This window comes from Lepidochelys olivacea, assembly GCF_965140295.1.
Source record: "Lepidochelys olivacea isolate rLepOli2 genome assembly, chromosome: 11".
NCBI classification, from domain to species: domain Eukaryota; kingdom Metazoa; phylum Chordata; order Testudines; family Cheloniidae; genus Lepidochelys; species Lepidochelys olivacea.
The window spans coordinates 46,759,773-46,903,951 of NC_140421.1; the positions used below are offsets into that span (position 1 = coordinate 46,759,773).

General features: G+C 41.6%; 1 protein-coding gene across 4 annotated transcripts; it reads left to right on the top strand.

The window, feature by feature from the left end:
- The first annotated feature begins 6,157 nt into the window (after window positions 1–6,157).
- UBE2E3 (ubiquitin conjugating enzyme E2 E3) lies at window positions 6,158–89,502 on the top strand. Of its 4 annotated transcripts, none has more exons than XM_084643460.1 (6): window positions 6,158–6,274; window positions 8,030–8,232; window positions 11,013–11,063; window positions 84,679–84,811; window positions 86,299–86,446; window positions 88,860–89,502. In XM_084643460.1, the coding sequence occupies exons 2-6, from the start codon at window positions 8,039–8,041 to the stop codon at window positions 88,955–88,957; spliced, it is 624 nt and encodes a 207-aa protein (XP_084499586.1). In that variant the 5' UTR covers window positions 6,158–6,274; window positions 8,030–8,038; the 3' UTR covers window positions 88,958–89,502. The 4 variants fall into 4 exon arrangements, with proteins under 4 accessions (XP_084499586.1, XP_084499585.1, XP_084499584.1 ...); XM_084643459.1 differs by lacking the exon at window positions 6,158–6,274 and adding an exon at window positions 6,773–6,921; XM_084643458.1 differs by lacking the exon at window positions 6,158–6,274 and adding an exon at window positions 7,060–7,424.
- The last annotated feature ends 54,677 nt before the right edge of the window (window positions 89,503–144,179 follow it).

The following is a 144,179-nucleotide window of genomic DNA, read 5'->3' on the forward strand; positions in this document are numbered from 1 at the left end:
ACACTGACTTCACTGGGAGCTGCTAGGTGCTTGGCACTTTTGAAAATCAGGCCATCTGCTTAGGCACACAAGTGAATTTAGGAACCTAACTTTAGTCACTATTTTTAAAAATCTTGGCCTCCACATATTGTTCCAGTTCAATCCCCAGTCACACGAGAGCAACTCCATTGTCCACGAAATTGCTCAGCTAATGATTTTCTTTTTGCACTAGGATCAATACGAACTAGTCACAGGGAAATAACTACTCAAAGTCCTGTTCATGCTATCATCAAAGGCCAAGAGACCAGTCTCACCCAGAGATCAAATGGAAATAAATATAAGCAGAACTCAGGAATGATGATATCCATTAAAAAAAATAATTAAAACAACCTAAAGTAATTTAGGGATAAGAATAACCACAAGAGAAGTTATTTATAGCTTTCAAAATCAGGGATATAGTACAAAGTGAAATAATCTTTTGATGGCAGATGTACGGAAGCAGCTTCATCAGCATATTTTCCACACTATTTTGAAGGTAGCATCATGTTCTTATTTATTCTAATCTAAAATAGTGCTCTTTATTTTTATTTAACCAACGAATCCTTTTTTTTAAAAAAAACAACACAACACTGCATAATATTCACTATAGGCATTAGCAGAAATACTACAAGAAACAAGGAAGTAAAAGGCAACCATCCAAAATTCAAATTTGACGAGGCAGAATTAGGCAAAGAAACAAGCAAATAAGGATGGCTTCAGTTAAGTTTGTTTTTGTCTACTGTTCTGAACCACTGCTGTTTAAAAGATATGAGAACATCTATTCAGCTAACTCAGGATGCACATACGGGAAGCATTTTAAAGTTGTACTTGAGCATTTGACAGACACTCACTACATTAATTTTTCTAAAAAAGAAAAGGAGGACTTGTGGCACCTTAGAGACTAACCAATTTATTAGAGCATAAGCTTTCGTGAGCTACAGCTCACTTCCTCATGCATCTGAGGAAGTGAGCTGTAGCTCACGAAAGCTTATGCTCTAATAAATTGGTTAGTCTCTAAGGTGCCACAAGTCCTCCTTTTCTTTTTGCGAATACAGACTAACACGGCTGCTACTCTGAAACCTGTCATTAATTTTTCTGTTATAGTTGCAACTTTAACCTCAAGAGGACTATAACATACTCATGATGGGTGGTGATAGGGAAGCAGAGTCACAAAACTCTCCTGCCTGAAAAGATACAGCAGGTTGAGTTACATATTTATTAAGTATTATAAGCAGATGCGCACATTGCAGTGCCACATCCCATTTACTGGGGGCCCCAGCAGCAGCCTTTCAACTTTATTGAAAAACTCATCACATTTTAGTTGCAAACATAAAAGTGAATAAAACAATAGACGAGACAGATTAGAATCCTTTGGGACTAAGATGGGGCACGCTCACTCTTGAAGCACCCCCTTGGCTTGCATCCATACATATTGTCACCAGGATCCTCGGCTCCAGCACCTCCTGCAGGCTGTCTGCCTCTCACTAGGTCTTCCATGGCTCAGCACCTCGCCCAAGTCACATAAATCACTCCCATTCCAGGGTAATAATGTCCCAACTGAAAGGAACAAAACCCTTCTCTCTTTCCACACTCAATCCTCTGCACACTCTTTGCCCCACTCCTGGGCTCTGCAGAGTTCTTCCTCACTCTCCTCAGAGACCTGGCTCCTCCCAAGCCAATGACCCTCAGGGCTCCTTCTCTGGAGCTTCTCTTCTCCCCAGCTGCCCTCTCCCTTCAGTCACTCTCAGGGTACAAGCCCCTTCCCTGACCCAAAGGGCTTCCTTTTCACTTCCTCTCTATTCCCAGAAAGTGACTGCAGACTCTCTCCCTATGAGCCTGTTGTACTATAAACTTCCTCTCTTTATTGTAACCAGCCTGTTCTTGCTCAAGTGGGTTTCATGTCAATTAAGCCTGGCTCCCCCTCCAGCTGCAGCCTGGTAGTTAATTGGCCTCTCAAGCCCACATTAGCCCATTCTGGGCCTATGTGGGGTACACACTCCATTACAGGGACACAGAGACAAGTTTAGCTGCAGATCATAGTATTTAGCACTGTCATTTGGGAGACTTGTGTTTGATCTCTATTTGTTTTCTCTCATTTACTTAGCGGAGAGTGCTGGGGTGACACCACACTGAACAGGTTGGATTGGCCTCATGTCTCTCAGACAATTATCCAGCCCGTTAAACAGTGCCGTGAAAGACTCCAAAGGAAGACCTGTTCATGCCTTGCCTGGAAAGAGTATGGTGGCCAAAATAAGTGTGAAATAGAGAACTTCATTATATCATGATCTGAAAGACAAAGGCAAATGGAAATTTCCCTTTGAAAATACAGGATACGTAGGAAGAGCTACCTCACTCTCAGATCATAACCACTTTTGAATGAAGTCTTTCTCAGAAAGCTGAGAAGTGGTACTAAACCAGTTATTTAAAGACAGCTACATTCTCACACCACACAGGTGGTGTGACAAAGAATGTGCTTAATATTAATGATGGCCCATGTTGCCATCTACAGCACCATTTCACTGCTCCCAAACTTTTGACTAATTTTGGTTAATTTAACTCTCAAATCCATTTCTTATAGCTTCCTCAAACTTTTGCAGGCCTCCTGTGCTTCTCAGCTAAGTAAGCTGATCACGATTCTTTGAGGCAGATACTACTTCTCCTCTGTAGGCTGGGTGAGTAGGCCATGCTGACCTTTCCACCAGTGCAGAGGACCTGACACTAAATACAAATATTTTATGGGCCTTATCCTATAATTATTGTGTACTCAACCGCTTCTTGACTGGTGCCTCAGTTGCTACCATAATACAAATATCAAATAATATAAGTGCAATCCGTTTTTAACTCATAGTAACCGCTGTCCTAAAAATACTTTATTCATTTCTTTAACTTTGTAATCGTTTGTAGCTCTGGCACTGCGGTAGAATTCCAACAGGTATTCAGATTCCAAGAGTGCGGTATGGAAGCATAGATAGAGCAGAAATACTTATTGCTATTCAGAGAGTCATTTACCACCAGGAATGAGAACATTTGATGAAAATGGAGCAGACAACTGACCATGTCAGTTAAGCTGTTCCTAAAGGTGAACTGACACAACCCTGGCATTCTGTTATCATAGGTGGGGCCTTATGCTATTAGGGATGTGTGTGGGGTGCGGGGGAGGGGGGTGTCAAGCAATGAGTTGTCCTTCTCTTCCCAGTTCTGCTGCTAGAAGGGGAACCTGCTTTCCCTGCTGGTTCTGCTGTCAGAATGGGACAAAAGAGTCAGGCAATTAGTTACTTTCCACTACTGCATCATCTGCCAGATTGAGGGGATGGGGGACTGAGTCATGAGTTCCTAATCCTACAAGGGATACCTAGATCTATGTAGCCCAACACATGCACCAATAACAACTACACATCTGTGCTCTGTCACAATAGCCATTGAGCTGTGTCCAGAAAGCTGACCTTCTAAAAAGGATATCCACGGGAGTTGATGAGAGCATACCTGATGCCTCTCTATTTTGCCCAGACACAGTGCTTTTGATGGTAGGATCAAAAGAAACAGCACCCAATGCACATATTCAATGTTTGTGGAAAGGAAATGCAGGCATCCCTCACGGGCAAGTGTCCTGAATTTTTCAGATCAATCTGAACTGTCCTTAGTTGAGCTTTACACTCATTGTACCTCACAATGCTAGCTCTTTTCTCATAGTTGTAATGAGTTGATGGAAAAGAACATACGTAATAGGTACATCAGTAGTGATCCAGCTGATGTCAAATTATGAAGAATAAGATTAGTCACTAAGTTCACAGTATGTTGTTTTTGTATTACTATTAACAAAATTTGCATTTTCTCCTTTGGCTCTGACTGTATCATACCACTTCAATAACCTACTTTATATATTTTTTTAATGTCATCCCTTTTTAAAAGGCAGCTGACAACATAGAAATAATAACCAACATACAAGAGGAAAACACAGCTCCTGAGAGGAAAGTGTCATCCCTTGGGTCTTGATGTCAAAGGAATGAATATTCATTCAAATAAACATCTGTTACATCAGCAAGTTGCTGTAATAAATCTGTTTGAAGATGAAGGTACAAACAGCTGAAAATCACATCTAGTCTGTCTTTTCAGTTAATCCTTGTTAAATGGGCTCTCTTTTTATTTTCATTTTACGTCCTAAAAGTCACACAGGAACAAGTATGTAGTGGCTGATACGGTGAGCAACCTTTGACCAGTTTAATTACACTCACACTGCATTATCATTTCATAATTATCCTTCTTTGGATAGCTGGGCTGTATTGTTAATTTTCACCTATAATAAAATATTATTTAAAATACTTAATCCTGACTTTCAAAGTTCTCTGAATCTAATAAGCACCATATTGTAGCATCGTCCACATATTAACAAAAGCCTTGTAGTGCTGACTGTTAGATTTTGATATTGCCATGTCTCTCTTTTACTAATTATGCCCAGATTGCTCATCATATTAGATACTGTTTATGCTAGGAATTTTCTACAGCATACCTCAGGGGCAAATTGCCTGTAGTGGTGAGTGGGGAATTCTCCATAGCGTACTTTAACAAACAAACCTCCACTATTTCTCCACATCACATCACTACACACTTCCACCAAACCTTTAGCATACATTTCATTTGTACTAACTTCAGTTACCCAGAGGACTGTCAACTCAGACACATCCAATTGTTTATTCCTTTTAGATCACAGAATACACACTCTGGCTCCTGGATCCCATTAATCCTAAGAAAATACAGTAGTTTTAAGTCATTTGGCTAAAGGTGTGAACTGTTTTGTGGGCAACACTTTTCAAAGGAGATTTCTTGTTAATCGCTGTATTTGGTCTTTGCACAAACATTTCAAGTAATACATTATTTTAAACAGTCCTTTCCCATCCCATTCTCACCCATCCACATCAACTACTATCTACTCTTTACAAATATTGTTGGGCTATGATCAATTTTCCAATACAAGGTGATTTAATTTTCAATATGATCATCTCTTGGACAACGTTGGAATATTCAGTTTTTCATCCTTCTTGTGCTAGATTCATACTGTCCCCACTTTTGCCACATACAAATACTCCAGCTGTTGATTGCGTTTAGTTATTTACATCATATAGTGGAATAGTAACCACCAGAAATTACTCTCTGCATGACTAGACAGGGGAAGAAAATGACTCTCCATCCTAAACCAGCTTCTCTGTAAAATGATCCTCCAGTTGGCATATATTGTGATCATTATGCTTGACACCTCTCCCCCCTAAAAAATAGATTTTACAGCTTGTATGGCTGGTCATTTATGGAGTATGGCAGATCAGCATGCTGTTGACAGTACTTTAGAAGAAATATGATTTTGAATACATATGGCTAACTTTGTTGCTGCTTGTTTTATATAGTTGTGAAATGCATATCTCCACCTCTTTTTGCAGCACTGTTGCACCACAATACCTTAAGGCCTGGATTATTCTAGTGCACGAAGAGAAGCTGTGTAATTTAGATATAAAGAAAGATATAAAAGTTGGCTGGATGCAGCAGGACACAGGTGCCAAATAAGAGTTTTTACAACTTTCTTGTACTGGGGTGTATAGATTTGATTTTTTTTTTTTTTTGGGTGTGTAGAAAGGTCGCAGCACTTCTTGCCTGTTTTGATGGCACAGTTTCTGGGTTTGTGGCCCTTGTTTGCTGGATCAGAGTTTTTGTGGGACTGGGCTACTAGGTCTGGAATTTTAAGGGACAGTAAGAGCAGTGAAACATCTTCTCTATTTATACATTTTTAATTTAAGGGCTGGGGTCCCAAAAATTGGCTGGGTCCAGAAGGACCTGGATTTTTGCAGCACTCCTGTGCTGGGGCACACTAGGGCCCAGATTTTGCAGCAAGAAAGACTGAACATGTTACCAGTTGAGGCAGTGGGATTTGGTGCTGGGGACAAAACCTGGCAGAATTTAGCTTTCACTCAGACTTGACATGCCGTCTGTTAAGGCACTATATTATTCACACCCAACCAATTCCAGTGCCCAAATAAATACATTTACTCCTGAGTGACCTGCCTCTTTCCACCGCAGGTTCAGTGACCAACCCTATAAACAGCAGTGAGTAAGAGAGGGGACGCCGGGAAAAACAGAGCAAGTCAGTTTCGCTGCTTTGGCGAGGCCCCAGCAAGATTTTGCACACTTGTGCATGGCACTGAAGTAATTTCAGGATCTCAGGCTCTTCCTCCCGTAGTGGCTGCTCGGGAGTTGCAAGCTTGCGAGAAAGGTATCTGTATGGGCGAAGGGGGGACGGGACCAGCCACTAGTAAGGCACACAAGCAAGGTCCAGGCTGCCAATGCCAACTTGGGGGCTGCACAAGGACCAACTCTTTGTCCTTGGCCAGGCCCGGAGAACGCACGCACCCTTCAAAGGTAGAGGAGCGAGAGAGCGTGCGCGCGCCGCAGCCCAGAGGGGGGCGCGCTCTACCAGCCAGGGAGCGAGCGCCCATTCCCCCGCCCCCATGTCGTTTGGAACTTTGCTGATTGCAATATTCTCAATCCGAACGTAGCGACACAAGGGGGCGGAGGCGATAGAACGCTCGGCTCTTCCCCGTTCCATCCGGCCTCCTTCCCCCCAGTGGAAGATCGCGTTCTCTCTCTCCCCTCTTACCCCCTGCCCCGCCGCGGGAGCCCGCTTTGCAAAAAGGGGGCACGCCAGCGCCACCCTCCGGCCACCGAGCCGCACTGCACCCTCCCCCCGTCTCTCCCCCCTGCTCCGACTCTCAATGTTCCACACTGCCCGGCCACAGAGCCTCCTCTGCTGCTTTATATCCCCCCGGCTTCCTCCAGCCCCTCCACCGATACTGTATCCCCTTCCCTCCCCCCCTCCATCCCTCCCCTCCGACCTAACACCGGGACAGGACGGCTGCGAAGGTAAAGGAGAAGCGGGTTAGGTGGCTGCAGCAGGAGCCTGGGCGAGCTTGGTGGGGGGAGGAGGAGAAGGAGGAGGCGCGGGGGCGGGGGGGGGAAGGTTGGTAGAGGGAGCTTTGTTCTTGTTTTCAGCGCTTGCTGCCTGTCGGTGGCCGGGAGAGAGAGGAGCCGGGACTGAGTTCACGCCTCACTTGGTGCACACACACCATGCTGATCCTGGAGAGCCTCCTACCATAACAACCCCTCCGTACCCTCCTCGCTGGAAGCTCGATCTCTCCCCACAAAGCCAACGGGGGCGGGAGGAAGGGGGCGAGTGTGTGTGTGCAAAGCTGCATTTCAACCCTGCTGCAATTTCCTACTAGGAGCTTCATTTTCTTTTTCAGCACACCCCCCCACCCCCATTTGGGTGCCTCCCGCGTGTATCTATATAATTTTTCCCCCTAAAAATGTCGGTCTGTTTTGTACAAACTGATCAAGAATCGGTGGCGTTGAAAGCTTTGCAGAAGGTGCAGCTTTAATTATGCTTCTTCCCCCTCCAGGAGCTTTGTGGTGGCCAAATGCAATTCTTGCTCCTGGCCATGTAAATAACCGAGGCTTCTGCTTTCTGAGTTGTTTTAAATGTACGGTGTTTTAAAAAAAAAAAATCACTCCTCCTCCTCACGGCCCTTTAAATACAAAGAGACAGAGTGAGTGTAAATTTCAATCTGAAATCAGCCGGAGTGTTATTGGCCATATATTGTCTCAGAGAGAGGGGGTGGTCTGGCTGCTTGGACCCTATACAATACTCTGCTCCAGTGTAAATATTTACAGGGTATTAGTGACTTTTTAAAAAACATTTTCAGCGAGGTCTGTTACTGACAATGTGTCATAAGTTATTAATGCTTCATTGCCTGAAGGACCCTGCTAAAGTCCCTGTCTCCTGGCTTCGCATAAAGCAGACAATTGATATGTTGTCTAAGGTATGGGGAAAAGTGTGAATGGGCTTTAAAAAAACCTGGAGAGCTCTATATTTAAAAAGAAAAAAGTGTAAATATTACTTTGTAACTGTCAAACTGCAACCTACAGTAAACTCTGCTTTTTCCCCCTCCCCTCTCTTTTCCTCCCCCAAAAGTTCACCACCATGTCCAGTGACAGGCAAAGGTCAGATGATGAAAGTCCAAGTACCAGCAGTGGTAGTTCAGATGCAGATCAGAGGGACCCGCCAGCACCAGAACCTGAAGAGCAAGAAGAAAGAAAACCTTCTGCAACCCAGCAGAAGAAAAATACCAAACTATCCAGCAAAACTACTGCTAAGCTATCCACTAGTGCTAAAAGGTAATAACTATAAGAAGTGATTGTAAAACATTCTATCGCTGTATTTTTTTTAACTGTAATATTTGCACTGCATTTTTAAGACAGATGGATTCTTGCAAAGCTGTGTTAGGGAGTCATTTACTGAATTACAAACTTTTTTGAGTTAGGAGGCTGTCAATCAATAGCTTCAATAATGAGACTGTTAGTAAGCTAACCATTAAATAAACTTGTCACATTTCTTTGGAAGAGACACTTAAGAACTGTATAACTTTAAAAATTAAAATATTGGCTACTAAAAGCTTTTATTCACCAACATGAATTTTATCCTTGCAAGTAGTATGAGAACTGTAAACATTTTTTCCATCTGAGTTCAAAGGCTTAGCCTTTCTTCTTTATTTGTGTAGAGTACCATCCTTCTGGTGGATTTCAATAGACTGTGTGTACTGTTGACAATCAGTGCTATTGAATATAAAAATATTTACAAAAACTTAACTGGTGCAAAAATAGATGGGTTTGGGATTGTACTTATAACTTTCTTTTCATGCCAACATTCAGTATATCCTTTATATACAGTAACCTAATATAATGTCAGGTTTCAGAGTAGCAGCCGTGTTAGTCTATATTCGCAAAAAGAAAAGGAGGACTAGTGGCACCTTAGAGACTAACCAATTTATTTGAGCATAAGCTTTCGTGAGCTACAGCTCACTTCATCGGATGCAATATAATGTGTTATTCTCTAGTTCTTACTTGGGAAAAACTACCAACTTCAATAGGACATTTGCCTTAATAGGGCCTGCAGAATCAGACTCTGGAGATTAATATATAGCCTCTACTTTTAAGTGTCAAACTTCACAAACCTCTTGTAGTCGATTTGATAAATATCTGTATTTACATATAAAATTTCTGTCAGACTGGCTTTCAGTAAGTATTTTCTTTAACTTCAGCCATGTGAAACAGGCAGATTTTAAATCCCTTGATCTGCTGTGGTCTTTTGAGATAAGACACAATTTACTAAACCTTTCCCTTAAATTCACTTTTCCTTCAGAATACATATTACATTATGGCCAATAGCAAATAGATCTGAAGAGTAACAGTGAAAAAATGATTTTTTAATTTTAGAGTCAGTTCTCTATTGAACAACTTTGTGCTTTGCTTATTCAGCATGGACACTGTAGCTCAAACTTTCATAAAGACCTCAGGAGTTTTATATTCCAGTTCAGTAAATACTCCTTGAAATGTTAAAGTGTTAGCCATAAGTAAAATACTATCTGTATTTTTCACTGATTTTTGTACTTGTAAAGAAATAGAGGTCTAAAATAGGAATATCTAAGGTAGATACTTTAAATCAGGCCTGGTCTACACTTGAAACTTAGGTCAACCTAGCTACATTGTTCAGGGGCCAGGCTGTGAAACATTTCATACCATATGACATAATTAGGTTGACCTAACCCTCGTTGTAGATGCAGCTAGGTAAGTGGGAGAACTCCATCGACCCAGCTATCTCCTCTTGAGGGGGTGGATTTACTATAAGTGACAGAAAACCCCCTTTTGTTGCTGTAGTAAGTGTGTACAGTACAGCAATGTTGCTTGACACACTACAGCTATACCATTTGTCAGGTGGACATACCCTCAGTAAAGAAGCTAAAGTATTTGATTATTTGTATAACTTGTAGTATAATATGTTTAAGATAATGCTTTTGTCAGCCCTTTTGAAAAGCTTGAGATGTATTGTACAGAAAATCTGTCCACTGAATTTTTCAGTGTGACTTTCTTTTCCTCAATCATGATGGGGTCTGATTCCACATATCTTGAGTAGTACTGAGTCATCTAATTGAACTTAATAGGACTATTCCTGAAAGGTCTTTCAGGATCAGGTTTTGTTTATCTCATTTAAATTGGAATCAATAGCATATTGACAGTTGTTCAGTCTTATTTTTATGGGCCTACTTTTCTAAAAAGTTAGTATCTCTTGGCTTACAGATAATTAGCAGCAAGAAACAAAATTTCTTTAGTCCTTAGAAGTAGTTTAATACACACCTTTTACACTAAGCATATTTTTCTGGATAACTTGTTTAATTGACAAAAAGTTTAGAAAATATTCTGGATATTATTAGCACTTCTGTAACTGCTGTCAAAGGAGACAGTGAAACGATCATGGATTATTTCTGATTAAGATAATTTATTTTACTAATATTATATAAAAACAGCAAAAATACTGTCTTATCTTGGGAGAGGAGTGTGTGTACAGAAGCAAAGTTGGTTCTCCAAGAATTATTCCAGTAATAAAAGCAGCTTGGGAAATTTATAGATTTACTATTTAAATACAGTATGAAGCAGCAGGTAAAATATTGTCAAAAACATCCACTTAGTCACAATATAGCTTATTAATTCAGCCTCAGTTACAGCTCTGTTGCACTGGTTTAAAGTCATTGTCAAATATGCCTGTATAGTCCCCCCCCTTCCCTCATTTGCATATAAGCTTGAAAAGAAAATCTCTCTGGTAAAAAGCATTTAGATATGGATAATAGTTACTTTTATGAGTACTTGTGGGATATTTCTACCTATCTCAGGTGTAAATGTTCTACCTATTTACTGTATCAAGTAAGAAAAAAGCTGCAAAGTTTCTCTGTTATGGGATTTGGGTTATGCCTCTGAGAACAAAGAGGAAGCAGCCATGTTAGCATTACTGAAGGCACAGCCAATCTTGCATTTAACTGCATGGTGGTAGAGGGCAGTGTAATTCCTGATTTATTCTATAGACTATCTCAAATGCTTTGTGTCTGTTCTCATTTCACCCACAGAATTCAGAAGGAGCTAGCTGAAATAACCCTTGATCCTCCTCCTAACTGCAGGTATGTAACAACTTTTTAAATTGTGGACAGTGATCGGAAATTAAAACAGGTAGAGATGTTTGCTCAGCAGAACAGACAAGCAGTTATTTAATGTTTGTAAGTGGACAACTATAATATAAACATTGTGTAAGGTAAATTGAACAATTGTCAGGGAACATTTGATAACGTATCACAAAGTTTGGATTTTCAAGTACATGTAGTAGTTGTCTCATTGAGATGGATATGAATGGTAGAGTTGGTTCAGTAGATTTTTCTGCAGAGGTTCATTGCGTATTTTAAAGTCAGTGTTATATAAACTTCCAAATGTACTAAAGCTTTGAAGTTTCTGCTTGTACACAATTTTAACTTACCTTTTGAGTGCTGAGATATAGGAAAGTGACGATGCTCTAAAATTTAGATAAATAACTGTGTGAGATTTATTTTTTACATTTTTCATCTTATTACAGTGAAGTGGTTTAGAGTAAAGCTGAAGTATTACATTTAAAGTTTCTGTCTATTGGCCAGAGATTGTATTGTCTTGATACATGGTATTTTAAGGAAATTCCCTAGTGGAGTGAGAGACTATTGGTAGTTTTAGAAAGTGAAATTAGAGTGTATAAGAGATTAGTGATTTATGCAGTCTTAAAGAAAATTAAGACTAGTGTGGTGAAGAGTCCATAAGAAACTTAAACAGTAACATAATTGACTAAACCAACTTTTTATCTTTAAAACTTGCTGAAAAATTATCAACTGCGGTGCATATTTATTTTAAGAAAAGATTTCATGTTGACTGTAAGCTTCCAATGTTGAAATCTGTAATAAATCTTTTTAGGTTTAAATAAGATACCTTTCTATTATACATATTTCAGCAGGCTGTCTGTGCATAAAGGGTACTTAGTTTAACGGATATTGTACAATGCCGGCATTGTTCATATGTGAGAATACTGCAAATATTCTGGAGTTTTATTTGGCTTTTTTGGTATATTGAGTAGTTGGAAGACTTTGGTAAAAGGAGTTTTTACAACTCAGTAAAGATGTATTTTTTCATATTTGTATCTGGATGCCTGGGATTTATCACAACTTTGTTCTTTTATTTGACTTTTACGAGAAGGGTATCTTATCTGGAGAGGTTCATGCCATGGATGCCCTGTAATAGTTTTATGTATATGTGTGTATGGTCACTGTCTTCCCTGATCAAAGCAGTATGGCTCTCTAGTTTTACATCCCCTTCATTTTAGAGCTATCAGAGACCAAAAGGTGGCATGGTATGGGAGAAAGGGTATTCCAAGGAAATAAGCCAGAGGTGCTTCACTTTTTACTTTCAAAGCGTGTCTTGCTCGTTACCCATTTTGGGCACATTACATTACAAATGACTTTCAGAAGGAGATATTTACCCTCTGCTGTAACATCTGATACAAGCATATTTAACCTCTGGGAAAATTTGCTCCTCTGGTATCAGCTTAAGTATATCTACATAGATAAAGTCTTCAGGGTAGACATGACCAACCACAGCACAGGGACCATTGTTAAGAACTAGGAAAAAAACAAACAAAAAAGTCTAAAATTATTTGATTTCTGTGAGAGTGCGTGGAAAAAATATTTTTGGCCATTGAAGAAATCTATAATTCTATTCCTGTGTGCCTCATACGTATTATATTTAAAGAGAAATTGCAGCATTTTCCTCAGTGCAACTTTTTGGCACGTACCTTCCACCTTGTGTAAGATCAGCAATATATGTGAAAAAGACCTTGGTGCATCCCTCTTTAGACGAGTCAGATTTTTGAGATGAACAATATGGGCAGAGAATTCCATGGACTCCAGGAGCACCATAGATTGGAACTCAAAACAGAGGGTTTTATTTATTTATTTATTTATTTATTTTACAGAAAGCTTTTAATAGGAAATGAATGCAGCATTTTGTTGCATGTAGAATAGTGAAGCGGAAAATATCATATACCTTCTTATAGCACAGATTTGGCAGCAGAAACTGACACAGCAGATGCATGCTATACCTCAATTGCTCTGCGTGCAATAAGTGACAAAATTCTATTTCGCCTCTTACGTATTTGAGGGAAATGTAATTTCTCAGAGATGGTAAAAAAACAATGTCAGTTAGATTTGGGCTCATAATATAGGTTAAAAGTGTGTTTAAAAAATTAGAAAGGTTTGCTATTCATTAAAAATGTCCAGAAGAAGTTTCTTAATGGTAATGAAGAGTGTTTTTTTCAATTTGACCATAAATGTGCCTGTCTTATTTGCAACCATAATGTTGCAGGATCACGGCAGCACATAATGCAAAATTGAATGGTAACAAAAATGACTCATTGTACAAGCAGAAATGCATAAATGGTAAAAATAAATTAGATGTGTAAAATTCCTTAGTGCTAATAAGGTGATAGTACTACATGAAAGACAAAGTATTACTGTTTAACAGGATGCAATACAAGGGTTGAATGGTATTTATCCATTGTGTAATGTGTTTTGTGTAATGTATTAACAATTTTCGTAAAAACTGTTGGGGATAATACATCATAGAATAATGTTTAGTTGCTGCTCAATAACTATAAGCATGGTACTGTACAAACTGCTTTCCATGCCATTTAAAACATGTAGCTCATGCTAAGTGTAATTGTTTTAGCTGATGAATATTCAATGTTCAGCAGACACTTGAGGGTCTCAGTAAGTAAATCTGGTCTGCATTTACCTGGCCTAAATGTATCCATTTGTTACAGCTCTGTCAGGAGTACAGGGCTACAGACAGGGTGATGGCTTTAGGTATTAGTACATCAGCCATTGAGCTGCATAGGTCTGTCTGATTTTACACAAACCGGAATATGCTTTTGTTCCATTTGTAGCAGTGGGTAAAAAAAGTTACTTAAGTACAAAATATGAAATGCACTAAAATTACAAATTAAAAAAAAGCTTAAGAAAACTAGCCCTTTGTAGCTAGACTCATGTCTGACTGGTGGGTAGACCTCAATTCACGAACAAGAAAAGTGTGGATTTCCCCTGGCTGTTTAAACCTTCCCACAGCCACATCTACAGCATCTGTTTTGTAAACATGCTAAAGTCCTAAGTGAGATTCACATTGCTTGAGTGCTCAGGGTTGCCCTTTGGTTTCTATTCAAGGTACTTGGTAAAGGCTGTACCCTGCTAAATCATGTCACACTGTGAACTTCTCTGACTTGAGTAGGATTTCCCCAAGTGCAATGATGGCATGATAGGGCCCCAGAAATCTATGTTAAAAGAAACTTAAGATTCAGATTTAAATAACAAAAGCAAGGAAATTAAGTGCCACTTTATCCTTAAGACCTCTCTTGTGTCTAAAGACAGGAGTCTTGGATGAGTGATTCCAAGATATACTGTAATACTAGGACACAGAGGTAGATTGAAGACAGAGAACCTTAATGCCAAATTTTCTTGCTTTTGTTGGCTTTACTCAGTACCTTACTGTTTGATACAGTGTGTTGTATTTAATGTCTTTTCTGCATTTCACACTATAAAGCAGGGCTTTAAAAGGTCCTTCTTACTCCATTGCATCTAGGCAGCTCTTTTTCAAACCATGGTCAAATGCTCAAACATGCTTCAAGGTATAGAAGTGTGCCAAATCTCACCTTTATACATTTTCAGAATAGTATTACAAGGTTCTTTTTCACATAATGCATTGTAAATCCATGCTGCTGAGATTTTCTTATAGGTTTGACACATGTCTGGAATAACTTTTTAGTGCATAGCACAAAGCTATTCTAGAATGGAAGTCACTACTCCTTAGTTAAGGCTGCATCTGAGTCTGCAATTCTGAGATGTGCCACTCAGAAGCTGCAGCTGAAAGGGAATGGGGGAAGGGTGGCTTTGTTTCACTGTTGCATTTTCTGGATTCTTGCTATTTCTTGGCACAACTTAGAGCAGTTCCTAGGATGCTGTAAATTTCAGCAACTTCCCAGGATTGCTGATGAGCTGCTCTGCTGCTCCAGAATAGCTGGAGTGCACATTTTCCTGTTTCTTTTCTTCTCCTGCTTTCCATTCCAAAATTAACCAGGGCTTGTCTATGAAAGAAAGTTGCACCAGTTTAACCTAACATCTTAATTTAAACAGATTTAGTTATACCGGTGAAAGTGTAACCCATGCATGGTTGGTGTGGCACTCTGTCCCACGTCTAGTGGCACCTAGCCCAGCTAGAGACTGAGTCTGCTACAGCATGAGCTAGCAGAAGAGGCTCATGGTCCCAGGTTCAATCCTGCCCACCAGCGATTGGGGTCTGTTGGCGTTACACAAGGCCTATGTTACCACATTTATTTCAGTTTAACAGTGGTGGGTTTTTTTTGGTTTAGCTTCAGTTGACTGGCAACAGAAAACAAGAGTGCCCACCACAAGGGCTTGCCCTAGTGTAACTAAATGGGTTTAAAAACAGATTGAATTTAAACAGGTGAATTTAAACACGTAGACCAAGCTGTAGTCTCAGAACTCTGCACTGCTTTTCTAACATAGTCCTCTCACGCAATGCTTACAAATTTTACCAGATACCTGATAGCTAGATGCCTAAACGTACCAGGCAAAGTCTGCAAATGGAAGAGTCCAAGGACAGTGCCCAAATAAGACGGTCAACTCCTCCCTTCCCAGGTGTTGGGAAATTCTCACCAAGATGCTGTCCCTGTAATCTGCTGAAGGCTCCATCTTTTGTATCAGCCTCTGGCTATTAGACAACAGATTAAATTTGAAACCTCATCTCTCAGGCTGCTGGACAGGAGTAAGAACATTTTCCTTCTGCATCTGTTCTCACAGTGCGGTTGCTTTTGCTACTGCAGAAGTGGGCATGAGGTGGGCGGAGCTCTGCTCCTGTACCTTTCCCTAGATGTGTTGGCTGAGGAAGTTGGATAGTGGGTCTGCTATCCTGTGCAACCTTGATTTTCCACCTCATTGAATAGCTCTGGTGCCCATGTCATAGCTTCCCAAGCAATAGTAGAATAAAATTTCTCTGTTTCACTGATGTCCGCATTTTTCTGAGTGCCAACAGTTTTCACTCAGCTTTACTTGGGAAAGCTCTAAGTAACAGCAGCCGCACTGGAGCTGTCTTTCTGCAAGCTTGGGAAGACAGCACAGCAATGGTTAACACACTTCAGATTTGGAGGATTTTCTTTGCAACAGTAGGTCCGGAAATTTAAATGAAAGGTCTGAGTTTGTAAAAGGTGTTGGACACTCACAGAGAGAATTCCGACTCATCACAGATACAAATAGATTTTTCAAGCCCAATATATTAAGATTTGTTTGTTCCAGTAACAGTTTCTTGATACAAGAACGGTGATAGACTGCAACAAAAGCTGCCCTTAACCCTGGTTAAACTTGCAACAAAATTCATTATTTGTGAGCCGTTCATTTTAAATTATCACTGTACAGAAATGCTTTGAGGTTTTCCCAAGCTTTGTTTTTAAATAAAGCTTTTCCTTTATGATTACATCATTACTCATAAGTCCCTTGAAATAAGCTCTTCCACGCAGATTTTCAGTTATGTTGCTTGTATAATTAGCTTTAAATTAGTTTATAAACCTCATATTTTAAAACATGAAGGATTTTTGCAAAGGGAATTTACATATGGTCTCTGCCTTCATCTGGTTGATTTGAGTGATATGTAATTTGTACCTGTGAACATCGGTGAGTCTACAATAAAACAACAGCAGCCTACTCCGTTTACAGTTTATCATGTGTCTATAAACAAGGGAGTTGCATGCCAAAGACTGCCTTTGGCCCATACTATGCAATTAGTAACCCAAGAGACTTGGGTTTTGTTATATTACCTTGTCTAATGGTAGCACCATAGCATGCATTGCAGTACAGTGCAGCAGGACTCTGGCATTTCCAAGGATTTCAGCCTCTGGCTAGTAGGTGACTTTCAATATTTCAGTACCATAGCCTCTCAGGCACCCTTTGTCCCTCTGTTAGGGCTTTAAAACTTGCCAGTTTACAACTACTGCGTCCATTTGGTGAGCCAATGAGTGCATCCCAGCCAGAATTGTGTGATCAGAAGGGAGTGGAATGTTGGCCCCAGGATTATTCTGTTCTGCCCTTATCAGAGGGCTCAACTCTGGGAGGGAGTGAGATCTACCAGGAATTCTCATGGAACTTTACAGAGGAATGCTTCTTGTGTGCCATTGTGGCTCTGGGCCACTCAGTTCAATGGGACCTTACTGGTATGACAGGTTATACAAGTGTTAAAGTACAAAAGGTATCTGTGAAAGGTAAGATCCACCCACGGTAGGGCAGTACACCGTTGGGGTTTGATCCCCTCAGTGCATTTTTCAACAGAATCCACTCCTGATCTGTTAGCACAATGCCACCACCACCAGCCCTCCTTCTGACTTTTGGCTTAGGGAGACACTGCCAGGGTCCCCTTACCCCCATTGATGGCTGGCAGCTGTAGTGGTCCTTTAGAGCTGTTCGTAGTCTCCTAGGACTGGGTGTGTGGGCAAAGGTGGCTACAAGCCACTTTTCTGCTCAACCTCAGGTCAGGATCTGGCCCTATATAATTTTCAGTAATATCTTCTGTACCAGCCTTAAATACCAGTAGTCATGGTGCCTTGACTAAAACAAGTAGGGTTCTTAATGCTAAAAATGCTCTTGATATTTATCTTAAACTTCACCTGCTTGTCCTGCCGTCTTCACAGGCTATGAATAAAACCTTTCCTCCATGTGTCTTATCTTGAAGCTGTTTATCGACTGATCTGATCCCCCCAAGTCATCTTGTTTCTCAATAAATCTAATTCCCTTCATCTCTCCTCCTATGTCTTATCCTTCAGTATCATTTTTGTTTTTCTCCTTTGTTTTTTCTTTAGTTTACCACTGAGAGCGGAGCGAGCATTCTCGGTGCGGGCATACCAAGACTCTGGAAAGCAGCACGAGCACTTCCCTCCGTTTACAAGTGTACGAATATAGAAGGGAGTTATACCATAGAATAGCACTGGCTTTTGGGGGGCGGGGTGTGGTTTCACACTACAAGCTAATTTAGTTATTACCCATTATCCTTCACCATCCTTTTCAGACTGCTGCTTTCTAGATACAGTAGCTGTCCTTTACATTTTGCCTTTATGTTGTTTATTTCCTCTGATTGGCAAAAGCCTTCACGTTTGTATGGATTACATTTTGTTCGATACCACTTGACACTGGAAATCTGCACTGTAACATTAAACAGCTCCCAGTAGAGAGAGGAGTTGATTAGGCCATGTAAGAATGTGTCATGGGAAGATCCACAAAAATGCCTGTGCTGGGGTTAGGGATCCTCTGTGGTGGAGGAACAAAAGCAAAGGAATAGCAGCCAAAAATGAGCACAATATCAGGTATACAATGCCTTGCATCCACAAGGAAGACTTCCTTACAACTGTAAACAAAACAAAACAAAAAACACCCAGACACCCTTTGTGAAATTGCTATACCAATTGGGCGCCAGAAAAACAAAGATACGAAGCGGAGCTTTCAGTATGGCTCTGTGAATATATATTTGCCCATTATTTCCAACACTATATTTCTGGATACATTCTTACCAAAAACATTTTGCTGCTGTAAGTGTGACAGTTTAAGGAGAAAGAAAAGGAGTACTTGTGGCACTTTAGAGACTAACCAATTTATTTGAGCATAAATGGCACCTTAGAGACTAACCAATTTATTTGAGCATAAGCTTTCGTGAGCTACAGCTCTCTTCATCGGATGTAGCGAAAGCTTATGCTCAAATAAATTAGTTAGTCTCTAGGGTGCCACAAGTACGCCTTTTCTTTTTGCGAATACAGGTTAACACGGCTGCTACTCTGAAACCTGAGTTTAAGGAGAGGGGTCACAAATTCCACAAAACATACTGAGTTCTTATTCAAACAAATGTTTAAATACTTGTAGCATTGGTCCAGCTCTAATGATAGACTATCAGTTCTATCTGAGATTCTTTCTTCATCATTAATCTCTTCAGAGGGTAAATCAATGGGTTGCAACCATTTAAAGATATATTTATCTAACGATAACCTTAATTTAGCTCTGATAGCTACTTCTATCAAGAAATTTGTGTTTAGTTCTTTTTTCTTATAACAAGGACTCAATTTTGGAGGATTAGACTAAACCAGTGAAGAGTGACATAATTTAGTGCAGCAATCACAAATCAGATATGTTTGCCCATTTGTACTAACTGCTTGATTCGGTTACCTTTTCTCATGCAGAGCAGCTGTTAGCTTACTTTGTGAGTAGTCAATGGGAGTACTTAAGCAGTAAGGTGTAAAACACAATCAGGATCTAAGGAAGGAGTACCAGTAAATATGTGATCTATAGCAAAAGTGTGTTATTACTTAATGGATTTTTGATAAACTGGAGAGTGAAAGATGGCTCCAAAATATATCAGTAAGAACCACCCACATCATGTTCTCAGCAATACAGTTTGTTGTTAAGGAATTATTCATTATTCTCTTGAATGTATGTATTCAGTATAAAAACATGCTAGTCTTTTTCCACTTACACTTTCTTCCGTGCAGAGGTTTGGTAACAACTATTTTCCAGAATCCTTTTTTGAGCAGTTTATTCTTTTTCCTGTACTTTTGTGTTTAGTTTAGCACCTTGCAAGGTATAGAACAAGATCCTGCAAAGAGTTGTGTACATGATTAACTCCAGTCATATGAGTAGTCCTAATTAAACTAGACTGAAGAAATATAAAAGCCATCAGAACTAGTTATGGAAGTAAAGCTTCATAATTTATAGATTCCAAGACTGGAAGGGACCATTGTGATCCAATCTGACCTCCTGTATAACACAGGCCATAGACGTTCCCCAAAATAATTCCTACAGCAGATCTTTTAGAAGAACATCCATTCTTGATTTAAAAGTTGTCAGTGATAGAGAATCCACCATGACCACTGGTAAATTGTGCCAATGGTTAGTTACTCTCAGTTAAAAATTTACACCTTATTTCCAGTCTGAATTTGACTACCTTCAACTTTCAGCCATTGGATCATTTTGTATAATTTTCTGCTTGATTACCACTCATTAAATATTTGTTCTTCACATAGGTTCTTATTAACAGTAATCAAGACACTCTCTTTCTCTTTGTTAAGCTAAATAGATACATACATGTTTGCAGGATTGGACCCTTACTATGTAAGCAGCATCCACAATTTCCCTTTTATATATGCTCTGAAATATAGCTATAATTTAGTCAAAGGCTTCATAAAGCTGGTACCAGTCTTCATAGGTATTAGCATCTAAACTGAAGAAATGAAAAAAAAATCCTCTTTATGATAAACTTGTATCTACTCTGGAGCTGCGTAAATCATTTCACACACTTCTTCCCCAAGGACTGGTTGAAGAAGACTGACCTCCTGTCTGTCTGTTTAGAAACCCTAAAAAAAGTCCCCAATAAAAAAAATCTGTTTAAAATAAGATTAGATAGTTTGTTTGATAAGATTTGTAAAATTTAAATAAATGTGTTCTCAGCATTAAAAATATCAGCTTTTCAAGTACTCATTTAAGAGTTTACATAAAGGCCCTTCAGACACCATGATAATGCTGATTAATGTCGTCCTTGTGTATATTTTACACCCAAGTTGCATATTAATCAGCATCAGCAGTCTTTCACACATATTGCTTAATGAACAGTATGTATGGTAAGGTCTGAGCACACTGAATGCATCTCCATCAGATTGTTTTGTCTGTGCATCTCAGTTCAGAGAGTTGGAGTTGCCTCTTCCTGTCACTTAAGGCTTTCTGTACATGGGAACATTTAGGATAATTAATCTGAATTAACTGAAGGTGTGAACTTGAAGTGCCTTAGTTAAACTTCATTGAACCCCTGTGTAGATACTCCCATTCAGAATTAAAGTGGCCTTAATTCCATTTATTTTAAGGCCACTTCAGTTGTGAATGAAAGCCTCCACACAGGTGTTTAATGCAGTTTAACTAAACTACTTTAAATTCACACTTAGTTAATTTGGATTAATTTGCTTGAGTAACCCCATGTAGACAAGCCCCCAGTTTATTTTCTGATTCAGGCCTGAGCTGGAACCATTCTTTGATTATATACTATGTCTTGTAGTACATAAGAGACTGACCAAATCTTCTTTAAGGATCTTCTAAATAGAATAATAGAATATCAGGGTTGGAAGGGACCTCAGGAGGTCATCTAATCCAACCCCTTGCTCAAAGCAGGACCAATCCCCATAACTAAATCATCCCAGCCAGGGCTTTATCAAGCCTGACCTTGAAAACCTCTAAGGAAGGAGATTCCATCACCTCCCTAGGTAACTTATTCCAGTGCTTCACTAGAGATAGTGAAGAATATTTTCATTGTGTTTAGGATTTAAATGAATACATCAAAGGAACAAAGTGTTACTTTCTGAACCTTCCTATAACAACAACATTTATTAACACATCTGTAGCATAATCATTCAGCAACAATACTAAGTCCTGTAATTTAAAAGTGACCTCAAATTATTCAAATACATGGTTCCAGTCCTTACATCACACAATGGAACAGCATGCAGCAAATCTCTTTGTATAGATTCCAAGGCCAGAAGAAACCACTGTGATCCTCTAGTCTGACCTCCTGTATAATACAGGCCAAAGAACTTCCCCTGAATAATTCCTGCATTCCCCATTAAGAGCTTAAGCAACCAAATGGGTTGCTTCTGGGGAATTTTGACCTTTGTTCCTTTTTGGCCCCCCCCCTTTTTTTCTTTTGGTGCTGGGGAGGGACTGGGCCCAGTCCTACATTCCTTGTACACACAACATTGATTGGATTAGCATGATAGAGTAAATACGTCTCCACTGCATAGCTATCTTGAGTGCCAGCAGCACTTGAGCTTCAAACCCAAACCTCCTGATGGGCCAGCCACCTCGAGTTTACAGTGCCACTAAACTTGAGCTAAAGATTTGGGACAGGAGCTGAGTTAGAGGCAACACTGCAGGTGTATCTCAAGCTCACCCTGCAGTGAAGATGACAAGCCCTGAGACATCAGTGAGACTCTGCATGGACACAAGGGCCACCCATCCAGATCAGATTGGAGGATGGGGGCCTTATTCAGGTTTCTGAATTATCCCTTAGGGGGAGAATGTAGCTCCAATTTCAGTGAGGAGAATCATCCCACAGGAGGGAAGCAGTAGAATTCAGAGAAGATTCCCCACCAGGTGAGAATCGTTAAAATAGATTAAGTTGTGGCTGGTGTGTGTGTGTGTGTATGTATATATATATTTTTTAAATCCGCCACTGTGTGTATACAACAGTTTTCTCATTTGTTTTCTGCTTTCCTGTGTGGTGACCTATAGCACAGGTTTGATATTTTCATCTCTATAATCTACAATAATCAATGGGAAATGTTTACTTTTGTTTGCATTTTAAACAGAATTTGGATTTTAAATGCTTTGAGAAAAAAATGAATCTGAATAAGTATATTATCATCAGTAGCACTATGAAAAGAGACATAGCTACATTTCTGTCTGCTGACATTTCTCATTGGGAAGCAGCTATTACCATAGCTTCTGTTTAAGCAAAGGGTGATCATCTAGTGTTCTTCTCTTCATCTCCATGCAGACTTTCATACAGGTTGCAGTATACAGTAGGAGGCTAAGATATGTATACTAAATTATACAATCCAACAAACCCTCAGTACACAAAACCCACTTTGATTTCTGTGGTTGGAGCTCTGTGCACAGAGGGCTCGCTTGAATGATTTCCAGCTTTATTTTCCATCTAAGGGAAAAGTGAAGATGAGGTCTTTGTTACTAGAATAGAATCCATCTACAGGGAGAAAAGTAATCAATGCTATAGTCCCATGAAACTGAATTTAGGTGAATGCATCCTGCTTTATGCCAAATACAGTTTCTGAGGGGGCACACAATTTCTCACATGAAAGGAAAAATACTATAGTATATGAGACTATGCAGGCAACAGCTCTTGGGCAGTAAACGTTACAGGGAAAGCTTAATATTAAAGTACAGGCATAGTATATGACTACAAACAATTCTCTTTGCCAGAAAAGTGGTTTTCTTTCAACTGTGTACATAGAAATATATGGTTGTTATTGTAGCGTCCAATGCCACCCTCCTCCCTCGTCTCCCAGTCTTTAATGTGGCATTTGTAGTATTTTGAGGGTATAAAATAGTAATATGACTGATTTTTTTTCAAGTAAATTTCAGCTGCAGAAAGCGCTAGTTAATAGTCTGTCTGATTTGGTTAATATTTAAAGCCAGAGTCCAAATTCACTGCTGGCATAAGAGTTTCTCAGTGGAATTGCATCCAACAACACCAGCTGTTAATTTGGCCCCAAATGTGGTAATTGAATTTTGTATCTAAGAGGCAGATTGCTGAAAGGGAGTAAAGCAGAAAAATAGCACTGATTCATTTACACATGTGAGAAATACAAAAGCAGAAATGTCATATAAAGTATTACTGCTAACACAAAATACATCAAAATTCAAATAAAGCAAGTAGTCGCTGGAAAAAGTAAATTTTAGAATAAAATTCTTTAAGGAAGTTGTTCTCTTTAAAATGTTTTAATTGTTTGTTTATGCTTCATTGTTTGTACTTTTTCCAGATTAGCATAATTATCAGTTTTAGCATTTGAGAAACACACTGCCTCCTTAGCAATAAAAGAGAAATGTAATAAGAATTAAGGTCTTACCTGCCCCAGAGAGGAAGGTGGAGTTGCTACCTGTAAATAGCCACTTTCGGCCTGCAGCTAGCTGGTTCTGCCAAATGTAAAGGGCCAGCCTCCCGCAAAGCATGCTGGGAAAACATCCCTATACGAGTGCAAACCTGCTGTGGTAGGAGTCAAGTAATTAAAAAAAAGAAAAGAAAAAAAAGAGGGTATTCTGATGTGTGGTAGACTTGTTGTATTGCAAAATATTTTTCTTTGATGGCAATGTAATATGGCAATAGGCTGTTTATATTAACAATGCATCACAATATTTCTTAGTTAAATTGGGCTCCCAGTGAATTATTGCTTCTAAGTTTGCAAAAGAATAAAAATGGTGTTTTTTTTAAATAGGTAATTCATTCCCCAGTAGATTCTAACTGTTGTAAAGTAGATTAAATCTGGGACATAAACTTTGTGGGGGTGGTTCTTTTCATGTTGTACCTTCTGTGTCTGGGAACATGTACAACTAGACCTTGATCCTGCAAGCCTATATGTATGGGTGAATGTCTGCACAAAGTGTGAACCTCCTGGAGGGTGCAAGGATTAAACCCTATGTATAAGTTTACAGGATTGGGGCGGTACTTACTTTTTGTCTACCAAATAGAAGACCGTTCCCAATATTAAGAGTTCTTTAAATGTATTAAGGCATATAAACCACTAGAATTTACTTTTTCTGACTCTCTTTAACATACAAAATACATCTATCTTGCCCTTTCTTTTTGTAGCAGTTTCAATTAAAACATTTTAAATACATTTTAGTCTTCTCCTTCTGCTGCATGTATGTTGCGATAAAGAAACTCCATGCAGGAGCATCACAGAGGGATCAGCATTTCTGTCAGTTCTTTAATCTTTGGGGAATGTTATGTAGCTCCCATATAAACTAGCTTTTATTTTAGAAGCCTAATATTTTCAAAATCCCCTACCATGGTTTCCTTTATCCTGTGGTGTGTCTTCCTGTGGATAAAAGTTGCCATGGCATACTGTGTGATGCATACAAAGGTCTGCTGCTAAATGTCTGGGTACAGGCCCTCATGAGAAGTATATTTGTATATTTAATTTCACTCTCTGGATTTGGGGAGCCCCCCTGTGATGTCTGTGGGTCCCAGGTACTCTGCAATAAGTTGGACCTGAATTCTGCAGCTATGTCCCTGCATGTTATAGTGTAATGCCAACAGACCCCGTTGAACCTGGGACCTCTGGAGCTTAGTGCATGAGCCTCTACCGCATGGGCTAAAAGCCACCTGCCTATTAGCTAAGGCCGTAGTGCAGGTTCATTTTATCTCTCTCTCTAAGTGGTCTCAGTGCTACTAGATGGGACAGAACACCACACCCAGAAGGTGTGTGGGTTACAGTAGCACTGCAAGGAGGCTGATAGGAAGATCTGCTGGAGTTTCATTTAAATGTTTTTAAAATGTATTACTTCAATATGTAAATGATAAATGCAATCTGTACACTTTATATGTCTTGGTATTAGATTCGATTTACTCTATGCCATTCCCACATTGTGCAGGAGATTTTGTACTGACAAACCATCATTACTTCATTGAAAAGTTATTTGGGGAAGCAGAAGCTCTTGGACAGTTTAGATTTTGGTACATGGGGAGGCATGGCAAGCAGTTGGGGATGGGGAAGTGGGGGCAGGACAGGCATCTTACCTGGCTGTTTCAACTAAATGGTAAGCAGGTGAAATTGACATTTAAACTGCCGCTTTGTGGTTTCCAATTTAACACATTGAAGTGAAGGTGTTAGCAATTCACATCTGAGATTTTTTTCAGACTTTCTGCAGACTCATGTAGACACCATTGCATCAGTTTGTACTTAGCTCACGTTTTTTAGGCTGTCTTCACAAATATCTGGGCTAGAAGCCTACAAACACAAATTAAATCTTTCAATCTGGAACACAGTTCTGAGGCAGAGTGTGGATGTTGTGCCAGATTTTTTGGCTGCTGAATTCTTGGGAAGGTGGTGATACCCTGTCATTGAACACCTATGTGCAGAACTCACCACTGAAATACATTGAGGCTGGAGAATAAAAAAGGACAACAGGATACATCTCTACACTGGTAAATCAGTTATTGTATAGGAGATTATCCATACTTCAGAAATTGTTTTAAATTAGGGGTGTTTCAATCAATGGAGGAGTTTGACTCCCTCCCACACCATCAGATATCCCTTATAGCATGAACAAGGCTCTTCTATCCATGTCTATCCTGGGTTACTTTTTTGTATATTTTCTATGTTGTTAAGGGAGGAATCGAACTGGAGTGCCAATGAGAAGCGCAGTCAGGAAAGTAACAAATACTTTCCTCATGGATTGTATTTGCTAAAGGGACAACCAACTTAATTCTCAATTACTGAGGGACAATCTTCACTCATTGATTTACTTTTCTTTTCACAGCCAAGTTTCTGTACAACTTTTCATGAGTGATGTATCCAAGTATTTGGATTCTAATATCTAAACTGTATTGTTAAATCTATTCACCTAAATTTGGGTTATTGCTGATTATATACTCTGTGTATCATATGACTTTAAAAAACTAACTTTGAATTTGTGGATAACCTAAGCACTGTACCCAGATCTTCAGACACTCTTTTCCCAACCTGTGTAGTCTATAATTTTTTTAACATTTGCTTTAATAAAATTTTTTAATCGAAGTTTTAAAGGACTACCACTTACTGGGCAGAATTGTAAAGCGGGGTCAGGGTAACGCTCTGCTTTGTTTCTTTAGCTGTTACACTACTTTTAGCCAAAATAGATTCCAAACGTGCATCTGCCTTATATCAGTATTTGCAATAGTTAATTTTGTCTTCAACTTTACTGCTACAACAGGCATTTTTAGATTTTTGAACATGGAAGACTAAGCATTTTCTGATTCAGGTACCAAATAATAGAATCCATGGTCTGAGGCTTCAGAGTTGGGCTCTGCCTTCACTTGTTTTGGTATGGGTGAAGGAAGGGTGACAATACAAGTTTTCCTACTTCTATACATGAAATAAGCTGGCTAGCTCCCATTTAAAATCCTCCTGAAAAGCCAACTAATCTGGGAAACCTTCCAGCTACAATGGTCACCCACCCACTTCTGCGATTACCTACATAGCACTAGATTTAGAACTTGAGGTGGTAACTTTTTTTAAAAACTGATTCAAAAATATAAGTGCTGAGACTGGTTTTCTGTAATTTGCTAGGCCCATGAATGTTACTGTTTGGAGTCTTCCAGGTATTTATGGACATATTTGTGAATAACAAGTTTCCGCAAATCTTAGCACAAACCAATATTCATCCAAAAATGTGTTTTAGAAGTTTCTTAATTTAGAAACCTTTGGTCATCCAATTGTAAAGCAAACGCAATCATACAGCACATTTAATAAATAAGGTAGTGAACAGTCCATAGACCATTGTTTGTGTAAACTGTTTGTGTTTGTTTTTTTCTAAGTGTTCGCCATTCAGAGAAAGAATAAGTCAAATAGGGCTAGATTTGCAACAGATGTTATTTGCAATGAATGATTTGACAAGCTGTGTTTATATGTCTTGTATCGTACCCACTCATACCTTCAATATGTAAAATCTGTGCACCAGGGATTGGTAGTTGTGTAGAATGCTAGAAAAGTGTAAAACAGTATCAGTCATTATGGCACGATGGAAATGTTGTTTGAGTCATCTGAAAGACCAGACCCTGAGGGCTAGTCAAACTGCAATCAAGAGCAGGTCAGAAAAGGGCAGAGAAGCTCACGTTTGCACTCTGATTGTGGGGCCACTAGTGTAAAGTTACAGCAGCTAGAGAGGCTGGTCTAAATTACACCAGCTGTTAATTATCCTCAGGGTCCAAAACCTCAGTCAGGGACTCGTGCTTTCTAGGGGTCCCATAACCATGTTCTAACACTGGCAGCACAGAAAAGGGTCTGTTATGAACCTGTATCTCACTGAGAGGTGATCCTTGTGACCCAGATATGCTAGCTGTATGGCCAGATTCTGCCAGTGAGGTAATGCAAAGTGGCTGCACTACATTGCACCCAGGATCTGAACTTGGAAGGGCTGAGAAGTGAAAGTGTGATAACAACAGATGCTCCAATTTCCTGTAGAAGTTTTAATACAGTGAACATGGTGCTGTGGTAATTAAGATGAATGCTTTAAAACAGGGTTTTGGAAGAAGGATGTTCCTTGGTATGATTGTTCCTGGGCATGATTGGTAGAGAGAAGCTTTACGAGAGATTTTCTATTTTCATTTTTACTATCTGCTATAAATTGTTACCACTAATTATTTAATGCTTCTGGTTTGCAGAGTTAATTCAACAATACAAATAAATTTAATGCTGCTAGGTGGATTATAAATGTAATTATTGTCACGGTGCTCCAAGCTTTTTGCATGGGTCTTCTTTTTAAAATGTGAAATATAAAGAAATAAAAGAAGTCTAAAGTTTTTATTATTATTATTTTATTATTGGTGTCCTGTTAGATAAATTTAAAACACCAGGAAACTCAGCCAGAATGTGAATACTGACTAGAGGATTTACACTGCTGAATGTGTTGTAATCTCCTATAGTGTATCCCAGTTTGTGGGGAGGGAAGGATGCCGGTACATATGTTTTACAAACGCTGTTGAACACAACACTGAGCAGGTAAAAGTGCTTCGCTTTATTGCACGCTATAGTTCCTTGTATTTTTGAGACCAAGTCTGTACAGCAATTACAGCCAAGAGCAAAAGCCCAAATGCAATATTGAATTAACGTGGCCACAACAAGAAACAGCTCTTTGATTCCCTAGATAGATGTTAATAAATTAACATTTTTAAAATTCACGTTCTTCTTCAGTTACATTATATATCAATTATTCCTTTGACTGTTTCCAGCACAGCTTTATCCACATTCCTCCTGTACTGTCTTGCTCAGTAAGGCTGGTGTGGTTTTTTTCCCTTCATGTCCTGAAACTGTTTTCCTTTGTGCTTTCTCTAAAGACTTCTTAACTACAAAAGTGAATCATCACATTTAATTCCATGAAGGTACTCTTCACAGCTAGATAGTCTCTCTTCTTAGTAAGAGTAGAGTCCAAAATCTAGGAAGGACAAAATCTTTGCACTTCAAACGCTTGTATTTCTTGTCAGCTGCTAAAATTCTTTAATAATCTCAGTTTTTGCATCTTCCTTCTTAGTAAAGGGCCTTTCCCATTAATTCTGTGGACACTGACTCGTTTTCCATATCTTGATTTAGATTTTTTCCTAACCATTGCTTAAAATAGCAGATCAGATATCTCCTCTTCCTTAGGGAGGCCAGGAATGTACAGATTAAATTTATTTGTGTCAATTCAATAGTTTAACTGTTTGCTCTCTCTGACAGTGTAGAGCAGTGGTTCTCAAACTGTGGGTCGGGACCCCAAAGAGGGTCGCGACTCCGTTTTAATGGAGTTGCTAGGGTTGGCATTAGACTTGCTGGGGCCCAGGGCTGAAGCTGAGCCCCACCGCCTGGGGCTGAAGCCCAAGGGCTGCAGAGCTCAGGCTTCAGCTGCAGCCCTGGATGGTGGGATTCAGGTTACAGGCTCCCCCCGAACCCCCGGGACTGAAGCCCTTGGGCTTTGGCTTTGCCTTCCCTCCTCCCACCTGGAGCTGAAGCCCTTGGGCTTCAGCTTTGGCCCCACTGCCTGGGTGGCAGGGTTTGGACTTCAGCTTTGGCCCCTCTGCCTGAGGCTCGGCCAGGCTCAGGCTTTGGTCCACCCTCGTGGGGTCATGCAGTAATTTTTGTGGTCAGAAAAGGGTCGTGGTGCAATAAAGTTTGAGAATTGCTGGTGTAGAGCTTTGTGTGTTGGTTGGTCTGTTTCACTGGCTGGCTTGCGCGTGTGCGCCAACACAGTAAATTGCTGCTCCATGGTTTCTGGATGACTGTGCTCTGCACTTGTAGTTGAAAGCTGTGTGAATTTAGTGAATTCAATGTGATATTCATCTTTTGTAGTATCACAAACACCTGTCTATTTTAGTTACTGTCTGCCACTTCCCCTGTGATGTAATCATGATTGCGGGTTCCTGGTGTTAAAAGGTCACTGTCAACACGATTTTTTAAAATGATTAAGTTTTTTGTAAAATGTATTAATTTTCAAATAGAGCAGCCAATTTTTTTTTTTTTTTTAAATTCTTGGGGCGGGGAAAGGCTTTTCTCCTTCCTTGGTGAGATTTAGGAGGATTGTTTGGGCAGGCCTATGAGCAACACTATCTAGCTCTGGCTCATTCCTCTTCTACCCTCCTCTGCGTTTCCATTCATACACCTACCTGTTACTTCTCCAGTTTGTTTCAGAGTAACAGCCGTGTTAGTTAGATGCATCCGATGAAGTGAGCTGTAGCTCACGAAAGCTCATGCTCAAATAAATTGGTTAGTCTCTAAGGTGCCACAAGTACTCCTTTTCTTTTTCTCCTGTTTGTGTCACTGCTTCAGGAATGTCCTGAGGGATGTCTTTCGCCCATCCATATTGAGGAAAGCACTTAAACATGTAAATAAATATTAAGCATGTGCTTCAGTGCTTTCCTGAATCAGGTCTTGTTTCAGCTGACGGTAGACAGCTTTACTTAGCAATACACGCGACAAGATGTGCAAGGGGCCATCCTCAAAGTTGTGAAATTGATTATGTATAAAGAGGTGTCAACTAGTAAACAAACAAAATATGTTTCTCTAATCTTTGTGATAATAACATTAGGTGTTATTGGAAACAATAATGGATACCAGGGTGGACTGATATAAATCAAGGTGGTTTAAATCACCCAGTGCAAAGTCTTGATTTTAATCAGCTTTTCCATTTGTACTGCAGTTATTTTCTTAAGAAAGGTGCAGTCTCATTGGGTGACACAACCATTAAAACATGTTGATTTACAGATAAATGGAGCCTTTTCACCAGATTTGGTCAATCTTTTTGCTACCTAGGAGGGTACACTGTACCTAGAAACATTTATTTAAGCAATTATGTAGCTTAATACTTTCAGATTTTTATTAATTGTACATTTTAGTATGTTAGAAAATGAATGATACAGTACTTATTTACTAGATAATTTTTGCACATGATCTGTGTCAAGCTGCAATAGGATGATAACTGGAATTTAATTAAACACAACAGCATATAAATTTATTTTTAGTAACAACATTGAATGTTTTGGATACATACCTGCTCTTATCAAAACATGTTTCACATTTACAACAAAATGGTATATTAAAGGAACAGATGGATTAACTGTAGTCCCTGAATTAAACTGATTATTTTAGGTCAGCCTTGGAAAATTTTCAACTATACCTAAGTGAAAGTGGAGCTTAAGTTCCTTCTTGCTAGGGTTGACAACTTTCTGACCAAACAAAATGGAACACCCTTGCTCCGCCCCTTCTCTGAGGCCCCACACCACTCACTCCATCTCCCCCCCCCCCCTCTGTCACTCACTCTCCCCAACCCTCACTCGCTCATTTTCACTGGGATGGAGAGCTCTGGGGAGGGTCCCTTTTTGACCAGGTGTTCAGTTAAAAACCGGACACCTGACAACCCTACTACTCACCTAAGTCTCTTGAAAATTAGACAGTCTCCTAAGTTACTTGGGCTGACCTATTGTGCCATATTTATAAATCTTGATCTCAAAGGTTAGATTTTTTTCCCTTATTCCTTTTTTTTTAACATAGAAAAGAAGCCTTTAATTCAGTTTTTGATAGTCTCATGGATACTACATATTTATTTTTTACTAAATGTTTTAAGACATTTATAATAAATTTAGGCCTTAACATGTGTTGTATTAAATTCAGATTTCACTGTAAGCAGGTTTATTTTTAAAAAGAAAAACTTATAATTAACAACATCGATAAAATCTGATTTAAATTTTTTTTTAATCAATTTTTATCTACGCTGGTGTATCCAAAATATTTTACAGGAAATGTGATATTTCAGGTTGGTGTTCTTAAAAGGAAGTTCTTTGGGGAAAAAATCTTAGGACTAACATTATTTTTTACTTTTTGTTGCTATGCATTGGAAACTCTCAAAAGTCTGCTGTTCTACTTCAAGAATAAAATTTGTCTGATGCATCTCCTAGAGCAACAGCCAGAAATATATATCCTGATTTCGTGCCTGATCTTTTCCACTTCCTTTGTTGTTAGTATCACTGTCATTAAAGATACTTCTTATCATACTGTAAAAAGTAGATTATAGAATTTTTATAATTTTGTGCTGTGCTTAGGCTTTAAGTCGTGTAAAGTCAGCTATCAGTCTGGAGTCTTTACTTTGGCCTCACTATAAATGTGCAATTTTAGCCTTCTCTGGTTGTTAGAGATGAGATATGTTACTGATGGTTGAATGTTTGGAACTGGAAGGGAGTTTGTTCTGGAGCAAGTCTGCACAGCTTTAGGCATAATGACAATTGAGAGGTGGGACATGAGAAATGAAGTTGGTCTGAATGTCAGTGTCTTAACTGATGATTTCCTTGATTTTTTTTTTTTTAGTGCTTGTTGTAATCTGTGCTAGGGGATTTTTTTGAAAGTTTCTCACCATTACCTGCAGCAGTTCAGCCCCATTGGTGTTAGCATTTTGGGGAGACTTCAGAGTCTCTCTGTACCTGTAGCCCCACTGTTGCTAACACTGGTGGGACTGAAACTGAAAAAATAGATATGGTGTGGGGGGTGGGGGCGGGGGTGGTGCTGTGTGTGTTAAAGTTCTCTAGTGTAGACAATGCCCTACTGTTACAGAATGCACATGATGAATTTTGATTGTTCATTTAAATACATTTTTAGTTCAGTATTAAGTTTAGAGTAAGATTAGGAAGTAAGCTCTTTGTAGCTTAATTTAGCTGTCGAGTCATATGTTTATAGTTGTAGCTCATGGACTACCTTAAATTCTGAGGGGTTTTTTTTGGAGTGGGGTTGAGGATGGGTAAGATTTTTGAGTACTTTATTCCAGAAAGAAATGGAGCAGTCTCAGCATGTAAGCTTCAGCTCCGTTATAGGGAGGCTTTACATGAGTGTTCGGGGTTAACGTAAAACGATGTCTTTATTCAGTACATTTGTTCATTATTATATCCTTGAATTATTTAATAAAACCACGCATACAGTGAGACAGTGCAATTTCTGAATGTTGCATACAAAATATAAAGCTTGTGGGCTTTGTTTTTCAAACAGCTATTGTACATCATAATGTACTTTATGTTTTAAACACAGCAGTCATTTTTCCTTGTAGCAGAAAGTTGATTTAGGAGATATGTATTCTGTTCATAATTTTTTTTAATATATTTTAGTACTCAAAGTATATAGGAAGATTGTGGGGTTTTTTTGTTTAAGTTTGAAATCAAGTTAATGTGCATTATAATAAAAAACCATACAACACAGTTTTGTAGATTTATCTTGTTTTTAAGGTAAAGCATTGATACTTATTCTCCATGGACTTTTATACCTACATTTTTTGTTTGATTATATGTAGATGATTAAAACACGACAAGACATTTTGATTATAAAACTAGAATGATGTTAAATTAACATAGCACACATTAAATGGATTAAACATTGACTAACAGATAGGTCTCAAAATGGAACTCTAAATAGAGAATCGTTTCAAGTAGGTGTGTTTGGGGGGGAAGGGAGGACTGCCAGGATTGGTTCTTGACCCTACACTACTTAACATTTTAATATATTACCTGGAAGAAAACATAGTCATCATTGAGTAAAGTTTGCAGTCATCACTGGACCTTTTGGTAAACGGGATGCAAGCAAACAATATGTGTTTTAATACAGCTAAATGTAAATATATAAATCTAGGAACAAAGAATGTAGGCCCTACTTACAGGATGGAGGATTCTATCCTGGGAAGCAGTAACTCTGGAAAAAAATCTGGGAGTCGGGGTGGATAATCAGCTGAACATGAGATCTCAGTATGATGCTGTAGACAAAAGAGTTAATGCGATCCTGGGATGCATGAACAGGGGAAGCTCGAGTAGGAGTTAGAGGTTATTTTACCTCTGCATTTGGCAGTGGTGGAATCGCTACTGGAAAGCTGTGTCCACTTCTGGTGCCCAAAATTCAAGAAGGATGTTGATAAATTGGAGAGGTTTCAGAGAAGAGCCAAGAGGATGATTAAAGGATTAGAAAACCTGCCTTACAGCAACGGACTCAAAGAGTTCAAACCATTTAACAAAGAGAAGGTTAAGGAGTGATTTGATTATAGTCTATTGGTATCTATTTGGGAAACAAATATTTAATAATGGGCTTGTGATGGGTAGTGTTTGCTGGTGGCATCACCTAGGGGCTACGGGTTTAGACCTCTGCTTACCACAGAGGTCGAAACTCTGATCTTTCCCCTGGGTCATCATAATGCCCTGTGGCCGTCTGCCTTTTGATGGGGATTGACCCTATCCTCCAGTCAGGTCATCAATCAATCTTCTCTCTCCGCAGTGTGGCAGGGTTTCAGGGAAGATACGGGGTCCATCTGTTGACCCCCATGAATGTCCAGTCCCAGCCAGTCTTTACCCTTTCCTTCTTGCCCTAAAGGAGGTCTAGAAATGAGCTTTCTGGGCCCTTAACAAGCTCCAGCCAAGGGCCCTGTAAGAGGTACCAATGTCCAGCACCCAGGAGTGCCTTAAGGCTGCCTTCCTGGGCTACTTCCTACCACCCTCTCTCTTCCCAAAGTCTTATAGTTTGCCCTAAGGTAGTAAAAGAAAAGATAACAATTGAGCTGTCAGCCCCTCTGGGCTCAGCAAACAGCTGCTTTCTCTCCCAAAGGAGGTTTCTGCAGCACCCATCTCCAGAAGCCCTCAGGGTAGGTCTCTTCCCCTACACTGTCAGGCCCTTTCTGAGCTGTCTGGCTCCCTTTTAAGCTCCACCTCCAGCTGGAGCATGCTCTGCAGATTCAGCTGGGTGGGGCTGGCTGGGACCATAGTTCCTCCTTAACTCCCTCATAGGGCTCTTCAGTCTAGCAAGAAAGGCATAATGTGATCCAGTGGCTGAAAATTGAAACTAGACCATTTCAGACTGGAAATAAGGCATAAATATTTGACAGTGAGTGTAATTAACCATTGGAACCATTTACCAAGGATCGTAGTGGAGTCTCTATCACTGACCATTTTAAATCAAGACTGGATGTTTTTCTTGAAGATCTGCTCTAGGAATTATTTTGGGGGATTTCTATGGCCTGTGTTATACAGGAAGGCAGACTAGATAATCACAACGGTCCCTTCTGGCCTTGGAATCTGTGACTTTATGAACCACTGATATGCAATCAATCGGATCCCATCGTTAGTTCTGCATCTTGGTGTGGTATAGGCACACTACAAATGTTTTCTTTCTTTTTTTTTTAGTGCTCAGGAACCTTTTCCTTTTAAAATTATGTGCTTTTTTAAATGTGTCATGGCTCAATTATCACATTCTGTTTTGGTTGCCAAAATAACCATATATATTGTCTAGCAAGTGACAGCCTGGGCCCTTATCTCTTTCTGGCCTTTTGCCAGCTGTTTAATTGAAGCCCTTTGTTTGCTGTGTGTCAAATCTTCTGGTGGTCTATTATACCCAGCTAAAACAATATTTTGAAAATGTTTCAAATGTAAACTAGTGCCATGAGTAAAAATTTATGTTCTCCTTTGACATGATCTGTTGAGTTGGAAGCGTTGGTAGTTATTTTAGTTTTCTCTTGTAAAAGTGGACAAGCAGACCTCAGTCGTCATGACATATATTTTCAAGATAAAATACTAAATTGTGATTCTGACACCTTTTTTCCTCCTGGGCTGAATTCTTTAAAGCTATACACTTTCCATGTAATTTCTCATTTGAAGAATGAATTTCAAACTACTGGCCAAATATTTCCTTTTGATCTGCCCTTTAGAAGGCAGCAAACACACATAAACTGAGAAGTCAGAAAGGAGAACAGCAAAGCCTGTGAGGGATATTCATCCCTGACAGATCCAGTGGGAGAAAGCTGCACATTGGGGGTTCAATGGCATTTTGAATGCAGTGAGCCTTAAGAAGGCAAAGCCATGGCATAATCTCTCTAGGCAGTATACTGTACGTACTTGGCAACTTATGTATTTTTCTTTGGGAAAGTCCTTGGGCTCACTTCTGATTTGTGGCTCATAGCCCTCCAAAGCCAGCCATGATACTGAGCGCAGACAGGGTCAGGCCAGGATATGTCAGAGGACCAGGCACCCCAAATGAATGCACACAACATGTGACTTAAATTTCCTATGGCTCTTTGGACTAAGCAAATATCTGATGCCATTTTCCCTGCTCTCCTTCGTGTGGCTTCTAATCTCTCCAAAAGGAGCATTTGTCTGGAAGGATCTCAGTTCATGGGCAAGATCTCAGCTGGTGTAAATCAGCTTAGCTCGGGGATCTGTGGTAGTGCACATCAACTAAGGATCTGGTCCATGTAGTTTGCTGCAGAGTCTTTTCTCTTCCACTTTTTTTAAATGAAAGAGCATGTTTTGGCTTATTGTCTGTTTAGTAAGAGTGATGATTATATTACAAAGAGAGAAATGAAACACAGCATTAAAATTTCAGGTGCCAAGAAAGCAACAGGAACAAATGATATCTTAAATGAAGATCCCATTTTTGTACAAATCTCCATATTAATAGTTTTAAGAATTAAGTGGTGTCTTAAAAAATAGAAGATAGTAAATAGCCAGAATTATCTTGACAGACTTTTTTCTGTTCCTGTAACGTGGGGGGTGGAGGAATCATACCCCTTCTAAAAAGCCAACATCCCATACTGATTCAGATATTAAGATGGCTCCTTCAAAGAAAAAAATCGCGGCAAAATGGCCTTTACAAGAGTTTTTTTGGGAAAATATCTTAATATTTGTTTCAAATGGTCTATTTTTTTCCCCTTGGAACTGGAAGAATTCTGAAACAATTCCCCCTCTCTCCCTAATGTCTTTTCAAAAATTAACAACATTAGCAAGAAAAGGAAGTGGGTGCTAAAAGAGCATTTGGGAGAGGGGAGCTGTGGGTAAATGGGACATCTGGAGTGAGAGCGATTATGGCAGATCTGCTGTGCTGTCACTGTGCTGCTGGTCAGGAAATGCAGCAAAATAGTAGCCAGCAACACTTGATTGTAGAAGGATCTACATAAATTCCATGAGTTTTACAATGTGACCAGTCCATCTAATGTCAGAAAAGGTTACTTTCCCATACCTGTGTTTCTGCTTGACTAAACTCTGCCCTCTTCCAGTAAGCTTTCATGTAAACATTGTCCTTAGTGTTGTGTGTTACATCCCGCAAATCAGTTAGTTCTTGGGTAAGCCTGAAGTTATCATTGACTAAGTTTCATAATAGACAGATGGTGCTGATGCTGAAGGGTAGCTGAACAGAAACTTGTTTCTGTTTATATCCATATTGGCTTGTTTGATAGGCTGGTGTACGCTGTTGAACTGGAGAGAGTTTATGCAGGCCCCTGATTTATATTTAAATCACTTGTAGAGGAATTTCCATTTCAAAAAGGTAAATAGACGACTAAGTTATGTATATGGTCATATAAAAGGAGGTTGATAGCATGCAAAATATTTTCACGGCAACTTAAGGACAGTCTTGGGAAACTAAAGTGTAATGGAAACACATTGACCATGCCAGATCTGCAGGTATCCCTAGGTGCTAGAGACAAAGTTCAATTAGAGCAGGACTAATGAGTCCAGAGTTTGTTTATTGCACACAAACCAGCATTGGCCAAGGTGTCGTGTCCCTTATTTTTCACAGCTCAAAAACTAGTGTCTGCTTGATACAGCTTGGGTGAAGGAGGACACGGTCAGAAGAGACCAAGGATGCACAGCCTGTATGACAATACAGGGTAGTGTAATCCTGAATATCAAGATAATCAAACGCTGATCAAACACAATGTCTAGTTGAATATATTTCCAAACCATAAAGCGGAGCAGGGGACAACTGGATGTTTATACAGCAATTGCTGAAATTTTACTTGAGAGGGGCAGGACTGTAGCCAAAATGCAAAGGTTCACAGAATCTGGGGAATTTTGGGTGAAGCCTGAAACAAATGAGATATACGTAGTTTGGGGTTTTGTTTTTCTCCCTTCTGTTGAGATTCCTTTTCCTGATGCAAGTCCTGTGACCCTTATTATCCTTATTCACATCTCCTCACCTTGCAACCTGTGCTATCAATCCTCCCATCTCCATGCCTGTGAAAAGAAAATAACTAGGACAGAAAGCTATTCCCATCTTTTAATTATTTGTTCCAGTTATTTGCCTTGTGGTTTAATGGGAAAGAGAACCTGAACAGTGTATAAAAGTATATTGAGCACATTCATAGTTAAAATAGACCACAGAAAAGGACACTTTCCCGACTTGTCAAATTGGCTCTTAGATTCCCCATTGTGGAATGCAGGCCTGAAACTCCAATTTTCTCATAAGAAGGAAGCAGAACCAATTGATTTAAACTTCTAGTTGTGTCGGTTGGTAATTTCCATTAGCAGCTAATTACAGCTAGCTGGTGGCACTGGTGTTTATCTCACCTTTCAGAGCAAGCAACGAGTTGAACTTCCAGTGCCTTTTTTTTTTAATTATGTGCAACATTAGGTCTAGATAAAGCTGCATAAATTCTCCAAATAATATGTGTTTTCTCAAAAAATACTTCAAAAAGCATGTAAATTCTTTTGCTATGTAAAATAGACTTTTTTGCAGCTGTTCTTTCTTTGAAAAGGGGATTTGGTGAGTTTTGCCTTGTGTCTCCTTTTATGTGCATTCAAACGCTGGTATGAATAACCATATCTGCCCCTCTTAGGGATGTAAATATCATTTAAAAAGTAAACCGTTCAAACTATTTAAAATATTTCATTTAAACAGTTAACTGATTAAAGGGCCGACTGCAGTCGGCGGGTCAGGGGCTGGGGCTGCTCCAGCTGGGACTGCTCCGGCTGGTACGAGGCCGCTGGATGCGGGGGTTAACATTTTACATCCCTAGTCCCTCTATATTGTAAATTTCTTAAATTAGTTTACCTTAAACCTGAAATGGCTCCATTCTTTTGATCAAATGAAGATGTGGATTTTTACTTTTAAAATGTTTATAGGCCTGGATTTTATACTACATGTAACAGCAGCTCCACTAACACTAGATTTCCTACAAGAACTGATCTTTTAATAAAGCCTGAGGTGTGAATTTTTGTACTCTGTTCACTAGGTGGCATTGTATATTAGTGTAACAATTGTATTATTAACTATTTTCCTAATGGAATTGAAACCAATAAAACATTTTCAAAAATTTGAAACCTTAATTTGTGGGGTTTGTTTTTTTTTCCTACTAAACAACCTAATACCTTCCCTGTCTCTCTAGACAGAGAGACCATCTCCTTTAATTGAGCATCTCGGCTAGTACAGATTCCTAGGGAAGCAGACTGGTTTGATTTCCAGATTGACTGACTGACTTTTGTGTATCATGTTTCCTCCTTTGCTTTCTGTAACACCTTCATAAAATTATCACTTCACTCAAGACTGAACTTCTTAGGGTTAGTCTACCCTGACCACGTTAAAGCGCTGCCGTGGCAGCATTTTACCGTGGCTTGTGTGGTCACAGCGCAGCACTGGGAGACAAGTCTCCCAGCTCTGTAAAAAAAAAAAACCACCTCCATGAGGGACGTAGCTCCCAGCACTGGGGCACTGTCTACACTGGCACTTTACAGCGCTGAAACTTGCCGCGCTCAGGGGGGTGTTTGTTCACAACCCCAAGCGAGAAAGTTGCAGTGCTGTAAATTGCCAGTGTAGTCAAGCCCTTATGGGAGGAAGTGGTCCTAAACAAACATATATGAACTCAGAGTGCCTGTTCAGATTCCAGAAGCAATTTGTACAAAACATTACTGTAGTATCTTTGAGAAAACTAAGCCTATATTATCATTTCATGCTTTGATCTTTTTATGCAAATAATTGTAGTTTCTTTTAATCCTAGCGCTAAATACTAGAGAAACGGTTATACAAAGGATACTAGATTTTTAAAAATTTATTTATGTTCCTTAAAGGGACACTATAAACTTGGAAATCACATTTGTATAAAAAAAATTTCCTACAGTTACAGACAATGTGAGTTTAGTGACAGTATTTTTTCCAGTTGTTTACCGTGGGTGTTAGGCAGCACTCTGTGTATGGTCAGTTTCATTGTTTTGTTGATGGATAATTGCACTTCCTGTCTCATGCACTGGCATATCAACATCGCGCTCGTGCCAGAAACATGCTCACTAGTGTTTCCTTCTCCAGATGCTGCAGCAGGGTGCTTGCCAGTAACTTCAGCAGTAAAAGCTGAAACCGAAGAGACCTTTTGCATAAAGCATATTCCAGTTTCATCATATTCACATTCATAAGCGTATTTTCATAAAGCATATGGCATGCAACATCACAAGTGGGTCCTCCGAAGAGACATCAGGCAGATGTGTGTGTACAGAGGGGAAAGTAAAGGGCCAGGGACCCAAGCATGTTGGATGGTGTTGCTGTCTGTCTGGCCCTCTGTACTTCTAAACATCGTCAGAGATGCAAAAAAAATCCCTTAATTTTTTAAAGAAATTCTTTAAAAATTTGTTCTTTATTTAAAGGGTACTCAATTCAAAACTAGAAATCTCAAACAATTGAAGTTGTCAATATCCCTTTAATCCTGTTACATATTCTAGAATGTGGGGGTGGGGGATGGTGTGATTTGATTTGTTTTGTTTCTTAACTTAAACCTTAGTGCTGGTTAATGTCAATTGATTAACTTCTGGCAAAACAATCCACAAATTAGGTATAGACCAAATGCACTGCTGTAAGTGTAACACTTGTATATGCAAAATAATATTTCTTAAATTATGGAGCTTTGCAAATTTGTACTAATGATTAAGGGTGGAACCCACAGAGTTATTTAAGAGTCCCTAAACCCCAGACTTTAACTGCCTAGTTCCCAGGTTTAGTCTCTACTGCCATCCATAAAACTCTGCCCAGCCTGTCACCAGTTTTTCCCTGTGTCTTCTCAGTCTGGCCTGACTGCTGAGACTCTACCAGTCTCTGTTCCCTGGGCGCTGGACTGATGCATCTTCTCCAGATGTTATAGGATCAATGAAAGCAGGAGCAGTTTTTCATTTTAAAAAAATCACAGCTTTGAGACCAGACTTGGAGGTTAATTTAACTGAATATTTCTGTGTAGGTAGGGAAGGTATCAGATGGTGGCAGTCAGATTTTTGTGGGTATGTGGAGACCTAAGCTAAAGGTCAAAGCTCTTTTTACAAGCAGTTTAAGTCAGTACAAGAGTCCTGTTCCTCCACATGTAATTCAACTACACTGGAAAGTGTTGGGCTGTCAGGATAGCATATAAAACGTTACTAATTTCAAATCTTGATGCCAGGCATGTGACTATCTCTGCTTGGACCTCCATCAAGAGCTAAACTTCAGCTTGTCCCTACTACCAGAAACTACTTTTCTGAAATTGCCATTGAATCAGTACCACTTAATTGTAGTTTATAGAATAGAAGAGCCTAAATGCAGGTGTATTTGATCTGTTCTGCTTGTGGAAGGAGAAAAATCATGTGTACGTACGCCACGTGGCTGCTGTTGGGATCTGCTTCCTTCCTCTTTGAGTTACTCGCTGGTTGAAATTGGAATATGATTACCAGCAATGACGATAAAACACCAGGCTAAGGCAGGTCTAAGAGTAAGTGACTTGTGGCTGAGCTGCTTTAGTGCTCACCATATTGTGTTGTGAAGAGGATCTAGGACAGGGGTTCTCGCAACAAATTTTTTGGTGGCCTCAGAGTGCGGCCACCAACTCTTGCTGGTGGCTGCACTGACGTTTTTTCCTAAAATTGTTTATTTTTCCTATAGTTAATAAAGTAATACACACATATATACATCTAAATCATAATTTATTTATGTAAGGTTTTGGGGGTTTTTTGCAGACTCAATAATAAAAATAATGCTCAGTTATCTCTATTCTTTACTGGACCTAACAGAGTAGAAACACAAATAAGGTGCTTTGCACATTCTTGTCTTTTTTATTATTGTTTCTTTTGCTTTTTTGGTAAAGTGGTTGTCTATACAACAATTCTGAAGTAACTTTAAAAATGCTTTGACATAATAGAAGTCCAAATAATAATTAAAAACATCTCTGGGTGGCTTGGGTCTGGGGAGGAGAGGCACAGCTGCGGCTGGCTCTGGGCTTCGGCCAGCCCGGAGAGCCTCTGGCTGAGGGCGGGGGAGGATGTCTCGGGGCTTCAGCCAGCCCGGGGCTCCTCCAGCTGATGGGGGAGCACTCAGGGCTTCTCCAGGTGAGGGGCTTGTGGCTCCAGCCTGGGGGAGGGGCAGGGGGTCTCAGGGCTCCGGGCAGAAGGGGTGGAGTCACTCCAAAGGGGTGATCAACCCGCTGCCCATGCGCCCACTGCTCGCCTCCTGCGTCCCTCCTCAGTCCCCAACCTACCGTTCACCTCCTCTTACTCCCCACACCCACTGCTCGCCTCCTCCAGACACCCATGTGCCCTCTGCAAGAACCCCGCTCGCTGGTGGCTCGCCACTCACCACCTCCCCCGACTGCCCACTCACCTCACTGCTCACCTTCTTCCCCACCTACCGCTCGCCTCCTCACCCCAACGCTTGCCTTGCCGCTTACCTCTGCACCCCCCTTTGCCTCCTCACCTTGCTCCTTAAGCGTTGTGTGTCCCACCCATGCCTCCAGAGAGGCGGTGCATGGAGGAGCAACAGGAAGAAGGGGAAGGGCTGATGCTTCCCCCACCACTGCCCAGGAACCCCCAGGTGGCCACGTGCGGTGATCTAGGAGGAGCAGTCAGTTTGCAGGCAAGCTACTAATGCTGATTGAACATGCTGCAGGAACTGTCAAAGGGTAGAAGACTTTACAGCAGAGTGAATAAGGTAAAAATTAACCAGATGACCTAACTTTACTCTGAAGGCTGCTGACTCACTTACAGAAATATCAGTGGAGTGTAAAAGAGGAGTCACACTTGCATGCTGGAGACCACAGACAAATGAGGCAAGACAGCCAGCAAGCCTGGAAGTGGCATTTTGACAACTGTCTCACCCATCCTCTTCCTTCCTTTCTAGTAGGGACAAAACTAACTTAACAGGGCTGGCATAGGAAGAAATGCCACCCACTGGCTTCAAAGGGTGGGGGAACTTGATGGGGCCAGCAGTGAAAGGGGGACAGTCCCAGTAGCAAGAGAGGGAGACGCTTACTAGGGAACAATAGGTAGCTCCTCCCCCAGGGAGTGTCTAGCTCTGATTGGCCACCCCCACCCACCCACGCAGGGGCCATGTGAAGCCCCTTTTGGCTCTGTTCCAGCAGCCCATGCTACCCACCCGAACTAGGAATGGGAACCCAGCTGGACAGATTCCCTGGATCTAGCCGATCCCTGTTTCGGGGGTCAGGAAGGGATTTTCTTCTCCCATGGGCTAATTGGCAGAGGACCAGGGAGTTTTCTGCCTTCTTCATAGCACCTTCAAGCCACAATGAGTTGAGTAGGAATGTGCTTAGTACCTAACTGAGATTCTGGGGTAGAGATTTTTATCCGTTGCAACTTGTGGCTGGTTTCCAACGTGGTTAAGAGAATACAATGAACAGTTCCCAGAGGTAAAAGACCTGGGATTTGTTGATGGGCCTTGGGCTCAGGTGATATGGTTAGACCTTGTGGTCTTCGCAGGCCAAGGTCCCCACCCTGCTGCATGCTCTGTGCCCTTGAAGGAGGAGGGTGCTAGGACTCAGGAAGAACTGAGGCAGGGGGGCAGGGGGAATGAGGAGAGCCTACACAGTGTTTATATGGTAAGGAGCCGTGTGAGCCTGGCATTGGAGCCATTAAATGCCGGGTATAGGAGAGTATGGGTGATGGGTGGGTAGTGCCCCTCCGGCGTTTAAAGTTTAATAAAAGTTGCAGCCTGCTGCTTAAATCCATGCATGTGTCTGTCCTCGTTTTGCTGCGGTGTCCACAGCAGTTGTCAAAAGCATACTTCACAAGCAAGAAATGATGCTTTCCTGGATTTTCCCTTACAATTGCACAGTTACATATGAACACATCCAGAGCTAACCACCATCTGCTTCCCCCACCCCACCCTCAAAAAACCCACTGCCAAACAGAAATGGTATATTAAAACACCTTTCCCATAAATAATAAAACTAACATATGTAAAAACATAATCATGATTGTTGTGGGTAGAGGAAGGTGGGAGCTAAAATGCTGCTGTCTTATATAAAGTTTATGTGAGACGGTTCTGCTGCTTATGTCTCGCTACAGGGGTAGCCTGGAGTGTCTCTTTTTACACTTTGCACAGATCAGCCATTAGCAGCTTTTAGAAGTAGCTAGCAAGCTGGTATTTTCCCTTAGAGACTGGAACGTATCATGCCATTAGGACTGCTTATATTACATGCCCTGAACACATTTGGTTCATTTCTTCTTTCTCCTTGGCATCAACTGTTTAGAGCAGGGACTGAAATTAGAAACATTTGTAAGGGGGAGGGTGCGAAGTAAATAATTAACCAGTAGTAGCCTACAAAACACACATGATCCAGGCCGTTTGCTAAGATTTTCAATTTCTATTTTGCAAACCCACAGAGGAAGGCTGACACCTGCTCCTTAACTTATCCAGATGGGGGCACTCACAACTGCTTAAGTGTCAGCCTTAAAAAGGAAAGACTCCTTTATGGGAATCTGCTGCTCTGTCAAGTTTGGTATTATTGGATTCGCCGCTCCCCCCTTGCTCCCCCCCCAGTTCTGAGGCAGGTGAAAACTCCGCTTTGTAAATGCAAACTGGATGCAAGATGAACTATTGTGGGACTATTAAGCCACATCTACACTTAAAATTTAGATCAATTTAGCTATCTTGTGTAAGTGGGGGAATAGTCCCGCTGTTGTGGGGAACTTTCCTGGCTTCTGCACTACCCCGGTGAAGTGGGCTAGTGAAAGGATCTGAGTCCTCGCTCCCACTTCCTTTACCAAGTGGCCTCCCGGCCCTTGAGGGCTCCCCTTCCACTCTCCTGTCTGGCAGAGTCCTCGTAACCCCAACAAGGCTGGGCCCAGGATTCCTGGGGGGCTCAACCCCCAACCCTGCTGTGGTCACCTAGGACAGGGGCTGGGGTGTCCCCACTCCGGGGTATACTCTCTGCACTGGGCACTTCTCTGACCCACTAACCATTACATACAAGTTAAAGCAAATGCAAGTTATTTAATCAACAATTAATTTTAAAAAGAATAAGGAAAAATGGGAAAGGTTAAAGGAAACACATCACCCCGCTCTGTGGCAGGGAACATCACAAACACTGTCTCTGGAATGTCAGGGCAGTTCACAGTCTGTTCCTTGTAAGTCCCAGGCCTCCTTCTCAGGCCCTGGCTGTGCTGCAGGGATGCTGTGGGTTGGACACTTGCTCTGGTGGTGACCACATGCTCTCAGGCTCTAAGTGGTAGGACCCTTCTTCCCAGTGTCGCCCCCGCCCTGTCGGGGTTACGATCCAAGCCTGGCCTGCAGAGCATCTTGGCTGAAGTGACTCCCTGTGCTGGGCCCGCTGCCCAGGGTCCCCACTAGGTCCCTCCCTAGTCTCCTGACTCCTTGATTAGCTTGCCCTCCCTGTCATTCAGGCTGACCTGGAGCATTGGCCTCTCCCCATTGTTCCTGGGGACTGGCAGTCTCAGGGTCCTGATTCCCCATCAACCCTTCCCCCTTTTTAGTACTGGGAGCTAGCCAACCAAAACACCCCCACTGTATGTTAGTAAGGGGGCAACGGTCCCCTTAAACTTGCTTAGGAGGTGTGAATAAGATATCACTAAGTCAGCCTGAACCCCAGTGTAGACACGGGTAGGTCAATGGAAGAATTCTGAGAGATGGATTAACTACAGCAACAGAAAAGCTCTTTCCATTGCTGTAGAAAACATCTACACTATGGCACTACAGTATAGATATAGCCTTAGAATACCAACACAGTCAAGTGACTGGTTTGCTAACAAGGCAGGGTGATAGTCCGATTTAAAATAAAAAGGAAAGTATGCAAAGAAATTTTTTTTAAAAAAAAAGGTTTCAACAGATATAGCTTTAAAGTTAAATAAATATGTGAATGTAAAAAGGAAGAGCTCATTCAGTGCCATATTGTATTGGCAGCTGAGAGAATTGGTTTAAAATTTTATTAGGCGATCTCATTAAGGAAATGGGGGAGTAGGATTTATACGCTTCCCATCTCATAAGGCTTATATGGAATGTTTCAATATTTGAATGCTTAAGCATCGCAGACTAATGAAAAGATTATTGCAGGGCTCTTGAACAGTTTTATAGCTTGCAATAGCTGAAAAGATATGTTTATTTCAGGAAAGATTATTTAACTCATGCAGAAATGTGTGCGTGATCTCTGCTAGAGCAATATGCCTGCAATTGTATGAAATGTATATATAACACAGTAGCTGCATCTGTGGATGTAATCTGTTGACTGAAAAACCCAAATGATAAGATTGCAGTTTTGCTTTTGCTCAAAAGAACAGCAAATTAACCTGATCGTATTTTATATCATCTTATTCTAAGAGATTTAAAACTACATTGCACTTTAAAACTAATATTAAACCTAAAGGGCTATTAGACCATATTATCAGGTTTTACTGTTTATTTTAATTTTAATTTTTTTTGTCATCTCCTTTTTACATTGCCAGTTAGTTTACTAGCTGTAAGATAAAGCACGTCTGTTGTAGAGAATGCTGTATTGGATTATTTTGAACTGTCTAACTTAAGTGTTGGCAAGAGTGTGTGGGTGTGTGTGGGGGGTGGGGGAATATTTTATTACACTTGTGTGAATCCAGAGAAACTTCATTAATGTAGTGCTATTACTCAGGATTCACACCAGTGTAGATGAAAGCAGAATTTAGCTAAATGGGAACAGTATGATTAAGTCTTAATAATTCTTTGCATATTCAGAGCTAGAAAAATGTTTCTAATACCTCTTAGCCCTGGTAAATGTACTAACCAGGGCAAAAAATTACTATAAGGCACACTCCGTGCAATTTAATTGAATGAAACAACTGTCTACTATTTTACTTTATGCTGTCATTTTTAAATACCTATATTCTTTTCCTCCATTATATTATCTCTTTTCTTCTTTCGCAAAAAAATCTATATATAAAATCTCTCTGAGCTTTACTTTTTTGCCTTTTTAAGCCATCAGTTACTCCCTTTGCCTCACCCTCCTCTGGCTTGGAAACTTTCTCAGAGAATGAATAACCAGAGAAATAAACCCACTAGTCAAAGATTGATTTAAAAGATGAAGGAATACCACTGCCCAGGCAAGAATGATCAGGTGAGAGGCCAACTCTCCCTGCTGGGATTCCTACCAGATGCTTTCCCTGGGCCCTACTTGTGGGCTCCATCTTTCATGTCAACATTCAACTACTAGACATCTAATAAATGTGAAGCCCACCTCTCAACCCCTCCCCATTCAGCCCAAACCCTCCTGTCTGCTGCAGTATTGAGAGTGGCATTTCCATTACTGGAGCCTTCCCGCAGCTTTCTGGCTGCTGCAAAGTTCACGTTTCTGTTTCTCTCCCTTTCCTGCAGCCTCTATTGAGTCACTCTCCCCAATGAATATCCTGTTGCTTGCCTCCTCCATTATGTTGCTCACAGCTTTCCCAATGAGCTTTGGAGCAAAATGGATCAAATTTGTCAATTTTGCTGCTGTTTAAGATGCTCTGAATAACAGCAGTGAAAGCATAGGAGACTGGTTGTGTGCAGATACAGTAAGACCACACTGCTTTGGCTTAACCCACTCCATTTGACAGGTTATCTTTACAGCCAGAATGGCTATACACTTTGAAAAATCCACTCACCGATGAAAAGCAGCCAGCTTACCCAGGCAAGTACCTTCCACATCTGCAGAATCAAACCCTACATTTCTTTTAAAATTCCTGTGCATATTGACTAACTTTTCGTATTAGAATTTGTCGCACTTTAAATGACTAAGTGACCATCTAATTTAATTGTCGTTTCATATCATGGTATATGTTGAAATGTTTTTATGTAACTTCTGACTACAACATTCCTGATAGCACAGAAAAGGATTTGTCACTATATGCAAGGCTATGGCTACAGTATTGAATTTCACAGAAAAGTTTCCACTGTTTAGCTTGACCAGGACTATAACCAGTCAGAACTGCAGCACAGACCACTCTAGTGATTTTGAATGTTTTAGTACCACAAAGTTAACTAAACGTACTGAAAAGTTAAACCATCCCTGGGAATCTTGAGTATGTTGTGACTTTCATTGCATCAGCAGCAATGGAAATTCTTTATGAAATTCCAAGCATAGCTAAGGTTTTAGAACTTTGGTCCTGTTTACATGGCACCATTAAGTACAGACAGTGTAAATATTCAGGAAGAAGAGGGGTAGAAAACTTTTCAAATAGCTTTATAGACATTTTTATGTTGGCTAAAATGTACATCTGTTTAAGTACTTCACCTCAATAGCTGTCAAAAGCTATCGCTGATTATGTTTAGTCCACTGAGCTGGTACTAATAACTTCATGGCCCCCCCCATCTACACTAGAACCAAGCCTCAATCTCACTTTCTGTAACTCTGCTGAAAGTGGCTGTCTGCAATAGGAGTTAAACCATTTGCTACCCATTTGGAACCCTTTGGTTCCAACTTAATCAGGAATGGATGAATTTCCAAGTGTAAGTAGGGCCCTAATATGTGGTTTTTGTTTTTTTGGCTGGTGTTTTTAACATTTGCTCTTCTAAGTCAAAACCAAGATTGGAGCCAGCTGTTCCAGATTACTTAAATGTTTCTGAATGTGTGTTAGTTCTGGAACCATTCAAATGAACAGAACGTCCAGCAATGCCAAGTGTATACTTGGCTGCATTGAGCAAACCTATTTTCTAGATGTGTTTTTGACACTTTGTTCAACAGTGAAGCAGTTTTATTGAAATGTAATTGATCATAATTGGACTTCAAAGTTCCTACCCCATTGAGGTAAACAGAAGTTCACTGCTATCTTGGAGCTTCTGTTTCAGACTCTGAATGTCTGACTTTATGCTCATCTCAGTATGTCATGAGTTTGTCATCATGGCTCCATTTGTATCCAAAAGTGGTAGAGATGTCTGTGTTAAAACAAAAGTGTAATAGATTCTGGAAAATGGAAACTGTATCTTAAATTTGATGAATTTGTGATAGGGAGGCAATAGATGAAAATGCATAAAAATCATAGGCGCAGTTTGACTTCTATATTTGGGGCGGGCAGCTCCAGTCAGGCCAATGGGGCCATGCGCGGTGTTGGTGGGGGAATTCTGCTCCTGCCCGAGGCTTGCAGTTTGGGCAGGGCAACGCCCTCTGCTCCTCCCCCATGATAAAATACTTGTTTACTGATTTTTTTTTTTAAACCCATTAGATTAACTGTACAGATGTAGCAGCTCTATGGAACCCAGTATTGCAGAAACTAAACAAATATCCAAATCACATATGCTTGTAAATGCCATACATCAATATTTAGGGGACAGTTACACTGTCAGGGCATGATGGGCAGAGGCTCTTGGGAGTGGGACAAGAAGGAAGCTGTCAACGGCGATGACTCACATCTCTGGAAGCTGGACCTAAGTAAGAGATGGAATGAACTGTATTCAGCTAACACTACTGGATTTGCCTGTAATTCTTTGCTAAAACTTTTGGAATTGGAATAATTGCAAACAGAAAGTGCAAAAACTTAATGCCTCCTATCCAGTCCTCCTATCTCAGAAACAGAATTTATATCTGGATGCACATCTTTTTTTGTCCAGACTACTGGACAAAGGTATGCATCCAGATTGAAGAGGGGGATCTTTTCTGATATGAACTCCATGGGGAGAACATCTGCAGGCAATACTGCTCTGCTGAAGTTAGAAGACCATGTTACCAGAAACTTCTCAGGCCACCCCTTAAGCTATCATTGGAAGTGTTAAAATGAAGACTCAGAAAGAAAAGGACAGATTTCACTGCATGGTTTCAGCTCCCCTTTTTGCAGCCTAATTTTTGAAACTGCTCTGTAAACACCCTATCTCATTTGATGCCCTTCAGCATCAAAGGTCTACCAACACAGTCTGACATAACTTTTGGCTATAGACAAATTACTCCCTTCACATACCCAGTAGGGTTTATTTTCTCCATTCCAAAGCGAAGTGTGATACGAAGCTAAAGTCCAAGTTCTTCTCTGTTACATGCATGTGAAGGCAAAATTTGGCTCTTGGTTACAGTAGTTTTGTAAGGGTGTGGCCCAAGGTTTTAAGAGTTCACTACCACTTGCTCTGCTCCCTGCTCTCCCTCCCTGCTTCACTACCACTGCTCTGCTCCCTGTATAGTGATAACAGCAAATTATAAGTTGTAAGAGACAAAATAAGTGATAAAAGTCCAGAGAAGAGCAACAAAAATGATTAAAGGTCTAGAAAACATCACCTCTGAGGGAAGATTGAAAAAATTGGGTTTGCGTCGTCTGGAGAAGAGAAGACTGAGGGGGGGGGACATAACAGTTTTCAAGTACATAAAAGGTTGTTACAAGGAGGAGGGAGAAAAATGGTTCTCATTAACCTCTGAGGATAGGACAAGAAGCAGTGGGCTTAAAATTGCATCAAGGGCGATTTAGGCTGGACTTCAGGAAAAACTTCCTAACTGTCAGAGTAGTTAAGCACTGGAATAAATTGCGGCTGGGATCTCAGTCATTGGAGATTTTTTAAGAGTAGGTGAGACAAATACCAGTCAGGGATGGTCTAGATCAGTGGTTCTCTAACTGTGGGTCGGGACCCCAAAGTGGGTTGCGACCCCATTTCAATGAGGTCTCCAGGGCTGGTGTTAGACTTGCTAGGGCCCAGGGCCGAAGCCCGAGCCCCCCACCCTGGCAGCGGGGCTGAAGCCCTTAGGCTTTGGCTCCCCCTTCCCCCCCCTGCAGTGGTGGGGCTTGGGCGGGCTCAAGCTTCAGTCCCCCCTCCTGGAGTCATGAAGTAATTTTTGTTGTCCAAAGGGGGTTGCGGTGCAATGAAGTTTGAGAACCCCTGGTCTAGATAATACTTAGTTGAGTCCTGCCTTGAGTGCAAGGGACTGGACTAGAAGACCTCTGAAGGTCCCTTCCAGTCCTACTATTCTATGATTGTCAGTGCTCATTTTTCTCCATTCTCCATTTTTTGCCTGGTGGAATGATGTAGGAGAGCAATGATCAGGTAATACCATTACCATTTGTTCCTGAAGATAATAAATAGGGAAAATTTTGAAAAGGATTTTGAAGATTGGATACGCAATTTTCCCTTTTGAATTAGAGGGAAGGTGAGACTAGTTATTTACAGAATCAGCGATCAGCCTCAGACTTGCATCTCTTCAGGCTAAATTTACTAGATCAACTGTTTTCATTGCAATAATTTATTTTGGTGTTGATAATCATTGATTTAAGTTGTTTTAACAAACACTAAATTCCGCTACTGATCACACCAGAGTAGCCATACCAAGTAGTCTTCTTCCTTGAGTCCCATCTGTCAGCTCAGCCGCGCCGATAGGGCTGAACAAAGTCTTGCCACCGCTTTATGTCTCATACCAGCTCCCTGGCTTCATTCGTCTTTAAATCTTTTTTAAACCTTTTTTTAAACCACACCAAGGGCCAGAGCAGAATTTGGCTCTGTGTCATGCTGAAAGGAAGGAAGAATTTCTTACTCTTATCAGCTATATAATATGTAATGACCAGGGGAATAAGAGCAAGGCAGTATTGTGCATGTTATTTGGCTGTGAATTCAGTGTGAACTGTGGTGGAAACCAGACTTTAAATGGTGTGGCACCGTTCAGTTTTACTGCAATGGAGTGGATGGATTTATATTTAGAAAAAAGTTGAACCTTGGTGGGTCGTGTAACAAATGAGTTTAAAATGATTAATATTCATGTGAATGTATACATTCAGGTTTAGCACTATAATAAACTCATTTCCAGCAATGTTTTAAAATTGTTGTAGCATTTCCATTTAAAAAACCTATTCTCTGTTGCTAATACTGATGTAAAACTGTGTTTTAGGCAAACACTGAAACAGGTTAGCCATTTTTAGTTATAGTTCAAGTCTACATGATTCTTTTCTGCACAAATATAACTCAAAAAGTGTTTCAGTTCCAAATAAATACTCTAGCTTTTCCAAACAGTCCATGTAATGGTCTATTCATGTGAATCATCTGAACCAAAAATGACATAAGTTATTAATTTTTTTTAAAAACTGCTGTGCATTAAGATCTCTGTTATGTTATATGTGACAAACTAAAGATTCATAGTCCTAGGGGATAAAGACATGTGTTCTGTAGTAAATTTAAGAGAATATTAAGGAAATGATTAAAACAAGGTCTCATGTACAACCTTAGTATGTTGGATACATATGCACTACAGTACCTGTCATTACATATTATTTCTCAAACAGATCCTACGGTTTTTCCCCAACATGACATACAGATGTAACATCTTTGTAATATTTTCCTTCTTGTATGCTTACACTATTTTCATGTCATAAGTGTATCCTTGATTTAGAGGGCTTTTTTCCCCCCTGTGTTCTTCTCCAAGGTATATTTTGTTGAGTGTTAGGATTATATAATTTGTTTCAATAACAGCCCAGTCTTCCTAATGCACATTTCTCAGAATAGCCAGGTAACTAGGTTACTAATTTAACTGCAAATTTAAGTCATCTGTACAAGCCATCAGATTTTCATTATTACTTGGGTGCACTTAATCTGTAGGAAGTTGTATAAAAACTATTTACTGCATGGTCTTCATATAAATAGCTGTCATGGATTCTGGACTAAACGGTAGAAGATGGTATGACACGATTTTATATCAAAACCTGGAAAAATGTTGGCTAGACAATATGTGATAATATAATTAAAGACAATTATAATGCATATACAGGAAGAATTAGAAGTACGGTTGCATATGCAGTTTTATCATTTTCTGGTTTCTGAAGACTTAATCATATAACATTATGTCAGCTACTCTTGGGGAACTCTCTCTAGAGGTCCTAGTTTTGTCCTAACTGATCTCCTTCTATGCATCTCCCATTAGCCCAGTCCATCAACTTAACCTAAAACGAGTTTATCAGCTCCTAAAGGAAGACTGCAAGCCCTGGAGTTTATCTCCTTGTTTGTTTCTTTGAGGCAGCCTAGCACGAGGCTGTTACCCCTCCACTATGCCAGGCCTTTCTGCCTCCCCATCTCTCACTGTTCTCCTTCCTTTATAGCTGGACTTGTTTTCCTTATTGGTCCCTGCTGCTGGCACATACCTCTGGGATTAGCAGATTTGACAGGTGTGCTGGGGTGTGGTCAGCCTAGTCACCTGTAAGCAGGGGACACTCTCCTCTCCCTTCTGCCTGTGCTTTATGTGGGGTTTGTAAACCCCATGACATCTTAATGTTCCCTTAGCAGTCCTCCGTCATGCCCTCCCCAGCTCTGGAATTGAAGTATTTCTGTATCAAAAGGAAGGACTTTAAGAGGAAATAAATTTTGTCAGTGAAAATGCAAGTACTGTAACAGAACAAACTATTTCAGGTAACCAAATCAGATTTACATAAACATAGCCTCTTGAGGTTAACAACATAAAAACTGTCACAGGCAGTGCTTGATCCTTTTAAAACTTATTTGATAGTGAAAACGTTACAGATTATGACTATATTATATTGTAAACTGCTTAACACTCACAGAGAAGTACCTTACCAAGGACAAAGAAAGGCCTCCTTTTGTTCTTGAGCAGGAATACGTGAATAGGAATACTTTTAGTTTTAATTATTTAAATTAACCTATTTAACTTTGGTGTAACCTAAGGACCTCTTGATACTAACTGGCATTGGGTATAAGGGTTATAGCCCTCCAATATTTACATTCTAGCTCCTCTATCTAAGCCTGTGTCACATTGGGCATCAATATCATTGCAAAACGCTTGTACAGATTTTATGTAAGGAATTATGTATAGACACCGAAAATTACGTTCTTAGCATTGTGTCTAGGGACTGGTCACCAGCAAAGGTGAAAAACAGTTTTCTTTCAGGCAAGAAATGTTTAACCATCTGCCTATTTACATGTCAATTCAATATTGTATGGTTCACGGTGAGCATCCAGTCACAAATCTGAACAGAATGTTAAGGATTATGAAATCATCAGAGAGAGAAATGTAACAGGAAGAGGTTACATGGATGTGTGGGGGAGGAAAGGTAGGACCCTAGCTCAAGGTGCACATCAGAGGTCTGTGCTGGTATACTTAGGGGTTCAAAGAGACACCCTCGTAGCCTTCACCGAGGAAGTAAACTGACAGCAGTTTGTTTCATAAAAACAGGAATTTCAGCCAGGCTTGGTTGAAAACACTAAAGAAAACTTAGGGTGAGAAACTTCTTTAGATAGGAGGGGAACTTGTTGTTAAATTCAGTCCCTAGAAAGCGTGTTATGATTTGTTTCAATGTAACTGTCTGTTTCCAGTATTCTTTTTCAACAGAAATAAACTTATTCTTGTTTTCACTATAAATATTTCTAAGTACAGTGTGTTCAGTGAAGCTGAGTGCTAAGGTATAAGTAATACGCTGCAGTGTACTTTTTCTTTGGGAAAAGCAGGCCTGGTAATTCTGAGTGTCCAGCAAATAAGGGCCTGAACACTACAGGGAATGCTCAGAGGACTCAGAGATTGGGGCATACCTATCTCTAGTCTGGACAGAGTGAGGCCTGTGAAGGGCTGGAGGAGCATGTTTGTGTTGCCAGAGGCTGGTGTAATCAGGGTGCTGACGCACAGCAGACACAAACAAGACTTCCTCATGCTGAGGTCAGGTGGTGAGGTGCCTCACAGCCCTGGATATCCCGAGAAGTGTCACATACATACTTTGTGTTTTAAAGAAAGGGCTCATTATACCAAATCTTGCCAGTACGAATATGAAAAGATTAAATTGCCAACAAGAGGTAACTTGTTCTTTGATGGAATAAATGATAGCAACAGATCAAATACTCCAGCCTGTCTAATTACTGTTTTTAATGGTTGTGAAGATATTAGCTGACACCTAGGTCATCTCTACATTAGATTGTTTTCACAGGCAGCTCAGGACACCTGTTGAAAGAACAGGAGCTACTTGGAAGCATTTCAGGGGCACATGTTCCAGTGAAAAGGAAGAGGACACCTGAAGCTGAGTAGAGGGTTGTAGTAAAGACCACTGAACCGGGACAGGGAATGCAAGAGAGGCAGAGCAATGTCTGAGGAGCTGTGGGAGAACTACGATATCTGGGAGGCAGAGCAAGCCTGAGGTTTTAAAAAAAGATATCCACTTGCAACAAATGGAGTCGATGTTTGGGAGAGCATGGGAGCAGAGCTCCAGAAGCTGGGCCAGACTGCCAGGAAGCAGGAGGAGGGGTGTGATTGTGCCGTGATGCTAAGGAGCTAGCCTGGAGGAGTATATCAAAACTAGATAAGCTGCAGCTAGTGACTGGTTTTGAGGAACCATTATGTGTAAATCAGGTTATCTATTTCAGGGTCTTCTAGAGCTGAGCAAGTGACAGTGGTGTTGAAGAACCATATTCATTTGCTCTTGGTGCAGTGAGTGCAACCTTTTTATTTTGGATGGGGACCTTATGTTTTGAGGACCCTGCTACACTTATCTATACCTTAGTCACTTTAAGATTAGATTCTGTTATACACTTTTCTCAGAACTATGCCTGGAGGCCATTCAGAAGCTGAAATCCAGCATGTGGCTGTTAAACTGAACTTTTCATAACTCTGGTGCTCCACAAACTGCCTCTGGATTTCAGTGTGGTATGTTTGACCTTTAAAGTCTTAAAGGTTTTCGGATGTGGTTACCGGAGAGACTGCCTCTCTCCTTGTTTGATAATACTGCAGCAGCAGTTAGTGGAGATTACTCTGGTTTCCTTAATATATAGCATTCTCCAGGAAGGCGCCCCTTCCCTTGGTTTGCCAGAGCCTCCCAAATTTACTGCAAAATTCTTCCTATTCCTCCTTGGTGAGCAGGCAGGGTTACTTCTAAATACAATATAATTGATCTGAAGTGGGATTAAATTATGATTAGATAGGAAGAATAGCAGTTGATTTTAAGTGACCAATGCAGTTATTGATTATTAAGAGCTAAATAGTGGAAGGGGTGCCTAGAGTTTGGGATGGGTGTTTTGAGTAGGATTAATTTTTAAAATATGCAATATAAATAGGTTGTGACGGACTGGGAATTTTTGATAATATTTTGGCTGACTGTTTACCTCAGTTTCCCCTATGAACTGCATGGTTAACTAGGTGGGAGGAAAAGGTTGTTTACTCTCTGCAGAGACCCAGCGATCCAGGTATAGCTGATGCCCTAGCTCTCTGGGGCCTGGGCCCAGATAATTGGCTGGACATCTGGTACCTAGCAGCTAATGACTGGGGGGGCCCCAAGCCAGCTGGTTATGACCAGATGGAGAACAAAGGACTAAGAAAGATGGCCGGGTGACTGTGTTTGCCTAGGAACAAGAACAAAGGACTGAGGAGGGATCCCTTGCTAAGGATTTCAAGAGCTAGGGCTGGGCCTTCTGGGTGGGAGGTTCTCTGCTCTGCTGCTCTTTACTTTCAGGTGAATGAGTCCAAGCTTGACCATTTTTAGAGTACGTTGCCATACTTATCTTACCCAAAGCCTGCCACCAGTAACAGTGGCTGAACAGTGCAAAACCCGACCCTGTAGTGGTTTAACACCTGCCCACCCCCAAAGAGGCACTTGGCAGGTTCTAGGAAGGGCTGAGAACAGAGTCCAGTGCAGACAAACAATGGAATTCTTAATTTTGTTTTTAGCCTGCCTACAGACTGTGGGGATGGGCCTGTGACATGGGCCATCAGGCTTTCTCAGTGCCCTGTGGGAGGTGTCAGTGCCCTGACAGTCCCTGTTTGGGGAAAATCCACTCCATGGGGTTACCAACAAGACAGTCAGTCATCCAGAGGGCTAGAAGAGCTAGGAGGAAATACTGACCACTCAAGGGCCAATAGGCCAGTTAAGGTGGCTTGCCTGCTTCTTCTCAGAACAGTACAGGGTGAGGCTGGGACAGAGGAGGAGCTTCTCGCTGCTAGCCCAGAACCCCAGGGGCAGGCTGGGGTCCTGCCCTCAAAAAGAAAACAGGCATTTGCCTTGGAATTCTGGTGTGGTGTTTGTTTTATTTTATTTATTTATTTATTTAAAGGTGCAGGCTGCCAAAGGTTGAGGGGTTTTTGTTTTTACTATTATTGAGCTGGGTATAGGTTGATACCAAGCTTATGGCCACAACTGGTGGATGGATGGAGGGAACGCCTTTAGTACCACGATTGGCCTTATAAGGGGACACTACAGAGTGGCCCAGCTGCCACAGGGCTCTTCAGAAATGACAAGTCACATTCTCATTGACCGTGGAGAGCAAAAGAGTGAAATGGAAACAGTGTCATCGCCTCAACATTGGTTCTGACTTAAGGAAGGACACCAGCTTGAGCAGTGTCCCTCTTCTGAAAATATAAACAGCATAGTGTTTTCTTCCGCTTGGGAAAAAACTCTGCTGCTCTCTGAGAATTACTTTTTTGGCTCATATGACGTTCCTACATAAGCAACAAGTTCACATTTTTATAGTGCTGGAAGGGCCCTTTCTTTCACATGCTGTAAGTTTTTTCTATGAAAAAGGGTAAATGTTCTACACTGTTCTTTATGCTGCGATAGCAGACGTGACCTTTCGCTCTACTTCTGAAGGCATGAGGAATAGAATGTACAAGGCAGAGGTAGCCCATCTTCTCTTACTGAACTTTGCTCTTTGAAAGACCTGATTCCTAACTTATACCTTTGTGATTTACAGTGGTGACACAAATTACCTGTAAGCAGATTTGAAAAATTGAGCCAGAGCATCTAAGACACTTAGGAGCCTAAGTCCCATCTTGAAAAATACCCGAGTCATTTAGAAGCTTAAGTCCAATTGGAAGTCAGTGGGACTCAGGTGATTTTGCAGGTTTTACCAGTAGAGCCTGATTTAAAGCCTACCGAAGTTAATGGAGAAATACCCATTTATTTCAGTGAATTTTGGATAAGGCCCATACTATATATAGCGGGTCACATAAGTTTCCGTAGTTAACCATGTTAAAAAGCTCTTTCATAATGGCCCAAAGTTATAGCTATGGTGGTCAGGGATGGGGAAAAGCTAGACCCCTAGCCAACACAGCTAGGCTGACATAATCCCCAATGTAGATGCAGGTATGTTCATGGGAGATCGGGCTTCTGTACTGCAGACGCTTCCTACGTCAATGGTACCACAGAGTGTTCAAGGGGTTTTTCCATCAGTGTAGTTAATCCATCTTTCCAACAGGCAGTAGTTAGTTTGACAGAAGAATTCTTCTGTTGATCTAGCTGGGTCGACATAACATTCATGGCAAAAACTTTTTCACAGCCCTGAGGGATGTAGCTAGGTCAGTCTAATTTTTAAATGTAGACCAGGCCTCAATTAATGTTCTCTCACTTCTGTTGTTTTTTGAGCAACTACCATGTTATAGTATTGAACCTAACATAGTTGGAGACTGAAATACAGTATAGGGTCATTAATGAACACTTTATAAGGATGATAGTTTATTGACCATTCATAACATCTGTATTGCTACTCCATGTATCAGCCATAGTAGATCAGTTCAGTGATATTTTGGATTACAAGCTTAAAGAATAAAGAGTTGTGGATGCTGTATAATGGACATCATAAGAAGTTTGATGTGGACTGTGTTAACTTCTGATTTCAGAGAACTGGTTTACATTGGTGTGGTATTCTATTGAGACATTTGGAATTACCATGGAAAATATTTTATGAAAGAGGAGTGATATTTCTAAATAGAGTTGCCTTTACCTGGCAAGGTTAAATTAAAGCAGTTAAGCTAATTGGTCAAAAGGCAAATAATACAGGTTACACTTAGCAATATTGGATCACTTTCTCCAGAGATGAAATAAATGTCATTGAGAGGCTTTAGAAACTAATTAGTGACATTGCAATATACATAAAATGTATAGCTGTACCTTCTGTCACACAACCATGCTTATTTCTAAAAAGAGACACTGAAATCTTTCATTGGCATGTAGAGGAAAATAGCCTTGATAAAAACAGAAACCTTCTTTTTTGTAGGTACTCATTACACTTTTTATTTTAAGGTACCAACTGAGCTGTGCGAGAAAGATACCTGGGGTACGAAGTCACAAAAAGTTTAGACTTAGACATTTTGAACTGAAGTGATACTGAAACTCCAAAATAACTAAGTCATGGAACAGTGGAATCTGAAGAAAATGTTCAGGTTATGTTAGTGTCTAGGGGAAAACAAATTTTCTATTCATGCAAGTACAGAGAACTAGAAATTCACCTAGCCTTAATCATGGAGTATTTCAGAGGTGGGATACACAGAAAGGTGATGCAGTCATCTAAACTGGTTGTAACAAAAGTGACTTGAGCTGTAAACAGGCTGCAATTTTCCCGTTCTGTGGCAGTTACTGGACAGAATTGGCTTTTGTGATTAAATGGAAATTTTGAAAGACTTCATTTTCTTCAGATTTCCCCCTTCTCTCTCCCCTCTTCCCCTCCCCCCATACATTTTTTGAAGCAAGATTTTTTCAAATGTTGGGGGGAAACTTCATTCTCTTTTTAATAAAAGAAAAAAAATTCTCTCCCTCCCCCCCCCCTTTTTTTTTTTACCATGTAAAAACCAGCAGGGGAAATAGTATTAAAGTGAAAGCTTATTCCCACACTTTCTTTCAAACACTTTAAAAAAAATATTGTCCCTTGTTTTCCAGTGGGGAAAAAAAAAGGGGGGGGGGGGGAATCATGAGGAAAAAAGTGAAAACAAGCTCTTACAAAAAATTTAAAAAATTGAATTTATCAAGAAAAAGAAATGAAAAATACTTTCATTCCTTTTTAAGAAAAATTGTTAAATAAAATTTTTCACCAGCTTGGATTTTGACCTTTTATTTTGAAGATGCAAAACAGCAAAAAAATCTCTCCTCAGAGAGAATACTAGACCTCTGTTCGGCTTATCCTTCCATTTCCTTGCATACTTTATTGATTGAAGAAATATGTGGTTACACTGTTTTGTTGGGGTTTTTTAAACCAAAGTGAGCACTTAGAAGAATTTAGAATATTTAAATGCTTTTTTATTATCAAATTTGTGCCACTCTTCAGGGGGCCAGCTCATAAGTAGTCAGTTTTCCAATGGGACATTTTTCCTTCTGTAATGGTATTTTCATAGAACATGATACTCCTTCAGCAGTAGAAGGCTTGTGCTTAATATTGCTTTATTCTTTCAGTTTACCTTCTATTAGCAATGGCAGCTCAAATCAAGATTGTAATCTAAATGCTATTTTTTGGGATAACCATTCATCCTAATATGGCAGGGCCTATATGTTTGATTTGTTCTGAATGTTCTTTGGAGTGTAATCTGCTGATAACAGTATTTTAAGCACTTAGGCTAGTACTACCTTGGAAAAGACCTCTCATGTCAGATTATTATGTGCTACAATAGGAAATTCAGGAAGAGTCAGTTCAGAAACCAATGTATCTAAATCCAGTATAGTTTCTGAATACTTGGGGCACGTATTTCTATGCAACAGCATCCATAGCACAGAAGTTATACAAAGTAAAAAGTAAGGTTTTTCTTCCAAAGCTGCTTGGGATGACATATCTACACAGTGTATAAAATACAGTGGGCTAGATCATTTGCCTGGGATAAAAAGCTGCTCTAAATAATGCTTATTTCTAAAAAGAGACACTGAAATCTTTCGTTGGCATGTAGAGGAAAATAGCCTTGATAAAAACAGAAACCTTCTTTTTTGTAGGTACTCATTACACTTTTTATTTTAAGGTACCAACTGGGAGGGTGGTGAAGCACTGGAAAGGGTTACCTAGGGAGGCAGTAGAATCTCCATCCTTAGAGGTTTTTAAGGTGAGGCTTGACAAAGCCCTAGCTGGGATGATTTAGTTGGGGTTAGTCCTGGTTTGAGCAGGGGGCTGGACTAGATGACCTCCTGAGGTCTCCTCCAACCCTAATCTTCTATGATTCTGGGCTTCCATTGGGTAAAAACTTTAGACTTTGTGGAAAGAGTTGGAATGTCCCAGTGAAGAGTCGATTGATCATCTCTTGGATCACATTCAGTAATTAGTTAGATCTTTTGAATAAAACATTGTAGACAACACTTTAATCAAGCAGAACCTCATTGAAGTAGACCTCTAACTCTACTCCATTCTCCTTTTAAACCCTTTCAAGATGTTCCATTTAAGTTGCCCTCAATAAATATATATATATATATATATATATATATATTAGTGACCATAAGTTTGGCAAGGCATGTATATAATTTACAAGCATTGTTGGCATTCATTTTTACAGTTCCATTTAGGTTAAAGTTATTTAAAGAAACTATCCTAGGATTTTTTTCAAGTATTAATATATTTTCACATAAACCAGGAACTCCTTGAGATTTGAGCAAAAAGTACAGAAAACTAAATTTAATTCACTAGTTTCATGTTGAGATGTTTAACATTTGGGGAGAACACAGAAGCCCTGGTTTATTAAAAACTTGTTGCACACAAATAAAAATGAGTAGGTTCCAAAGCATTGACGTTAAGCATTGCAAACTGGATTAAGTTGTGCAGATTGGAGAGATTTCCAAGACATCTGGTAATTAACTTCCAACTCAAATGGAGCCTCAGTCCACAACAGCTACTGCTGGTTCGTGAACAGAAAAAAAAAGTTGAAACCTAGCACTGGAGAGCAGGAGTCTTGTGTTCACAAATAATCAGTGGGAAATTGAAAATGAATTTTTTTGGAAAACTGCCTTTCTTCAAAAAGTTTAAGTAATTCCCCAACCTTTTCCTACTTTCCAAAATTTGTTGTAGCTTTTCTCCTGAGCAGAGATCCACTTAGGGAACTGCTTCTGACTTTCCCATTCAGTGAGACGATCAGTTGCTCTAATTTATACCAGTCTGTTACCATCCCAAAGAGACCATATATCAACTAGGACTAACTGGAGTGCACTGTGGTCGCACTCCTTTTCCACTTCAAAATGCCTTCTATGCTTAGGACTAGTGTTGGAGGCAGCTACACCAGCTCTAAAGCTGGTAAGTATCATTAGCTGAGGAGACATGGGGACTTTCTGCTCCCTGAGTGGCACAAAGGGTAACCGAGTCAGGGAAGAGAATTTGGTTTGTTGTATTTTTCAGGCACTACTTGTTCATTTCCTAAAATGAAGATTAAAACAAGAAATAAAGTTTTCCTTTTTCAATTCTGTGTTGCTAATTAAATGTCCGTTAGGACCATCCTTCTCTGGTACTTCTGTAGGAAATCTGTGCGTGTGTGTAGTTTCTTGAATGGTAGGTGATGAATACTGTAGTAGTACACAATAAATTACAGAAGTTGTAACACTAAGATTCTAGAGGGATTTCCTAGAGTTCGCTAAACAGTCCCAGATTTCACTGAGGTGGCATTAGCCTTTTTCTATAATAAAGTTTTGGCTTTATATAATCATGTAACTATTGGGAGGAGATCTTGATGGTTTAACTAGTAGTGCCGTTTGATCTCAACAGCTCTGTTTCTGTGAAGTACAACGAGCGTGTCGAAGGAGAGCTGCACAAAGCTTTTTCTTAAATGCCATTTCTTTGTAATACTGCCCAAGTTTTAACAGAATAGCAGCAAATTATACACACACACACACACACACATCCCCCTCTTTAGTTTGACTGCTTGCCGAAATGGACACTAGTTTCTCTGGATTAACAACTAAATGTTTGCCTAAATTAGCAAGAGTATTAAATTATGTGACTGAAAAATATTATGAAAACAGAACTATACATCAGTATACAACATTAAGACATGTTGAATGAATAATCATATCTAATTTGTACATAACTTGATGAATTTTACAACAGTGGTAATTCATTAAGCTTACTCCTGTCTAGGAATAAATCATGCTGAATGTCCCCTTTCAAAACTCTACCCAGATTAAGCCTGTTGTCATTAAAATGTACAATCAAATTATGTAACCCAAATAAGAGACGTAGAAGGCCCTGAACAAAGTGTAGCTTATGTGGTTCCATTTTCTACTGGGGCAGGGAAATGGATATGGTGAGACCATGCAAGGTTCTCTGGACCCCATGTGCTCTGCTGAGGATTGCTTTGAGGGCGGTGGTCCTTGTGCCATACTGCAGAGTGTTCAGGAAGGAGGCTTCTGCTTCTGTAACAGATCCACTGGCCAGCATGAGCAGCGTATGAGGAAAGGGATGGTTGCTTTTGGTTCATGAGTCTGCAGTGTGTGATGTGAAGGTTATCACAGATCCTTGGCAGCCACCCATTCAGACAGCTAAGAGAGGAATCCAAGCGTCCATGCTCATGATCCCCTGGGGTGTGAAGTTTCTAGAGTCTCAGCAGGCTGCAGCACTGGTTCCTCTCTTGGCCTCTTTGCCACATTCCTGATTCTGTCTGCTACCTCTTGTCAGCCCACCTGCCCTAGGCCCCAGGACCAGCACTGACCCAGAGGCTACCAATTACTCAGACGCATCTCCCTCTCAGAACTCCGCTCAGAAGGTTTGAAGCTCCTGGTTTAATTTAACTGTCTCAGGGGCATGCACTAGTTGTAAGGGCAGTCAACGGACAGACACACACACACGCACTTACTTTGCCCAGAGACTAAGGTCTTGTCTACGCTGCCACTTACAGCGCTGAAACTTTCTTCACTCGGGGGGGGGGGGGGTAAGTTTCAGCGCTGTAAAGCAGCAGTGTACATAGCGCAACAGCGCTGGGAGAACTCTCCCCCAGCGCTGGAGCCGCGACTACACAGCTGCATTAAATCACTGCCGTGGCGCTGCTCCAGTTTATGGACAACTCCAGGGCTTTCTTTGGGCTGTCCAGAGTCCCTGGGGCCATCTGGTCTCCAGAAAGTGGGCAGAGCCCTTTGTTTGCCCCAAAGAGTCTGCTCCCTATCCAACTACTATGACCTTGCTTTCTCCTGCCCTGCACTTCCTTTTCCTGTCTTACCCTGCCCTGTTCCTAGGTCTTTCTTTATTTTAACCCCGCTACTGGTCCCCTGGTCTCTTGTGGTCTACTGCTAAGTTCCCACTTTGGGCAGGAGGGTGAAGCTAAAATTGGAATGCATTTTTTTAGTGTTACCTTTGTGAGGGCTAAATATAGTCATTAACCTTAAGTATTTCCCCGTGTGTCTGTCTGGTGTGTGCCTGCCGGAGGCCCTGTTGGCAATATGGGCCCACACTTCTGACAGTCATTTTTCATGATGCACCCTCACAACATCAATCATAATTCAGAAGTTGTACCGATATAGTGCAATTCGTGACGCAGGGAAGGCGCCATGAATATGTAGGGCATTTGGTCCCTTGCCATCAATGACAGCTCTACCGCACATTCTCTGTGGGTCACTAACTTCTTAGCTGTTGAAAGTGCCTCCTGATGCTCTGCTGTGGCTGACAAGCTGTTCAGTGAAGTCCTGTGTATTTGAAGCCCTACTTTCATGCCTAACTGGAATATGAACTATTCAGCGTGGTGCACTTGAACAGCTGCCCCAACATAAAACAATCATCTCAAAGAGCAATTTCATTAAATTAACACTGTTAAAGAGCTCAAAGAATTTGGAGGAAGGTACCTTTTCTTCAGTCTGCTTTTTCTTAAACTATTTCTTCTGAACAATACAGTGTTCCATCTGCAATGGAACAATTCAACCATTTCCCAGGTGTCTAACATAATACATTGTTGTAGTGTAAAATTAATTTGTATATGTGTGTGTGTGTGTGTGTGTGTATATATATATACACACACACACACACTATGTATATTTTCTCATATCACCTGAATTGTAATATTGTAGTATTATAACTAATATTCATCAGGGTTTTATATTTTTGATAGATGTGAGTTGTACATCCATTCAATGTGCAACTGCAGTCAAAAAAAGTTAAGAGAATGTGAGGAACCATTAGAAAAGGGATAGATAATAAGACGGTAAATATCATAATGCCACTATATAAATCTATGGTATGCCCACACCTTGAATACTGCATGCATGTTTTCTCTGGAAAACAAAAATGATTAAGGGTTTGAAACAGCTTCCCTATGAGGAGAGATTAAAAAAGACCGATTTTTCATCTTGGAAAAGAGGTGACTATGGGGGGATATGATGGAAGTCTATAAAAAGTGTTATTTACCCCTTCATGTAACACAAGTACTAGCGGTCACCAGTGAAAATAATAGGAAACAAGTTTACAATAAACAAAAGGAAGGTACTTCACACAATGCACAACCTGTGGAACTCATTGCCAGGGCATGTTGTGAAGGCCAAAATTATAACAGGATTAAAAAAAGACTTAGATAAGTCCATGGAGGAGAGGTCCATCTATTAGTCAAGATGGTCAGGGATGCAACCCCATGCTATGGGTGTCCCAGCACCTGGCAGTCAGAGGCTTAGGGACTGGTTGACAGGGGATGGATCACTGGTAATTGCTCTGTTCTGTTCATTCCCTCTGAGGCATCTGGTATTGGCAACTGTCAGAAGACAGGATACTGGGCTAGATGGACCCAGTATGACCATTCTTATGTTCTTAAAGTTGTCTGCTGTGTATAAAGTACCCAGAATTCCTTGTTGTATACAAAATGGGGTCATGTCCTCAAATGTCGTACATGGACTAAGATCAGGTAATTACATTGAGATAATTAAATTTAGATGGGGGATTTTTCAGTTTTCATTAGTATTAATTAATTTTGCATTATGGAAGCAGCCTAAAGGCCATAACCAAAACTGAGGCTCTATTGTGCTAGGTACTGTACAAATGCACAGTAAGGGACAGTTCCTACCCAAAAGATCTTACAGTCTAAATCAGGGATGGGCAAACTACAGCCCTCGGGCCATGTCTGGCCCATCAGAACTTTTAATCCAGCCCTTGATCTCCCACCGGGGAGCAGGGTCGGGGACTTGCCTTGCTCTGCATGTGCCATGTCTCTGCACAGCTCCTGGAAGCAGCAGCATGTCCCCCTTCTGGCTCCTACATATAGGGGCAGCCAGGGAGCTCCGTGCACTGTTCCAGCCCCAAGCGCCAGTTCCGCCGCTCCTATTGGTCGGGAACTGTGGCCACTGGGAGCTGTGGGGGCGGCACCTGCAGACAGCAGCGTGCAGAGCCACTTGGCCATGCCTTTGTGTAGGAGCCAGTGGGGGTTCATGAAGCTGCTTCCAGGAGCTGCTTTAGGTAAGTGCTGCCTGGAATCTGCACTGCTGACCTGCTCCCGCGCCCCAACCCCTCCGTCCCAGTCTGGAGCACCCTCCTGCACCCCAAACCTCTCATCAATGGCCCCACCCCAAAGCCTGCACCCTCAGCCGGAGCCCTCACCCACTCCCACACCCCAACCCCCAATTTTGTGAGCATTCTATTTTAAAGAACATAAAAATTTGGTCCCTTCACTGTCACTGCTGAAGCATGTTGACTGCTGAGGAGAGTTTTCACAGCTTATGCCCATGCTGCACCCTTCTGTAGAGCAAGAAGGCTTCATTTTCAAGTACTGTCAATCTTGAAACATTACATTCACTTCAGAAAAAGTGACTGGTGTTTTGACAGCTTTGAAGCATTCCCTTTCTCTGCAGCTTTTGGGAGTCAAGGAACTGCATTGAGGCATCAAGAGAGCTTCAGAGCATCTGTATGTGCCACCTCACGCTCTCGCCACACATTGTAAGGCAGAGGGTGTTTCCCTTATTCAAGGACATCTCTGCTCAATTTCCTAAGTCCAACAATCTGAACGTTCAAAAAGGGCAGAAGCGGTTGTCAGCGTACACTGCACTATGGGATGAAATTGAAAATAGAATCTTTAACTTAAATTGGTACCTCCATGTGTATTCGTGATGGTAATGTACTTGCTCAAAATTGCAATTTGTGCCATGGGGGTCTGAGAGCTCCTGTGTCAGATGTGCTGTTTCAAAACCTCTCCCTGTTTCGATAAAGTGGGTCTCATTAAAATAAAGTGTCAGCGTTTTCCAGCTCTTGCCATATGGTGTCAGAGACACCAGGGTCTTTCCCTGTGCTTCAACTTAGGAGCTAGCTACTGTATCTGATAAATGTCTAAACAAGTTGTTTTAATCATAAAAATAATTAAGTGGATACTTACACCAGTTTTCTGTAAGTGACTGTAGTATCTCCGTTGTCATCTGGATTTCCCTTTGCATCTCGTTGGTAACCACTGGCAACTGGCTCAGATATACTAATTGTAATTAGATTTTATTTCAAGTGTATTTCAGTTTTTGGTGAAAAGTAGTCATACTCATTTGGACTTCCAGGTTTGCTGGGTCATTAAGAATCAGTTTGTTTTTTCCTTTAAGATTAATGCTCTGCACAAACTTGTAAGAGGCCTGGGTTCTCTCGCCAGTTTTCTGGTCTAGTCTTGCTCTCCAGAATGGCAGAAGCTGCAAGTGTAGTGGCAGCTCATTCAGAAGAGGGGAGGGAGGAGGATGACCTCCTTGGGTTAGCAGCAACAATCATCTGCCACCAGTGCTGACTGAGTTCCATCCTGCTCTCCTGCTGAAGGAAGAATAGTGTAGTGTAAAGACTGCAGTGGGGGAGATCCTGTCATGGGGTGCTCCACTCACCACTGGGCTGGTACATCATCCTGGTCACTCTATGGATTAGCTCTCAAGGTAAATGCCCCCTTCCATGATTTGCATGCTGTCGTTCCAACTTTCTCTCTGGTCTGCAGCCCATCTCGCTCCAAGAACCTATCGCAGTATCCTATTCATGACTTAGCCCTCCAGCTGGATCACTCAGTGTTCCCCCTTCTGGGGTACAGTCCTCTGAAATCTTTGACCCACAGTGACTCAGGTAGTCTTCCAGTTCACTGCTCCCATTGCTCTATGCCACGCTCTTGATGGCTGGTAGGGGAACCTGGGTCCGCCCTCTTCTCGAGGTGCCAGTCCAGAGACTCTTAACCCAGCAGTTCTGGGCTTTTCACTCTACCCTCACTGCTCCTACCCTGGACTGCTTCCTACCACTCGGGTTCCCCTCCTCTCGCTGCGTGTACCAGCTCCAAACCCTCTTCCCAGAGAGTGGCTGCCCTATCCCAGCAGTAGCCCCATTCTGTTGCCAGCTACCTGGCTTTATAGGCCTCACCTCTTCCTGCCCAGCTGAGCCTGCTTTCAGTTAGCTACCAGCTCTCTGGCTGCTCCTTGAGGTGCAGCCTGTGGAATTAATTGGCCTGCCTGGGCCATCTTAACCCTTTCCAATCTTGTGTGGGGTGGACACCCCATCACAGGTTCTAGGAGGTAATATGGAGGGAATCAGCTATACAGCTATGCTGTGCCACTTTTACCACATGTCCTTCTTACTAGCCTAATCCCCAAAGGATTAGGCTGATATTCAATTCCTCCATCCACAAACCCCTAACTAATTAGATAGCTGCACTTATTCTGTCAGGCTTTGATCAAACTGTGAAGGTTGTCTAAATTCACCTGTGACAGCAGGTGGTATCTGCAGTGGCAAGATTCTATTTAATATTTATTCGATTTTTCTTGAGTGATTAGTGATATAGGGTATGATGGTTAGGATTTGGAGCAGGAAAACTAACTTGTTCCTACTTCAAAAAATGTATACGTTGATGAATAATTACTGAATCAGTAACTAGCAAGACTTAAACAACATATCTGTTCATGGAATAAAATATGTGGTTTGTAAACAGGAGAAGCAGAAGGACTATAACAGGAAGCTTCTGGAGAGGACAGAAGAAGGTCAAGCATGTTAAGAAATTCACATCTCCTTGCTTATCACCTCAAATAGTTGAGCACTAAGTGGATTCAAAAGGGGTAGAAGATTTGTACTTCAGAATTCCCACACAATTGCCTACTTTAATCGGTTGAGGGTTATTGTACAAGGAAGAATGCTCTACCAAGAATATGATTTTGCAAAAGCTATTCTATCCAGCCTGTGTTAACCCTTGTAAAAATTGAATTAATGCTGCTTCACTGAGGCATCGGTGGCTGGTGGAGGTGGGGGAAAATAGCTCTTAGAATGAATAGTAAAAGGCTATTTGGCCCTCTTTGTTTGGAGTGACCATTTTATTTTTGAGAGTCCAGCCTTTTATTGCTATTCAGAGAGATGCTTGTCAGATTGTTACAGCCTCAAGGGACTTATTGTGATTCTCCCTATTCTGTTTTGTTAACTTTATCCATGCTTAGTCTCGGATGTGGAAATGGGGGGAGGAGGAATTTTCAAAAGAATAGAATTAAACTTAAATGCAAGTGTGCCCTACAACATGACTAAGAAGACTAAACCACTAATTGACTGAGGCTATGTCTACTCTGCCCTGCAGTTTGGATTACGGGGGTGTGAATAGCAGCGTGCACCAAAGTGCTGCTCTGTAACTCCCCCATGTGGACATTTCAGGTGCTAATTAAAAGGTTCCTAGTTTGCATTAACAAAATCCTGTTTGACGAAGATTATATTAATCTATAGTTCATGGCCAGTGTCCACATGGGGGAGTTACAGTGCAGCACTTTGGTGCCCGCTGCTATTCATACTCCTATAGTCTAAACTGTGGGGCAGTGTAGGCAAACCCTTAGATTAGGCCAACAGTTTGAGGTCAAAATAGAGATGTTTCGTTGTAGATAAAGGTTCTTAGAGAGCGAAGTAATTGTATCCACATGACATTGCAACAAAAGCAAAGTGGAACAATCCTTTCCCAGTACTACGAAGAATCTAGGGTGTTTATTTTCTGACAGGTGGATACAGATAAATATCGGTAAGAATGACTTCATGGCGGCTGTCTCTTTCTTGATTTCTCACAAAGTCCCAAAATAAATCCTGTTCACTGAATTGCACTTTTTTTCCTTGTCAGGATACAGGGATGTATTTCCACAATAGTAACAGCTTTCAATTATTTATTCCTGGAATCAGCTTTTGGACCTGAACTATAACCTTGGGTGATTGTGTAATGAGCTGTGTGGGTCTTGTGTTGAAAACACTCTGTTCATTGGTGGATTTGTCTTGAATTGCTGTCTGGAAAAGGGAGTTTAAAATATTCTGATGTGTGTGTGGTGTTTTTTTAAATTACAGTTGTTAATGTGATCAGCAGAAGGGAATGTGTAGAATATTTTATTAAATATTTAGGCCAAAATTTTTCAGTGTTGGGCGTCTAAAAGTTAGGCATCTAAATCCACATTTAGGCACATGCATGAGTGGCCTGTTTTGACAGCTTCCAGTGACTTCAGAGATTTGTCCCCCTGAAAATTGGGCTACGCAAGTTACCGCCTTGATCGATAGATTATAGACACCAAACTTTGTAAATCGACTAAATGTTTAAATCTGTTTTTTTATTAAAAGGACATTTTCAGTGAGACTGCTTTGTGATATGTCATTCCATATTCTTTATTAAAATATGCTTATGATATGAATGACATAACTGAGATTACTTTATGCCAGATGGCTCACGTGAGATATCATTGGAAAGGTTATGATTTACTGAATGTGATTATCCAGTTTGTATGCCTGTATCGTTTCTGAATCTGAAGTGAGGAATATTGCCTATGTATCTATTTCAACTATGCTGCTTTGGGCGACACACACTGCTAACGCTTCAGGTACAACAATGGAAAAGCCAGACAGGGCAGATGGCCCATCAGGGAGGGCAATGAGCTGTGAAAAGCTTGGCCTTCCTGTGGATGCTCCATACTGCCACTGACTCATGGACATTGTGATACTACAGGGTTAGATGGTCTTGTCACCTGACACTAAAACATTAGCTGGGACTTCTGGTAACTTTCCACTGTAAGGGAAGGGGGTGGGGTGTGTGGCGGGGAGACAGGTTTGGGAAACAAAGGATTCCCGCCTTATATAAATCCTATTTAAGGGTGAGGAGAAAGGCAAACAGGACTCCTCCTCTCCATGGCCTGTCTGCCCAAGAAGAAAGGGGAGGCAAGGGGGGGTCCAGACTGAGACAGGAGTCTAGTTTGAAAAAAGGAATATAACTGGAACTGTGAATGACAGAAGCTTTGCAAACTGCCTGCAACAATATCTAGGGTGAGAAATACTATTTGTAACTAATTTTGTTTGTGAAACTTGCTTTGTTTGCATGTTTGATTTTATTTGCTTAGTAATCTGCTTTGTTCTGTTTGTTACCCCTTTTACTGCTTAATCTGCCTTTTATAGTTAATAACATTTGTTATGTTTATTATTAAACCCAGTTTCTGTAATTTCTAACTGTGGGGGTAAGAAGCATGCACACCTCTCTCCACATTGAGGGAGGGGGGAAATTTCATAATATATCTTTGGGTCTGCACTCCAAGGAAATACTCAGGACATCCTGCTAGAGCAAGTCCCTTAAACTGAGTCCAGAGCGGATCTGCAGCTAAGTGTGTGTGGGGGGGCGTGTGTGACAGGTTACAGGGGGGCCTATGCTGGCAGAACAGGTAGAATCAGTGATATCTCAGCACATCATATGGCTTCCCAAGGGCTCCAAACCATCACATGTTTATTATTTGGATTATTTCTCTAGGAATACTGGCTTGGAGTGTGTGTGTATGGGGAAGTGGGGAGAATGTTCTCTTTGTTGATGTAAAGATGTCATGATGCCCAGCAGAAATTGGACAATGGTTAGGTTGCAGGAATACTGAGACCGCTGCCTGTCAAGCGACCAATATTGTCTCCGTTTTTTCGTATTCCAACAGTCTGTGTGGATCCATTTGTTGTCTTCTGTCTTATACTTCATCTGTAAGCTCTTTGGGGCAGGAACAGCTTCTTTGTTCTGTTTGAATAGTGCCTAGCATAGTGAGGGTCTGGTCTATGACTAGGGTTCCTGGAAGCTATGGTAGTACAAATAATAATGAAGATGGCATATAACATACTGGTAGGCAATTACAAATGGGCTTTCTGACAAACTTTCAAGGTGGATGTTTCCCATTGAATAGTGGAGGTGTCTGAAATACTTGAATGCTGTTCAGTTGTTGATTCAGATCCCAGCAGGGTTCTCTCAGTCTACAGTGCTAGCTTGGGACTTCAGAGACTTGGGTTCAGTTTCCTGCTGCACCACAGCCTTCTTGTGGGACATTGGGAAAGTCATTTAGTCTTTCAGTGCCCCACTTTCCCATCTGCAAAATGGGGATAATATTTCATTACTTCCTAGGGGTATTAAGGATAAATACATTAAAGATTTTGAGACACTTAGTGAGGGAAGTATAGAACTCTGTACGTTTGGTAGATGTAGTTACCCCAGAAAATAATGGTGAGGGGGTGTGTGGAGAGTAAAAAAAAAAAAATTCTCCTCCTTTTGACCACCAGAGAAAATTTCTCTGGGTGATTAAGTGAATTACAGGACTATGGGCAAATGGGGTTCATATTTGAAGAAGGAAAAATATGCTACACTGATGCAACTACTTTGCAGCAGTCAGTATTTTAGTGGCACCAAAAAAACCCCAAAACCCTGAGCATCTTGTTTTCTTATTTTTATTTCTTGCTAGAGTAACTGACTGTCCTATTTGACTAGAATAGGGGAGCCCACACTTCCTACCGTGTGTAGGCTGAGTTTACTTCATACACCTGGGGCTCCTTGCATCCCTCCATTACCCCACACACAAGCTCTCTGATCTCCATCTTCCCATCTCTCTTTTTCAGGGACTCCCCCAAGTCTTCCCTCTGCCAGAGGTTTTTTGTGTCCCCATTTCTCCCTCTTCCCATACCAAGGTCCCCCATTCTCCCCTCCCCCCAATACCAGCATCTTCCCCCCATGGCAGGGGTTCTGTGTGCCCCCCATTCCCACCTTCCCTATGCCAGGACATTTTTGTATGCTGCCCTTCCCCATACAAGGTTCCCCCCCCCATCTCTCCCCACCACCACCATCACACTTTGTGTGCTCCCCGCCCTCTTTGCCAGGGGATTTGTGCATACCCCTGTCCCCAACCATTATTTTTCTCTCTGAGAGGTGAGTCATTCAGGGTATCAACTCTACTGTGAAGTAGGGGTATTACGCTGGAAGGCATGGGTGCCATCAAGCTGTTTGATCCGTAGGCTGTGGCTATGCTAAAGAACTGACAGGGACTATATTTGTCCCCCATTTTCCCAGTTTCCTGACAAATCAATAGGGTGCTGACCATTGATGCCTAGAATATGCTTTGGAATTGATCAGATGCTGCATTCAAAAATTCTTGCACACGCAGAAATGCCACTGAGTTGAGAGTAAGGCTTTCACAGGCTCAGACAAAGATAGATTTCAGAGTAGTTCAGTGTTGATCGTACGGAGACGCGAGAACTGGCATTTTATTGTCTTCTTAGCAAAGTCAGCTTCTGAACCATTACAAAAATGTTTTGAAATAGCAGGAAATATTTTCCTTTACTTTTCAAACTAAATTTTTGAGGGGAAATTATTCTTTAAGACATTTACTATAAACATGTGCTTGTAGCATTCGTGGAGGTTTATACTGATTTCAAGTTATTTTTTAACTAGTCAAAGTTCAGATTTGGTGTAGGTCTTTTAATGACCACAGATCCCGCTATTTGGATTTCTCTTCTGTCACATTCAAAATATAAGTGCGCTGTCAGAATTATACTGTTTGGGTAGAGTAGTTTAATTACAAGTCTATTGTTGGCGGGTAGACGAAAATGAATTTCGTATCCCTGGTTAGTGACAATGAAGCAATGCATTGATTGGCTTAATCTCAATATTTTGTATTGTACCAAATTAAATTTTTCAGGATTGTGTTGCCCAACAGAAAAATGGCAAGAACTCTAACTTTAGGGATTTCTTCAATGTGTTTTGGGAAAAAAGACTGCACCTGGTTACAATTAACATTAGCAAGTAATGGGATTAAAAACTAGCTCAAATACAAATGTGAAAATAAGGCTGAGCTACAGTAGCAAGAAATTAATCGAATGGTTCTTTGTCTCATGTCTTCATAGAGAAAAACTATGAGCCTTCCAAAATACATTACTTGGTAGCTCCATAGTGTAGCTTTGACAGCAGTATCCAATGATTAACAAATTACCCAGCTGTGTTTACTACAATACTGTGTTCTTTAACTGAAGAAAAGTTTAGGGTTAGCAGTTTTAATTGTCTTAAAAAAATAAACAAAACACACCACACACTGTCGTTTTTCTGTATGCAGTGCTAAAATACTCAGGAACAAGTTCTATGCTACTTCACAATCAAGCCTGAATTAGCAGGGGATCCATCCATAAGACAAAGAAATAGGCTTTTCCAGCCGTAATTTCTAGACTTTAGGCTTAAGGGCGTGATATACTTAAGGAGTGACAGAAGCAAGGGTTTGTGCAGTAAACTAGACTCCATGTATCTTCAATTACGGATGTAATTTATGGATGTTTTAGAGCAGTAAACAGTCTTTCTTGTTTAGGAAAAAGGCATTTGCCACTGAAATGGCAGCTATAAAATAATGACAGTTACAGCTATATAAAGAGCACAGTGGACTAGAACTTCGGAACATAAACCAGAAACTGATGATAATACTTCAAATCAAAAAAAGGCACTTTGATTAGATCCATCATTATGCCGTAGAACCTGAGAGTTATGAACAACCTCCACTCCCAAGGTGTTCATACCTCTGAACAAAAACGTTATGGTTGTTGTTTCAAAGCTGTATTAAGTCAATGTTCAGTTGTAAACTTTTGAAAGTTTACTGTGCGGCTCAGAAATGCTGTTTTTAACCATCTTAATTTAAATGAAACAAGCACACAAACCGTTCCCTTACTTTGTCAAATTGTTTTTATCTTGCTTTTTTAAAAAAAAAAAAGTATTTTACGTTTAACACAGCACGTACTGTACTTGCTTTTTGCCCTCTGTCTGCTGCTGCCTGACTGCGTACTTCGGTTCCAAATGAGGTGTGTGGTTGACCAGTTAGTTCGTAACTCTGTGGTTCTATTGTGTACATATATTGCTTCTCTAGAAGTGTGTCCTTTGTCAGCAAAAAACTATCAGTCTTTCAAAACTAGGCTGCTGTAGAGTTAAAATTGTATCTGAGGGCCTTGCCAATAAAAGCCATATAGCATTCTTTGTATGGAGGACGTAAGGAGAGCCCCTTAAATCTGCGGATATCCCCTTTATATCCATGGACCATGTTTGCAGATTGGATACAGATACAAGTTTTATATTCATGCAGGGCTCTAGACATAAGCACTCAGATACTGTGGTGCTAACTACTCTAGAAATCCCTGTAAATGTAAATAATGAAACATTTCACACTGTGACTTCACTTCCATTCCTGCTGGGTCCCTGTTAAGTGTCTCAGGGTTGAAATTCACAAAAGTTTTACTCTGACGCATTTCAATGTCATCACTTATGGAACATAGCAAAGGCTGCAAAAAGGGTTTTGTGGCCAGAAAAGGGGTACTCTACTCATGGCTCAGTGGTGGCCACTTCTGACAATTCTGGATATTAGCTCCGCCCCGGTCAGTGCCCCTTCCACCATTGCTGCTCTCCTGTCACTCTTGGAATCGCAGTACAGCTGCTTCATGACTCAGCCAAGTCAGGTCACATCCTGGTTCTCACTTGTAGGGGACTCTTTCAAAGTCTCTCTGCACAAGTAGCATCATTCAGTCCTCACGCCTGCTGTCCTGACTACATCATTTCCACAGTGACTCAGGCAGTCTTCCCATTCACTGCCCAAAGCAATACCACTCTGCACTGGATAGCAAGAAAACCTAGGCCTGCCCTCTACTGCAGGTCCCAGTCCAGGGCCGTACAGTAATCAGTTAAGGTCTAGGACTTCATCAACCCTACCACTCTTTTACCTAAACTATTCCCTACCATGCTTCTTTAAGCTTGTCCTTCATCAATCTTGTTAGTCAGTCAGTTCCATCCCTCTCAAGCCTGCTAGCTTAAACCCTACCTCATGGGTTCCTATATTCCCCCCCTCCTTCTCCCTTACCTCCGGGAGAAAGGCTGTAGGCTTCCTCCCTGAGCCACTGTTGCTAGCCTCCTGGCTTTATAGAAGCCATGCCTGTTCCCTCACAGGTGAGCTTCCTTCTCATTAGCACCCTCCACACAACCTAAATATACCCTATTTTCAGCTTAATTGTCTGATTGGGTCCACCTGGCCTACTGCAACTCTCTGAAGGCCTATGTGAGGCATACACTCCATCCCACGGCCCCCAAAATATTAAGATGAAACATATGCATGAAAGTTAATCCACAATTCATATAAAAATATTATAACCACTGGCCAATGATGTATATCATGCTAGGATTTTAACTCATGGCTGATGGATCCTTATGTTACTCTACTTAAAGATCAGGTTCTGTAACATATTTGGAAGTAGGCTACTAACTGACAACACATCCCAAAATTACATGCCTTTTTGAGTGACCAACTTTTGCTGCCTTAGAGGACTGATACTAGCATATCTTCCTTCACAAATACCTGATTTGCAGCATAGTGCTTTGTTTAATCTGCAATTGGGCTGAGGTCCACACAGAACAGGACACAGGCCTTACGTGGCTAGAGATCCCTCCTTTTCTTGTGGCTTCCAAACAACATTTCTTATTGGAATCAAGGATTCATATGCAAATTACACCCCCCTCTTTCAGAACAGGCTACTGCCCACAGAGGGATTCTACTTTAGTGCCTTAGTATCTGAACATGGTAACTTTCACCTATAGGTGTGGGAAGATACTCTTTCCGCAGCCCCTACAGGGTGAATTCCCCACACTCACTCACTAAGGTGATTGAACAGTTTGTCTATAGCTAGAGATAGGCAGAGCAGCAGCGTTTTCATGGGTTTTTAATATATTCTAGTAGGGATTTCTTAAGAGCCCCAACAGCAGAGGCTGCAGTGGGATTTTGCCAAATGAACACACAGCCCAGCAGCAGTTCAATGTTGCTACCTTTGTGTGTATTGCAGGCTACTTGTGGGCCCCTTAACAGAAGGGAGGTGATAAGCGGGAACCTGGTCCTGGGTGGGGAGAGCCCCCTGTGGTTATATTGCTAAGGATTCTTTTTAAAAGTGTAATGCCAAGCATGCACGAACAAACTTATGCTGGGTGATCACACTGCCTGAGAGCCAGTATCCTACACCCAGCGGGACATTACAGCTCAAAATAAAGGTTTTTCAAGTTGGTAGTGTGCTGAGTGCCGTAAGGATTTACATGCTGGCTTTCACAAGTGTGTGTGTTGGATATGCTAAATTTATAATTGCAGATCATGCTTCAGCCCAGACATGTACTTGTTCCTTTTCTTTCTGCTTCAGCAGGAGTAAGGAAGGTAGGGAACATAGCTTACTCTTGCTGTAAAGCACTGACGGTGCTATAATATATGTTATAATTAACCGTGGTGACAGAGTCATCATGGTTGAACAGTCTATGAAAATATTTAACAGTTTCTCAGAGACAGAATCTTACCTTAAGGTAGATTTTCCCAGAAGGAAGGCTTTGTCCTGTATGTCTGTGACTGACTGCATAGAACCCAGTTGTCTGTCTGCTCCTTTTCGAGATGCACCTAACAAAGCTCAGGTGTCAGTCCTAAAGGATGGGGCTTTAAAAGGAAAGTCTCGGAAAAGGTTGACATTTGAACTGTAACTCCTGAACTTTTGACATGGTACCAATTAAAGCAACTGGTACTTAAACGGAGAGATGGGAGCACTTTAAATTGCAGTTCTCCCCACTTCACTTTCTCAAGAGCCACAATCCCCATAAGAATCTTATTTTCCTATTTTGATTATTAATTTTCAGTTCTCTATATACCAGGTGTGTTGCAGTGTTCTAGAGTTAATATCGTTCGTGCTAGTGTGCAACATGAATGCAGCATACACTGTATTAGCCTAGAAACACCGGCCCTGATTCTGGACTGTTTCTGAGTTGTGCTTTGTGCAGCTCAGGAGCTTGTGCCTTGTCTGTTCTTTATCCGCCCACCTGCCTGCCCCTCTCAATCCTGAAGCTGACTGGGGACAAGGCCACTCCCCACCATAAATCAGAATGTCTTAAATTCACTCTAACCTCTACCCAGCATCCTAAGGGGCCATTATGACATGTGGGGATCCCCGAATTAGAGCTGTTCCAACCGTGCCACTTTATACAGAGTGTAAAGGAATCAGGCCTGAAAAGGTGAGTAGCATAGGAATTGTTATGGTAGCTTTATGCCACTCAGTGATTCCCATGTGCTGGGGGAAACCTCCACTTACATCAGCATTATGGCTGTTGCACCACTCTGGCAGCCATAGTGGGGCTATGGAGTACTCTCTTTTGTTTTATTGTATTGTCAAGGTTCCTTCCCCACTCTGAACTCTAGGGTACAGATGTGGGGACCTGCATGAAAACCCCCTAAGCTTATTTTTACCAGCTTAGGTTAAAACTTCCCCAAGGTACAAACTATTTTACCTTTTGCCCTTGGACTTTATTGCTGCCACCACCAAGCATCTAACAAATATATAAAAGGGAAGGAGCCCGCTTGGAAATGTCTTTCCCCCCAAAATCCTCCCCAAATCCTACACCCCCTTTCCTGGGGAAGGCTTGGTAAAGATCCTCACCAATTTGCTTAGGTGAACACGGACCCAAACCCTTGGATTTTAAGAACAATGAAAAAGCAATCAGGTTCTTAAAAGAAGAATTTTAATTGGGAAAAAAAGGAAAAGAATCACCACTGTAAAATCAGGATGGTAAATACCTTACAGGGTAATCAGATTCAAAACATAGAGAATCCCTCTAGGCAAAACCTTAAGTTATAAAAACAGGAATATACATTCCATTCAGCACAGCTTATTTTATCAGCCATTTACACAAAACAGAATCTAGCACATATCTAGCTAGATTACTTACTAAGTTCTAAGACTCCATTCCTTTTCTGTTCCTGGCAAAAACATCACACAGACAGAGAGAACTTTTGTTTCGTCCCCCCCTCTAGCTTTGAAAGTCTCTTGTCTCCTCATTGGTCATTTTGGTCAGGTGCCAACAAGGTTATCCTAGCTTCTTAACCCTTTACAGGTGAAAGGGTTTTTTTCTCTGGCCAGGAGGGATTTTAAAGGTGTTTACCCTTCCCTTTATATTTATGACATGTATATTTTTAAGTTTTCAGTCCTCTGGTTGGGAAGGAATTCCAATCAGAGACTGGAAAGGTCGCTTCAGTCACCTTGTGTCCATTGTAGTTGTAAGAGCTTGTCTTAGGAAGCTGTTGCACAGTCTGACAGATCCCATTGTTTGGACGTTTTCCTGGTATTCAGCCAATCTTTTTTCCCTTTATTACATCTCATTATTACCTTTGCATATTACAGCCCCCTATTAGCTCCCATAATAAAGGTCAGCATAGAGTTGGCTTTCCGCAAGTGGTTGTAAATTACTTCCCCCCCCTCCTTTTTTTATTTACCAACACCACCATTATGAAATTATGAATTGTGCTTCAATTTTAGGTCTAATTTAAGATGAGTAGTATTGTCAGTGGAAGAATACTTAATAATATATGGTATTTTACTGTCACTTGCACCAGTTAAGTTAGAAATTATTGTCCTAGGCCAGGCTCCTGCAACTGGCTCCACGTGGGCGGTTTGAATGCATTTAGTGAACTGTAACAAGGAATCCTGATCATTAGGCTCAGAGAGGTAATAAAAACTAGAGAGGAAGAGTATAGCCCATTAGAACATTCATGTTGTAATTCTAACATTTAATAAAAAGTACATGAATAAAAATAATTTCCTGTGATTTGCACAGATTTGACCCACTGCTCTTGCACCAAATTAATATAAGACCAGTACATACAAACTGCATTTCATGAAAAAATATACGTCATTCTCATGACTAGCCAAGACAGAATAGTGGTGTCTGTAAAAATATGCTGCTGAAGGTTCCTACAAAATGAAGTGCACCACAGTACTGATGAACAATCTTTGGCCAGTCTTTGTCTAAATACATTGGGCCTTTGATGGCAGAAAGCTTCCTAGGATTTTGTCTTTTGTACTGGAAGAATCCTAAAAAGAGTGGAAGAAATTACAAGTCTTGTTTGTTTTTCAGTTTTTTGTCCAAAACAGGTACAATCATGGGAAGAGCCTTGTTGAAATCTCAGGCTTCCACCTTCTGGACAAGTGTTTGTACAAACTCTCACACTTTATAAGGACAGGTGCATTCTGATGAGAGATGCTTTTGTTTCACTGGTCTTGTAGTGCTACAGATCTCAGACCAAATTCAGACTAGAAATTATATTTGTGTTTATTTTCAAATTGCCCCAGAGTATCCTAGGCACTTTACAGAATCATATAAAAAGACCAAGTCCTTGTCCCAAAGAACTTACAAGCTAATAGCCTGTTCCTGCTTCCATTGACATCAGTGGTGCAGGACCAAGCACTAAAACCCTGATCTCTGGGCAGACAGTCCCCTGCACCCACACAAAGCTCATTGCAGGATCAGGCCAAGGGATGTATCTAACATTTTTCTCTCCAAGTTTTCCACCTTTGCACCCAATGTGGCAACTTCACAAGCATAGCATTGATGGAAGTGCTGGTGTAGACAGGTCTCCAGGCTCCTGCAGTTTTGTTCATCGCTTAACTCATCCAGAGCAGATGTAGAAGACCTGAGAATAAAACTGCTGACACTTTTTCTACACTAGAGCTGCACTGGTTTTAGCAATGACAGGAAGTTTTAGGGAAAAAAGACTGGTATAGACAAGGCTTAATTTTAGATGCCCTGCAAGAAAAGGATGGCCAGGGAAAGGAGCATGGGAGAGCAACGGTTACAGTCCTAGGATTACACAGTACCCTGATTGCATGTGTACTCATCTTGAGGTTCTGTTACATACATTGCTTCAGCTTGTCATTCAGATCAGATACGTATATGTCCTTTGTCCTGTCTTGGGATACATCTACAGGGAGGTGTAATTCCCAGCACAGGTAAACGTGCACATGATAGCACCTTAAAATAGCAGAGTGGCTGTGGTGGCTCGGGCTGGCCACCCTTTGTTTGTACCTGGAGGTCAGGCAAGATTGTACTCAGGGCAAGCCTACCCTACAGTGCTACTTCGGGGCAGTGTAAGTTAGATCAAATTAAGCAGTAGTGTAGACCTGCCCTTAGGCAGCTTGAGCAGAGCTAGCACAGGTATGCGTACCCATGCTGGGAATTACACCTTCCAGCATCTGTGTAGACATACTTTGTGTCACAGTCCTTCCCATCAGTGAAGCAGCAGGTATTCAAGCAGCAGCTGGTTTTGGTTAACTTTATTTTAGCAATAAATCTCTAACTGCACTAATCCATTTTTTTTACCTATAAAGTAAAATTTTCTGTAATTTTTAAAGCATAGATTTCTCTTGTCACGTTGAAAAAATGTGATTGCTTTGTTACTTTGATTTTTTTTAGCCTATTTGAAAAAAAAAAAAAAGATTAAAAAAAGAGAACCCCCAACATATTGCTCATGTTCACACTGCATTATTAAAGTGTGCTAACTGAATTTTGGATGTGCCAGCAACTAATGTGGTAGGACAGCAAAACAGTAGCAATTAACTGCACAGATATGCTACATAGCCAGAATACTTAGATGTATATGTGTGCCAGAGAAATCTCCACTACCTCCCAATCTTCCGCTGGCCTAGGTGTGGGCTGCCCTTTAGCTTTTGCCAGGGCTGAGTAGTCAGCGAGCTGCATCTGGCTCTCTGCAGCCACCATGCTCCGCTCTCTCTAAGCTGCATATTGACCTAGTGGAGAATCAGGGACACAGGGCTACTTGCATTTTTTCATGTAGACACATGATTAAACACTTTGCTGAATTAGGCCTTTAGGTTCCAGTGCTCTCCACAGTCTCCCTAATCACTGGATCCTTGGTGCCCTGATCCTATTGTGAGTAATTCTAGTCTCTCTGGTTTGCTGATCCCTGTGTCAGTCATACTCCATCCGCGCTGTGAGGGAGTGCATGTTGCTTTGTTCAACAGGTAAAGAAAAGAAAATGTAGCTTGGTACATTTAGCCAGCGGCTGTTCTGTACTTAGTGGTTGAGTGCGCTGTAGAAAAAACCTGATTGGAAATAGGTGTTGTCTTCGCTGTATGTTACACTCTTTAGCGTGGTCTCCACACATCAATAACCTTGCAGTTGCTGGAGTTTGCAGTCATTAGTGAAGCTAAAGTATCTCTCACACTATTGGAGCATGGCGCACCGTTCCAGCTGTTGTAACAAAGTTCCCAAACCTCAGTTAAAAGCAATACAGTGACCAACCTTTTGATGTAACAGTTTTCTCCTTTGTGTGGATTTACTGTTACAACTTTATCTTATTTCTGAAGCGGTGGCACTGTTTTTTCAGCTGTGAGAGGGATGTTGAATATTGTACCAATAGAGCACTTTCTTCCCCTCTTATAAAGGTGGAATGTTCTAACCTTCAGAATAGCATTCTCCTCCCCGCATGTAACCTTGCCCTTTATACAGGACTAATAGTAGCATAGAAGATAACACAAAATAATAAATGGAGAGTTATTGCACTTAGATGCTGGGCTATTAACTGATAGGTGCCTTGTTCCGAGATGATGAGTGATTGCCAGATATTTTGGCTCAAAGCTAGACACCACAACAGTCCTTAATTGTGACTGATTCATTTGGCTGAAATATGTCGCTATTGTAATTCAGCTATGTCATTAATCTGATTGAGTGCCATCCGGCCATTAGAATTGTATGAGAAAAAGGTAGCTGACATGTGAGGCAAGAACACTAACCTCTGCATTAGACTATAAAATAACCATTAGGACAACTAATGCTGAAATTGAATTGCTTCATAGAAATTTAGTTTCCAAGCATAATATTAATTAGCTATAAGCCTGATGAATATCAAGAATTAATTAAAACTTTTCAGTGGCCTATGTGGGTTTTAAATATTATCATTATTGCTCCAGTATTTTTAGATCTTATGCTAATTGCTAAATGCTTTTTAGAAAGCATGAATGGAATAATCTACAGTAGCGATGTGAGGTTCAAACAATTTACTGCATTAAGAACTATTGCTTGGCATCCTCCTACATAGTTTTCACTTTTTCTTCTAAAATTGATCTGCAGTTTTTGTTAACTCCTTTGTCCGTGGAATACAAATCAAAAAGACGTGGGTCAAGGTTTACAGGCCCAAATTTTATCCGTAGTATTTCTTTTCAATAAAGTTAAGATCATTATAACCTGGAAGCTGTCTACTTTTATTTTTGGTAAAGGGACAATAGCTACAATACCACCAGAGATTATTTTTAAAATGTATTTAAAAATGCTAGCAAGAATTCCTGATTATTTTTGCCATATAAAGAAAAGGCCTCAAACAGACTAATTATTTAGTGCATAAAACAGTCACTGATTAACAAACATGAATAAGCTAAGAATTATAACGGGAAGAGAATTCATAATTAAAATCAGCATTTGGCTGTCTCTTGAATGTCATCTTAAGGCTAAAAAATGCTTCCATGTTTATGACACAGGATGTGTGGATGCATAATGATGATGATGAAAAAGTTCCTCTTCTGAGTATTAAAGCAGGAAAGAAACTGGTTTACAGTAAGACACGAATGCTCGTATTGCCATTTTCTCAAGCTATGTTACTCTGCACAGCCATCAGCGGGGATCTCGTGAAGAGAGGAATCTGCAAACATAAAATCAAAACATTACCTTAAATTACATTTTTGTAGAGGCTTACTTATATTTTTTAAATCAATGCCTGCTTTATGGAGAAATAGTTTTGTTTTGAATATTTGAGAAGGGATGTAGACAGACACTCATATTTTTACATCATTAATTCTAACATCCCAGCAGCTGGGAAAATGCTAGCTCATTATTTCATAAACAGTTTTGTAATATTGACATCAATTCAGTTGCTAGAAAATTTGTATAACATGCTCTTTCCTTCCTGAGGAAAATGTCTGTAATATTACCATTTTTAAAATATACATCATGTAGTAACACAAATATATAGTTCTGGAGGTTCCTATTAATTTGGCGGTGCTGTGTTACAATAGATTAAATTCCTTATTTTTTTTCCCCATAAGAGAACCTTAAACTTGGGAGTGGCTGGGTCATTACACATATTGAATCTATTTCCCTAAAGTTAAGTATCCTCACACCTTCTTGTCAACTGTCTAAATGGGCCATCTTGATTATCACTACAAAAGTTTTTTTTCTCCTGCTGATAATAGCTCATCTTAATTAATTAGCCTCTTACAGTTTGTATGGCAACTTCCACCTTCTCTGTATGTATATCTATATCTATATATATCTTCTTACTATATGTTCCATTCTATGCATCCGATGAAGTGGGCTGTAGACCACAAAAGCTTGTGCTCTAATAAATTTGTTAGTCTCTACGGTGCCACAAGTTCTCCTGTTCTTTTTGCGGATACAGAATAACACGGTTGCTACTCTGTCATTAAACTTTCCAGTGTGGGGAGTACAAAATTTTACTCTATATTATCCTAAACAAGTGACAGTAAACATGTAACAGCTTAACACTATTACACTTGTTAATCACACTTTACTTTAAGGTACTTTTATAATTAATTGTATACATGGTTAATAGATATTACAGACTGGAGTGGTATATCTTATAGTTGGGTATAAGCACATCCGTAGATGGTGTTTATAGATGGCTATAAGCCATGGTTACAAACAGTCTGTTCACCTGTTGGAGCCTAACGATCTCTAAATCAATTAACCTCTTATCAAAACACCTATTAATCGTTTATAATATTAACCCTTTATAAACTATTTATAAATGTGCCCTTAATATAAATGGTGACCATTTATTTTCTAATGCCCCAGAGCCGGTGGTGAGTGGGTGCGAGATATAATTTCTTTTTCATATGTATGTCCCATGTAACTGGAAGGACAGAACACAGAAGCTTACTGCAGCTAAATATTCCAGAACATAAAGATGGGAATTGTGTTTAATACAGTGATAGTCCAATGAATCCACTGCATTGCCAGAACGTGGAATGGTTATTCAGAACATTCAAAGGGACTAAGGTCCTGATTCAGCTAGGTACCTACATACAATGCCTAGTTTTAAGCAATAATCCCGCACGGAAGTCAATGAGAAGCTTGGCACCTGCTGAAGTCATGTAAATGATTGGTATTAAACATAACTGGTAAAATGGTAATCACTACAGATGTTACTCACAAAGGTAAAGTTGATTCTCTCTCTCTTTTTAAATAGTGCTGGCCCGAAAGGAGATAACATTTATGAATGGAGATCAACTATACTTGGACCCCCAGGTTCTGTATATGAAGGAGGTGTTTTTTTCCTGGATATCACATTTTCGTCCGATTATCCATTCAAGCCACCAAAGGTAAGGGTAAGGTTTTTATTTATAGTGACCAAGATTTTTAAAAATGACTCATGATTTTTTGGAGAAAGGCCTTGCTTTTCAGATGAGTGCTCAGCACTTTCTGAAAATTAGGCCCTTTTAAGATGTCCTAAAAGATGCCCCAAACCACCTTTGAAAATCTTGGCAAACAATTTCAAGAAATATGTCTGCTTCACAATCCATATGTTTTTTTTTTCCAACTTTCCTAGTGGTGAATTGAGTGATAATTCTAAAGTAATTGGTCAGGAGTAATAGGTGAAAAACTAATTCCAATAAAAGGTGGCTTCTCTTTTACACATAAGTTTCATAGCAATCAGCAACAAAAAGAAAGGATATTAGAACTGAATAGATTCAACTAAAAAATGTAACATTGTACCTTCCAGTTGGCTAAGAATCCTGTGATTGGATCCATTATTATAAAATGTCAGTGTAACTGAAACTGATTAGATCTGCCTTTTTGACTGCCACTGCACATTGACGTGTCTTTTTTATTTATTTATGTATTTTGGTTCCTTGGGGCACTACAACATAAAGAATAATGCATTCTCAGACTTCCCGAAAAGCACAAAACACAAACCATAATATTCTTTGACGTAAGTTTGTTTTCATGGAATGATGAAGAGTTTTTGCAGAATGTTTCTAATTCCACATCAAGATTACACTATTATGTTGAATTGCGTGAGTTTCATCAGCCATTCAGATTTGTCTTCCGAAGTATAGTAAAATGAAAATGGATGTTTTACTCATCTCTGCCATAAACTGTGCCTTCTGCAACTAATGCACTGAAATATTTCTTACTCATTTTGTTTATGCATAGAAACCATTTTCATACTATATGAATATTAATCTGAAATAAATTAAAACAGAAGTATGATGGCACTTACTGCAATAGAAATGCTTTATAAGTATAGTAATTCCTGCCTAACGGGGATGCAATGAGGATTTAATATGTAAAATGCTTTGAAGATGACAATAGCAATACATTCCCTAAAAAGCAATATTTAAATAGATACTAAGGTTGCACAGTTAGGTACTGAAAAGTAAGAAAAAGATAAAGCTAAGATTGCACATGCAAGCCAAACCCGGTCCATTTGTACATATGCATTGCAATAATTGTAATACAGTCTTGCTCATGATCAAACTGTTACTCAAACACAATATAATATTTATACTGAATACACGCTGCATTTGTAGTACTCTGTATGACTCGGGGTGCATGCCAAAGAGTCTGCAAAAAAGTGATTTACCTACCAAATGTACAGTAAATGAGGCCAAGGCTCCTGAGGAGTTACAATGAATGAAGCAAAATGTGCACTTTTTTGATAAGTGCATTAAAATGCAGGGAACGAGAAAGGTCTCTGCAGACGTTCTGCTCCATGCAGAGTGCATCCTTCAGAACTTCTGCTACCCAAAAGGTAGGGATAGGCTATTCATAGATAGCACTTAATGGTTTTTGTCTGTAACTTTAGGTTACTTTCCGTACCAGAATCTATCACTGCAACATCAACAGTCAGGGAGTCATCTGTCTGGATATTCTGAAAGACAACTGGAGCCCTGCTTTGACTATTTCAAAGGTTTTGCTGTCTATTTGTTCTCTCTTGACAGACTGCAATCCTGGTAAGCAAATTCTAATTTACCAAGCATGAACTCTTGCTCATTTGCTGCAAAAATGATTCAATAGAGGATTCTCTACAGAATAATGCTGTCACTCTTAAAATAGATGTTTGAGATTAGAGATTAAAACCCCTTGTTTTATTTAAATCCATCTAAATTTGTATCATGGCAAGATTGCTCCCTGCAATATATTTTCTAGCCTTCGCATAGCCAGTGCCAAGTTCACACTTCAGTCCTTAGCTCTCATATGGCTCTTTTCACTCATCCATCTTTAAGGAGGATAAATAGCATTATCCCATTTTACAGAAGGAGGAAACAGGGATACAGAGAGTTGACATGACTTGCCCAAGCGTACATGGCAGGTTAGTGGACAATCCAGAAACAGAACCCAGATCTCCTGACTCCCACTCCATTGCCTTAACCACTTGACCATTATATAAAAACAGCTTCCTATTCAGCCTCCTTAAATATATTTTGTGGCGGGGGGGTGGGGGGGGAGAGACAGTACAGATTTTCAGTTTAAGAGGTGACTGTTTCAAACAGCTCCAAGACTGTGAAACTGGAAGGAATACGGGGTAATCCTTTTGAATCAATGGATTTATTCTGGATTTACACTAGGTTAAATGGGAGCAGGATTTGGTCAAGGGTTTTATCATGAAAGAGCCTTGAATTCGTTAATATACACTACACTATGCATCCAACGCTTCGAATTCATAAAAATCCTGTAAATTAGCACGTACGGTTTATGAAATATCTTAGTTTTCATGTTTGTTCAGTTGAAGCTACACTCCAATGTTTTCAAATAAAGGAAGGGGTAAAGCAAAGAAAGTGAAATGTTGATGGTGTATCCTATCCCAGTAACCAAACAACATTTCAGCTCCCCTGCTTTTCTTACTCTTTTATTTCAAGTTGTTGAAGGGGTTGCCAGGGCAGGGAGCCAGAGCTCAAACTGAATGAGACTGGGAGAGCGCTTTCCCCAGTGCTGCCCTGCTGGGGCCTGGATACTTGACGGTCCACAGCCCGCCACTCCCTGCTTCCCCCACCCCCGTATAGCTTCGTTGTTCCCCCACCCACCTCTAGGGAGGGCATGCCACACCACCCAGTTTGAAAAACAGTGGAATAAATTGTCCAGGATTAGTAACCTTATTTTCAGAAAGACATGGACTCGTGGGGAAAGTTTAGCTTTCAGATACAAGTATGATCATCGAAATGGAGCGTCTGTGTACAAAGAGACAGTGAGAAAACTTAAGGGGGAGGAGAGTTGAAATAATAAAACTTGCTAATAGATGCACAGGTTTTTGAAAAATGTTGCTGTTTTCAAAAAGAGTTTCCCTATCCATGTTTGCAGGAGTTCCAGTAGATCTGGTAACACTTCTCAGCAGCAGAAAGATTTAAGCGGGCCCCCACTGTATTTATAAAATTAATCCTGATGATCCTGGGTCACAGGAGACCTGGGGAGCATAGGTTAACTAAGGGTATGTCTACCCTGCAAAAAAAAAAAAAAAACCAACCTGCAGCAGTGTGTCTCAGCACCTGGGTGATCTGACTCAGGCTCATGCTTTGGGGCTAAAAATAGCAGTGTAGATGTTCCAGGTTTCAGAGCCCAGGCTCCAAGCCAAGCAAGAACATCTACTCTGCTATTTTTAGGTCCATAGTGTGAGCCTGAGTCAGCTGACCCAGGCTCTGCGCCTCGCTGCATGCGTTTGGTTTTTTGCAGTGTAGACGTACTCTACGAGAGACCAGTCAGGAGGTTCTTTACAGAGAATGGGCTTCCAGGTGAGGTGATGGTCATCTAAATTTTCATACAGTCGCACCAGACTCTATGTGGTATTTAATAAGCTTGGAAGTAACCATTTGTTCTTTTAAGGGTGTCATGAGGAAATCTTTCAGATCATGCTTTTGTCACCTCTAACACACCTCTGATGTGTTAATCTGCACAGGAGTTGTTTGGCCTGCTGTGGCATGTGAAGTTCTTTTTAAGTTTAGCATTTTAAAAGTGTGAAAATATTATATATTTTGCATAATATCAAGCAGTTCCAGACACAAACGGCTCCTGGGCTGTTTCTAGTTTTACATAACTCCTAGCCTGTAGCTGTCTTTCAGACAGTCAGCTAAAATGAAAAGGTATAACATTTTAACACAGATGTCTGTCTGTCTTTTAAAGAAACTAAGTGTTGGAGCCTGCAGATAATCAAAACAGATTAAAATCCTTCCTATTCATTCTGCTTTGAGTGTTTGTTCTTGAAAATGTCTTGTGTGTCAAGCCCTCTGCTGCAAAGCCTAGCATTTTTTGGCCTCACAAAGAGGGTGTACTGGGAAGCAAGTGATTTTTAAAATATTTCCTTTTTTAATAGAACGATTTCTGATGTTGTTTTTCTTCCCTATCTTCCTCTTCTTTTACCCCAAACTGTTACAGCTGATCCTCTGGTCGGAAGCATAGCCACTCAGTACCTGACCAACAGAGCAGAACATGACAGGATAGCCAGACAGTGGACCAAGAGATATGCAACATAAATGACATAAACTACTTGTGCTCTGTGAGGGTGCAGGAGGCAACTTGACAGTGTGCAACAAATCTTTATAGCCTTTACAATACGGACTTCTGTGTATATGTTATACTGATTCTACTCTCTGCTTTTATCCTTTTGAAGACTGGGATTCTGCCCCCTAAAAAAGGTAAATGCTATCAGGAGTAGAACTTTGTAGCTGTAGATTAGTTATGTTTAAAAAGCCTACTTGCAAGTCTTGCTTCTTTGGGATATCAAAATGTATTTTGTGATGTACTAAGGATACTGTTCCTGAAGTCAACCAAATATTATAGTGCATTTTAGCCTAATACATTATCTGTATGAAGTTATTAAAGGTAGCTGTAGATTACTAGGAATTATGTCATTTGTATTAAACCCAGATCTATTTCCAATATGTGGTACATGCTGTTGTGAAAACTGTTTTAACTTTTACCTTTGTCAGTTTGTAATGAAAGGATTTCCTTTTCCCCTTTGTAGCTCAGAGAGCACCCAGTGTATCATCTCAAACACAATAAACATGTTCCCCAAGGAGCAGTTTCTTTGTTTTCCTAATTTAAATTAGTATTTGAGTGAATTTAAATATAACAGTGATGCAAAGCTATTGTATCGCAGGTCTCTATGGATTAATATACACAAGCAAAGGCTTGCTATTAAATGTTTAATGTATACCTGTGGATTGTTTAAAAGTAAAAATTTTCCACTGGATTTTTATTTTTTAAACAGAAAATATCTTCTGGTTTTTGTTTTGTTTTAACTAACAAGGTTTTTTCAGTTAAAATGAGAGCAGTTAATAAGAGGTTGCTATGGCAGTTATTGTGGATAAATTAAATGGGCCCAATTCTGCTCCCATAATAGTCAACCTGAGTTTTCCATTCATTTGTTCAGCTGGAGCAGGGCCAGGCTCTTGATAGCTTGAGGCTTTGTTCCTTAATTTGAATGGCAAGAATGTGGCTCGCCCAGCCAGAGAACTGCAATTGTCCATTGAAAAGAGTCTTCCAAAGTCCGATTGGATGCTTTGTCAGCTCTCTGGGAAAGAAAGGAATAGAGGAGATTTAGACAGGGATTATGATAAAAGAGATTGGAAACACTTGTAGGGAAGTGCATTATTGCAAGTGAAACTGAAAATTAGAAGAGAGTTTTAGACTCATCACCAGGAAATCTTGTGTGCAACAAAAATGCAAGTGTATATTCTATACAGTTTGAAAACTACAGTCACTAATTTTCTGTTTAGGATGTTGATCACTGTAGTGATGACACTTGAGTCATAGCAGAGTACAGCTAAAGTGTTCATTGATCCCTTTAAAACTAATTAATTTACAAATAATTGGCTCCTGTTTTAAAAGTAAATCTCTCCTATGTGACCTTGTGTTTTTGGACATGTAGCTCTTCCATTATTAAGATGTTCTGTACATTAAATGTGTAGAAAGCAGAATTTCAAGGTTTTAATATCAAAGCAGCGGAGGAATTTAAAGATTATCTAAAGTTAATTATCACTGTTACATCCCTGTTCTTGGGTGAGGTAGTCTTTAGCATGTGTCATTTGCTCTATTCTAAATATTTGTACCGTTTCCTCAGGGTGGCTCAAAGGACTATATATCCCATATATCTCTAATTAGATATATTTAGGAACTGTGAGGTGGATTTGGAGCTTGGGCTGTGAAGGGCAACGGGGAATAAGTTAGGGAACTGGCCAATACAATGGAGATCTTAGTGTGGTAATAAACTAGTGCAAGTGAACAAAGTACTGGGAACCACTGCTGAACGCAACCTCAGTTTCTCACTACAGAATTGTACATAGTGAGAAATAATACATATTGGCAAAGAAACATGCTTCTAAGAACCAAGGAACTATGCTACATACAAAAGATAACTAAAGTCTGGGGAGAGACTTCAAAGACCTTGCTGATTACTGTATGCAGAAGAATGCATGCACAACACTCCAATGAATTTCCAAAAAGGGGCAAAATATATATTTCACATATTAAATATGTGACCTACAGAATTCAGATATTTATAATCACAAAAGATATGCTATAAAAGAGATGTAATTCTTATTTTAATGTACTTGGTTTCATATCACACATCAGACTTCAAATACCTAGATGTACAGGTGGGATGCCTTCTTAACATTGCTCCATTCTATCCTTCCTAGACATTTGGTCCTTTACTCTGAATTCCCATCCTTTTGTTGGTTTGTCATGATTCTGTTCTTTTTAATGTAGTTTGTGTGTGTAAATTTTATATTTACTGAAGTAAAGGTTGTTTTTGTGTAAACATTTAAACTTTAAAAAAATAAGCTAATTTTGTTTCTCAACTTCTCTCTGCTAAACCAAGCATAGAAAGAAAATTTGTATTGTTAAATAAATCAATTAGTTGTTAAATGAGCACGTGTGTCTGTTTCCCTGGGGTTGGGGAGAAATCTCCTCCAGTCCTGACTGCATCCAAGAACTCCTACAGCCAATTTGAAATGCTAAATCAAAAGAGAAGTTGAAGTGTATAACAATCCATTTTCTTAGCTCTCCTAGTGTTAATCATCTCTGCTGGCAAATCAGTGTAGGGATGCATGCTTTTATTTTATTAAAAATCCAGTTCTGTGATTTCCTATCCACAACTACTAGTGCTGGCTGGAAAATGTCAACACAAATGACATTTTGGCAAAAAACATATTTAACATTTCAAAATTCCCCCTTTTCCTTTTCTGGACCTTCGTTTTTCCTCTCCAGAATCTACATGATTTGAAAGTCAAACACAATGAGCTCAACTCACGCTCTGGTTGCAGGTCGTTTGCACCATTTGGAAAGCTGCCCTAAGAGGGCAGCCAAGGATTCCCCATCACAGGAAATCCTCACACAGGGAACTAGTACAGGCAGCTTTGTGCCGTCCCTTTCAGCATGAGTTTGTTGGAGGGCAGGGAGGAAAAGAAAGGTGCATGCCAGGGCAAATGGAGGTTTGCAGTCTGCCAACTTCTTGTCCACTACAGCCACTGCGTCTGCCTGCAGGCAACGTAACTTGGAGCAGCTTTGGAGCGGCTCTAAATTATGCCAAGGGCATTTTCAGAAATATTGTAGTATTCAGTTTCCCATGAAAAATGATAGATTTAAAGGAACAGAAGGTAGTTTATATTCTAAAATAACCTTATTTGTATATTTACAGAAGCTCCTGAATTATTCATAAGACAGCTGTTTCCTGGTCTATGGTATCTATTCTTGTAAAACATCAGCTAGCTTTAAAAGGGATGTGATCAAACACAGTGTAGGCCATAATGCCCTATGATTATCAGAAATACATCACCGGAAGAGGAGGGGATCACTTGAGACTAGATTGTGAGAATGTAATTGGCCCGGAGTTGCACTGCCCCTCAAGCAGGCCTGAGACTGAATTAGCTCAGAGCCACAATCTGCTCCCTTCCTTCCTCCCTCTAGGAACATGTCTGTGCCAGCCTGTTAGCAGGTGCAGATTCATTCTCATTCTGCACTGGCTCACCTGTGTTGGGAGAGCATCGTGCAGGGTAGAGTCAAGGCTCTGCCCTTTGCCGGCGGGGGAGCTGCAACCCCAGGGGGTTCTCCCCACCATGTTGTGCTCTGTACCCACCTTACAGGTCAAGTCATAATCCTGCTCTTCACAGTCATAATGACATACTTGTTCTTCAAGGGATTTATGATTTATCTAAACATATTTACCTGTATATCTCTGCACCTCCAAAGGGCTTCCTGCTGATCCTGCATGGGCCACCACAGAGAGCTGCAAGGGAGAGGGCCAAGGAGCTGGCAACTGAAGTTACACTTTACATTAATCCTGTGGCCCTGAAGTCCCTTGGGCTCAACATATGTGGGGAAGAAGCAGCTACTTCTGCCTCTAGTTAAGAGTATTGTCTTCCATCTCCTCACCTTGGCTGTGGGTGGAGGATGGATTTCACATCTCCAACCCTCCTGGTGGCCTCAATAAAGCCTGACTACTGGGGATGGATATGGGAAAAGTAGATTCCATGCCTACAGAATACAACAGCTCAGAAGACAGTAATTGCAGTATGAAAAAGACGGGATTCTATTCATCCATAAAAATACTACAGTACTTATGTAACCTTGGTCATAGATAGGCAATCAGATCATTATAAAAAATTGCAACTCTGGAGTTGCTTTTGGAGTTGCCTATTGCAGGTATAAAATACCATTATCAACCTTTGTGCTTATGAAATCCTCTCCTAGTCACATTGTCTGTTCAGCAACATAACCACAGCAACCATTTTCTCATCAGCCCCACATCTACCACATGACCCAGGATTGCACTGGAAATGGGTCAGTAGGATCCCAGGACAACACGGGATCTGAAACCCACGTATTGTGGGGAAGCACTGATGTTCCTGTTCTACTGGGCAGGCCATTTAGCCTTGCTGAAGTTATTATGAAAGCTAAGGAGGTTCTAAGGTGATTTGGTAGAAAAGCAGGTAGCACACTGATGGGATATAAAAAATTTGCTGGAGGTCTCAGAATACCACAACCAGCTGGGGAGGTGAGTGATAATTGCTAGAATGTTTGTGGTACTGCACTTTCGTGCTTGAGGGGCAGCAATTTTAGTAAACAAGGAGCTGGACCACTGTTGGCCCTAACACATCCTGCAATTGTGCCTCTTATCATTATCCCTAACTCCAGCTACAAAATTGAATGGCAGCAGAGGTGGATTACAGTTTTGTGGGACCCTGGGCCAGAGCAAGTGGGGGCTCCTCCCCACCCCTTCCTCCTGCCACCCCCCCCCCCAGCACTCCTGCCAGGGAGCGGGTGCAAGAGCCCCGGGTTGGTGGGCAGACAGACCAGGTCAGGGCACCAGGGCATTCCAATTGGCTGGGGCCCCGTTGGCCCAGTGGTTAATCCGCCACTGAGTGGCAATTGTCTGTCAAAGGGGCATTAGCTTTCCAAGGAACACCAGTAAACCCGGAAGGAAGATTTTGTATTTCTCTGGTACTGGCTGTTTGTAGGGGTAATATGTTCTTTACAAAGTAATAGCAATGTACACTGGGAAGGTCTCATTGCACAGAAGGAGTCCCTGAAGGCAAGTTATCAACCTGCTTCTGCACAGCCAGCTCATGTCATCAATCTGGGCTTTGTCTCCCTCTACAGAATAAATGTCAGGTCATGGTTTCAAGAGGAGCTCCAGGTGGCAAAAATTCCAGGCTCCACTGAATGAGCTGTCATAGATGAGATTTTTGGGATTTATATAGGTAGCTAATAGGGGTGAGCCTCTGTCCTGTGGGAGACCATTTTCCGGTATGCACCAACTGGACATATCCCTGAAGCAAACTGTTGAGTTACAAATCAGCGATCTAACATTTATCTGAGGAACCACTCAATAGCAGTAGGAAAGGATATATAGGGACAATAAATGAAAGCTAAATGAAACTGCTGAAGTACAATTGTGTGTGGTGGGATTACTTCCAATAAGTGATTGCAGCATCCTGTCTTTGTGCTTATATATTCCAGTACTTTAGATGTCCTTTATATTTATGAAAATGTGGATCAATGCAACTTGCTATTTTATGTTTCTTTTTTCAGTTTTTTTGCTAGAGCTAATATGCTAACTGTTCATTATCAGAACTATTTGTTACAAATATGCAACAACATTTTTCATTATAGTTCAGTGTACCATTGGTGATTTCCAGTTAAACTGTTTTATAATTATGGATTTAATGGCAGTAAGAAACACATTCACATAATCTACCTTTTAAGTTGCACAAATAGTTTTAGTAGATATTTTAATGGAATATGACTTGAATTATTTCCCTTATGTTAGAGCACAAATCAAAATTACATAGTGGTTTTCCTTGATGATTATGCTCTTTGTTACCTTTTACAAGGATGTTTGTTACCTAGTTTGGTATATAACATAAGCAACTAATTTACCCTCACCGAACATGACCACAATTTTTATTGCCTGCAGTATAATATTTGATCCAAGCATTTCTAAAATAGCTCAGGAAAATTAAGCCAGAAAATGGACTGTTGTTGTTTTAAGGGAAATAGTATTAAGTGAATCCTGGAGAGATCAAAACTAGGCAGATTTCTACATTTCTTGAGCTATATTATTGACCTAGATATGGAGACTACTTGCTTTGCAGTCCTGAACGTGAAAGGTGTCAGAGGCAGCCCAATTCACTGGCTAGCAAAATCCAGAGGTTGTTAGCTTTGCTATGGATTTTCACTGACATGAGTAAAAAAAAAAATATGAAGCTGGCCATTATGTGCAAATGATGATAATAAAAAATACTGAACTTTTGCATTAAAGAGTAAAGCTAGGACAAATCAAACACTTAGTTCCAAACATTGGTCTTCATAGTTCTGTCAATCCCCTGAACTTTCATGGAAGTTGCACAACTAAATGAAATATTTTATAAATTTCTCCCTCATTGGTTTGAAACTTTGATATAAAAATTAACTTAATTGGGAGATGTGCATAAATAAGGCCATCCATTCTGAATTTTACACATCCCAATTTCAACATTTTGGCCCTGAAGCTGGATTTTCTGAATGGCACTAGGCTTAGTTCATTTTCTGGCAAGGACCCTCTACAGTCCTGAGAAGCCCTCTCTTGTAACCCAACCTTGTCCAATTTCATTGCTTCAGCCTAGGTGATGAGGACCAAAAGAGACTTCTCATCAGAGCCCCTCAACAACAGTTGTTTAATCAGCTGAAAGAGTGATTTCTAACTGACTTAGGACACTTCTTCAGCAATTGTAGACTGGCCTATTTCCTTGGTGCTGTGATGGGAGTATCCTAAACATCTTCAGAGGATCTGGATTGTTGTTACTGCCTGGGAAAGAATTTTGTTCCTGGCACATTTAGGAGAAGGCTCTTCCCCTGTTGCTTTTAGTAAAGTGCTTAAGAAATGGCCACCTGCCCCTGCCAACACCCCTCATTTCCACATGGTTGTGAAAGGGAAAAAGAGAAGTTCTGTTGCCCCCACCTCACCTGGTTCCTTGAGGGACAAATTGTGAAGAACTCTGGCAATGTCCCATCAGCTCTTTGTCCACTGCTTTACCAGGTAGATCTCAGCTTTCAAAGCATCTCCTGGCTTCCACCCAGGAATTGATCTAGGGATTGTAAAAAAATAAATTACCATCCAAAATGAAACACAGCATTTTGTTTTAAAAGACCAGGTTGGAGGTTTTTGAGCATGTGGGTGAGGGTTACAATAGCATTACACCCTGGGGCGTGTCAGGTACATCCTGATCAGTGAGGGGGCTGGAAGCTGGGGGGTTGAGTTAATGAGGGCACTGAGAGCTTCATGTACTGGCATCATAGACAGTGGTGTTTCAGTCGCAGGTAGAGTACCTGTCTGTACATTCCCAGTTTGAGGGAATACTTGAATGGCGAAGTCCACTTCTCCCCCTCAAATATGCTAGGGGTGCAGGGCTTAGAAGGAAGGCCCAGCAGCCCCACTGCACATGAAGGGAGAAAGGGAAGAGCCAGACACTCCCCATACAATATGGGGTAGAGGTGGGAAGGGGGAGAGGGGGATACCACATTCCCAGTATAACCCCCAAAGAGATGACCTAGATTCCTGGGGCTCTGTCTGCTGGCAGCTCAGGGAGAGGCACACTGTTCCTGGTAGGGATGGGGAGCCAAGGCAAACTCAGACTGTGCCCGGCAACCAATAGGGAGTGAGATGCCTCTCCCAGGGAGCTCAAGAAAGGGGAAAAGCCATTTTTGAGTCTGTCTGGAGCCAGCCAGGGCAAGGACCGGACTGGCTGTGTGGGGAGCTGGTGAGTCCCAGGCCTGCATGCAGGGTTCCCCCTGAGAACTGGCCTCTAGGGTCCTGAAAGCAAGATTCCTTAGCTGGGCTTTTCCTTCTCCACTGATGATTCCCAGTTTGTAGAGTTTTGCTGGGAAACTTCCCCAGCCAGGCTGAGTTAGCCCTCCAGCTCCCTAGGGGAGACCAGTCACCACATGGTCAGCTCTGCTCTGTCTGCTAGTTCAGGGCTGCTGCCTGCTGTGTATGTGTCTGGATGCTGGGCTAGGAGACTACAGTTTGGATTTTAGTACAGTTGTGTAATCTGCACCTTGAGCCCTGCACCTCTTTGTGGTGAGGGGAAATCCTGGGACCTAGGCAGCCTGATTCCTGCATGAAGAGGATCCCTACTATGTGGCAAGTAAGTGGGGGTTACCCTGTGGTTAGAATTTTCCTCCCGAGCTGCTCTGGTGACCCGGCCAGGAAGGAGCGAGGGGGGTGGAGGCACTGCCAAATAAATTCATAGGAAAAAATAAAGAAGATACACCCCCCTGAGTGGGTGGCAGGATCCAGAAGAACCCAGCCCTGTCCATCAAAACCTGTAAGCAGACTGGCGTTAAAGAAGGTAACTGGGTGGAGAAGGGGCGCTACACCAGTTTGAGAGAATATTTGAATGGCCAAGTCCACTTCTCCCCCTCAAATATGCTAGCGGTGCAGGGCTGAGAAGGAAGGCCCTGCAGCCCCAGTGCACATGAAGGGAGAAAGGGAAGAGCCAGAAACTCCCCATACAGTATGGGGTAGAGGTGGGAGGAGGGAGAGGAGGATAATCCTCCCATTTGCTCTTGGTTTCTGGAGTCAGGAAGAAATATAGAGATCTCTGGCTACTTAAAAAGAAAAGGAGTACTTGTGGCACCTTAGAGACTAATACAGACTAACATGGCTGCTACTCTGAAATCTAGCTACTTAGTTATTTATCAGAGGTGGGGAAAGGGTTAGAAGGTTTTGCCTCTGCTCAGAATAGGCTTTCCCTGGAGGTTCCCCATTGTTGGGATTAATCACGTTGTAAGAGCTTTTCCTTTAGAATAATTGGCAGTTTTATCATATTAGATTAAATAAATCTCCACTAGATGTCAGCGTAACACAGTTTAGAGTCATATATTTGACAGCACCTGAAGTTATGTAACACTCTGGCTCTGCTGGAAATGAGCTTTATAGCAGCCAAGGTACTTGAGCTTACATGCCTTTCCTTCCAAATGCCTTTTTGTAAATAGGATATAAAATATAACTTTGGAAGGAAAAGCTGCCCGTAGAAGGCTGAGGATCCAGGTAATTTGTAATGGGATGGTGCAAGGTCCACCTCTGGGTCACAGTTCAATGATACCTAGTAAGCACTGTCTGGAAATTGTTTCCATATGTTGGCTGTGTGACAGCCAGGCTCCGTGGAGTTCCTAGTGGGCATGTATAAAAGCACAATTCCTGTCAGGGCCAGCAGACAGGCAGAAGGAGGCATGGACATGGAGACTGAATGCCTCCTGGAGGATTCTCTCCAAAGCAGGGTTGAGGTCTATTGATGGGGTGGTATGATGAACCTTGCACTCCTGTTGCCTTTGCATTACCTGGCCTCATAGTAAGCAGAAAGCTTTATTCTTCACGGCTGCAACTCTGTCATCCTCCATAAGCACTAAATTCAGTTAAAAAGTATTTTTTAATTTGTTCAAAATGGGGGGACCCTGCTACAGCCTTGTTAAATAGAGGTGTTCAGCACAATACTCATTTCTCACCCACTCTCATAAAACAGGTTTGAAATCTACAATAGTAAACATATTCTTATGAACCTAAGAGGGTGGAAAAAACATAAAACATTTTGGGTACTAGTCTATGACCATCCCACCTAACACTGTACCCATCTGCTTTGGATATATATCCCAGAAAAGAAAGAAGGTATATTTGGAATTGTAATGGGCTGCACTCACCTGTCACACGCACCCCCTTGGCCAAGTGCATATGCCTGCCCTTTCTCTCAGTTTGCCCCTGCTCCAGGATAGAGCGGTGCCCGAGGGCTCCCTCCCTGCAGACAAAGTCTTCAGCCTGTTGGGGGCCTTTCTAGTCACAGCTCTCCAGATGGGCCGCTACAGTTCAGTTCCCGCTCTGGGGTACGTCAATGTCCAGGTCACTTCCCCCCAGTGGCTAATGGTGTGGGGAGGAGGGACACAGGCCTGCCCACTACTCCGGATCCCAGCCCAGGGACCCTGTAGGTAGCAGCCATCTACTGTGTCTCTTCATCTATGTCGCACCACTGCTCCAATTCACTGGGCCACTTCCCTGCATTGTCTTCACCCTTACCTCAGGGTCTGGCCCTAATGGAGTTCCAGCAACCAGGGCTCCTTCTCACTCTCCCCAGCTTCTGGCAGCACTGCCGTGTCTGAGGTTCTGCATCTCCATCAGTCTCCCATACACCATCCATGCTCCTAGAGCTCCAGCAAGGAACTGAACTCCCTAGGGCCCTGCAGCTCTTCTTTTACTAGGCTGCTGAGCCCTAATTGGCTGTGTACCGCACAGCCACTCTAGGCAGTTTAGAGGATCCTCTCCACTGATCTTTTCTGGGGAAGGGTGTGGCAGGGCCAGGAGGCCTCCAGCAGGGGGCCTCAGAGTGTCTGGTATACCCCATCACAGGAATATTGACAACTGGCTACAGTACCAATAAAAATGCAATGATATCAAATAAAAATAGTCTAGTTTGAAAGACAATCACCTTGAAACAACAGCCAAGGCAAAGCGTGGAAGAGAAGGGAAACCTTAATGTAGGAGAGAAGGATTTGGATCATCTTATTCAGTTCAAAGTTTTGCAGGTGGCTAGCGTAGGCCTGACTTGACATAAGTTACTGACCTCATTTCTTAGTGGGCATAATTGAGAAGGTGAATGGAAGGTAAAGTTGTAAATAGGGGCTTGCTTGATAAACAGTAAGCTGGAGTCAGGATGTCTATGCTAGCTAAAGTAAGCAGCAACATGCTGATGCTAGGGGCCTATGGACAAGCTAAACCTGGAATGTAAAGATCAGGTTCCACATGAACAGTACATGGACAGAGCATGCTGTACAGGGATTGGTTCCTGCAAAGTAACCAATCCAATCCAAAACTGTGTACTTTAATGTATAGAAAATGCAATGTAATGTGTAAATGTATATAAAGGAAGAGGTTGTCTGTGTAATTTTGGATGTGTGCTACGCTTGATACCCACGCCCTATGCGTGAATCTGATCAACTCAGCATAGCTTTGCTGTATGGCAAATAAAGGAACCTAATGAAATCCAGAGTCAAACTGAGTGTTTTGGATTCCAGAGAACTGGATGAATTGTTCTCCCAGAACTGGACAAGGTGTTCTGGATAAGCTGAGTGGAAAAGGTCTTGGAGGGAATCCCAACAAATAGCTATCATCCACATGAAGTGAAAAAGTGTTCGGTCCTTTATTCTTTACTAGATTAACTATTAGACTGCCTGGATTGAAACCCCCCCCCCTTTTTTTTCTTCTTCTAAATACACATTCATGTATATCTGCCATCTGGAAATTAGCCAAGCCCTGTTAAGGTGCTTTAAATAACAATTTGTCTTTCGTTGGAGTTCTTATGCTTTACTCTCCATGTTCTGTTCCAATGCTCAAATCTTGGAAGAGTTTATTCTAATCGGTGAAAGTCATGGTGAACTATTACTGTGTAATTTAACAGGAATTTTCTTGGCACTTGACTTATATTTTGTTACTAGAAGAGTGACCTCAGCTAAACATTATAAATCAGGTAAAGCTGACAGAGGTGACTTGTAGGTTTCTAAGGCTTTCCACTTTGATGATATACTTGCTTATTTAGCTATCAGGGACTAATATGATTCTCTTATTCTCCAGTAGCCATTCCAGAGTGCAATAAATTGAGTTATGATGCAAGGTTAAATATTTTAAACACACCAAATTGCTAATGATTTGCAAAGGCTTTAACTGAGTGATTAAAGTGGCCATTGATTTTTCAGTCCTCAACCTACAGTGTAAATCACACACTTTGTAAAGGAAGTCTTGCACCATCAGATTTAGACAGTCTTCAAAGTGAGGCTTATGTAATCACCACTGCACACTTATAAGAAAAGGAGTACTTGTGGCACCTTAGAGACTAACCAATTTATTTGAGCATGAGCTTTCGTGAACTACAGCTCACTTCATCGGATGCATACCGTGGAAACTGCAGCAGACATTATATACACACAGAGATCATGAAACAATACCTCCTCCCACCCCACTGTCCTGCTGGTAATAGCTTATCTAAAGTGATCATCAAGTTGGGCCATTTCCAGCACAAATCCTGCTGGTAATAGCCCATCCAAAGTGAGACTTTGGATGGGCTATTACCAGCAGGAGAGTGAGTTTGTGTGTGGGGGGGGGTGTGGAGGGTGAGAGAACCTGGATTTGTGCTGGAAATGGCCCAACTTGATGATCACTTTAGATAAGCAGGACAGTGGGGTGGGAGGAGGTATTATTTCATGATCTCTGTGTGGATATAATGTCTGCTGCAGTTTCCACTGAATGCATCCGATGAAGTGAGCTGTAGCTCACGAAAGCTCATGCTCAAATAAATTGGTTAGTCTCTAAGGTGCCACAAGTACTCCTTTTCTTTTTGCGAATACAGACTAACACGGCTGTTACTCTGAAACCTGCACACTTATAGGCTTTATTTGCCCTATTAATTTACATTAGGAACCTGGAGTGAAGCTATTAAACTGCAGACATCTTAAGGTGTTGCCTGTGGTAGGGTCTTTATTGAAGCCAATTACAGAGTCAAAGTGCAAAGGGTGATACATTCATGCAAATTGCTCAAATTTACGCTCTAGAGCCAACATAGCTCTACAAAAATGCTGGAATCCCTACAGAATCACTGCCAAGTCCCACAAATTGCACTGCAGGGATCCAGGACTTTCTAGTTTATGGCATATATAGTCTCCTGCTCAAGACAGAGCGTACCAAGGGATTTGTAAGAGAAATCCAGTGGGCAGTGAGCCATGTAATCTACAACTTGATCATGGTTCCTTATTTCTATTTGGAGATGAATTATTTTAAATCAGAGCATGCCTCAGGGCATACTACGTCTAGCGCTATTGAATGCCAGAATTATATAGCAGGCACTTGTGGCTCAGGCTTGGTTGTGTCCTGACACTTAGTGGGAATATGCACTCCACAACTTTGAAAAAAAGCACAATGTTAAATGCAGGCTTAAAATGATCATCTCCTGGTAACGCAGTTGTACAGCTATGAGAATATGTTGCTAGTTTCTTTCGGCTTCAATTTTTTCCTTGATCTTAACTCCTTTTGATGTGACTGTTGAATGTATGGATCCTAGTAAAGTAACACTCTCCTTCAAACATTGCAGGGTGATGGTTAAATGGGATTATACTTTACTTTTTTGGCAATCCTGGAAGACTTTAAAAGGTATTCCATTGCCTTGAGAACATGCATACCCATCCTCTCCTCCCTCCCCTACCTCTGTGTGGTCAGGTTTGGCATAACAGTCTGAGAAGGAACTGCTGATACTTTTTCTTTGTCCTTTAAATGATGCACATCATGATAACAGTCTGGGTTAAACCAAAATTGTGCAGAGGTCATGCTAGGTTTGTTAGCACTATTTGTTTATTTGGATTTACACAACTCCATTACATTAATGGATAATCTAACCAACTCAATACATGCCTACTCTCAGCCCTTGGAACCTTTGCCACATGATAATGCAAAGAAAAATAAACTGAGAAACTTCCTCAAAACCAGAAAAGGAAACCAAAACCACTGCAGTCCCCAAGACCCAGTTCTTGGCACAAAAGTTCCTCTTTACCCTGGGAAGGAGATGACCTTTTCAGAGTTTTACAAGGCTGGGGGTATTCTGGACCTTGAAGAAGAGGGAATTCAGAAGTTCAGGGCCCATCATAGCAAATGCTCTGTTAGCAGCTCGCTTATTGTCCCTGGCACTAACTTTGGCTGTAAGGACCTTATTTGTCGCTTGGGATTTCTTGAGGTTTTTTATTAATAAATTATTATTATTATTATTATTATTATTATTATTGGGGAGGTGGGTAGGAGTCAAATGTCACTAGACAGGTTAAGGCCTTGCCTCTTTTTTGTTTGTTTGTGTGTCTTAAATCTAGCAGAAGTTTCCATACTTCTCCAACACTATTATGATCATGTTGAGGCACAAGCTATTGGAACTGCTGCTGCCTCAAAAGAGTGCTCAAGTTACTACTACAGCTGCCAAGCACTCTGCAAACATCAGATGAGAGTACCTACCCTTGATACTTCATGTACTGCACACTTAACTGTCTTTAGCACAAGTATTAAATGCTGGCATGGATCAGACTCAGAAGACAGCAACAAATAAAAGTTACTCATCTTGTAGTGCCTTTGCTTTTCTACCTCTTCCTTTTTCTAGGAGATTGAAAGAGGAAGCTATTTCCCCACCTGTTTTTATGAGAAACTGACTAATGTGAAAGTTTGAGCTCAATATTCAGCTGATGTGAGCTTAGTGCCAATGCTCAGGGCACCTGAGTGGTGGGGGAAGCAAAGATGGCTCTAACTTACGCTGCAGTTAGAATGGGGCCATAATGTTGGTAAGGACCATTATGTTATAGGCGCTGACTTACTCAGATCCCGGGGGGATCTCAACCCCCACTCTGTCCCAGGCCCCGCTCCCACTCCACCACTTCCCCAAGCTTCCACCCCCGCCCTTTCCTGCCCCCACTACGCCCCTTCCTCTCACCTCTTCCTGTCCCCACTCCTCTCCTCCCTGCCAGCGCCTCCTGCATGCCACTGAACAACTGATCCACAGCAGGCAGGAGGTGCTGGGGGGGGAGAGGGAGGAGCTGGCTGCCGTTGGTTGCTGAGCACCTACTCCAGTCCTGGAGCACTCATGGAGTCAGCACCTATGTTGGGGGCATCACACTGGCAAGCATCAGCTGGAGCCCAGTGCACCCCTGCTGGCCCCCTTCTCCCTCCACCATCTTCATGCCAGAGGCAACATGTGGGAGGGGGACATGCAGGGTCATAGTGTTGTGCCCTGCCCCCCCGCCCCCAATTTACAGCTTGGATTTTACTGAGCATGCTTACATGGACTAAGCATGCCCAGTAACACTGCTGAAGCCTGCCGCCCTCACTCTGCCCCTCACTATTGGCAAGCGCAGGTCATCTGTGCCTCAGCTCATGCTGTCAGTCAATGTATCTGAGAGCAAAATGTGGCCCTTAGTCCGCACGGTAACAGTAATGGGCGCTGTGGGTGCTCAGAACCTTTCGAAAAAGAGACCGCATATTTACACGCTTAACTTTTGGCACCTAAGTCTGGAAATTTTGGCCAAAATATTTTCATATTGATTCTATTGAGCATTCTGTATGTGGATCAATGGTGTTATATGAACCTCAGTGCATGTTTTATTCAGGTGTTTATTCTCATCTTCTGCTTATAATTCAGTGTGAAAGGTTTGAGACACATCAGGCTCTATTGTCAACACAGCTCTGATGACACGCGGCTGTCTATCTCCTGCCCTGCAGTTGTGCTCAGCAGTGTCAGAAAAATGTCACAGTGCCTGAATGGGATTAACACCATGATGACTTAAGAGCTGGCTCAAAAGCGTTGCTGGTGGGAAGGTGTATAACATAAGTTAGCAAACGCTGATCTTTCTCTACCACTGCACTTTTTGGACTCACTAGACTCAGAACCCAATTTTGAACAACAATAGAAATACCTTCTTTCACCTCCATCCTCCGAGGAACCTCTGCTCCTTTCCCTTGGCTGAGAACCGAGCCACACCAATCCCTTCACTCATCCCCTCCTGGGTGGACTATTGTAGCTCAGGCCTGGTCTACACTACGCGTTTATGTCGGATTTAGCAGCGTTAAATCCAAATTAACCCTGCACCCATCCACACAACAAAGCCATTTTTTCAACATAAAGGGCTCTTAAAACTGATTTCTGTACTCCTCCCCAATGAGGGGATTAGCGCTGAAATCGACATCGCTGTTTCGAATTAGGGTTAGTGTGGACACAATTCGAAGGTATTGGCCTCCGGGAGCTATCCCACAGTGCACCATTGTGACTGCTCTGGACAGCACTCTGAACTCAGATGCACTGACCAGGTGTACAGGAAAAGCCCCGGGAACTTTTGAATCTCATTTCCTGTTTGGCCAGGCGAGCTCATCAGCACAGATGACCATGCAGTCCCAGAATCAAAAAAGAGCTCCAGCATGGACCGAACAGGAGGTACTGGATCTGATCTCTGTATGGGGAGAGGAATCCGTGCTATCAGAACTACATTCCAAAAGACGAAATGCCAAAACATTTCAAAAAATCTCCGAGGCCATGAGGGACAGAGGCTACAGCAGGGACACAACACAGTGCCGCGTGAAACTTAAGGAGCTCAGACAAGCGTACCAGAAAACCAAAGAATCAAATGGATGCTCCGGGACAGAGCACCAGACATGCCTCTTCTACGCTGAGCTGCATGCAATTCTAGGGGGGGCCGCCACCACTACCTCACCCCTGTCCATGGACTCCGATGATGGGGTACTCTCTGCCATGGCTGAGGATTTTGAGGATGGGGAAGATGAGGAGGAGGAGGACGAGCGTGGGGAGCGCACACAGCACACCGTTCTCCCCGACAGCCAGGATCTTTTTATAACCCTGACTGAGATACCCTCCCAACCCAACGAAGCCAGAGAAGGGACCTCTGGTGATTGTACCTTTTTAAAGATAATACATGTTATAAAAGCAAGCGTTTTTTAATGATTAAGTAGCCCTGAGGACTTGGGATGCATTCGTGGCCAGTACTGCTACTGGAAAAGTCTGTTAACATGTCTGGGGATGGAGCGGAAATCCTCCAGGGACATCTCCATGAAGCTCTCCTGGAGGTACTCTAAAAGCCTTTGCAGAAGGTTTCTGGGTAGAGCAGCCTTATTCCATCCTCCATGGTAGGACACTTTACCATGCCATGCTAGTAGCAAGTAATCTGGTATCATTGCATGACAAAGCCTGGCAGCGTATGGTCCCGGTGTTTGCTGGCATTCAAGCAACATCCGTTTTTTATCTCTCTGTGTTATCCTCATGAGAGTGATATCATTCATGGTAACCTGGTTGAAATAGGGGAATTTGATTAAGGGGACTTTCAGAGGTGCCCATTCCTACTGGGCTGTTTGCCTGTGGCTGAAAAGAAATCCTCCCCGCAGTTAGCCACACGGTGGGAGGGGGGGCCATTGGCGCTGAGCTGTTCGCGTTTGGCTAGCAGGGATCTTCCCTGATACCAGCTAGGCAGTGGGAGGAGGGGAAAAGCGATCATCCCAGAGAATTGGATGGGGGGAAGGGAGTTAGTTTGATTTCTGCTGCTGCACGTTAACAGGAAAACTGCAGCACTAAATGGCCAACTCAACTGGCTTTGGTTGGTATGGGAAAGGAGGGGGCTGCTGTTATGAAGGTTGCAGAAGCCGAAAGACTATGGCTTACCATGGCCGCCTGCAAGCTGAATTCTGTTACCCGGCACTGCGTGTTTGATCTCTAGCATCAAAGCCGCAGGCACTCAATATAAGATGCAAAATGCAACCCTGTACCAAAATCACATGTGCTATGTAATGTGAATAGCGTTGTTCATCGTGAAAGAGTATAGCCATTGTTCTGTAAATGTATATTTTTAAATACTTCACTCCCTTTTTTTCCTCCAGCAGCTGCAAATGTTTCAAGCCTCCCTCCTCCGTCCCAAAGGCCATCTCAGATAAGGCGGCGAAAAAAACACGCGTGCGATGACTTGTTCTCTGAGCTCATGCAGTCATCCGGCACTGACAGAGCTGTGTGGAGGGACACAATAGCAGAGTACAGGATGGTGGCCGATGAACGTGAGGAGAGGTGGCGGCAGGAAGATCAGAGGAGGCATGAGGAAACGCTGGGGCTACTGTGGGATCAAACGGACATGCTCCAGCGTCTGGTGGAGGTTCATGAATGGCAGCAGGATCACAGACTGCCATTGCAGCCCCTGTTTAACCGCCCTCCCTCCTCCCCAAGTTCCATCGCCTCCTCACCCAGACACCCAAGAACGTGGCGGGGGGAGGCTCCGGGCACCCAACCACTCCACCCCAGTGGACAGCCCAAGGAACAAAAGGGTGTCATTCAACAAGTTTTGAAGTGGCCTTTTCCTTCCCTCCTACCCTCCTCCCACACTCCACCCAGGCTACCTTGTGAGTTATCTCCTTATTTTTATAATCAATTAATAAAGAATACATGTTTTTTAAATGATAGTGACTTTATTTCCTTTGCAAGCAAGCTGTGCTCGAAGGGGGGAGGGCAGGCAACTTACAGGGAATTTAGAGGCAACCAAGGGTGCGGGTTTGCATCAAGGAGAAACAAACAGAAGTGTCACACAGTACCCTGGCCAGTCATGAAACTGGTTTTCAAAGCTTCTCTGATGCGCACCGCTTCCTGCTGTGTTCTTCTAACCGCCCTGGTGTCTGGCTGCACGTATTCAGCGACCAGACAATTTGCCTAAACCTCCCACCCTGCCATAAACGTCTCCCCCTTACTCTCACATAGATTGTGGAGCGCACACCAAGCAGCAATAACAATGGGAATATTGGTTTCGCTGAGGTCTGAGCGAGTCCGTAAACTGCGCCAGCGACCCTTTAAACGTTCAAATGCATGCTCTGCCACCATTCTGCACTTGCTCAGCCTATAGTTGAACAGCTCCCGACTACTGTCCAGGATGCCTGTGTACGGCTTCATTAGCCAGGGCATTAAGGGGTAGGCTGGGTCCCCTAGGATAACTATAGGAATTTCAACATCCCCAACAGTTATTTTCTGGTCTGGGAAGTAAATCCCTTCCTGCAGCCGTTTAAACAGACCAGAGTTCCTGAAGACGCGAGCATCATGAACCTTTTCCGGCCATCCCACATTGATGTTGGTGAAACGTCCCTTGTGATCCACCAGTGCTTGCAGCACCACTGAAAAGTACCCCTTGCGGTTTATGTACTGGCTGTCCTGGTGGTCTGGTCCCAAGATAGGGATATGCGTTCCGTCTAAGCCCCACCACAGTTAGGGAATCCCATTGCAGCAAAACCATCTAGTATGACCTGCACGTTTCCCAGAGTCACTACCTTTGATAGCAGCAGCTCAATGATTGCGTTGGCTACTTGCATCACAGCAACCCCCACAGTAGATTTGCCCACTCCAAATTGGTTACTGACTGACTGATAGCTGTCTGGCGTTGCAAGCTTCCACAGGGCTATTGCCACTTGCTTGTGAACTGTGAGGGCTGCTCTCATCTTGGTATTCTTGTGCTTCAGGGCAGGGGAAAGCAAGTCACAAAGTTCCATGAAAGTGCCCTTATGCATGTGAAAGTTTCGCAGCCACTGGGAATCATCCCAGACCTGCAACACTATGCTGTCCCACCACTCTGTGCTTGTTTCCCGGGCCCAGAATCAGTGTTCCATGGCATGAGCCTGCCCCATTAACATCATGATATCCAAATTGCAGGGGAACGCGGTTTTAGAGAAAAGTATGTTCATGTCCTCATCACCGCGCTGCCATTGCCTTCGCACCTGGTTTTTCAGGTGCTGGTTCTGCACACACTGCACGATGATGCGCGAGGTGTTTACAATAGTAATAACTGCTGCGGTGAGCTGAACAGGCTCCATGCTTGCTGTGCTATGGCATCTGCTCCTGCTTGGGCAATCCAGGGAAAAGGATGTGAAACGATTGTTTGCCGTTGCTCTGATGGAGGGAGGGGTGACTGACAATATAGCTACAGGGTTGGCTTACAGGGTTGGCAAATCAACAAAGGGGGTGGCTTTGCGAGAAACAGAATTGCTCCCTCAAGGACAGAGCTCAAAACCTCAGGGATAGAACTCAAAACTGGGTTTAGCAGGCCATTGATTTCACGGAGGGAGGGAGGAGAGAATGAATACAAAACAAATCTGGTCTATTTCTTGTTTTGATCCACTTCATCTATCTTTATACTATCTATCTTCATCTATCTTGCTGGCAGCAGACTGTGCAGTACGACCACTAGCCATCGTCATCTCCTGGGTGCTCGGCAGAAGATGGTGCAGTATGACTGCTGGCCATCGTCTTTTCCTGGCTGCTGATTAAAAGACAGTGCACTGCCTGTAGGACTGAATTGCCATGAGACAAAACTTAAAAGGGAAATGACCTGGCTGAGTGACTCCCATGTTTGCCCAGGCACCCCTGACCTCACTGAGGTGGGTTAAAAGAGCACCCTGGAGTACATCGACGACAGCTACTGCACTGTCTGCTGCCAAAAGGCAATAAACTGCTGCTATGTAGCAATGCAGTACCGCATCTGCCAGCACCCAGGAGACATATGGTGATGGTGAGCTGAGCGGGCTCCATGCTTGCCGTGGTATGGCGTCTGCACAGGTAACTCAAGAAAAAAGGCGTGAAACGATTGTCTGCCCTTGCTTTCATGGAGGGAGGGAGGGAAGGGGAGCCTGATGATATGTACCCAGAACCACCCGCGACAATGTTTTAGCCCCATCAGGCATTGGGATTTCTACCCAGAATTCAAATGGTCGGCGGAGACTGTGGGAACTGTGGGATAGCTGCCCACAGTGCAACGCTCCAGAAGTCGACTGTTGCCTCGGTACTGTGGACACACTCCGCCGACTACATGCACTTAGAGCATTTGTGTGGGGACACACACAATCGACTGTATAAAAATGCTTTCTACAAAACCGACTTCTATAAATTCGACCTAATTTCATAGTGTAGATAAGGCCTTAATGTAACTTCAGATAAAGGTGTGGGACACAATGGAAACTGCAGCTGTTCTGCATGCAGCAGCCTTCCTCATTAGCAGGAAAGAAAGCGACACACATCATGCAGGTTCTCTACCCTTCACTAGCTCCCATTTCATTCCGGGTGCTAAGTTATGGCTCTGGTATTAATCTTTCAGGCCCTACATGGTTTGGGACCACATTACTTCAGAGATCAGCTATTCATTCATGACCCACTGTGACAGCTCTGCTCCTCTGGGCAATGCTGCCGACAATGCCCAGCGTGAAGCCCAGGAAAGGGCACTTGACTGTGCAATGACTTACCAGAAGGGATAAAACTAAAGTGGATGTCTGATCATTTTCAGAGCACATTGCAAGATTCCCTGCAATGACAGAAGACAGGGAATCATAACAGTCAAAACCAACAGTTAGTCAAACAGGTCTGAAACAGGCAAAGAGTAGATCCCACTGATGAATGCACAGTGGAGATCTTCATAGCAAATCTTATTACTATAGAGGGCACTAATTGCTAATATGCGGATAGGTGCCCTGAAAATATTTAAGATGGATCAATAGCTTTTGAAAAGTGAAGAAACCTGTTTTAAAGAATGAGATGACATATGGATATATTCAATATAAATAAATGGTGGTATGGTGCAATGTGGTACGCTATAAAGGCACCTGAGTTCTGGTGACTTTGTTCATTCCTAAATAGTGCAAATAAACCCTTTACAACCACAGCATCAGGGTATTTTTTTAAACGAACAAACTATTTTTGAAAAATGTTAGTGTGTTTTTAAATTTGTCACTTTCATATTCTTTAGAGCCAGGCAGCCTCAGTACTATGAATCTAATTGTACAAGACTTAGATAGAAAAATAATACATTTTAGAACATTAATAAATTAGCAAAGGTAGCTGTTCTGTTCATAATGTCATGATTTTATTAGCTTGTAAAATTCCCCAGCCTTCACTCAAGCAAAACTTCCATCAGCTTCAGTGGGAGTTCTGATTAAGTCATGATCACCACAGAATTTGGCCCTTTACCTTTCAGAGATAAGGGCAGAGATCTGCTATTGACAAATCAGAGTTAATAAAACGTTTGTAGGCAATTGCTTTGCTTGCCACACATTTTCTAAATGCTTCCTTTGAAAAGACATGCATGTGATGTTTTGGGTAAATGTTGTCTTTTCTGCAAAAAAAAGAAGCAAGTGAAAAAGAAAACAAAGGATTCCACCCTCCACGTCCATAACAAATTACCAGGCTATTCTCTGCCAGGGAGTTCTATTATGCTTTATGGGCCTACTTTGTCTCTGTCACACCAGCAGAGCTCCATTGAAATCAGTGGTGCTAGGCTGGGGTAAAAGAGTGGAGAATTGGGGCCCCCCATTTCTATAATGTATTTCATTTAAAACATGTAACATAAAATCAATGTCCAAACAGAAAAGACAGATGTACACAGCCACATGATTTTAAAAATCCAGACTGAATGGTAGGGATTTCCCCCATGCTCAGCCCTGCTCATCTGCACTGCTAAGCACAGACAACAGTCTTGAAGTAAGGATGGAAACTCATCCCCTAAGAACTGAACTGATATCACCAATTAATTTTGCTTCAGTTACCAAACAGCCAGAATGTGAAGACTTTGACTCACTACTATATTTATAACAGTGCAAAGTATTATCATTATAATCACAGTTGTAGTAACTAGGAGCCTTGTTGAGTAGGCAGTTTGAGTAGAGATGTAGAGGGCCGAATGGACATGGAGAGTGAACTACGGCTAGCTGTGGAAGTGTGTTTGGCAGGGGTAATGTGGGACACCTTGCAATGTAGCATTCATGCTATAGGTATTTTTATGGACAAAGCAAGGATTCCAATTGTCTAGCCTGTCTGATAGCTCTTTCAGCGAGCACTAAATTCACTCATTAAAAAAGACTGATGCATAGCACTTTAAAATATGTAATTGAACTTAGTGCTGCTGACAGCTGTCTGATTGACCACCCCAGAGACTGAATTCCTCTTGCTCACTTCAGAACAAGCACAGCACAAGCCGGAGTGTAAGCTTCCTTTCCCACACAGGTTTCAGAGTGGTAGCCGTGTTAGTCAGTATCAGCAAAAAGAACGAGGAGTACTTGTGGCACCTTAGAGACTAACACATTTATTTGAGCATAAGCTTTCGTGAGCTAAAACCCACTTCATTGGATGCATGGAGTTGAAAATACAGTAGGAAGATATATATACACAGAGAACATGAAAAAATGGGTGTTGCCATACATACTATAACGAGAGTGATCAATTAAGGTGAGTTATTATCAGCAGGAGAAAAAAACTTTTTGTAGTGATAATCAGAATGGCCCATTTCCAACAGTTGACAAGAACGTGTGAGGAACAGCGGGGGAGGGGGGCGGAATAAGCATGGGGAAATAGTTTTACCTTGTGTAATGACCCATCCACTCACAGTCTTTATTCAAGCCTAATTTAATGGTGTCCAGTTTGCAAATTAATTCCAATTCAGCAATCTCTCATTATAGTCTGTTTTTGAAGTTTTTTTGTTGTAATATTGCGACTTTTAGGTCTGTAATCGAGTGACCAGGGAGATTGAAGTGTTCTCCGACTGGTTTTTGAATGTTATAATTCTTGATGTCTGATTTGTGTTCATTTATTCTTTTATGTAGAGACTGTCCGGTTTGGCCAATGTACATGGTAGAGGAGCATTGCACATGATGGCATATATCACATTGGTAGATGTGCAGGTGAACGAGCCTCTGATAGTGTGGCTGATGTGATTAGGTCCTATGATGGTGTCCCCTGAATAGATATGTGGACAGAGTTGGCAACGGGCTTTGTTGCAAGGATAGGTTCCTGGGTTAGTGTTTTTGTTGCGTGGTGTGTGGTTGCTGGTGAGTATTTGCTTCAGGTTGGGGGGCTGTCTTTAAGCAAGGACTGGCCTGTCTCCCAAGATCTGTGAGAGTGAGGGATCGTCCTTCAGGATAGGTTCTAGATCCTTGATGATGCGCTGGAGAGGTTCTAGTTGGGGGCTGAAGGTGACGGCTAGTGGCGTTCTGTCACTTTCTTTGTTGGGCCTGTCCTGTAATAGGTGACTTCTGGGTACTCTTCTGCCTCTGTCAATCTGTTTCTTCACTTCAGCAGGTGGGTATTGTAGTTGTAAGAACGCTTGATAGAGATCTTGTAGGTGGCATGTAGGTAGGTACTTACTGCTTTCATCCAGACCACTCCACACAATCCATTGTCTACAGCCAAGCTCTAAGATACAACCGCATTTGCTCCAACCCCTCAGACAGAGACAAACGGATTGACAGAGCCAGAAGTAGTGTGAAGTACAAGTGCAAATAGTGTGTGTGCAAACAGTCAAAAAGTATATACTAGTTTTCCTGAACTGCTACAATAAGTTCAAAGGTGGTACTTAAAAAAAAAAGGTACTCAATTCAATGGGACTACTCACATGTAAAGTTAAGCATCCCTCTTAAGTAAACACTTATATACTCGCTAAAGTTTAGGAACATTCTTATGTACTTTCCTGCATTTGGGTCTGCAAGTTCTTTGGGACAAGAACCTTGGCCCAGATCCTCAAAGATATTTAGGCCCCTAATTCCCATTGAAATCTAGGGATCTATGCCCTTGTCTTCATACGTCATGTTGCTCTGCATCTAGCATACAGTTGGTGCAATATAAATAGCAAATAATAGTTTCCTTATAAGAAGTTATATTACCTATTTGTATTGCTTCCTAACAGTATGCAATTTAAATTACAAGATATCTTTAGAACCCTGGACACAGGTAGATCCTCCTGACTGGCTGTCAAGGATGTCAAATTATTTCTACTCCTCTGATGTCTACTATCTCCTTTCAATGCACCATGTTGGTCATTTTTTCCCTGTGTTAAATATCATTTCTGCTTTTTAACACATACCAGATTGTGCATTTCTGGAGCTAAATTTATTATGGTCCTTGGTGGCTGAAATCTCTCAGCTTTTAGACTGCATAACTCATAAATGCACTCAAGGTACATATCTACATAATCTCTCCCTTCTCCCCCCAGCAATTAATACACATCTTGTTATGCTTTATTGCTTCTGTATTTGTAATGTTTTGTTTATTCCTATCCAGACACAGAATGACTCTAACAGCATTTATTGCTAGGTATACAAAGCACGTGTGTTTTTCCTCCAACGTGGTAGTCGATTTATGTGGAAACCCAACTACAATTCCTTTTCTTTAGAGTATGAATTGTGTACTCATTCACAGCATTGTATACTTTTGTGTTACACCTTTTCTGTAGTCTGCTGCAAGTCATTCTACATTGTCTCTGGTCTATGTCAACATTGTGTCTCTATAGTTTAAAAGTGCATTTGGATTTGTACCTGAAGCACATGCACAGATGTTATTTCCAGCCATTCCTGGCCTTTGAGTCCACAGCATTTTCAATACTAGTTGCCAAGTCTCTTTCAGAAACTGGAAAGCAGATTCCAATGAATGGAGGTCAGTATATTCTGTGTCTTGGCTACCTTTATACACATTTTTCCATTTGCTCCAGGTCACACAGCTCTGTGCCTTTCATTCTCTGACATACACCACTAAAATGTGGAGAGATATGTACAGCATTAGGCTATGAGAATTTCACAACTCATTACAGTTTTGTTATGTATTTTATGAAAAATTCTCTCTCATATCCTGTGTGTTCCAGTTTGAAAGATGAAGTGCTGTATGTTCTGCAACAATGGAAACTGAAACATGCAAAAATGGGCGGACAGAGAATGTAAGTCAGAGTTTCACTTCGGGACTGAGTCCTGTGGGGGTGGGCAAACTGATTTAGATAAAATAAGTATAACCCAGATCCTTCCCCAAAATTTTAAATCAAGCAGGTTTTGGAATCTGAATCAGCTTATTTCTTTCCCCATCCTCCATTATTTTTTATTTCAGTGTAACTAACAAACACTGCTTCCTGGGCCTGGCACTACCTGACAAATATCATCTTAGAATCTGCTTTAGAATGACTTCTAGCAGGATACTGCAGTACCAGTAGGTTCAGCTAGTTTGGATAAGTGTCCAGACTTTTAGATGCTTTTCCTAACCATTCCTCTGAATATTTTGAGGCTCACCTAGCCCTTAAGAGGCATACACTCTGCTCCAAAAGCAGTCACTGATAAGTAGTATGAATCATAAAGACATATCATTTTGGAAAGTATTGCTAAGGTACAGTGTACTGCAAAGTCTCATTTAACATAACTACAAGATTTATATAGAACATTACAAATATTCTATTGTAAAAGTGAAAACATACTCTTTATCAAATCTTGCTTGGTACAGTAAATGTTTCAACTGCTATTAGACAGGATGCAGATGTAAATGTGCATCAATCTTATCCCGGTACTAATTTTATATTAAATATATATGTTATAGCTGGAGCACATAGTGATAGCATCAGTTATGTCTTTAAAATAAAATGAAGTGATGTAGTGTAACAGTTTTGGCAGTATAAGCTTGAGATGGGCACAGAGTGTCAAAACAGTGCATGAGTTATGTCGGTTATTTCAAATGAATGCCAGTAATAGCACAACATAATACTTCTGTAGCCACCACCCCAGTGTTTGATAAGCCCTGATATAAAAGGTAACAACTTTTGTGCCAGACCACAGAATTATGCATTCTGCATAGACACGTAAGTTTTAGGAAAATTGTTTTACATAATTTAAAGAGCTGTATGTATTTTTAACTGGGACATTTTTTGTGCACCTGTAAAACACCTTAGGGCTAACCTTAGTTACTATCAATCCAACTGCACAGAAATCAAACGCCTAAAAAAGCTTTTCATTAATAAAAGTGTGATAATTTTAAGATCTGTATCTCTGGATTTTCTTTGACTGGGATATCTGACTGGGAAGCTGGGAGTATCTCTCTTCCAATGATATAAAGCTATACATTGCTAGCCCTGCATGACTGTGAGATGTCAGATCTTAAATCTATCCCTGTTCCAGTGTCACTGAATATTCCTTGTCCTGGGCTTTGATCAGGTGATCATTTTAGGGGGAAATTCCACAATTAGAAGGAAAACAGATCTCTGGAAGGTCATTAAAAAAAACCAGGAACCATTTGAAGCTCCTCTCTGGTTTGGTATGCTAGAAATAATCCTGGGGAGCTAGTTTTGTGGGCAGAGTGCAGGTCAGAAGGTTGAAGTTGCATGAAAAAAAATGTACCCTGTGATTCCATAGTTTATCACACAGGCACACAATTTATGGCATGAATACCACCACCACATATGATTTATGTCAGTGTGTGTGTGTGTACACATACACACTAATATTCTGTTCATGGAGAAAAATTAGTTTAATTTGCCTTCTGACTCACTGACTAATTAGATGTCGTTTTTTTTTTTTTTTTTTTTTTTTGTAAACTCTGATTTTGATCATTAACAAGATTTTGGATCAAGCCTGACTCTCGGGTAAGTTTTCATTTAAGGATATTTTCAAGAGAGGAATAAGGTATTCAAAATGTAGATGTTTTTCAATGAATAGATTTATGCTAGACAGTGATTATCCATCATTCTTTATCGTAACAGTGTTTGACTTGGTTGTTAACGCTTCAGAGGGCCTAGCAACTACTAGACGTGTGATATTTTGAAAGCACATACCATACCATCAATTATTGAGCCTGCTTCATGAAGTATATCATTTAGTTATGAAGATGTTAATAGCTATGTGTCCTGTCAATAATTCTATAATAAAATCTATATTTCATTGATTTTTTTTTTAATGACTGGCTGCAAAAATAGCTCTGGGCCTCAATATACTCAGCAAAGAATTTTGATATTCTTTAGTTTTATTTTAGGAATGTTCATCATAATCCAGTTGAGCCAGCTCTTTGGAAGTAACATATTTCTCAAGTACATTTAATGTCATTATAATTAAAAATGAATGGAAGATTTTTGTGAAAATTTGCCAGCACTTAATCCATAATTTGGATTATATATTTAGTGTGAAATTCTACCAAAGAAACCTTGGGTGAGTTTAGCCTTTTCCTACAGGTCTGAGGGCTAGATAGGCATTTTGCAATCCACCATGAGCAGCATGTAGCTAGAGGGGCAACTGGTTGCTTCCAGAGATGGGCTTGACCCAAAATACCAGATGTGAAACTCTGAAATTCCCCAGACTTCAGGAAAGTTTAGATATGTATCTAAACTTTGTGGCTCAGGCCTATGTCTGGTCTATTTTAGTACAGCAGCCACCACATTCCTAGTACACTGGCTCAACAGATTAAAATACAGCCAGAGTGACAGCTAGTAGTTTTAGCTGTAACTCTGAATTTCCTTGCTTTTTGATCTATAAAACAGACCGTTAATGTTAGATTAATGCAGATGTTTGAGGTTTAATTAACATAAAAGCTCCTCATTTCCTGCCATGAGGGCTTGGTCACTTTAAAATCCTCCCTATTAAGGTAAGCACTGTCAGTTGGTTTTATTGCACACTAGGAATTTTAATAATTATTCTGAATTAATATGATATCTGGTATCATTATAACTTTGCAAAAACAAAATGAAGTTTTTATTACACAATGGGATTTCTGGGTTGGATTTAGTCCTTTACAGTGAGGCTGAGAAACAAACTCTTTCACCCTCCCTCACTACTCCAAGGTCATTGGCTCCTGTCAACACAGTTCATGCCACTATGCACAGGGCTGACCTAGGGAGGGGAAGAAACTTCAGGATGCTCCTAAAACTGACCACACTGAAAAATGTTTTCCAAATGACTCTTTTAAAGATAAACAAGCCCAGCTACTGTGTATTTTCTGGTGAATGTTAGCATATAACTAAAGCTTTACAAACATTAGCTACCCTCTCAATCCACAGAGAGGTAGGTAAATATTATTATCCACATTCTGCAGCTAGGGAAATTACAGCAAAAAGTTAAGTGACTTGTCCCACAGTGTGGGAGTCTGTATCAGTGCCAGAATCAGAATTCAGGAGTTTCTTGTTCTCATTTCTGTGCCTAGACCAGTACACCTTACCGCCTCTCATATGATTGAGTTGCCCCTCACTGTGGCCAGAAGAAACTTTAGCTGTGGCTTTAGATGCTTACATTTATACAACTAAATGATGAAAATGTTAACCTCTCTGTGACTCATTTTCCACATCTGTAAATGGAGATTGTCACAGACTTTACCTCTAGAGTACCCCATGGGGGTGGCATATGGATGCTTCCTTCATCCCCAACACCTTTTTATTTTAGCAGGAGCTGCTGTAGACTCAGTCTGAGAAGGGCCTATGTACCTCTGGCTATAAGTATCAGCAAGACAGTTCCTTTTGGCAGTAGTCCAAACCAGAAAGGCAAAGCTGAATAGTCCTACAGCCCACAAAGAGTCCAGGTTCACCCCATTCACCTTGCAAGACAACCAGGTGAGTCATCTATGAGATAGTGTTGGGTTTCTAATCAGTCTAAGAGGCCCAGGCTGAGCTTCCTGGGCTCTAAGGTGGAGGAGGAGTTAAGAAGGTCCCTCTACTCAACCAGAGGGTACAGACAGCAGAGAATCTCCAGTAATTCTCATAGTCAGCAGCCTTTGCTATATGGACCTAGAGAGCTTAGTGATCTTCACTCTGAGTGCTACCCCTCACTGGACTTGGGTCCTCCCTTTTAAGGAGCCAGCCCTTTCCAAGTGAACAGGCTTCACAGGTGCATGGGGTTGGAGCTACTTGTGTCCAGCAGAGCTCATTAACTCCTTGCTGACTGGGGTGGGACAAGTTCCTACACAGGGATAACAACACTTGCCTTCCACTTGGAGTGGGGATGGGGGGTATGACGATTAGAAAGTAAATGTTTGTAAAGTGCTATATAATTCCTAAAACTCACCAGAACAGGCATACAACCCTCTAAAGGCTGGAGAGTTAATTGTTGCTACACCTCAATTTATATGGACAATTATCTCATGATAGACCTTTCTGTAACTACTGAGGCTTTGTTATTCATTCATGTTAATATAGCATGTTGAGTACAGGTGATTGAAATTCAAAATTTCTGTTCTGCTGGAAATTCTGACATATCAAAATTTCATTTAATCTCAAATTGAAATGAAAAGTTGAAATTTCAATATTTCTCATGAAAAGAAAATTCAGACAAATTGTGTTGTGAAACATCCAGACAACTTATTGAATGTTTTGCTTCAATAAGGTTGAAGTGCTTTATTTCAGTGTTATCATTTTGACATATATTATAACACAGAAGTCAAAATGGTAACGTTGAAAAAAAGTGCTTTGATCTGATCAAATTAAATATTTCAATAATTCTTGTGAAAACTTCAAACAAAATCAATACATTCCCATGAAAGGTTTCAAGAAAATTTTCAACCAGCTCCCGTAAGGAGTGAATAAGAGTCAAGTTTTGTTTGGGGAGGGTGAGGCAGGAGTCCAGAAAATTTTGTGGGGAGTGGGGTGATTAAAGGTAAAGTTTTCTCTAAGCCTGGCCAAAATTGCTAAGAGGAGCCTTCCATTCAGCACATAAACCTACCATTATCTCATTCAACGTATGTCACCTTAAACAATATTTTCCCACCACCAGTTTGCTGCTCACAAACATTTATATGAAACTAGAAGCACTTCCTCTATACTGTTCTGCTTTTGATATTTTGGAGTTTCTCAGAAGCACCCTTTTTGAGTTTCCTTACTAATTCAGCAGCTTTTCTACTTCTTTAATCATACCCGTAGTGCCTGCCACTCTGTCCTGTTTCCACTGTATCTGAGACTTTCACATCCTGCTGTTGCAATGAGAAAAATATCCTTCTCTTTATCTTTAACTTTAAATTAATAACTGTTCTTTGGAATACTATTGAACTGTCTCTTTGAAATGAGGAGAACACTGACTGTGGACCCAATCTTGCTCCCATAGGCACTCAACAGGAGCAGGCCCAAGCTCTTATCTCTTGGTCTTTTAAACTATGAGTTTGAGGCAATATGATACTTGATACAAAAATGGTCTACTGGCTTGTCACTTTGACTACGTCATCCTCTCCTTCCATCCCTCCATTGGCTCCCCTTTTCCACTACCTTAAGCACTAAATACCTGTCTTCACTTTTAAGGCCCTACATGTCCTACAGTAGACCCAACCCTATCGCATATACTGTATTTATTGAGCTCTCAGCCCCTGACTCTTCTCTTCTTTGTCTGTTTGGCAAATTTTCCAACAAGCAGCTCCGTGCTTCATCCCAAGCCACCCTTTATGCATGGAACTCCCTGTAAAAGCTAATAGGATCCATTATCTTTCAAATCTCTCCTGAAACTTCACCAATACTGAGGTGAATTTAACCAATTATTTCCCATACAGTGGGTTTGATGTGGCAGTTCTTATTCTGGCAAAAGTCCCCTCAGAATGGAGTAAGAGATTGTGTAGTGAAGGCCAGAATACTGAGGCAAATTATTAGTGACTTTTACTAGCTATCCTAGAAAACAGTGTTGCTCATAGGCTTTATGAATATACATTTTATAATCCGTTCCCATTCTAACACTGATTTACAAAATGACGCCCCATTCATTTCACTCATAGAGATCTATTCGTCCCTTCATGTGCAGGGGTAATTCCCATTAGTGTTAATGAACTCCGTTAGTGTATCAAACAGGAGAATCAATAGAGTCTTTTAAACATTGTAATGACAAGGTTGTTGGGAAACATAAGCATGAGCAGCCTGAATGTACTCAGGGGTGGGGGCAGGGATGAGGGGTTCACAGTGCAGGAGGGGGCTCAGGGCTGGGGATGAGAAGTTTGGGATGCAGGCCGGCTACCCCGGGGCTGGGGCCAGGGAGGAGGACTCCACAGTCCCCTGATCCCTCTCCCCTGCCCACCCTGGCAGCACATTCACCCGGCACCATCACCGCACATGCTCGTAGGGGCTGGGCCCCTCTCAGGTCCAGGAAGCCCCCTCACCTCCCCTGTGGTGGGTGCCGGGGGGGGGGGGGGGGAGAGGGCTGTCACTGGCACCGCTCCCTTTTGTAGCCGGCAGCAGCCGGCGAGGGAGCGCAACATGGAGCGGCTGGTGCAGGAGCACAGCATGGAGCGGCAGGGCAGCCACCTGCTGCCCTGGGCACAGGCAGGGACACTCCAGGGGAGGCGCATGGGGGAGGCAGGTGGGGCTAGGGGAGAGACCCAGCCCCAAACATTGGTGGAGCCGGGTTCCATGCCCTGAATTTGCTGTAGCACGGGCCCCAAGGGCTCACATAACTCACCTCCCCTGCTTAGCTTCACTTGCAGTCACGTGAAGGGAGAGAGAGAGAGAGGAGACTTCCCTCCTGGCTCTTTGAGGTCCCTGGTCTCTACCTCCCCTTTTAGCAGCTTCCTTCCCCCCCCATTCTTAACACCATCTTCTGCTGCCAAAAGCAGGGAGTAGAGGCTTCTCATCTCTTCCCCCAGCTCCTGCTTCTCAAGGTGAGGGGAAGGGGAAGAGACTATCCCTTCTCAAATTACTCAACTCCCTGATTCCTGGATTCCATGGTTTCTAGCTTCCCATAGGCTCCACACCTTGTTTTCTCAATCCTCACAGCCACAGCTCACCCAAATTCCCATAAAAGGCTTTGCTTTCTCTAGGCCCCTCAGATTTGCATCTACCCCAAACTGCTGGTCCATTGGCTCCTATTTCCTCATCAACCTTCACTCCCTATGTTCCATCGGCTCCCAGATCCTGGCTTCTTTAACCCCAAACCCAAAGTCCCCAGCTCTCCCACCCACCTTCAGACTCTGGTGTGTCTGCAGGCCCTGTTCTTCAAGTACTATCGCCTATCCCCCTCAACTCCTTCAAGGCTCATCTTCCCTATCCTGTCGCACTTAAATTCAGCAGCTTGAGGGGGTGGGTCCTTTTGGCTTCTTGCCCCCAGCTCACACAAAAGAATATGTTACATTTTAGAATACATATTCCTTCACGTGGGAGTGAGAGTTCAAATAACATGTTGAAATTCTGCAATAAGAGCTATGTATTCACTGTACTTTACAAAATCATATGTTTTCATAGAATTGTAACTCAGATGCCTTTGTTAGTAGCACAACACAAAGAGCAAACAAAAGATCTGTAATTCACATTACCATTTAAGTTTGCTTTTTCTAACAGCATTGTTCATGGGATTTGCTCAGTTATAAAACCTATTAATCAATCAAGGCATTCTAACAAAACCATCAAACCTGGTAAACAAAAAGGTATCTTTGGCTCAATAAATTCTCATTTGTCTCTGCAGAGAAAGTCAGATTAGGAACAGTCAGACCACTAGATGGTGCTGCAGGAATGTAACCAGAAGCACTTTGCATGTTAGGGCCTTGTTTGGTTTTGTACCTCAATTTTAAAATTGCTGTACACTTGGGTCCCTTCATGCTTCCTAAGGGATGTCATTGTGATTGCTATTCAGTAGTTGAGTGTACATAAAATTGATGTTGAGCATTACAACAGCTGTTACACACCATTTTATGTTGATGTTGTGACTTTTTTTAAATGCTCATTATTGGAAAAAAATGTGAACTCTTCAGAAGATGCTGTGGGAGTGCTCTGAAGGCCTTGGTTACATTTTCTGTATGATTTACTCATCTTAAAATGTTCTGATTTAGACTGCTTGAGAAACTATAATCCTGGTTTGTCACTGAAACTGATTTTTCAGAAATAAACACTTCTGAGTTTCCCTAGAAATGCTGGAAATACAGCTACAGAAAACAACCCATATCACAATATTCATTGTTTTTCACATTAGTAAACAAAATACATGTGGTTAAAAATGGTTAATGATTATTACAGATCTCTCACCTTTTTAAAAATACATAAGCTTTTTATTTTCATTCCAGTTTCTGTGTTTGTAGAAATATTTCTGGGATTTTTTATTTGAATCTCTGAAAGTAGTCTTATTTTTATCCCATGAATTTTAAACTTCTTTAGAGTGGAAACTAATTTTTCTTTTTCTGTACTTATACTTTCTCATACTAGTTCCCAAAGTATATTCCTGTACATCCAGAAAAAAATGCAGTATTACTGTGGAAGGCATTTGGTATCTGGTACCCATCAATAATTTTATTTAGATTTCATTTGTATTTTAGAGAATCTGGAATTTAACTTATAGAACAGTTTTGTGTTGCATCTGCAGGAATGATATTCTTTAAGACATTTGCCTAATTGCAGCCTGTGCACTGTCCCTAATGGCATTTTAAAAAAGCACACGCATCTGTTCCATTTCTTTGGTATAATGTATTTGTATCAGCTTTCAGCTACAAATTGACAGAAAGGGAAATATGGCAATGACTGTGTTGTTTGGACTGACCAAGCGGAGGGCACTTTAATTACCTTGGGACTTATAGCACTGTACCTACATTACTGTTATAATTACAGAATTATTTTTAAATGGGGTTGTGTGTTGGTTATTAGAGCATCACCATTATCTCTCCATCACTGTGGCGGTTTGACATCTCCAGCCTACCTGATAATTCGTCATAACTATGCAGATAATCTACCCTAATCTCAGCATCAGATTCTGTAGCCTCACCACTTGTGTTACATTCTCACAGATTCTTTTTTCTTTAAGGAGTTCATGTATTATTGTTCAAAAAAACGTATTCTTTGCTTATTTTTACTTACTTATTTTTTATTTTTTACTTAGTTTTTACAATTTTTACTTATCATCCAGCTGGCTAGAAAAATACTTACCCTGCTGTCTTCTGACAAGTGAACTTAAGCCATTTGATATAAACACCCGTGGGACCTCAGTTCTTCTTTCACACCAGTTCACACTATTTTAACTCAGTGGAGTTAGTCCTGATTTACACCAATGTAACTGATAGGAGGATCAAGTCCATTAATTCTATTGGAAATTACATGGAACCACTGTGTATATTGCAGAAGACATTCTAATAAATAGTGTCAGTTGCATCTGATTTCTTTTTTTTTTTATCATCATGATGAACGGTAACAAAGCTTTCCTGAACTGCAGTATTTAAAGCAACTGAACTATGTGATATCTCTCCCCTCAACTGCTATTACACAGCTTGCAACCTTTTGTTCAGGAGATTAAGTTTGCATCTCTTCACATTATCTCTTTGTAATTAGAAAACTTTCATTTTGACAGAGAAAATGTGCCAGGATCCCTATGAGCCTCGCTACAAGCCAATGCAAAGCGCCATCTGGAGAACTGATGCCGAAGTCAAGCACCAACATCCTGTCATATTTTATCTGGAACTTTGCAACAGAACAACTAATAACATCGTAAGCTTCATTTGTCTGGCTCTCTAGTGCTTTTGGTGGAGGTCATAACCAGTAGTGGTTTTGTTGATTTGCTGCATCAAAAGTAATTAGGTTACAGCTCTCACTGACAGAGCCTCTGATAATAGTGTAAAAGCCCCAGGCTTTAACTTTACCCATTATGTCAAAGTAAAGTTTAAGACTCATAAAAACATACTCATTTCGGCTTCTTAGCTGTAAAATGTAATATCTATTAAAGATACTTATTCAGCTTGAGTAGGATGTCCTCTCTGTGCATATCACCGTTTTCTCTTGCTTTTCCAAAAGTGCAGTTGATGAAAGGCAGTAAGAAATGTACAGAAATGCCCTGAAATGACAGTACAGTATTTCAAGATCTGATCTTTCTATTTTTAGCCCCCTTGATGGTAAAAGGAAAATACCCAAAATGTACTTGCTTTGGCTTATAAATGACTGAACTGAAGCGGCTGGCTTCTTACTTCTATGGGGAACTTGACACAAGTGACCTTTTCACCTCGCCTTATTGGAAATCTGTTCTTTTACCAGATGCTTTCACATTTTGTCTTATCCAATGAGTCATTTTATAAATCTGAGTAAAAATAAGATAACCGTTGCTTAGGGTTAAAATTAGGGCAGCACTGAGAGTAGAAGCTAGGATACTTTTTAACAGGTTTCAGGACAAGTGAGAAAGCAGCAGGAAAGCAGATTTCTGTCTGCACAGGAAAAAAAAGAAAGAAATCAGTTTTAACAGTTTCCTGCTTAAATGTTGTAAAACAAGTCAGCAGGGAGCTGTGGCAGTAAGGGGGATTGTGCTTCCTCACAGCAGGAAGATAGCACTTCAGTAGAATGGCTACACTGATTATCTAGATGAGGCTGTTTAAAGAGCTAGCACAGTACTTAAGTATATTATAATGTGCAAAACAATAATGGTTTGCATTCAGACTTTCTGAACACTGTAGTTTGCAAGGCCTGAGTCAGTGCCAAGAGCTCACAGAGATGGGTTTTGTGCTTTTGCTCAGTGACATTTCAGCCAAACAACAGGGATCTCAACAGACTTTGTGCCTGAATTTGTAGCTGTCTGGGCTTTGGTGTGGATTGTAATGTCAGGTTATCCGCTTTTGATAACGGCAATAGGCATATGTGAAAAATGAGGGTTAAATAAGTTTCAGAGTAGCAGCCGTGTTAGTCTGTATCTGCAAAAAGAAAAGGAGTACTTGTGGCTAAATAAGTGTTTATTTGAGGATTTCATTTTACCAACATCCATTGAGTAATTATTGTGCTGTTAATTTAATATTCATGTACTGCTTATTTATTTATTTATTGCTTACCTCTCTGCATAATGGAAATACCATGAAGCTCTGGTTCCTCTAATGCTCTTATTTTAAATGACGTTAAGGTTAATTCGAAACATTAAAGTTACCAATTTCAGAGTTTAGACCAATGGAAATACCATCATTGTTTAGAAACTCCGAGTTCTTCTCTATGGAAAATGATCTGCTCATATAAACTATCTTACTCTTTCAGATATACCCTATGAAATTGATTTCTTGCAATATAAAGAAATTGTTTCCTTTTAATCATGTCACTGTGGAACATTGTACATCTACGCAGTGGCATACATGTGAAAATGGACATGTAGCATTCATCCATGGGAGTGGTTTTCTTGATTGCTTGTTTTTACTTTTAGTTTTTTACTTTTACTTTTACTTTTAGGTTTTTACTTTTACTTTGGGTATGCATGGTATGTACAATGAAACCATATTCTTTAGCCATGAATAGTACATCAGTGAATGTGTCATCATCGGTATGAATGAGCCTTACTTAATATTGTCCTTCAGTGCAGATCTGGTGCAACCACACCTGGAATATTAACAATGCGTACCTAATTACCAGAAAGATACTGACAGTTGGAAAGAAGAAGAGCTAAATGATTAAGGATCTGGGTGGATTGCTTTAGAAGGGGAAATTAAACCAGGTAAGATGTATAGCCTGGCTAGTGATGCCAAAGGAGATTATAATAGTCTGAGTCTACAAATATTTGACGAATGTAAACACTAAGGCCTCTTTCCTGCTAACATTTATGCATGTGCTTTATTACTCTCATTCCAGTGGGATTACTCTTGATAATAAAGTGAAGCACATGCAGGATCAGGGACCTAAGGAAGGAGAGGAATTAGTCAGTGGGGCATATATGTGAGTACAATTAGGAATAAGGAGAAATTAAGGAAAGAAATTTCAAAGTGAAAGCCAAGAAAAACTTCCTGACAGTAAGTTCTACTTGTATTAGGCTCTGGAACGGTCTACATGGGTGGTGATTAAAGCCCCATTGTTTGGCACTTTAGAAAAATAGAGGCAAATTATTAGTAATTGTAAAATAGAGAAAACCCATGAGATGTAGTAGTAGGTATTTTCCAAGTGTAATCAATATGATTCTATGGTACATCCACAAGCATATCACCTATATGAACTTTCGGACATATATGTAATATTGACAGAAGTAGTACCTGTATGGTGAATTGGACATGCATGGAAAAAACTGTAGACTTGGAACCTATATTTCCCTTTGAACGTGTCCTCTACACACATCAGAGCAATTTCTGTGCAGCATTTCTGACTCCTGTTGTCACCAACAACAGGACTTAAAGGGGTTAACAAGGCTTTGAGTCTAAACTGTCCCTCATCCCAAGCATCTCTCTCATTTACTTAATTTAGGACAATATTTTTTTAACTCTGAGGTTGGCCTCCTTAAGGAGGGAGTGAGAAGTAAAGTGTAAGCTTAGGGAAAACATAAATGAAGAAATACATGCTGGTTATTGGTGTATTAATTTCATGAGGAACTCAGCAAAAGGTGAACCAGCTATTGGACACTCATTGTGTGGTTCTTTTAAACTCCGCTTTAATTGGCAATGACTCAACACTACATAAAAATGGCAGCACACTCTGTCCAAACTGTGAAAATAGCCTTCCAAAAGGAGACATTTCGTTTCCAAACTTTTTCTTAAAAGAGATGGCTGAACTGCTTTCTAAAAAAACTTGTATATTAGGGAAGCGGGGATTTCCCAGGTTCCAGTTCCACTGTGACAAAATGAAATACACTGTGGATTATAACACATTATCCCCACTCCTGACATCTGGTATGTCTACACTGCAGCTAGGAATGCAATTCCTAGTACATGTAGACAGACACATGCTAGGTCTATGTGAGATAGCACTTTAAAAATAGCCGAGTAGTCAGAGGTAGCAGGGCACCAGCTTCAAAAGTCACCCAGTATGTACCCATGAAGTCCAGGCAGGTTTGCATTCACGTGGATATCCCACCCTTCGAGGGGGGAAGAAGTTTGTGCTCCCTTCAAAGATGGTAATTGGTAGAGGAACCCAGGCCCTCCCTTGAGGCTCTGACCCAGTATCTTGCACCTAGGATTAGGGTTCCTATCGGTAGAGTACTTTTAGATAGGTTAGGGTTCCTGTGGGCAGGGTACTTAGGATTAGAGCTAGGAAACATGATCTGCAAGTACAGGTTATGGCTCCTGTAGGTAAGGCTCCTCACCCTACAGCTAGGATGCATATGGTTGATATGGGTAGGGCTCCCCACACTGGGGTTAAGTTTCCAATGGGTAAGGAACTTGAATTTGAGGTTAAGGTTGCTATATATAAGGCTCCCTGCCCCAGGGTTAGGGTTCCTATGGGTAAAGCACCCCACCCCAGGGTTAGGGTTCCTATGGACAGGGTATTTCAGGCTAGAGATAGGAAACCTGATCTCCAAGTACTCTACTCATAGGTTACAGTTCCTCTGGGTAAGGCTCTCCACCCTAAAGTTAGGATGTATATGGTGAAGGCTCCCAGCCATGGGCTTAGGCTTCCTACGGGAAGGCCACGACGAGCTAGGCTTAGGGTTCCTACAGGTAGGGCTCCCTGGCCTAAGGTTAGGTTTCCTATGGATAGGCACATGGAGCTAGGGTTAGGGGTCCTACGAATAGGGATCTCCAGCCTAGGATTCCTACCAGAAGGAACCCCGGCCTAGGGTTCCTAAGGATAGGGCTCCCTGCCTAGGGTTAGGGTTCCCAATGGGTAGGACTCCCTGCCCTATGGTTTGGGTTCCTAAGGATAGGGCAGGTAGAGCTAGGGTTAGGGTTCCTACGGATAGGGCATGTGGGGTTAAGACTCTTATAGGTAGGGCACGTCAAGCTAGTGTTAGGGTTCCTATGTGCAGGGCTCCCTGGCCTAGGCTCATGGTTCCCCTGGGTAGGGCATGTGGAGCTAGGGCTAGGGTTCCCCTGGGTAGAGCTCCCCCGGCTAGGGTTAGGGTTCCTACCTGTAGGGCTGCCTAGTGTTAGGGTTCCTGTGGGTAGGGATCCCTGGCCTAGCATTAGGGTTCCCATCAGTAGGGAGTGTGGAGCTAGGATTAGGGTTCCCACAGGTAGGGGATGTAGTGGTAGGGTTAAGGTTCCCATGGGTAGGGCTCCCCTGGCTAGGGTTAGGGTTCCTATGGGTAGGGCACTTGGAGCTAGGGTTAGGGTTCCTATGGGTAGGTTCTGTGGCATCAGGGTTAGGGTTCCTATGAGTAGGTTACTTGGAGCTGCGGTTAGGGTTCCTATGGGAGGCAGCAATAGCAAACAGCCCAGAGTGTTTCAGGGCTGCCTCCCTAGATCATTTCTGCCACTTACTTTCCCAGTCCAGGGCATAGTGAAAAACCCTTTATATGATCCACCTACAGTCAGAGTGAAGGGGTCTCTAGTCCTAGGGAAAGGCTAGTCCCTGCTCTAGTACTTGGGGTTGCTGCTGCTTGTAGCCTTCTCTCCTGCAGCCAGTACTCCAGCTGGGAGCTCCCAAGACAGGTGTCTCCTCTGTCTGTCTGCTTTTGAACTGTCTTCTCTCATTTAATCTTCTCCTCTAACTGGCGCAGGCTGTGCAGGTGCAGGAGAATGAAGCCACCTGGGCCCTTCTGTTATTATACATCGAATCACAGGGTTTCAAAAGGAACCCCTCCCATTAATTACGTAGTAACACCGACACACTCCAACAGCAGTCCTTCTCCTAATGTGTCATTCTCATTAATATCAATGGCAGCGAAGAGCATGTGTATGAAGGTAGGATTTAGCCCTTTAAATTGTACTGATGTTGTGTTAAAGGTGTTTCATTGTCCCTCCCACCTTAGTAATGCTGTTCCTGGCCTAGCATGCACCTTTTAGTTGAAGAAATTTCACAAGACTAAAACAAAGCTGAGCTGTCAGTGGTTGCACTTTGAATACTAAGGAGTAGATTCATTTGGTAATAATGTACCATCCTACTACTCATAGAACAGTGTAAGACAAGTGAAAAGGGGTCTAGAAATCAGTGATGGGATAATACTGGCTTCCAGAGGAGCCCTCTCAAAATGTTGGGGAAAATAGAACCACAGTAAATTTTCAGTTTTATTTTTTTAACAAAAAGAAATATCCTGCAAATCTGACAAGGAAAAACAAGTGGCTCTTCTGTTAGTCACAATGATGAAAGCTGTGGTGTAGAGAAGGTTCAGACCCTTTTATCACTGTTTAACCTAATTCTGCTCATACAAAATTGCCAATGTTTAGCATTTATGTACCATTTTACATGTTTAAAAAACTGTATAAATATTAAGTAATTATTCTTTTCTTTGTTTGTTCATCTTCAATTATTTCTTCGTGCTTTTCTTTCACTCCTGACATCTTGAATTCATATGTCCCACTCACCTTATCTGCGATACAACCCCATGTCAAATTTCTGTTAATGTCTTCTTCTGCTTCTTTACATTGTTCACTTATTCATTGTTTCTCTCTCTCTTCACTTTTTGTCTTATGTCTCTGGTCAGTCTATTGTATTCAGCTCTTAGGCATGGTCTACACACTATAAACTTAGGTCAACATAAGACATGTTAAGTCAATCTAATAATGTTTGTGTCTACACTACCAAGTCCCTTCCGCTGACCTAAGTGACCTGTAAAGTCAACTTCTGTACTCCACCTCCGCGAGAGGCATAGCGCTTGATTTGCCATCCGCAGATCAACATGGGGATAATGTAGACACGGTGTTGTATAATTTGAATGAATTGGCCTCCAGGAGGTGTCCCACAGTTCTTCACTGTGACTGCTCTGGGGAACACTTTCAACTCCACTACACATCAGCCAGGTACACAGGAAACAGCCGCTGCTCTGTTAAAGCCCTGGGAACTTTTGAATTTTCATTTTCTGTTTGATCAGTGTGGCGAGCTAGCCAGCACAGATGATCATGGAGACTCAAGGCCGCAAATGTGCTCCAGGATGGAGTACCCAGGAGGTGGTGGATCTTATTGCTGTGTGGGGAGAAGAGTGCCACGTGAAAATAAAGGAGCTTTGGCAAACATAGCAGAAGACAAAGGAGGTGAACATTCATTCTGGTTCTGCCCCACAGACATGCCGCTATTATGAGGAGCTGCTTGTGATTCTTGGCGGTGACCCCACCACTACCCCAAAATGCTCCGTGGATACTTCCCAGGAGTCCCAAACTACCTCAAGGAACAAAGAGGGGGACATTGTTGACGAGGAGGAGGAGAATGTGAGGCAGGCAAGCACAGGATCCATTCTCCCCGACAGCTAAGAAAGGTTTTTAACTCTGGAGCCCATCCCTTCACAGGACCAGTTGGCAGCAAAGCATAATGCCAGGGAAGGCGCCTCTGGTTAGTACACATTTCCAATCAGGCTGTAGGGCTTGCATGCTATTATTTTTTATGTTTAATCTGAACAAAAAGTAGACGTGGTGGGTATCAGTGGGCACTCTAGTTATGCAGAGGGTGCTCTCTGAAAAAGATTGCTTATGTGCAAGGGGATAGCCTGGGAATCCTCTATGGCGATCTCTAGGAAGCTTTCATGGAGGTACTCTGCAATCCTGTGCAGAAGGTTTCTGGGAAGGGCTGCCTTATTTCATCCACCATGGTGGGACACTTTCCCATGCCACTCCAGTATTAATTATGCTGGCCTCATGGCAGCACACAGCATTGCACCATAAGGACCAGGTCTGTGCCCAGGTACTTGCAGCATCTGCTCCCATGCTGCCTCTGTTACCCTCAGGAGAGTGATATCTCATAGGGTCACCTAGGGGAAAACGAGGGGAAGTTTTCAATGCTTGCCCTTAAACCACAAAGAATTCAACAAGTAATCCGCCCCATTTGGTGAAATCTGGATCACACAACCATGCCTTCCCAAATTTGTCGTGGTTGTGGTTGGAAGGGATAAGTGTATATTGCAAGTAGCATTGGAAAGAAAGTGGGTGTGTGGCGGCTTCCTGATTGTCTCCGTTCCCCCCCACCCCGCAACCCAATGCCACTTTTGTAAAAAACAAACTCCTGGGGGCTTTACACTGGTACCTGTCCTCAAGCACCATCAGGTTGCTACAGAAAAGGGGGCTTTTCTCAAGTTCCAACCTGTGATCCCAAGGATGTCTTCACAAAAGCTGCAGCACAAGACCTCTTGCCCATGCCTTGTGGCCTTACTCACCATGGCTGGAGCAGCAAACCGACTCTTGCAATAGCCAGCAGTTGTGATTATGTTGTGGCTTGCAGCGAAGTGTGTTGAGGGGTGGGTTTTTTTGTTTTGTTTTTAAATTAACCTTGCACCAGAAACAATGTATGCACTGTCAATGCTATCCTTGTGCTTTGCATTCTTTGCAGCTGAAATCATGTCCATTGGTGCATCCTCCACACCAGGACAGAGACTTTCTCAGATTAGAAGGCAGAGAAAGAAGACTCGGGAGGATATGTTCAGTGAGTTAATGTGCGCCTCCGAGAGTGACAAGACAGAGCTCGGGGCATGAAGGATTACACTGTCCGAGAACCTGGACATGGACAGGGAGGACAGAAGAGAATGCAGGGAACAAGAATGTGCCACGCAGGAAGAGATATTGCGGATTATAAAGGAGCAATCAGACATGTTGAGGCATCTAGTTGAGGTTCAAGAAAGACAGCTGGATGTTAGAGTCCCCCTGCAGCCTATGCTGAACCTACTGCCATCATCGCCCAGTTCTACATCCTCCTCCCCCAACTTCCTATGAGGCTGAGGGCAGGGGGGGCATTCAGTATCCCTTGCACTCAACACCAGGGGAGGGTACAAGGACCAGAAGGCGTCCATTCCCACACCTTTGATTGTTATTGCAGTGCATCTGTAAGCAAGCTTTCCTTGTTTCTCCCCCTACAGTGTTATCAGCCCTTTTGCCCCAGGTTATCTTACTTTTATTTGCTGTCTCTGTGTGTTTGTGTGCACAATAAAACTTAACGTATTGAGGAGAAAAGGCTCTTTCTTCATTCACCACATGGTGGGTGGTGGGAGTGGAGTTTACAGGGGAGAAAATGCAATGGAGGGGACAGTTTGGTAAGGTGCAACGCAGATACGTGTCACATTATCCTGGCTCATTGCTGAAACTGGTTTTCAAAGCCTCACGCAGACGCCCCTCAGTGTGCTCTTTTTATTGCCTTGTGTCTGGCTGCTCAAAATTGGCTGCCAGGCGATCTGCTTAAACCTCCCTCCCCGGTGTAAACTTTTCTCCCTTCGTATCACAGATATTATGGATCACACAGCAGGCAGCAATAACAATGGGGATATTGCTTTCACTGAAGTCTAACCTAGTAAGCAAACAACGCCAGTGACCTTTTAAATGTCCAAAGGCACATTGCACCACCATTCTGCACTTGCTCAGCCTATTGTTGAACTGGTCCTTATTGCTGCCTGTGTACGGCTTCATGAGCCAAGGGAGCAAGGGGCAGGCTGGGTCTCCCAGGATCATGATTGGCATTTCAACATTACCAATGGTTATTTTGCAGTCTGGAAAGAAAGTCCCTGCTTGCAGCTTTCTGAAGAGACCGGAGTTCCTAAAGATGCGTGTGTCATGCACCTTTCCCGACCATCCCACGTTGATGTCAGTGAAATGGCCCCTATGATCCACCAGTGCTTGCAACACTATTGAGAAATATCCCTTTTAGTTTATGTACTCTTTGGTAAGGAGGTCTGGTGCCAAGATAGGAATATGCATTCCATCTATCACCCCATCGCAGTTAGGGAACCCCATCGCAGCAAAACTATCCACTATGTCCTGCACGTTGCCCAGAATCACTACCCTTCTTAGCAGAAGTCTGTTGATGGCCTTGCAAACTTGGATCACAACAGATCCCACAGTAGATTTATCCACTTCAAATTGATGCCCCACTGACCAGTAACAGTCTGGCATTGCAAGCTTCCACAGAGCTATCGCCACTCGCTTCTCCACTGTCAGAGAAGCTCCCATTTTAGTATTATTGTGCTTCAGGGCTGGGGAAAGCTCTTCACACAGTTCCTGGAAAGTGGCCTTACACATTCAAAAGTTCTGCAGCCACTACTTGTCATCCCATAGCTGCATAATGATGTGGTCTCACCAATCAGTGCTTGTTTCCTGGGCCCAGAAATGGTGCTCAACCATGTCAAGGTGATGTGTGACTGTCGCCAGCAACTGCAAATTGCTCCGCTCTGTCTTCCAGCAGGGCTGCTTACGTGGCATCACATTGTTCCATGCGGCAGCTCCTGTATCAGCTGTGTAAATATCACAGGATAAGGTGTGAGGTATTTGTAAAGCTCACAGCAAAAGTGTACAGCTGAGCAGGGTCAATGCTTATCGTGCTATGGTGTCCATATGGGTAACCCAGGCTTACAAAAAAAGCATGAAAAAGGCTTGGTTTGTTTGCTGTTGATTTCAGGGAGTGAGGGAGATAAGTGCATCGCAGGAGGCTAACGCCGTGTTCCCATAACCACCCATGCCAATGTTTTGGTCCCATAAGGCGTTGCAAGCCCAACCCAAAATACTACTTGGCTATGTGCCCTGTGGGATAGCTACCCACAGTGAGTGCTCCGTGTGTCAATGCAAGCCCCGCCAGTGAGGATGCATTCTGCCGACACAATGAATGTAGTGTGGACACACAAGAGTGACTTGCTTAAATTGGAGGCTCGATGTCGATTTACATGAAGTCGACTTAACTTTGTAGTGTAGAAATGGCCTTAGACTTTCATCCTCCTTATTAGTTTCCTTCAGCTTCCTACTCTTGTCACTCAACGACAGCACTTCATCTGTTAGGTACCTTGGTTTCTTCATTTTGGCCTTGAAATTTACCACTTGTTCAGCTGCTTGTAATCCCTTGTTTTTACACTGTTCCATATCTCTTCAACATTCATTTCTTCTTTTACCAGAGTTGTGATGTTTTTCCACATTGCTTCTTTGTGTTGTTTCCTGATATTTGGCTCTTTCAATTTGTCCACATCATAGATCTTCGTTCTTGGCACTTTTTAAATTGCTTTCAGCAATTAATGATTGATGCCAGCACAAACTAATGATCTCATCTGATATTGGCTGCAAATGATCTGCACAATAACACACTTGATTTCCATCTGCCATTCACAAGTACCAAGTCTATCATGTTCTTCATTTGCCCATCCATGTCAACTTCTACTGAGGCTTTCTTTGTTGAAATAGCATGTGCATTATCACCAGACTGTTGCTTAGGCAGAAATTTAGTAGCTCTTTCATTTTCTTCACCTATTCTAAATCTGCCTATTGATCCAGCCCAGGAACTCCATTTACATTAAAATTTCCCATTCCCAGACAAGACACATCTTGTCTTTAAACTTCTTGTGTTATTTTCTGTAGATTGTTGTAAAATTCATCTATCTCTTCCTTGGGCTCTGCAAAGATTGGCTTATATACTTGTATTATTTTAACTGCATTGGATTTGATTCTGACTCCCACCTTCAACATATGAGGAGACATTGGGTTAAATGCCACAAGAGTCTGGTTTGCCTTCAGCTTTAACATCAGTAAAACTCTGTCCTGGTGTCAATATCCTATGTTCATCGTGGTAGAATTCTCCTTTGCCTTCCCACTCATTTCACATAGACCAACAATTTCCCACTTACATCTTTTCATAGGAGGTAAGGATGCTGGGGTTTGCAACAGGGCTTTTATTGGGTCCATGATGTCCTCGTTGAGAAGAAGGGTCTCTCTTGATGGGCCTGCCGTGGACAAGATGTTCACCAAAGAGTGGGAAGACTCTTTAACCTCCTCCACCTAAATGCCCAGGTTTTGGGCCACTCTTTTGAGAAGCTCCTGTTGGGCCTTATAGTCATAGTGGGAGGGCAATATGTCAGCTCCTGCCACGGCCTCATCAGGAGAAGAGGAGGCCTGCACTGGCAGTGGGCAGTGCTCCTCACCTTCAGCACCAGCTGGGTCCTGTGGCATTGGCTCTTCAGACTCAGCACTGGCCTCAGTACCAGAGCCTGGATCGGGCTGTGCTCAAAGGGGCGGCAGTATTCTTTCCTTGGAGGCCACTGAGTAGGAGCACCTCGACTGAGGATCCTGCATTGGGGGAATCACCCCTGGGTTCCAAAAAGACCACTGTATAAGCACCTGCCACTGGCCAGGAGGCCAAGCAGTCAACGGTATGCCCTGGGCCAAGTCCATTGCAGGTAGTGATGACTTGTGTGCCACAGCCAGTTCCTGGGGCCAGAGGCATACAACCCCCCTCCGAATCTGAGGATGAAGAGTCTCTGTCTGGAGCCCATCGATGCCGGTAACCAGTGCCAGGATGGGGAAGACCAGGACTGGGAAACCAGGGCCAGCTTGTCTTTAGATGGTACCAAGAGTCTCCGTACCGAGCTGTAGTCAGTAGCCACATGATCTTTTCTGCCTTCTGGCACCACACCACCAACTCTCGTTCTGCTGGCAACACTGGCAACAGCAGCAAGAGCAAGTCTCTTGCCTCAGCAAAAGCCTTTGACATGGACGGCACCCCAAAACTTCTGGTACCGCACTGCCCCTGCGGTGCAGACAGATTGTCCAGTGCTGGGCTTCATGACACCTCTGAAGAGGCCAGAGACAATGGTGCTGACTGAGCTGCTGGACACAGGGAGTGGCCTGACACAAGTCACACTCTGCTCTGGTCTCCATGCCTGTCCATCTTCAGGGCTGGGGAATATCCTCTCTCAGTTGGCATCTTCTTTTGTTTTTTCCTTGACAACGGAAATGGTGAACAGTGCTGAGGCTCCAGGACAGCAGCAGGAGTGTTCTTCACTGATTCCAAAGTGCATGGTGCTGAGTCTGAATGGCCCAGCTCCAAGGGAGGTTTGAGCACTGCTTACATGGAACAGGACTTCATCCTAGCATCCCAGTCCTTTTTGGTACAGGGCTTGCAGTCTCTGCAAATCTTGCAGCGCTCTTGAACATGATCTTCACCCAAGCACTTAAGGCAGCTGCAGTGCAGGTCACTCAGAGGCCTAGCCTTGCTGCAGGAAGCACAAGGCTTGAAGCCTGGCAACTGAGGCATGCCTTGGTACCAGGAGTGGGGGTAACTCCACTAATAAGGGAAGAGGCTAACTCTAACAACTATAAAGAAAACTATGAACAACAAGTATGTACAGAAAAAAGGGGGAACAAAGTCCACTGAGGAAGACTTGCAAGAGCAAGGATAGAGCAGATCCAGTGACTGTCATGGGTGGTAAGAAGGAACTGAGGTAGATGGGCTTGGCGGTGCCCTTTATACTGGCGCTATGGCTGCGTGGCACCAGAGGACACCAAAGCTTTTTGTTGGCGTCCGTCCCATGGATACTACAGAGGGAAAATGTTAACGCAACTGTGCTTGGGGTGAACAGATGCCTACATTGGAATGGACATGTGCAATCACTCAAAGAAGAAGAGAAAGTTGCACAAGGCAAATGCTCAGGAGATCTTTGACTTTTACCTGGAGACCCATCACCACAGTCTTAATAACCCCAGTTTTATGTCTCATCCACAGGTTTCATCTGCAGTCATAAAACAAACCTCCATAGTTCTGTATTGAAGTGGACAGGAAGGATCACAAATGTAGATATAGGCTTTGTGACCCCAGGAGACTTTCTGGATATAAGTGCTACTGGCTGAGCCATCACACTTAAACGAGGCAAATAGTCAAAGATGGGTGTATTTACTGGGCAATAGACATCAACTTAATTATAATTAATTGGTAATCAAAATGTTCTACTGATGTCCAGATTCTGAATGTGTACATCAAAAGCTCATTTTTTCCTTTATTAGTCTATTAACTTCTCAGTGTTTCTAACTTGATTTATATCAGTATTAAGAGGTATATACATGATTCCACATTAGCCTTAACAAAAATTACTTAACTGACAAATTTAAAGTTAGGCTTCCTTTTCAAAGGTGATGGATGCATTGGTTAACATCTTGTCAGCGGAGTCCTAACTTCAGCACCTTCCCAGCCTAAGAAAACACAACAATTTAGCCAGTGCATAGTGGAGGCATTGACAAACTTGATTCAAGTCAGGACAGTCCTCACACAGTCCTGCAAGAAAAGGTAAGTTAAATTGCTACTAGTGGTATAACTATTCACATATACCTGCGTGTTGTCTACTCCTACCAGATCTGCAGAACAGCCTGAAATAAACACCAGATTAACTGGCTAATCTCAGTTGCTTTGCAGAAAATGATATGCTCAAAGAAGAGACTGCTGCCGTCTGCAAGACATATCTTCCTCAGCCTCAATTGCTCTCCAAAAGGGAGCAGGCGCTTGTTGAAAAGTGGTAATATTAGCTCCTGGAATGATTTTAAAATGCTGTATAATTTGAATGAATACAGGTGTATTTTAAAATGCTGCTAATCTGCTTCCAGAGATGTGAAGACATACATACCAGTTGCGGTTACTTGTCTACGCACAGTATATAGAGCTGTCAGGGTCACAGAGGAGACATTAGCAATCCTGGAAACCAGAAAGGCTTTCCCTGTCTAGATCAGGAGCAAGCCACCTCTCTCTTCCAACATTCCCCCTACCTGCCTGTATAGAACAGCACTGAAGGTGGTCTGTACGTAAGCAGCATGTTTTGTCTTCAACAGGAAGAGCAAAGGTTGCCATAGCAACATCACAAAGGGGAATGCTACCTTATAAAAGGTGGGGGAGGAGACCCAGGGCTTACTGTACATAAAGGAAATGGTAGCCTTAGAATGCATACATGAGCAGAAAACCACATTCAACATCCTATGTTGGTTGCTGAAAAGTTTTGCTCTTTTGTCTTCCAACACCAGCAATCTCAGTTAGCTAAACAAAATCTCTAATCCAAACAAATTAGGCCTATTTTACCCCCAGTGACTTAGTAGACAAGGAAGTGATAAAGTAGAGGGTTAGACGATACTGAGCATAGACTGGTCTGTGCTTGGAAAGTGAGTGAAGATTTTTTTCTTTATGAGCTGCTTGTTTCATCCCACAAGTATCACTGTCAAGTTCTGAATTATTCTGGTAAAACTGTGGGATATTACAGTATGTCAGGAGTTGGAGCTGGGGCAGCTGTTGGTGTATTTCCCCAGCACCAAGCTCATGCCGGTTGGAACCAATTCTTTCATTTATGGACCAGTGTTGCTACCCCAATGGTGTAAAGACTGCCCAACCTTGATGCCCCAAAGGCAGAACTGCACAGCAGTCCCAAATAAGAGCTGTAAAAAAGACTGCAGCCCTAACTAATGACACATATGGTCTGTTAATAATAAAAGAAAAAAATGGAGCAATTACACAAACATAGTGAAATCAACACTAAATATTAACAGTCTTTTCTGACTCTGAGAACAAAATTATGTTAATTTTACTTCCAATACATAGTCAAATGGATCTTTAATATTTCAAGTGTTGTGTATATATCTTTTTGCGTAGATGGCAGTTTAGTACACTCTAGACCTATGAAGCCATGATACACAAACCAGAGCTGACAAGAGAGAGCCTGCAGCCCTTTTTTGATTGACAGATTCCGTCAGTTACACATAGAGCCCAGAGCTGTAGCCTGGACAGCTTTACAGAGCTGAGAGAATACCATCAGAAACTTTTTCACTCCAGATTATTGTTTAAGAAAATCACCAGTATGATGACTTATTTCCAATACTAAATGTCATCTGCAAAGAATTGTTAAGAAAATATTGTTGATGGATCAATGACTGGGTTTAGTGTAGTGCAGAAAAGTGTCACAATGTGCATTGCAGCATTACTCTAGCTCCTACCTATGCAGAGCAGTTAAAGCTTCAGACTATACAGACTGAATATTTTCTCTATGTTTGACATTTCAAAGAACATTTTGATTTTATTGTTTAACTTACAGATTCCCTGAAGCGTTGTAGGGTATACTGGGATTTACATACTGCAGATCCTAGAGAAGCTTTGACACGATATCAATTTGTAATGAACACTTTTCAACCTCAATTGTATTATGTTTTGAGATAAACTTACAACAAATGTGTGTTATTGTTTATTTTAGATAATCTTGGATAATACTGGAAAAAAACTATTGCATATTTGCTCTTAATACATTTGAGATAACACCTAACATCATAAAACTATAAAGGGACTGATTCACCAATGCCTTACATATTGTATAGTGTTTTACACCTGTAGAGAATGATTGCAAAATGGGTATAAAATACTGCAAAAACAAAATGCCTAAATAAGGTGCAAAGCAGTGGAGAATGAGTCTCACAGTGTCTCATTCAGCTCTTATGCTATCTTTACAATAGCGTAATTCAGGAGGTACTCCACTGAGGTCAACTGATTCATATTATTGTATATGAGATCATATTTAAACCATAAAGAGCAATTTCAACCCAGTGCAGAGGGGCCATATAAGGGGCCAGATTGTCAGGGGGTGAAAACCAGAATAACTCTGTTCATGTTGTTACCTATCAGCTCTGTGTTCTTGGGGAGCCAGGGCACAGTACCCAGCCTGGCTGACTCACAAAAGATCTTCCCCCCACCCCAGCCTCTGCTTGAACCAAATCTTGCATCAGAAGAAAGACTTACAAAAAGCAATGAAAAGGCAGTGGAAGACACACCTAAACCCCTTGGGACAAGGGTGACAGGATTAAGGAAACTCCCCTAGCTTCATTTGCACCGAAGATGGGACAGGGAGGCATCTCCATGGAGCATACAGAATGGAGAACAGAGATTCCAAGGCAAGAACAGCACTGAACTCTGGGACCAGAAAAGCAGAGAAGCACTGCATGTTGGGGAATTTCTGCTCCAGATGTTAATGAACCCACACCTGCACACACCCAGCTCAGTAGTTATCAGACCAATTCTAGTAATAAATCCTTTGTTGGTATCCAAAATACTGAGGCTGCCTAATTGCATTGTGAGCTCCCTCGAAGGAACACTACTCATAGCCAGGAATGATCAGCTCTCATTGTCTAGCCTGATCAAAACAACTTTGGTATACTCCCTTGAGCCATCAGTTTACCCACAAACAAATCTAGTGTTCTCCCTTAAACCATTGTTCTTTCCTGACAAAAACCCCTGCCCATGCTCAAGTAAGTACTCTGATGCCTGGATCCAAAATCTGCATCAGTTCCATTGGGACTTCATTTTCTCCTGACTGATCATGCTGGGGGCTCTGCCTGTCTCCAGCACTCCGGACCCTCAGCTACTACCACCATTTGGGAACCTCAATCTATTCAAGCTTCATGGAATGGTCAGAACCCAGCTCGCTCTCTCTCTCTCTCTGTCTGTCTTTATAGGTATAGCCTTCTGACCCTGACTTGTGTGATCAGTTATAGTTTTCTAAACCTGACTTTTATAATCAAATTAAAGTTAAATTTAATATTATAACTGTTTTGTTTGTTTGGCTCCCCTTGTATAGTTATTCCCTGGCAATAAATAACTTTCATGATTAATCTGGTTGCTTCTCTCTCCCCCCCCCCCTTTGTGGGTGTTTTTTGGCTTCCCCATTCGCTCTGCAGCAATGTTCCTCGTACCTAAGCTAAAGATCCCTGCAGCGCCCAAAAATCCTGTGGGGTTTGCTCATCAGGTGGGTTACTACCAGAACAATTGTAATGTGAAAGTGGGGATAGGGACATGCTGAACCTGGGGTATATGAGGATGGCAGCTTGGAAGTGCTGCTCGACCCAGCCTGCTGAGTCCAGGGGTCAGCTTGGGAGTGCTGATTGACCCGGTCTGCTCAGATGCGCTTTGTTAATGTGTGTGTTCGTTTGATTCTGGGCTGGAAGAACCCAGCCCTGGGGAACCTAGGTCCTGCAGGATAGCTCCATTGGGAGGGAACTTACAAAAGGGAGAAGTAGAGCTCCATATGAGAGCACAAGTGACACAAGCTGTACACTGATAGAATTACAGAAACCCCCCCCCCAAGAGTAACCCTAATAAATGAGCATACTCCAAAGTAATGGGCAAATCTGGTAAGACTTGTAATGGTCTTGGTCTAGGAGGAACTGCTTACAAATTTTAGAAGAGTTCAATAAAAAACAAACAAAAAACTATAAACAAACAGTTACGGATGCTCTTTTGAATAAAACTATAAAAACCAATAAATAAATAAAAATCCCTTAAAGCTTTCCTTTTGTACATTTAATTTACCAGTAATTAAAATATGACCAGAGAAATGCAGGTTGCATAAGAAAAATCTATGTTCCACTAGAAATTTTTTTTTTTCAGAAAATGAATTTAATAATTTCCTCCCCAAACCATCTACATTTCTGGACAAAACCACCCTATGTGCAGGTATGTTCTCCTGTCCCCTCAATTCCTCCAATAGAGCCCCAAAATATGATGGATCTTAATTAGAGTCAAATGTCATCTATACCGTAATTTATAAAAAAAATTCTTCATGAGCTAGACTAACTGGAGTGTAAACCTCCTTTTCTATATAGAGACCCACTCAGCCAGATTAATTTCTTTGTCCAAATCCCTCTCCAAGCTTTTTATCTACATTGTTTTCTTAATGTTTTTTTCAGTCAAAATTGTATATAGCTCAGAAATTAAACCTTGGTTCTATCTTGCTCCTGAGTCAACGCCTCAACTGTGGTTAAAGGTCTAGACAGAGCTGCTTCATATTCAGATTTCACACAAAAAATTTACTTGTAAATATTGAAAATAAGGGAACTTTATATTGCCTGCCTCCTACAGATCCTCTGACCTGTTTACTCAATGCTCCTATAGAGGATCTATATTTTAAACAGAACTACAAATTAATTTATTTTTTATTGTTAGCATCTTGATTTTATATTGCACATTATTGGAGAAATATGCCCCCTCCTCCTATGGATTTGTGATGTAGTAAAATATGGAATGTCCTTCTATGGGAAAAGCCTTCATACCAAGTATGGACACAAGAGAAGCACCAAAAAGTTGTAAGTATTTCAAAATTTGGTCACCCTTTCTAGAGTACTAAGAGTACTCCCCAGCCAACAAGCCAGAATCTGTAGCCACGTTCTTTGAATATTAACCTGATCCTGAATAAGTAACCTTTGATGTGGTATGTGAACATTTCATTGTAAACTGTGCCTTCATAAACAGTTAAAAATTTATTTTCCTTAACAGTGGCCTTTTACGGAACATGTTCAGGAGAAACAAAAATATTTTTGTACAAATGAAACATTAATGTATATTACTAATTATGTTCTTTCTCTATACATGGAATCATCCTGTTCATGAACAAAATATTTATATCAACTACTACAGCAAACTTTGTTACTTTTGGTCAAGAAAATCATGTTTACGTCATGATAGGATATACTTCTATAATGCCATCCCATCAAAGATGCCAATGTGCTTTACAAATTGTGCAAGTATTATCATCCCATTTGACGGGTGGGCAAGCTATGGCATAGAGTTTAAAGGGGAAATTTCCAAAGGCACAAATGGGAGTTTGAAAGTGAATGGGAATTGGGCAGCTAACTGCTTTTTGTGCCTGTGAAAATCTAGCCCAGAGCCACTTGCCTAAGGTGACAAAGGGAGTCAGTGGAAGAGTAAGGAAGAGACTAAGTCTCTTGACCAAAATTCCCTGGTATACCCACTAGACCAGAGATGGGAAAACTACAGTCTGCGGGACCATCCTGCCCGGCCCCTGAGCACCCGACTGGGGAGGCTAGCCCCCAGCCACTCACCTGCTGTTCTCCCTCCCACACAGCTACACTGCCGCATGGGAAACACGGCTGGCTCCATCTGGGCGGCAGGGCTGTGAGCTCCTGGGGGCAGAGAGCGGGGGGGTTGGATAAGGGGCAGGGGATTCCAGGAGCAGGGGGGCTTGGATAGGGGGTGGGGTCCTGGGTGTGGATAGGGGTCAGGGCAGTCAGGGGACAGGGAGCAGGGGGGTTGGATTGGGGTTGGAGTCCCGGGGGGCAGCTAGGGTCGGAGGTTCTGAGGGGGGCAATCAGGGAGTGGGAATTGGGAGGGGGTGGGGGTCAGGCTGTTTAGGGAGGCACAGCCTTCCCTACTCAGCCCTCCATACAGTTTTTTAACCCTGATGTGGCCCTCGGGCCAAAAAGTTTGCCCACCCCTGCACTAGACCATTGTGCTTCAATGCTCCTTTCCCTCCATCCAGCACATATAATGATATACAGAAGGTAGATAACAGATTATGTTTTCATTTGGAGGTAGCAAGTGAGGGAGGGGAGGGCGGTCACATGTCATCTCCAAATTCATTAATTTGAACTACCATGTCAAAACTCCACCTTGTACACGTGCTGTTTATACAATGGTCAAATACCACTACTTAAGGTACTGATAGAAAAGGCGTTTTTGTAAAGAAATCTTTCAATCTCTCCACCCATTGGGCTACAGTATTGAAATTCTCATTAACTTCTATTGTAGGCCTAAGATCCTTCTGAAATAACAGCACTTGTAGAAGGACCTCAAAGCCCGTAAGAGCCAAAGAAAAAAGAGAGAAAAAAGAAAGAGTCTTTTCTTCCTCTTCTTAAAGACACTCCACCTCAGGAAGAAATTCTGGCCAACCAGAAGAACCATGGATGGTTCCCAGTCCAGAAGAAATTACCAGTACCCATAGAAGTGGTAATGTCTCAGTTACAGAGACAAGTGGTGTCAGTTCTGCCATAATTGCAAGGCGTGACTCAATGTGGCTGATGGCCAAAAAAGATGTTGAGATAACGTTTCAGTAACATGAAAGTGAAGTATGAGAATAATAATATATTAGTCACATTAATTTGCCACTGCTGTTTACCAGGATGGTGATCTGGTTCAAAATGAGACATGTTGGGAACTTCGCATGTTAGAAATGTCACAACAATGTCAAAATCCTCACAAAGTTCATGGATTTGGTTGTACCACTCCCTTTTTAAAAATTAAACAGATTCCATTTTCAATATGAAAAATCAAGGAATGAATTTCCATCCGATTATTGTCTTTCTGGAGTAGCCAAGGTCACATGACGTCCAGCTCAGAACAGGAATGTAGCAATGCTACTATCTTATTAGAAATAAACTGTCTAGCCTATTTTTTTCTTAACCACACATTAGATATGGAGTAAGAGGTATGTTTCTATTAGTTAAAGTACAGAACTGGGAGTCAAGTGAGCCGGGTTCTACTACTGCCTCTTCTGTTGAGTCACCATTGAATCCTGTTCCAGTCCCTTACCCTCCTCTGCTTCAGTTCTTCCTTATGTAAAATGTGGATAAATCTTATTTTCTGCACAGGATTCATGCACTGATG

Excerpts from the sequence above, each read along its gene's own strand:
- UBE2E3 (XM_084643457.1), top strand. The coding sequence starts at position 7,779 with ATGTGTCATAAGTTATTAATGCTTCATTGCCTGAAGGACCCTGCTAAA. Across the intron at positions 7,878-8,029 it reads CAATTGATATGTTGTCTAAG|TTCACCACCATGTCCAGTGA; the intron begins GTATGGGGAAAA and ends CTCCCCCAAAAG. Across the intron at positions 11,064-84,678 it reads GATCCTCCTCCTAACTGCAG|TGCTGGCCCGAAAGGAGATA; the intron begins GTATGTAACAAC and ends CTTTTTAAATAG.